General features: G+C 43.9%; 6 protein-coding genes, 1 long non-coding RNA gene and 2 pseudogenes across 15 annotated transcripts; 5 read left to right on the top strand and 4 right to left on the bottom strand.

The window, feature by feature from the left end:
• The first annotated feature begins 29,400 nt into the window (after positions 1–29,400).
• LOC100832626 (G-type lectin S-receptor-like serine/threonine-protein kinase SD2-5) lies at positions 29,401–33,280 on the top strand. 2 transcript variants are annotated; one of them, XM_010229404.3, is made up of 2 exons: positions 29,401–29,538; positions 30,364–33,280. In XM_010229404.3, the coding sequence occupies exon 2, from the start codon at positions 30,381–30,383 to the stop codon at positions 32,895–32,897; it is 2,517 nt and encodes an 838-aa protein (XP_010227706.1). In that variant the 5' UTR covers positions 29,401–29,538; positions 30,364–30,380; the 3' UTR covers positions 32,898–33,280. The 2 variants fall into 2 exon arrangements, with proteins under 2 accessions (XP_010227706.1, XP_010227705.1); XM_010229403.3 differs by having other exon boundaries at positions 29,401–29,626.
• A 6,288-nt stretch (positions 33,281–39,568) lies between these two features.
• On the bottom strand, positions 39,569–48,429 carry LOC104581571. Of its 4 annotated transcripts, XR_002962435.1 has the most exons (6): positions 47,933–48,425; positions 47,256–47,471; positions 47,036–47,134; positions 40,334–44,028; positions 40,116–40,246; positions 39,569–39,933 (listed from the first exon to the last, which is right to left on the bottom strand). It is a non-coding gene; the product is annotated as an uncharacterized LOC104581571 (long non-coding RNA). The 4 variants fall into 4 exon arrangements; XR_002962436.1 differs by lacking the exon at positions 39,569–39,933 and having other exon boundaries at positions 39,941–40,246; positions 40,334–43,356; positions 47,933–48,429; XR_002962437.1 differs by lacking the exon at positions 39,569–39,933 and having other exon boundaries at positions 39,942–40,246; positions 40,334–42,000; positions 47,933–48,427.
• LOC100835484 lies at positions 41,853–46,768 on the top strand (annotated as a pseudogene).
• A 6,591-nt stretch (positions 48,430–55,020) lies between the features above and the next one.
• Positions 55,021–58,192, top strand: LOC100832314 (pentatricopeptide repeat-containing protein At4g13650). 2 transcript variants are annotated; one of them, XM_003563833.4, is made up of 4 exons: positions 55,021–57,449; positions 57,542–57,642; positions 57,722–57,852; positions 57,939–58,192. In XM_003563833.4, the coding sequence occupies exon 1, from the start codon at positions 55,211–55,213 to the stop codon at positions 57,221–57,223; it is 2,013 nt and encodes a 670-aa protein (XP_003563881.1). In that variant the 5' UTR covers positions 55,021–55,210; the 3' UTR covers positions 57,224–57,449; positions 57,542–57,642; positions 57,722–57,852; positions 57,939–58,192. The 2 variants fall into 2 exon arrangements, with proteins under 2 accessions (XP_003563881.1, XP_010227701.1); XM_010229399.3 differs by lacking the exon at positions 57,542–57,642.
• LOC100831716 (phosphate transporter PHO1-3) lies at positions 58,063–62,705 on the bottom strand. Of its 2 annotated transcripts, XM_003563831.4 has the most exons (14): positions 62,149–62,705; positions 61,738–62,056; positions 60,736–61,177; positions 60,606–60,654; positions 60,451–60,522; positions 60,219–60,348; positions 60,014–60,134; positions 59,661–59,910; positions 59,451–59,555; positions 59,311–59,355; positions 59,018–59,170; positions 58,639–58,917; positions 58,411–58,547; positions 58,063–58,330 (listed from the first exon to the last, which is right to left on the bottom strand). In XM_003563831.4, exons 1-14 carry the CDS (start codon positions 62,506–62,508, stop codon positions 58,243–58,245), a joined length of 2,550 nt encoding a protein of 849 aa, XP_003563879.2. In that variant the 5' UTR covers positions 62,509–62,705; the 3' UTR covers positions 58,063–58,242. The 2 variants fall into 2 exon arrangements, with proteins under 2 accessions (XP_003563879.2, XP_024312302.1); XM_024456534.1 differs by having other exon boundaries at positions 59,451–59,910.
• A 15,366-nt stretch (positions 62,706–78,071) lies between these two features.
• Positions 78,072–85,690, bottom strand: LOC100831414 (tRNA(adenine(34)) deaminase, chloroplastic). The gene is made up of 4 exons (XM_003563830.4): positions 81,200–85,690; positions 81,017–81,104; positions 80,482–80,609; positions 78,072–78,628 (listed from the first exon to the last, which is right to left on the bottom strand). Exons 1-4 carry the CDS (start codon positions 85,546–85,548, stop codon positions 78,352–78,354), a joined length of 4,842 nt encoding a protein of 1,613 aa, XP_003563878.1. The 5' UTR covers positions 85,549–85,690; the 3' UTR covers positions 78,072–78,351.
• An 11,868-nt stretch (positions 85,691–97,558) lies between these two features.
• LOC100835174 lies at positions 97,559–99,015 on the top strand (annotated as a pseudogene).
• Positions 99,016–99,314: 299 nt separating this feature from the next.
• Positions 99,315–100,923, bottom strand: LOC112270151 (glutathione S-transferase T3-like). Its single transcript, XM_024457923.1, has 3 exons — positions 100,807–100,923; positions 100,004–100,441; positions 99,315–99,924 (listed from the first exon to the last, which is right to left on the bottom strand). The coding sequence occupies exons 1-3, from the start codon at positions 100,921–100,923 to the stop codon at positions 99,325–99,327; spliced, it is 1,155 nt and encodes a 384-aa protein (XP_024313691.1). The 3' UTR covers positions 99,315–99,324.
• A 688-nt stretch (positions 100,924–101,611) lies between these two features.
• LOC100831112 (G patch domain-containing protein TGH homolog) lies at positions 101,612–117,565 on the top strand. 3 transcript variants are annotated; one of them, XM_014897536.2, is made up of 17 exons: positions 101,612–102,057; positions 103,523–103,613; positions 103,700–103,794; positions 105,665–105,768; positions 107,681–107,742; positions 107,831–107,905; positions 108,288–108,436; positions 110,008–110,083; positions 110,155–110,238; positions 110,333–110,410; positions 110,721–110,868; positions 111,751–112,237; positions 112,363–112,644; positions 112,725–112,841; positions 113,171–113,380; positions 115,294–116,207; positions 117,207–117,565. In XM_014897536.2, exons 1-16 carry the CDS (start codon positions 101,920–101,922, stop codon positions 116,086–116,088), a joined length of 2,991 nt encoding a protein of 996 aa, XP_014753022.1. In that variant the 5' UTR covers positions 101,612–101,919; the 3' UTR covers positions 116,089–116,207; positions 117,207–117,565. The 3 variants fall into 3 exon arrangements, with proteins under 3 accessions (XP_014753022.1, XP_003563877.1, XP_024312597.1); XM_003563829.4 differs by having other exon boundaries at positions 101,613–102,057; positions 110,730–110,868; XM_024456829.1 differs by lacking the exons at positions 101,612–102,057; positions 103,523–103,613 and having other exon boundaries at positions 103,712–103,794; positions 105,646–105,768.
• Positions 117,566–133,503: the final 15,938 nt, after the last annotated feature.

Below are 133,503 nucleotides of genomic sequence, written 5' to 3'. Positions count from 1 at the left end.
TCTTCACGTTTTGCTGTCGTTCCGGTGAGGTTCCGCCTGCGCCAACCCTCTCCCCTTCTTCCTCTCTCCAGCGCGAAGGCCGTGACGCGCTTGCTTTTGAGTTTGGCCGCCGCCGCCGCGCTCCGCCCCGCGCCGGCCATCTTCTCCGGCGCCGGCCGCCGTCCGCTCCCGAGCCCACGCCTGTGCGCCGCCGCCCCGAGCCGCGCGCGCCGCTCCCTCTCCCGCCCCGCCGCGCGCGCCTCCGGCCGCCTGCCCGCGCCCCGCGCTCCGCGCAACCCGTGCCCGCGCCCGCGCCCGCGAGCTGCCCTGCGAGCCTGCCGCCGCCCGTCGCTCGCGCCGCCGCCTCGCACCGCACGCGCGCCGCCTCCGCGCCGCCCGCGCCCGCGCCCTCCGCCGCGCCGCCGCCCCGCGCGACCCGCTCGCGCCGCTCCGCCTCCGGCCGCCAACCCACGCCGCCTGCGCCGCCCGCCGCCGCCGCCGTCCAGCGACCTAGCCCCGGGCCAATCCCGCCATGCCACATGGCAGAATCTTTTTATTTTTATTTTTGTTTTATTTCGGCCGAATTAGATAATGCACTTTTGCAGAAAAGACCCTACAACTTCAAAACCTCATATCTTTCAAACCGTTTGTCCAAAAATTGTGATCCACACCTTTCTGGAATCGTCGCAACGTGTAGTATATTTTGGCACTGTTTAATTTCAGTTTTGAACAACTTAGACAGAAGCTATTTACAGAATGGTTGAATATGGTTTAAATTTCAAATGAATTGTTTCAAAATAGTTTTGAACATGTTATCTTACTGTAAAATTAGTTAAACTTGTTCTTTGTCCATTAGGACCAGAAAAGAAATTATTTTGTGCATAATCATGGCATACAAGTTAAATATTGCACTATGTTGCAAAAGCGCACAATCTTTTGTTTTAAACCCTATCCTTGTATTATGCATATTAATTATCACTTGATGTTGTATAGTGTGTCCAAATCGTTTGAAAAACTTTTCAAAACAGAAACGAAACTTTGTACGTTGGAAGTAACCCTTGCGTGCATCATCATGGCATGGCTTTTGTATTGAATGTTGTGTTTATTGTGTGTATGTTTCTTTTATTTTAGATTGTGTGGAGTGTAATCCTTGTTGTTGCGAAGAGTACGAGAACTACCACAACCTTGGACAAGGCAAGTTCACTTTGATCATTCTCCTAAATATTTTTACTATGCACTAGATGTTTTATTAGATGCATCAGGAATATTACTCGTACTTCTATACTAGCTATAAATCCCAGGTAGTATAGTTGACCCTCGCCATTACCTTGCTACCAAAATTGCCATCGATTGTAGTTGAATGCTAGGCTATGGTAGTATCGTGGGGGAGATAACTACATTATGATATTGTTATGCCTTTGGCGATATGAAATGTTTTGCTAGATGTAAGGCAAAACAATTAATTAAATGAACCGTCCTGGGTGGGCTGCTTTGAAGATTTTGAGGATTAGCGGCGTCAGGTCCATTTCTTTGGGTCCCTCTGAGTCGAGTTCCTGTGGATTTAGGAATGGATCGTCCATGGACGCCTCTCCCGTGGATTCGGGGAGCGCCTACGTTGCAAATGTGGACACCTGGGGTTACCGAGACTGGACTAGTTTCTTATTTAGAAGCTTCTAGTACAACCACAATGCTATATGGGCTCTGGCGAGACAAGAGTAAGTTGTATGAACCTAAACCTGAAGAATTGTACTAAGGTAGCCGTGTAGGGGGAGCGTGATTCTCTCGTGGTTTAGGGAATTAATCGATGCCGTTGCTACTCTACCCTGAGGACAGCAAGGGATTAACACGTCGGTTTCTTGTGGAGAATGTGTACAAACTCTCGAGAGCGTCAAAACTAAGTACTTAGCTGTGTCCCCGGCAATGGACAATCTGAGCAACTAGATGTGGAGTTGTAAGGAAAGTCTCACTCATTCTAACTTCGTAAATAAAATGAATGTTTGAACAGGGTAGGAGCACTTGATGAATCCACATCAATGTGCTCTAGGATAATAGGAGCATGGGTGTGTCTACCCCATGTCCAATAGTGATAAAATTCTATTTGATTAAAAGATAGGATTCAATGACAAAGCTTTTATGCAAATAGCTTGAACCCCACTTTGCCACATTATGCATATACTTGATAGGCTCTGGTATAACTGCTAGTGAATCTTGCCAATACATTCAATGTATTGACCCTAGTGGCTGCATCGTTTAATGATGCAGGAAGCTCCGACGACGAGTAAGATGAACGTTCTGCTTGTTTGGGTTACGGGCTTACATTCCAACACGCTCTCACCGTGGTGTTGATGTGCCCTTGTATCTTTCGCTTTCCGCTGCTAAACAGTTGTTTTATTTCCAGCTAACCCGTGAGGTTATGCGAGTTGTAAGTATCTTTTAAATTCTGGACGATTCGTTGTAATATTGAGACCTTTGTTCTATGATATTACATCTTGAAACTGTGTGTGCTAGTGAGTCGATCCAGGGACTAGCACTAAAGCACAGAGATCGAACCCGTATATGGGGGCGGTCGCTTCAATCCACTTCCGGCACTTGCCAATTCCTCGGAAGATCCTTAGTAAGTTGGTCTTCAAAGAAGCAAAACTCTGTTGCTTTGTCGACGGCTGAAGCAGAATATGTTTCAGCAGGTAGTTGTTGTGCCCAACTTCTCTGGATGAGACAAACTCTCAAAAACTTCAGGATCTCAGTGGATGCCATTCCTCTTCTGTGTGAGAATGAGAGCGCTATAAAAATTGCCAACAATCCTGTCCAACATTCTCGCACGAAGCACATTGACATTCAACACCATTTCCTTAGAAATCATGTGTCCAAAGGAGAAATTAGTCTAAACCACGTGAGGACAGACAAACAACTCACAGATATCTTCACCAAATTACTTGACAAAATCAGATTCTGTGAGCTGAGGAGTGAATTAAACATCTTGGATTCCCGGAATGTCGCTTGAAGACTTGCATACTTGTGAATACTCTTGCATTCACGTTTACTTCACCTGCATTGTCTTCAGCTTTCCTATTCCTCAGTTGTGCTATCTGTTCTTCGTTTTTCGTTTGTCTTCAGTAGGTTTAGAAGCCTGTTATTTGTCTCTTTCTTCAAATTCATCTACACAGTTGTTCTTCACTGTTGTTGCCTCTTGCTGACAGATGAAAATGAAACTTAAGGACACCTTAGAACCTATCTATCTTATCTATTTCTTGTTTGTACACAAAGTCTGTTCATCTTAATTCAAGTATCGTCGAAATCTTTGTCGGTGATGCAAGAATTTTCATTCTTCAAAAGTGAGTTTTGTTTTCTGTAAAACCGACAGTCTTCAAAGTTCTGAAGAATACAACTTCAACGGAATCTCCGTTTTAGCTGTAGTCTTCACGAATCTTTCCGAACGGTAAAATCTTATCCCTAAGGAAATTTAAACCGTACGGGAAATCCTAACGGAAAATTTGGGATAAAAAAATACTGGTAAGATCCTCCTTTTTCACCTCCCTATATAAGGAGTTCCACCCCTCAGCCCCCAAAATCCACCGCTCTCGCGACCTCCTCCTCCCCGACAACGCCCGGACACATTCTTCAAGCTCGGATCTTCAGCACCGTCGCTGTTCTACATCGATTCAAGTTGGGAATTCCAGGCAAGCGTCGTTTTTCCCTTCTTAGATCGATTCCATGTAGCAAACGCATCTAAAATCCTCGTTTGCTGCAGTAGATTGATCGCTCTCGCCGAGTTAGGACTTTGCGGTTAGGGTTTCGGTGATTTCTCTGTTCTTCACCAAGCTCATCCTCGATACACTTCAAATCTTCATTAGATGAATTCTCACTCCTGTAGATCGCTATGTTTGCGTAGATTGATGTGATCCTTATTTTCGAAGTTCTACCTAACAGATCTAGATTGAAGGTCTAATAGTTTTACAGTTTAAATCTGTGTAGCTGTCTTTGTTGAAGAACAGAGCTGTCATTCTTCACAAACGTAGTAAATCTTCTTGAACTAAAAACCCTTTGTCAAAATCGTTTTGTTGCTGAGAATTTGTGTACTTCTTGCCTATTCTTCGTATCCTCTACTTCACAGGTGTCACCATGTCTGACTCAACCCGCTCCAGCAATGACTCTGACAGAGAAGAACGGTACCAGTTTGACTCAACGCCTGAGCCCTGACCGCCGGTTTCTCCCAGAGTAAACATTGAAGACTCAGATGAAGAAATTGTGGACCCTGTGCCTCTGAGAGTGACACCCTCTCCTGGTGTGCACCTGAAATATGCCATCAACTCCCCACGGCCTGGTGAAGTATTGCCCAGTCGTGGAAAGAAAGTGGCGTCTAAGCCCAAGGCAGAGAAGAAGGAGAAGGTGAAGAAGTTCAAGGACGTGCCTGCTCCCACTGCTGAAGAAATCCTTGTCTTCTATTCTTCAGAAGAAGATGTGGAAGAGGAGACTAGAATGAAGAGAAAGCACTGTCTCCAGCACATAATCTGCAAGCACTCTCGTGTGTTGGCCACTGAGATTCGGAGAAGAACGAAGGAAGCGGAGAGTGCCAACTTGTATTTTTCGGTTACCAAGCTGGGAAAGTTCAAGATTGCTCGCAAGGAAGGCGGACCTCACCGTGAGGAATTCAACAGAAGAGCTCTGCAGATCATCAGAAATATCAACTATGTTGACCTCTCCAAGAAGCCGAAGTCCAAGAAGGCTTCAGACACTGAAGACAGCGATGTGTTCCTGTCTGAACCTGCTGTTGAATTGCGCGGTCCTGCCAGAGCATCCCGGATCAGAGGTTCTTCACTGCCTCCTCTTGCGCCTCGCAACAAGCCCTGTGAAGACTCCAAGGGCAAGGCCAAGATGCCTGAGAATAGGAAAGCTGCTGAAGACGCAGAGAAACAGTTTAAGAAGGATCTGAAGAAAGCTAGGAAAGCCTCTGCTGTTGGACCCGGTTCCTCATCCAAGGATGCTGCTGGTGCTACTGCTGCTACTGCTGCCGCCATGGCCTCTGGAGAAATTCCTTATCCCCCTCAAGTTGTTCACATTGATTCAGTACTGCTTGCTGCTTTCAATGAAGGAACGCTCCCGGATTCCCTCATGAGCCATGTTCAAGGCCTGATTGTTGCCAAGACTCGGGCTGAAGAATGGGAAGAGAACCGCAGTTTGCGTGTTGCTAGGTGGTTAAAAGAAGAAGATCGTGCTGAGAAGAAACGTGTTGAGACTGAGAAGGCAGAAGCTGCCTTGAAGGAGAAGAAAGCTGCTGAATTGCAGAAGAAGAAGGCTGAGAAGGAAGCCGAAGAGAAGAAAATGGCTGACCTCATCGCCCTGAAGAAAGCGAAGGAACTTGCGTTGAAAACTCAAGCTGAGCTTGAGAAGAAGAAGAAGAAAGCTCTGCTCGCTGAGCAGATGAAACAAGCAGCCGAAAGTCTGAAGGCTGATAAGGCTAAGAGTGAAGCAAGGAAGAAAGCCGCCGAGAAAACGCCTGAAGCACAGGGCGGAAATGAAGAAGTTGATCGGGAGAAGACTGAATATGAGAAGACGAGGGATGCAGCTCGTGAGATCCGTCGTGAGGTTGGTCTCAAGGCCAGACATGATTCAGCTGCCCCTTTGACACTGAAGAAAGTTAGGATTTACCTCAGACCGTCCCATCAATGAAGATCACTATGACTCGTCAGGCGTCTCAGATCGCTGAAGTGAAGAAGACTACGAAGGAGTTTGGTCTGAAGATCAAAGTTCTTGCCGGAAGAAGTTCCTCCACTTCATCATCTGCGGTCGTTCCTCTGAAGAAAGCTATTGACACACTTGTGCCATATACATCAACAGTCAAGCTTACTTCACTTGCTTAGGAGCAGGAACAAGCTGCTTCATCCCCCACAGTACTGTCTGAGCACACCGCTCAACAGGAAGAAGGTGATGAGGTGCTGGGGAAGAACCAAGAAGACATCACCCGTCCTGAGGAACCCCCCACCAGCAGCTCGTTGCCTCGCACTGAATCAGTGGATGCCTCTGTTGAAGAAGGAAGAACCTGTGACTTCGAAACTGAAGCCACTCGTGATTTGCATGCAAATGATGCAGAAACTGATGCAGATGCCCCAGTGCCAACGCCAGAAGTTCGTGTGAAGAAAGTTGTTAAGAAGAAGAAGATTGTTGTCCCGTCCGACCCGTCAGACCAGTCCGACCCAGATTCCTCGAGTGATGAGAAAGAAGAAGAGAAGGAAGAAGAGAAGAAGAAAGAAGAGAGAGACCCCGCGCAAGCCTCTAATGATCTAATGGAGATCGACCGTCTGCCAGAAGATCTGCTCAAGCCTGCGCCGAAGAAAAGACGATCCGGACTCGCTACGGATCGTGAAGACAGGAGACTCTCACGGATGCTTGTGAGATCTCAAACTATATCTGAAGACCACCGCGAGCTGTTGTCTCCGAAGCCAAAGATGCCAATATCCTCTGACCGAGATAAGGTTTACTTCAAGGCCCTGAAGAACGCTGAACTTCAACTCGTAAGGCTGGAGAATGGGCTGAAGTACAAGGAGGAGAGATCAGCTGAAGATCGAAGGTTTTGGTCTTTTGAGCAGCAGGATTACTATGCGCAGATTCTTCTACCACGGACCCACTTTGCCAAGTTGAAGTACATCAATGATGAATGGTTCGCCATCAATCGTCAGAGTGGAGTCATGACTGTTCGCCATCAATGGTTTGCTCAAGTTTGTTCAGACCTGCCAGAATTGGAATGATGAGCTGATTCTTCAGTTCTATGCTACTTTCGGCAGAAAGGTCTGCAGATTGGAAGACAACTCAAAGGGCTACAACATCTACTGGATGATAGATGGTGACAGGCACAGTTGCACCTCCAGGCACTTGAAGGATTTCCTTGGTCTCGCTGAGTTCGATGGCCAACCCAAGATCCATGAAGAACAGGCTGCCTCAGATGAAGACATTGCCATTCTCTATGAAGAAGGATTTTCTGGCGCCTATGGAGGACTGGCTGGGTTGAAGCCTGAAGTGAAGATTCTCAATGACATTCTCTGTTTCACTCTCTCTCCCAAGCAAGGCAGCTCTAGTGAGATAGCCGGTCTTTACCGCAATCTGCTGCTTGCCATCTTCAAGGGTGAGAAGAAAGATTTTGGAGACTATATTCTTCAGACCATCACCCATGCCTCAGCAGACCGTGTGCGTGCTCTGCCCTATGCACCCCAGATTATGAAGATCATCCTGCAGTTGTTTGAGAAGCGTTTTGAGTTGGAGCATCAGCACAAGTACTTTTTGCTGAAACCTCAAGATCCAGAGCCGTCTGTGCTTTCTCATACCTCAGTTTTTGATCACCCGGAGTCTTCACCGCCCATCCCGTCGCAACCGCAGCTGAAGCAAGCAGTTCATCCATCTGATTCTCAGCATGAGACCAGCTCCGGCACGGATGGTTCCCTGAAGAATCTTATTGTGAAGCTCTCCCGCAAGTTTGAAGATCAGCAGGATCTCCTTGAGAAGCAGGCCGCTCTGTTGAAGAATCAGCAAGTACTCCTGAAGAAGTTGACACGCGAAGAGAAGACCAGTAGCTTACTTCAAGACTTCCTCTCCAAGCACTACCCTGACGTTCTGAAGCTTGAAGACAACGACGCTACACCAAGTCAGTAGTCTTCAAACTTTTTGGCGTCTTGATGCCAAAGGGGGAGAAGGAGTCAGGGGGAGGTTTCGCTTTTTGATGAAGGGGGAGTTTTGCTTTTGTCTGGTTCTTCTTCATTCTTCGTCGTCCTAAAAACTTAAGTTCTATTCTGTGTGGTTTAAAACTCTGGGTTGTGTTGAAGTACACTAAATTTTGCCTCTTGCAAGAGGATTCTGAAATGCCTGTAATAAATTTAATCTTCATGCATCTTCATTCCTCATGCATGCATATTTACTTTAATACTTGTTGGTGCTGCATCTGTTTACTTCAATTTATGAGCATGTATGAGTTCTTATTATTTCTGCTCTAACCCTGTACACGATGCACACCCTTGCTTCTAAAGAATATGAAGATTTCCTCACACTCCTAAAGCTCACTGCACTTGCATTCAAACGCAATCTAAATAGTGCATATCTTCAGGGGGAGTCTTCATATAACTCACAAGTTAAAACCTTCAGACTTAATTTTTCCCATCTTTGAAGCTTTAACCAGTGTTGTCATCAAACACCAAAAAGGGGGAGATTGAAAGGGAGACCTTGCCCCTGTATGGGTTTTGATGAATGATGACAACGTGGTTGAGGAACTAATGAGTTACACTTAGTGTTTCAGGTTTTAGTTCCTCAAAAGAATTGGTTTAACCAGCATCGATGATCCCTAAAAATTGAAGTACAGGTACTGGCGTGAAGTATGAAGAACTCAGTGAAGAACGGTGAAGAACGTGAAGCATAGCATTCTTCACAGGTCATTCCATAGCTTTTTCTTTCACTTGAGTATAGGAACGTCGTACTATTAAGGGGGCTTTGACGTGTGGAGCTAGTTTATGTGAAACCTTATTCTTCATGTTCAGCTTAGGCGAAAACCATTTTCTGTGTGTGTTTTTTGTCGGAGTGAAGAATGAAGCATTTCAGGCTTTACAGAAACTTCCGCGTGAAGTCTTCACTCTGAGTTCAAATGTGTTTGAAAATCTGTCGCTTTCGTGCTTGACTACCTAATCTAACCGTTGTGAGACGAAGTGATAAAGTGTAAACTGGAGGCTCAAAGTTCATTTTATCCAACGGGTCACAACGACTAGATCAGCCGTGGCCAAGGCTATATAAGACGACCCACCACGAAGAAATTCGGAGGTGATCCCGAGTGAGTTGTTTTGAAGAACACCTGATAAAATCCTTAGAGCTGAACTGAGCCTGAAGAATGGGATCCCCTCTCTAGCCGAGCACTCTAAGCTTGTTACTCTTGGTGATTGGCATCACCTAGATGGCTAGGAGTCAGTGTTGAAGAGCAATCAAAGATTGTGATTTGCCATCAACCAGTCTGTGAAGGTCCAGAGATCACCTCAAGATCTACCACGAGTAACTCGGCGAGACTTCGGTCTTAGCTCAGGAGGATTGGGTGGACTTGTGTGTCCGCGAGTCTTGTGTGACTCAGCCCCCTCAACGGAGACGTACGATTGTGCCAACAATCTGAACTTCGGAAACAAATCCCTGTCTTCAGTCTTGGTGATTTCATTCCTCAACTTTTACTCCTTGAAGTATAACTGATTCATTGTGTTCTTTCCGTTGCTACTCTAAAATTGTTGAAGTATTGTGACTGTCTTCAGTCTTCAGTCTTCATTTTGAAGAAAGAATTAAAACTGGTCACATTCACCCCCCTCTGTGACATACTCGATCTTTCAATCGTGTTGACCAAATTGGGGGTTTTGCCGACTCCTGTCGATCGACGTTGGAGCACATATACCAAGCCTTGTTTCCTCTGCATCGACCGCCTGCTGGACTCGAAGCTTTGATGCAAAAATTTCGTGGCGGCACGGGGGTACAAGATTTCGCCCGGAGTTTGATGATTAGGGGCGCTCAACATGCTTTGGCGTTTGCCCTTCTGAGCCATCTCAGTTTAGATCTTGATCACATCCACGATTTTCCTGTGATGCTTGGGGAGACGATTGATATCCGTCCTCAAATGGATCGAACGTTGCAACCGGCTCGATGGATCATCTTTCTTCGTGAGGAGGCGGAAAGAACGCAGCTTGAGGCGAACCAGGTCGCAAATCAAATCGCACCGTAGGCACATAGGGAAAAAAGATATCGGGTGAACGATCAGCTCTCCCGATGGGAGTAGCCCTCAAGTGCGTGTCCAACTGCTTGTAGTTGGGGACGGACTCGAAAGAAAAAATTCAATTTGTATATGGCCACTGTAATGGATCTATTATATTGATGGTATATGATAAATCGATGTCCATATGCTGTACATCTTGTCCATATTCGCTGCTTCGGTTACCGTCGGGTGCGCGGACAGCACTCCCGATGGGAGTAGCCCCCAAGTGCGTGGCTAACTGCGCGGAGTTAGGCACGGACTCCAACAGACCTTGATTTAGGAAAATTTCGTCGGGTGCACGGACAGCGCTCCCGATGGGAGTAGCCCCCGAATGCGTGGCTAATTGCGCGGAGTTAGGCACGGACTCGAATAGACCTTGATTGACATATCTGGCTAGATCAACTGCTTCGTTGCTTTCGCCGAGATGAGTGGATCCGATGAGATCGTGTATCTTCGCGATCGCGTGAGGGACGCTGAACGTCAGCTCTTGGCGCTCCGTAGGGAGGTTGCTGTGTGGAAGTCGAAGGCTCGTGCTGCTGCCACCCGAGAAGAATTTCTTTTGGGGAGCTTGTTTCGATAAGCTCTGATCTGCGCAATAAGCATTGTTTGTAGTGATTGCTCGTTCTGTATTGCTTCTCGTCTTTAACAGACTGTCTTGTATTTGCAGAAATTATCCCCGAGTCCCACGAGGAAGCTGAGTGCGTTCGTCATCGCCTGAACACACTTCAATGGGCGGGGCCGAAGGTTCCTTCCTTCCGGTTCGACTCCGATAGAGGGTATGTATTGGCGCTTCTGCAGGATCGGGCCGCCCGGGCCAAAGCTTGTTTGGGCTCGTGCCGCCAGATTATGACTGACATTCATCTGTTTTCGAACACGCCGGTTCTTGACAATCTCCGGGGTTTGGTCCGTTTGTTCACGGATTCGGCCATCATCAAGAGTTATATACATGAACAGCTTGTAACTGGCGCCACTGTTGGCCTGGCTTTTGTTCGGCTTCGATATCCCGGCCTGGATCTGGGGGATTCCATGTGGTGTCGTTTTTTGAAGACGGCGAGATTAACATGGAGTATTACTATGACGCCGTCGAGTGGCATGTTCGAGAGCTGGTCAACCTTGTCGAGATGATATAGACTTCTACATCGTCGTTGAGTTTTAGTACTTTTGGGGGGAAAACAGCCCCTGAGTCTTTTCTTGCAATTAGGTGTCGAGTAGCAAGTGCTTCATCTCCTTTTGTTATGTCTTGCAACAAAAACTTTGTTAGTTAAAGATCTGGAATATGTACCTTTATCAATTGATCCTTCTTGCCGATGTTGAATATCTTGTGTCGTGACGAAATGCGACGAGAGCGGCGATCCGATGGTTCTGAGTCCTCGCCTGGACAGGGATAATCGTGGTTTATGCAATGTATCTATACAATGCTTGTATTGGTGGGTGTTTCGCGCAACCCCCGAGTCCTGATTGACTTTCGGATGAGTGCCACCTGCTGAGCTTTAACTGTGGCGCTGGAGTTGCCCCACTCTAGCAATATTATATTGATATATCACTCATGTCTTTGGAGAGACGAAGGTGTTTAATTTAGTAATTCAGCTCACATACGAGGAAAAAACTAGTCTTTATTCAATGATGTACTGACGAAGATAATATGACTGAATATAAACTGAAGACGATGAAAAGATAAATTGAGTCTGTTTGTAGGAAAAACTAAGCGTAGAAACATCGTAACTGTGCGGCGTTCCACGGCGTGCCGAAATCGATGCTGGTGGCTGGATCTTTTAGGATGTAGGCACCGCCTGGGATTACTTTGGATATGATGTAAGGCCCCTCCCATGGCGATGCCAATTTGTGATGACTTTTCTGTATCAGCCGAAGGACTAGATCGCCCTCAACGAGTGAGCGACAACGTAGTCGACGGTCGTGATAATTGCGGAGAATATGTTGGTAAACTGCTGACCGAGCGAGGGCGATGTCACGTGCCTCATCTGTTGCGTCAAGTGCATTTTCCATACCTTCTGTGCAATCTGGTCCGGCGTATGCTGCGACCCGAGGTGCATTATTGTATTATACCTCACCTCGGATGGCAGCACTGCTTCTGCCCCGTACACCATAAAGAAAGGGGTGAACTGCGTGGAAGAATTTGGTGTAGTTCGAAGGCGCCAGCTGCTCTCCGCAAGGGTGTTATCAACCTTTTCCGCATGCCTTCGGTGAGCAGACCATTGGCCTTTTTTACTTGGCCATTTGTATGCGAGTGCGCGACTGCAGCGTAGTCTATTCGGATCCCCATCTGCTTGCAGAAGTCTTGAAAGTCAGCTGCCTTGAAGTTGCTTCCATTGTCTGTGATGATGCTGTGAGGAACACCAAAACGGAAAACGATGGATCTGAAGAATTGAATAGCCGTTGTAGATGTGGCACTTGCAATTGGCATGGCCTCGATCCACTTCGAAAATTTGTCAACCGCGACTAGCAGAAAACGATGTCCTCCATGACGCAACTTCCTCAACGGGCCTACCATATCGAGTCCCCATTGCGCAAAAGGCCAGGTGATGGGAATTGTCTTGATCTCAGACGCTGGGGCATGTGGCTTCGTGGCGTACATCTGACATGCCTCGCATTTACTGACAATAGCCTGGGCGTCAAGTAGGCCCGTGGGCCAGTAGAACCCGGCTCTGAAGGCTTTGGCGGTGATTGTTTTGCTTCCAGCGTGGTGCCCGCACGTGCCCTGATGGATATCTAGGAGGATATCATGTCCTTCTTCTGGTGCAATACATCTCTGAAAAATGCGAGAGACACGGCATTTGTACAGCTCGCCATTGATTACTGTGAAAGCTTTCGATCGCCTCATAATCTTTCTAGCTTCGGTTGTATCCTCTGGCAACTCCTGCCGGAGCATATATGCGAGTAGTGGCTTCATCCATGTTGGTTCAGTTGCCATGACTTCGACTGCGCCGTCCTCTGCTTGCTCGACTGCGGGGCTGTCGAGCGAAACTGTTGAGTCGGTTAGAAGCTCTGAGTGGGATGACTTTTTGACCGAAATCGTCGTGCTCTTCTCTTTGATGGATCGTTGATGAATGATCTCCAGAAAAACTCCAGGCAGAACTGTTGCCCGTGTGGATCCCAGGTTGGCTAAATGATCAGACTCTTCGTTACTGGCTCAGCTGACATGCGCGAGCTCACAACCATCAAAATTACCCTCCAATGTGTTGTACATATCACGGTAGGCGATCATGGTGTCTGATATTGCGTCACAGGTCGTCATTGTTTGTTGCACAACCAAGTTGATTCACCATAGATCATTAGACGAGCAGCGCCACATGCTTTTGCCATCCGCATGCCATGCAACAAGGCCTCATACTCAGCTTCGTTGTTGGAGGCGTTGCGGAAGTCAATCTGAAAAACATAGCGCATCCTGTTCCCTTTTGGCGAGATCAGTATTATTCCTGCCCCTGCACCTTCTGCCCGTTTGGATCCATCGAAGTACATGGTCCAAGCACTCGACAAATCAGGCGAGCTTGGAGTCTGCATCTCGGTCCACTCGGCGATGAAATCTGGCAGTACTTGCGACTTTGATTGCCTTCCGGCGCTCGTATGTGATATTCCTGGGCGAAAGCTCGATTCCCCATTGGGAGATCCGTCCTGTTGCCTCTGGGTTATTGAGTCGAATGGACTCACTCGACCTCTGAGTGCATGCTCGAAGTTCTTCCAATGAGACTGGCCATTTATACGTTGCCCGAAATGTGCGGGCGAAAACTTGGTAGAGCTCGTCCCACGAGCCTATTTCGCCTTCTGGCAGACTAGCCAGCCATGTGCGAGCGTGCCCCTCGAGCTGCAACTGTAAACACTGCAGGGCTGTGTTCTTTGTTCCTCCCTTCAGTCGTACCATTGTGAGGTAATCTTCTAACCAAGCTCTCAGCTCCTGGGAGCCGTCAAACTTGATTGCGCTCAACGATACTAAAAAATTATCGGGCATCTTCGAATTGCGAATGCGACGGTTAAAGCAGGCCACACCGCAAGGTTCATCCTCTTCCTCTGTGATGCGGCCAGCACGGGCTGACCGCTCGCGATCGATTCCCTGCAGTGTAATGATATCACGAGCATGTCCTAGTACGGGGGTGTTGCAGCGGCGATTAGGCTGTTCTTCCAGTCCCCGTCATGGAGGAGTCGTGTGATTGTTTTACCGTGGGGAGCCGCCATCCCTATGCCGTCGGGGCTCCATCTGGTTCGAACTGGTGCCCATGAGGGCATTCCCGACGAGGCCCAAGCCGGACAAGACCTGCTTGTGGATTGTCGCCTTCGGGTCGTCATCCGGTGGCATGGTGGATAGGAGGTACGTGTTTGCAGCGACCACAGCTTGTTGTGGCGTCCGGGGAAGCAACTCTCCCTTGGTATTGACTGTCATCAGTTCGTCGTCCAAACTGCGTGTCATGCCGATGAGATCTCGCTCGGGGATATTGTTCAACTGAGATTGATAGCGTGGCGCTCTGTATCTGGGGGTGCTCCGGGAGCAGGCACTGCGACTCTGTGCTGAGAGCTGTCTTCGAGCACTCGAAGCGTTGGCGACTTCCCTCCGCCGTTGGAGCTCCGCCTAGTCCTCTCGCAGTCGAGCATGCGTAGTGTCTAGCGCATGGTGGTATGCCATCAACTCGTTGCGCGTGGCGTCTGCTGGTAAAGGGTTGGTGCCATTAAGAGCGGCCTCGACCTGAGCTTCTTCTTCCGGCGTGAGAATGATCGTTGGCCGATCGTTGGTCACGTCTCTTGCGCGTGCTTCACCGAAGATGGTTCTGCCGGCGCGGTGTCCATCTCCACTGCACTCGCCTACTTCCGCTGCGAAGACCTGTGCCAAGGTCATGCGAGGGATCACAGTTGCGTCAGTGGGATTGATTGCTACACTCGAACAGGTACTGACGCTGCAAGGACTGGAATCTTCAGCGAACACCGAGTGATGCGAATCACACTCGGTGCAAAAACTTTTGGCCAAAATTGGCCCTGTTTCACCCAGCGAACGCATCGGGGGTGAAGGATCGGTCGGTGAAGCCACCAGAGATTCCTTCGCGACTGACTCAGAGGTCAAAACCTCCGAACGACAGCTCCAGAAGACCACGAAGGTTGCGAAAGGCTGAGTGCAATGCCGACGGGTGAGCTGAGAAATTCAAGGACCCGAAGCGGATCGGCTCCTCCATGGTTGATGCGTTGTGGATTGAAAGCGGCATGGTCAAGAAGATCGTAGATCTGATGCATTTCTTCCCCATGGTCGGCGCCAATGACGAGGGGCTACCTCGGCAATACCCTGACTCAAGGGTTTTCGACTGAGGGAGAGCACGGGGTGTACCAGCGATCTCGTCGACTAACAAAGACTAGGGGAGTCGCAAGGTTTACCCAGGTTCGGGGCCCTCGGAAGGTAATACCCCTACGTCCTGCTTTTGGTGTATTGTATTGATCGAGATTACAGAGAAGCTATGAAGCTATGGTGCGCAGATGAATCTGGCGGATGAGTAGTGGTTACCCTTTCCCGACTCCCCCTCCTAGCCTTATATACTGGCGGCTAGGTCTCGGGCGTGATAATCGGGAAGGTTACAATCAAATCAGTTTATTCTGGTACGAAAAGATTATGTTCCTTGGCTTGAGCCGCACTTTGAGGGACTCGACCTGCATATACTTGATGGGCCTTCAAGTGGACCCCCTGTTGGGCTGTATCGGGTATATGAAGGTTGAGGACTCGAAGGGTCATTCCCTCGTCAGCGCTGCCGGACTGCCGCCTATCAGGCTGCTGGGCGCTCAGCCTCGGTAGCATCCCAACGCCGCCTGTGCCGCGGGGACGAGCCTGCCAGGCCGCCATCAGCACCCAGTGGTGGTGGTTCCCGACGACGGAGGAGCGCGAGATGCCGGACTGGAATCGCCCCTCCGGCACCAACTGGGACGCATTCTTTGCCACACAACACAACGCCGACATGGCCCGGCACTCGTTCTGGGGCGCGCAGGGGTGCACGTTCCAGGCGGCGATGTGACCATCGCCGCCGGCAACCACCCCCGCCTGAAGACCCCAATGCCACCGGCTGCTGGTTGGCACGTTCTGGCGGCGTATTCTCCTCCGGCACCAACTGGGACGCCTTCTTTCCAACACAACACGACGCCGACATGGCCCGGTACGAGGGCCAGGTCCAGCGCGCACCGCCGTTGAGGCATGACATCATCGAGCAGCACGCGTTCTGGGGCGCGCAAGGGTGCACGTTACAGGCGGTGATGGTCACATCGCCGCCGGCAACCACCCCCGCCTGGAGGCCCCAGGGTTACCGGCCACCAGCACCACTAGCTGGCACGGTCTGACGACGTATTCTCCTCCAGCTCCTCCTCCCGCAGCAACTCCTCGGCGGCACGCACGCCGACGCTGCGATCAAGGACGAGCTGGCTCCTCCCGTGGGTGTCAGGCACTGTTGCCGCTGCGCGGCCACCTCCGTCTCGTCAGGCCAAAGCCGGAGCCGGCGTGGGTGCCGGAGCAAGAGGACGAGCGGAGGAGTTCCTGGGCCTGCGCGAGGCAGAGCGTGCCAGCGAGGAGGAAGCCAAGAAGGCGCGCTGTCTCGGCTTCATGATGACGGAGGCCGAGATCCTCGCTTGGAGCGACGCCGAGGCTGCGAAGGAGGCGGCAAAGGAGAAGGCGGCGAAAGAGGCATGCTGCCAGCCAGACGGCATCGTCCTCGGCAGCGACGACGACAACGAAGACTTCGACGCCTCGCTGAACAGCCTCGACGACTTGATTTTATGTATTTTTCATATAAATTTCACCAAGTTTAATTAAATGTCAACCAGTTTTAATGAAATGTCGCCGAGTTTGATGAAATGTGTCAAATTTAAATTTATTTGAAATTTAGTATTTGATATGTGGCTGGGAAGAGTCGGATCTCAAAAATTATTTTTGTGCTCGCCTTTCTCACAAGGGCTAAAAATCGGCCGTACCGAACGTCAAGTTGAGGGGGCGAGTGGAGATGCTTGGAGGATTTGCCAATGCCTAGCTTCTCGCCTGCGGCTGGGGAGCGGCCGAGTGGGAGTGTGGGACCACGGGGAGCTAGGAGGGAGCGGAGTGCTTAGTGGGCTGACCTGGGCCTTAGAAAGGGGTTATGGTCACGGACGAGGCTTAGCATCCTGTGCTTCGGTCCGTACTTTCGCTGAGATTTGACGACTGTCCATGTTTCCCACTGATTAATTCCAAAAGTAATGCCTCTCAAAAAAAATTCAAAAGTAATGAGAAGGAAGAGAAACTAGTGATCTCAACAACTGAAGCACGGGTGAGAACTCAGAACGCTTGAAAAGAACATGCAAGCCTGTCAGAGACTCAGAGTTGTACACACGATTGGGGAATATGGTTTTCCGGTGTATGCAACTTTATTGGGCTTGAAGCCAATTAGTAACCCATCAGTGAATAACAAGACATTTTCCTACCACACTGATTAGCGAACACCGTTTTAACCGACCGTCTACATCTTTCGTCCTAAAACAGTGACGTGCGGTTCATTTATATAAGAATTTATACAAATTCACGTCACTTATTTTGAGATGTAAGGAGTACTAAATGGTGGAAAATTAAGCAATTTCGAGAATAACAAATTAATGATTAATTCCATAGTATAGATCATGACGATAGTAACAACTATCATATGCATCTCGAATATACTAGAGGTATTCAACAACACAAACAATAGTATAATCTCGCAGATCATAACTAAACAGTAGATGGATCACTAAATAGTAGATGAAGATGAAGAAGCCGTGATGACGATCGGATTGACTTGACGACGTTCCTGGCGACGAAGACGGCGGCACGTAGCACCACCGGATTTGGACGGTACGACTCGTGGTGACGGAAGCGAGCAGTCGTGCAGAGCGCTTTCCAAAAACATTATTCGCCCTCTCCCGTACAGGATCGGAAAGGCGAAAGATTCCGGAGACCTGCTCTCCCGATCGATGGTGCACGCCGACGCTCGGGATGGAGTAGACTACGATGACGGCACAAAGGCGAGAGACAGGCGAAACCCTAGCACGGTTGTGTTAGTACCGATCGGAGGGACGGGGCGGCTATATATATATAGTCACGCAGGTATAGGTCGGTTCGGTTAAGGAAACCTAAACTGAAGCGATCCTCCCCCTTACAGGGTTCGATCTCTGTGCTTACTGTGCTAGTCCCTGGATCAACTCGCTAGCACACACAGTTTCAAGATGTAATATCAAGATACAAAGGTCAGAAGTATATTATATCGCATTGATCCAGAATTTAATAGTACCTTACATATTGCATAACCTCATGGGTTAGCTCAATAGAAAAGGAAATCTTGCAGCAGAAGGCAGAGATACAGGAGTCCCATAAAAACTCCACGGTCGAAACATGTTGGAATGTAAACTCGCAACCCTAACAATTCGTACCTCACTCTTCACCTGGTTCACCTGCAACATTTAAACGTTGCAGCCACTAGGGGATCAATACATTGAATGTATTGGCAAGTTCACCAAAGGGTTATAACAGAACCTATCAAGTACATGCAGTATTTGGCAAGGTGGAGTTCAGGCTTTTTTGCGTAAAAGCATCAATGTTTGATCCTATCATTTTTAACCAAATAGTTTTATCATTATTGGACACGGGGTAGAAACACCCATGCTCCTATTAACCTAGGCACATTGAATAGCAACATCAATGCTCCTACCCAGTTCAAACCATTCATTTTATTAGGAAATTGGAATGAGTGAGACCTTCCTTACAGCCCCAATATCTAGTTGCTCATAATTGTCTGTAACCGGGAACACGGCTAAGTACTTAGTTTGACACTCTCGAGAGGTTGTACACATTCCCCATAAGAAATCGACGTGTTAATCCCTTACTGTCCTCAGGGTAGAGTAGCAACGGCATCAATTAAAAGAATTTTCAGAACATATTCCCCCAAACCACCCGAGGGACGCGCCCCCACCTACACTGCTACATACCGATGTCACCTCGGATCCGGGTTCATATTTCTTACATCCATCCTGGCAGAGCCCATAATACCATGTGGTTGTACTGGAAGCTACTAAACAGGAAAGTAGTCCAGTCTCTGGTTACCCCGGGTGGCATCTCACATTGTGACGCAGGCGCTCCCCGAATCGCACGTGGAGTCGACCATGGACGCTCCCGAATCGCACGGAGAGACGACTCAGCGGGCCCCATAGAAATGGACCTAACGTCACGACATCCGAAAACTCAAAGCAGCCCACCCAGCACGGTTCATTAAATTACTTGTTTTGCCATACACTAGGAAAATCATATTGTAATTCAATAGTATCACATTGTAATAATATCACCCTCGTTTATTTATCATAGCATAGCATTTTACTACTACGATGGCAATTGGTGGTAAGGACATGGCAAGGGTATCATATACTACAAGGAGAAATCATAGCTAGCATAGATATAATAATAATAATCCTAACAATGCAACTAATAAAATCTAGTGCATAATAAATAATGGAATGATGATCAAAGTGAACTTGCCTGATTAGTGTCTTTGTATTCTTCTTCTTTTTGATACTCACAGTTACCGCACTTCGTATAATCTATCGCGAAGAACGAAAAGCAATAATAAATAACCATTCGACAACTCCAAATCATAACTCCAAATAAAGAACCAAAGCAATATACAAATTTTAAATTAAACAGTACCTAACTACTTTTAGGCTATCGTAGGCATAGATCTAAGAGGTATGAACCAGGCTTGGGTTCTATCGGAGTTGAAACGGTGTTGTCATTGGCTGTTAACAGATACAATTTTCTAGGGGTCATGGGCTACTGTACAATAACTTAGGAAGGTGTACAAAGTGGTCCAGAAATTAGAGTTTGTTGTACTCTTGTCACAACAGAAAGAATGAACTGGTTTGAAAATATGAATCAACATGTATGGGCTTTGGAACATTGCTAATCAATAAGATAGTGTTAATAGATACAAAGTTTGGTTGAGCATAGACTAGTGTGGCTAAGTCTGGAATTTAAGTCTATAGAAACTGTTATAACTTAGATATTTTGGCTGTTTGTAAAATAGTGCTAAATGGCAGAACATGGGATGAAAATTATACTACTGTATAGTATTAAGATTGTACTTACTAACCCAACAAGTCTTATCCCAAAAGGATCTGCAGAGAATTAACTACTGGCTTGCAAAGCTGGCTAGTCTGATTCTGACAGATTAAAGATACTAAATTATACTGAAAATGTACTGGTGCTAATGGCTTCAAAAGGAAAAGGGCCAATGGGATGAATTAAACTAGATCTAACAAGATTTCAACAGCTACTGATGTAACATAAATAGGAGATGTGAGTCAAAAGATACAGACTTAAAAAATAGGCTAATCTATAACAACGTTTCTGTAACTAAAGGCTTAGAATTGGCAAGGTGTGGGAAGCTGCTGAAGGTACTGTTTTGCAATGACGATGCACTAGTGTGGATGAACTTGGAAAGGTGTTAAAAGAGGTCTAGGATGTAGATTTGGATTTGATCTTGACATGACAGAAAGAATCATCTAATTTGAAGTAATGTCTCAAAAGATATATGCTCCGGAAAACAGCTAACTGATGTGGCAGTGTTAACAGATATGACTTTTGATTGAAGATGCACCTCTGTACATGAAACCAAAGTTGTGCAAGGTGTACACTAATGTGTAGAGCATGATCTAATTGATGATCTACAGAAGGTTTGGAACCAAACGGATCAATGGAACAACCTACATGAATTTCGAAAGGTGGCTAATCCAGAAACAACGTGCTGTGAATAGCAATTTCAAACGACAATGCACTACAGAAGCTCTTAGAGACGGGCTATAAAAACTGACCTTACCTATAGTGGAGGACGTGATTTAACTACAACAGAAAGATTCGGCTGAAAATGATATACAGGTCAAAAGATATGGGCTTAAACAAAGCTAATCAAAACAAATCATGTTGAAAGTTTTCTCACCGAAACGGAGTTCGGAAAATGACAAAGGAGTCATCGGCAGGGTCGATGTGGTCGTGGTAGAGGCTAGGGACGTGCGCGACATCGAGGCGGACATCGTGATGTGGTCGATGCGGTCGGAGACGCATCTGGGCAGCGACAGCAGAGCTCCGGGCGCGGCTTTGGCATGGGGTCAGGGACGACGCAACCTGTTGGGAATATGCCCTAGAGGCAATCATGTATGATGTAATTCCCAATGTATTCATAAATATTATTGAGTTGTCCTTGTTTGAACATCTGATATGTATCATTGAATATGTGATTTGATTGTGGAACTATGTATTCATGTTGTTCATACTAAATTGTCCTTAGTCATTGAGGTTGTGCTGGACACATAACCTAGACTAATGTGAAAGTTGGCTGATGACTCGGTTCCACTTGTCATGGGCATGGTGATGTCATTCCAGCTTACACGGACTCGGCTAAAGAGTTTAGCGAGTCGGACTGACCCATATTGAGATGCAACGAGTAGGTCGTCATTTGCATGTCTCAATCAATGTAATCCTTAGACCTGAGGTTATCGCACATTCCGAGTTGTGGATCACCAACTTAGGTTCTGTCAAACGTTGTTCCGTAACAGGGCAGTTATAAAGGCAGAGTTCGGGTTGACTGAGAATCAAGCTGTGTGATGTGGATAACCAAGATGGGATTTTGCCCCTCCGACTGGAGAGATATTCTCTGGGCCCTCTCGAGTGATATGATTCGGGAAGCATGGCCATGCGCGACTTGGTTAATTGTTAACCGGGTCGATCGACTAAGAGTTAGTCGGATGAATCGTATATCACAGATCGAGAAGAGAGTTGAACTATTAAAGGGATGACGATTAATCGCCTATAGTTCGACAAGGTATATCGTGAGGCAAAAAGGGACTAAGACGTATGTCACATTGGAAGGTACGTCGTCATGACTCGATGGTACTTGGGAGTCGGCACGTTCTGCTAGGAGCCGCTACCGATTGATCGATTGTGAGTCGGACTCCAATCGTGTCCAAGTCGCCATGAGCCTGTGGGGTCACACACTTAAGAGCGGGAGCAAGTATTTGGTCGGGTTGGACCCGAACTGGAATTGGGCTGACAATGCGAGTTGGACTCGCAGGGTGGATGGGCCACAAGGCTTGGAGCCCACTTCCACTCGATATATAAGCAGGGGCGTGGGATGCCTAAAGGGCACGGTTTTTTCCACTCTCATGCGTTGAGAACCCTAGCCCGATTCAGTTCAACCGTCGCACCGGATCTAGCAGTCCGCCGCCGGAGCTCCTCCTCGCACGTGTGGATACCGGCAGAGGTGCTGTACGTTCAGCACTTCGACGATCGCGGGATTGGATCGGCTGGATCGGATCGAGGGACTGCACTGCATCAAGGCGCCGCATCAATAATCCGCAACTGCGCGTCTAGTGGTAATCCTCGTGGCCTTCTACCTCGGCTAGATCTTGGGAGTTCGCGTAGGAAAAGCTTTTGTTTATCTCTACGCGCCCCTTCACAACCAACTATGGAGATGGATCGCATAACCTTGTCACAAAGGTAGACACGGGTCATAGGAGCCTACCGGTGAAAGGAATCGAAGAACGGAGGTTCGGGGTGATCTCACCGGCAACAATGGTGGCGGTGACCGGCGGAGGAAGACGTCGACGTAGCCGGCTGTACAGAGGTTTTGAGGCCAAACTTTCTACATGGAAATGGGAGAGGAGAGGCAAAGGCTCAAAGTGACGCGCGTGGAATCCTTTTATAGTGGCCGAGGAGGGAGATCAGACGTGGATGTCAACGAGCGGCATTCGGGACGCCTTTTTTGGAAACTGCGATTATGAGAGGAAAATTCAAATTGGTTGCCTGAATGGGTTCCCGAGATGGTGAGAATTGATAGGGTGGTTTTCTTTCGGAGAGAGACACGCGGGAAGGAAAGAAAATCGAAGAAATAAAATATGGAAGGAGTGAAGAGGAAGAACGAGCACGAGCTCGTGCTCGGCTGGGCTGGGCGCTCGGTGGAGATGGGCCGGCCCAGTTTGGGTCGGTCCATTCTCTTTTTTTTCCTTCTTTTTTTCATTTCTGTTTTTATTAATAACTTTTGATTCATAACTCCAATTAAGTCTAAATAAACTCCAGTAAATTTGTAAATTCAAATACTTCAAAGTGTGAACAAAATAAATGTTAGAATAACATTTGCACATGAGAATGTCACGTTATCCTCTTCTCGAATATTTGATAGTTTCCTCTCGAAAACAAAATGAACACGACAAAGCAAATATCGAGAGAAACATAGGTGAATCATTATATATGTTTTCCAACCATATACTTGGGAAAATTATATTATTCCCTTTCTTTAACATTTAAATAAATGTCGGAACTTATTTCTACTTGATTCAAATATTCTAACGATGCTCTCAAATGGTCATGGTATCCAAATTGGAATCTTAGTCTGCTAATAAATCATTCAAAAAGTAAATAGGATTTATTAAGACTAATAGTGTGCGAATAATAGTCCGGATAAAATCATAATATGCAAATGGTTCCAAATAAAATACTTTGAACTTATATAAATCTCTCAACCATGTTGTATAATTTGGATAGTCATATTAATCCACTCTTTTGTTGAATATTCAAATATGGTGTGGCATAAGTACTAAAAATTTTAAATCCTTCAGAAATTCACAACCAAAGTATTTCCAAAGCCACTATTTTCATTAAAATAATTCTTTTATTTAACATTCCAGAATTGGAAAATTCTGGGATGTTACATAAACCGATTCCACAGAATCTGCACGCGTCCGTAAAAGATTCCAAAAATACCTCGCGCGCGTGACAAAAAGATAAGAAGCCCTGGCCCGGCACGGCACGAACTCGAAATCGATCCACGAAACGTAGCGCAGCGTGCGCGTCATGACGAGGTGAGGTGAGCGGAGGAGGAGCGCGCGTGGGAATTTTCCTTGCTCACTTGCTCAATAGGTGAGAAGCAACATCCCTTATATGTTGCTCCATTACATGATAATCCCTTGGTAAAGGGATCTGCTAAGTTTTTTTCTGTTTGAAGATATGTAACAGTTATCACTCCGGAGTTTTTCAATTTCCTGACAGACTGCACACGTCTCCTCACGTGTTTTAATGACTTCGCGTTATCCTTTGAACTGTTTACTTTAGTAATAACCGTTTGATTATATATCACAGTTCATCAGAATAGCCGGCACTAGTTTTTCAACCACCGGCAAGTCCATCAAAAGATCTCTCAGCCACTGTGTCTCAAAGGTGGCTGTATCTGAAGCAACAAGCTCTGTTTCCATAATTGACCCCGTCAATATGATCTATCAGCCTCATTAATGACAAATCCTGCAGAAGTTAAAGTTCTGTCAAACTTCTCGTGCCATTGCTTAGGTGCTTGTTTTAGTTCATACAAAGATTTTAGTAACTTGCACACATTTCTCTCTTCACCCTTTACCACAAATCCATCTGGCGGATCCATGTAAATTTCCTCTTCCAACTCTCCGTTAAGGAAAGCTGTCTTCACGTCCATTTGGTGAACGACAAGACCATAGGAGGCAGCCAGGGATAGTAGTACTCGAATGGTAGTAAGTCTAGCAACGGGTGAATAGGTGTCAAAGTAATCTTTGCCTTCTTTCTGAGTGTAGCCTTTCGCCACAAGCCGTGCCTTATACTTTTCAATAGTACCGTCAGGCCTTAGCTTCTTCTTGAACACCCACTTGCAGCCTACTGGCTTACAACCGTGGGGTCGTTCAGATAGCTCCCAAGTCCCATTAGAAAGAATGGACTCCATCTCACTCTGGACAGCTTCTTTCCAGTCATCTGCATCCGGAGATGCATATGTCTCTGCAATGGTTTTGGGAGTATCCTCCACAAGGTACACAATGAAGTCATCACCGAAGAATTTTGCAATCCTTCGTCTCTTACTCCTGGAAGGAGCTTCATCGTCATCCTTCTCAACACCATCCTCAGAATGTTCAGATTCATTATCAGATGTATTAGATTCAGGTATGCTAGACTCAGGTAATATTTCAGAGGAAATTCTAGCAATGCTATGCATATCTTTCATAGGAAAAATATTCTCAAAAAATATTGCATCACGAGATTCCATAATAGTATCAACATGCATATCAGGTACCTCGGATTTAACTACCAAAAATCTATAGCCCACGCTCCGCTGAGCATAGTCTAGAAAGATACAATCCACTGTTTTCGGTCCGAGCTTGCGTTTCTTGGGAATTGGAACGTTGACCTTCGCCGAACATCCCTAACTGCGCAAGTAAGAAAGTGATGGCTTTCTTCCAATCCACTCCTCGTAGGGAGTCTTCTCTTTATTTTTGTTTGGAACTTTATTCAGGACATGACATGAAATCAGTAGCGCCTCCCCCCACCATGCCTTAGATAAACCGGCAGTGGCTAACATGGAATTCACCAAGTCAGTCGGCGTGCGGTTTTTCCTCTCGGCGACCCCGTTTGATTGGGGAGAATAGGGAGGCGTTCTCTCCACAGGTGAAGCAAATTCATCTCGCCTTTGTTTACTTTTTTCTTCTTGAAGGTGGTAGTCTGCGCAGGCTTGTTGTTGTTAACAACAGCGGACTTCTTCCCTTTGTTCTTTCCGTTGCCGCGAAAGTCCCTCTGTACCATATTGGCGTTAGACGGAAACAACAGCCTTCTCAGTGGTGTCCTTAGCCCGAGCTTTCTCTTCAACATCAAGGGACGCTACCAGTTGTTCAACTGATATCTCTTGTCTCTTGTGTTTTAGAGACGTGGAGGTAACTTTGCAATAATGCACCCAACCACATACTTGTCGGATAAATCACACTTGAGAAGCTTCAGCTCTCTCACAATGATATGTATCTCATGCGCCTGTTCAACTACAGAACGGTTATCCACCATCTTGTAGTCGTTCAGCGACTCCATGGTATACAATTCACTGCCTGCATCGGTTGCACCGAATTTAGCATCCAATGCATCCCACAGCTCCTTCCCATCTTCTATGTGCATATACACATCATAAAGACGGTCAGAGAGAACACTCAGAATGCATCCTCTAAAGGCAACATTGGCATCCTAGAAATTTTTCTGAGCTTCCTCAGATAAATCTCCCTCTGGTTTGCCGTCTGTCACTCAGAATAATTTCAGAGTTTGCAACCAGAGCATGGCCTTTAATTGCCATCTCTTGAAGTACATCCCGGAAAATTTATCCGGCTTCAATGCATCGGCTAAACCCATAGTTAAATCAGGAAATTGCCTACAATAAGGTTTTTGGATTGTTGGAAAATTAAACAATTTCGAGAATAACAAATTAATGATTAATTCCATAATATAGATCATGACGATAGTAGCAACTATCATATGCATCTCGAATATGCTAGAGGTATTCAACAGCACAATCAACAATAGTATAATCTCGCATATCATAACTAAACAGTAGATGGATCACAAATTACGTACTGTTTCGATGAAGATGAAGAAGCCATGATGACGATCGAATTGACTTGACGACGTTCCTGGCGACGAAGACGGCGGCACGTAGCACCGCTGGACTTGGACGGCAGATGACCCGTGGTGACGGAAGCGAGCAGTCGCGCAGAGCGCTTCCCAAAAACCTTATTCGCCCTCTCTCGTACAGGATCGCAAAGGCGAAAGGTTCCGGAGACCTGCTCTCCCGATCGCTGGTGCACGCCGGCGCTCGGGATGGAGTAGACTACGAGGACGGCGCAAAGGCGAGAGACAAGCGAAACCCTAGCGCGGTTGTGTTACGTACCGATCAGAGGAATGTGGCGGCTATATATATAGTCACGCAGGTATAGGTCGGTTCGGTAGGAAACCTGAACCGACTCCACAAAATCTGCACGCGTCCGTAACAGATTTCAAAAATACCTTGCGCGGGACAAAAAGATAAGAAGCCCGGCCCGGCACAAACTCGAAATCGATCCACGAAACGCGGCGCACGCGCGTCATGACGACGCGAGCGGAGGAGGAGGAGGAGCGCGCGTGGGGATTTTCCTTGCTCACTTACTCAATAGGTGAGAAGCAACATCACTTATATGTTGGTCTCACTCACTCTAAACTAGCAAGATGGGACTATTCCCATTCTCATTCTCCTCATCCCACTTCATGAATGGGCCTTTGAGATTTTTCAGAATTTATTAAAATTGGGTTTAGGCTGATCAGGCCCATAACTCAAATTCTAACACTAAAGTCAGTGGCGGATCAAGATTTGCCTTGAGCCTAGGGCTGGGCATCTAAGTACAGGGCTAAACAGTGTATCATGTGCTAAATTAGTAGAGATTTTCAATTTTCTTATGTACGGCTATAGCCCAGGTTTCGTTCGGGTTCAATTTCTGGGGCCTTGGTTGAAATGTGCCCGAGGCTAGTTGCATCAGGAAGCATAAACCTATGGTATAGTTATCTTTTCACTATCTGACACTCTTGTTCATCAATTATGCACAACTGAAACAAAGTTGGAACATAGGTGAGAATGTGTTGTTACAGCTTGCATACTTTTTGTACTGTTGGTGTACTGGCAACATTGTTACCCATATTTGTACTAGCAACATTGTTACCCATATCTGCTTTAAATTTACCATATTAACTAAGATACTAACAACTTTACTTGCCACAGCTTCAACATTGATTACAAATGGCATGCTCACATGGTTTGGTTTCTTTGTTCAAGTCTTAAACTTGGCATTGGGTGTTGAAATTTACCTAAATTTATTTCAGGAATCAATGGGCGCTGTTTTTTTAGTGGGAGTGACGTACGTACCCGTCAACTAAAATGTGCATGTGGTGACTTCGCCAATTTCAAGATCTACATGCCGGCCCAGTTTCTCGGAGGTGTTCGAAGGGATAGGGAGTGCGTGCGTGTGTTCATGCGTGTTTGTGAATGTCTGTGTTTGTATTGTATTTCTCAAAAAATAAAAACATTGATTACAAATCTGTTTATACCACTTGCATAATTTGTCACATTGTATGTACTGCTGATACGTAGCGACGGGTTGTTAACGTAACCTTTACGCAGACCATTGGAAAATATTTGGAAATTGGGAAATATTTTTGCTGGTCAAAAAATAAATAAATGGGAAGTATTTGGAAATTTGGCATTGACAAGTAAATACTATGCTGGTATTAAATAAGCTTCGATATGCTGCGATGTCTTTTCAACGTTTTTGTTGCAAGGAGATGATCAGATGAAGATTTGTTGCATGCGCCGAACAAAATTTCTTTGTGCACATGTCTGTAATGTTGGACTATTTTAAATGGTTTATTGAGGTGATGGTGGACAAAACCTGACAAAAATTGATGCATGCAGAAATGTGGTATTGTGACTTTCAAATAGTTAAGATTTGTTTTTTTTTTTTTCAAAGTATAGACTTCACACCAACAAAGGCGGCTGATCAGGTAAAATATCACTCGACCGATGCTAGCTAGTTACTTCCTCCGTTTCTTAAAATAGCTCATATAAATTTATGCACACCAAAACAACAGCTCTCATTGAAAGTGTCGGGTCATTCATGATAGGTGTGAGCATTGGCCGGGTGCGGAAGCGAAAAAAATGGGCTATGCTATTAGATAATATAAGTGAAAAAATTACATGAGCTATTTTAACGAAAGAGTATATCTCTGGACGTGGAACCTTTAAAAAGAGTTGATGGGAGTAGAGTAATTTTTTTTCCCAGTCTCCTGGTGATGGCATTTTCAAAGCAATACACAGAGAGCAAAAATCAAAAAAACAAATATGAGAGTACCAATTAGATCTAACCGTCTATATCAAAGGGCAAATTAGACATTTATCAATGACCGTCTATAAGAAACTCCATTAATTGTCCTAAAAAAACTCCATCAATTTAGCGAGGCAGTTTCGGCCACGATCGCAATGGCAGGTTTCCTAACTAATCAACAATTTCCTTAATCAAAACTCATATGTCTCCTCCCTGCGACGGCTCCAGCGGTTTCTGCCAAGGAAGGTCTGGCCGTGGCTCGACGGTGCAAGCTAGAACACCGACGGCTCGTCTGCTTCAGAGTTAGAAAAGGCTAATGCGGCCAGCTCCCGTGAGGAACCTGTTCCAACGCATGGTGGCGATGACGCCGGACACGTTTGAGGACATGTCCAGCTACGTTCCGTCGTTCCTCGACGGCGGCGTCGTCCGCAACAGCCGACGACGTTTGCGTCTTCATTTCGAGCACTAAAAGCTAGCACGGAAAAAAACCAAAAATATAATCACACGATTACAATTTTGCCCTTCAAATCAAGGTACTCCGGTGATTTTCGCCTAAGTACTCCATAAAATAAACGACAGAGACCACTAGATCAAGACAAATGAACGGTTCATATTGTACCGAAAAAAATCAAATCAAAGGTCGCCCATAAGCCTCGAAATCGAAACTTCCAACGGACAACAAGGATTAGTCCCCTGCCTACGGAGCCCATAGACCCTAAAGCTGTGTAGGAGGATTGATTATTTTCGATAGCTAGCCTAGTACGATCACAGAGATCCAGAAAATTAAATGCACTGGCAAATCACGATTATTTAATCCCCTTAAACAAGTCATATATTCTCTTCATGGACGTAGAGCGAACGTCGCTGATCCATCTGTTGCAAGCTAAACAAATACCAGTACTAAAAGAGCTACAGAAATTATTAAACAAGGAAGTGATAGTGTAAAAAAATACTAGAGGACGATACCACAATACCACTTGCACGTCCATCAAGTCTTCAGTCTATCTACCACCACCACCCCATCAATCCCAGATCATCTTCTACTGCTTCTTCCACCTCCCAACTACCTCCGCCCCCACCACCGTCGCCGCCTCCTTCCTCGACCTCAGGTCTCTCTCTACTCCCACCAAATCTTTTTCAAGGTTCCCGGCTGCCTCCTCCGGTCTCTTCCTCTTCTTCTTCTCCTGGAATTCCCAGGTGTGTCGACCGCTTCTCTCCTTCCGTCCACTCCAGGCCCTCAGTTCTTGTTCCTTCTTTTCCCCCCTCTCCCCTTGGATGGATCTTTCTTGCTGCCTATGTTTACTTGTTAGTGTGCTAATTTTGTTTTATTGCTTGTCCTTGGTTCCTGCTCGGGTTCTGGATTTTGCTTCGCGAATTTAGCGTGTTTTGCTGTGAATTTTTAAGCTCGAGTGGAGCAAGAAACGAACGAGGGTTTCCAATTCTGTAATGATATGATATGTAGAAGTTCTCGCTGAAATGGAAATGCATATGCTTGTATTGTAGGACACCCACGCTTTTATCCGATTTATCGTCTCCGCGCGTCGCTCTCAGTTTAATTTGTAGTTTGGACTTTGGAGTAGAAACAAAAGCAAAACGAAGAAAATTGGAAAGGGAGAAACAAATCAATTTGAACTTTAAGACCTCTTCTCAGAAGAAGAAAAATAGTTATTGTTGCAAGAAATCTTGTCTTGCACAAGGAACAAGGAACCACCTACTTAGCAGTACATTTTGAGTAGCCTATATTTGCCATGATGACAACCTATTTGAGGTCCCTTACAGTCGTATTATTTTTGCATGCTTGAAACTGTATAAGTGCAAGTTATTTCCTCTACCAAGTGTAGACCTGTCAAAATGCTGCATGCAGAATTACATTCAGTATACAGACTCCAATATTTCCTCTACCAACTGAGCTTCTAATTGTCTTCACAATTCAGGCGACATTAATGACTGGATGGTTTCCGAAGATTGCCAACTGTGGGGCATATCTTTCATACACATGAAAGGGAGCAGCAAAGGTCACTGGTCTTCAATATGCTTCATTATGCTATGGATGCTTGTGTTGGCCAACCTCTGGATAATATGCAGCGGCAGTACTCAGAGACAAGTTCTCCTGCCAGGGTTCATTGGCTCGGAAATGGATTACATTGATAACAATGGGATCTTTCTGCTCTCAAATGCCTCATTATTTGGCTTTGGTTTTGTCACTAGTAGTACGTCAGAGAGCACATCTTACTTACTTGCAGTGATCCACCTGGCCAGCACTTCTGTCGTCTGGACTGCCAATGCCAACTCTCCTGTTTCTCATTCCGATAGCTTTGTGTTCGACAAGGATGGCAATGCCTACCTGCAGTCTGTAGGCTCCGCTGTCTGGACTGCCAATATCTCTGGAAAGGGCGCCTCTATGCAGCTGCTGGACTCTGGCAATCTTGTAGTGCTCGGCAAAGATAGCTCTTCTCCTCTGTGGCAGAGTTTCAGCTATCCAACTAACACACTTCTCTCTGGACAGAGCTTCATTGATGGAATGACCCTTGTGAGTCAGTCCAACACTCAGAACATGACATATACACTTCAAATCAAATCTGGGGACATGATGTTGTATGCGGGCTTCAAGAAACCCCAACCGTACTGGTCTGTACTGCAGGATAATAAGTTGATCGTCAACAAGAATGGTGCCATCTACTCTGCAAATCTCAGTTCAACTTCTTGGTACTTCTATGATCAGACAGGGTCTCTTCTATCACAGCTCGTCATATCGCAGCAGGGTGATGCCAATACCACGTTTGCTGCTGTCCTCGGTAATGATGGATCGATTACCTTCTCTATGCTGCAGAGTGGGAATGGCAAGACTACTCTCCCGACCACAATCCCGCAGGACTCATGTGACACGCCAGCCCACTGCAAACCATACTCCATTTGCAATAGTGGGACAGGATGCCAGTGCCCTTCAGCCCTTAGCTCCTTTTCAAACTGCAACCCTGGTCTGGTATCACCATGTAACTCAAAAGAGGTGTTTCAGCTAGCTCAACTCGATACTGGTGTTGGGTATATCGGTACTAGCTTTACCTCACCCATGGCCAATACAAACATCACAGGTTGCAAGAATGCTTGCATGGGAAATTGCTCATGTGTTGCCATGTTCTTTGACCAAACTTCAGGCAATTGCTTCCTTTTTAACGAGATCGGTAGCTTGCAGCAGAAAGGTGGAAGTAAAGCCAATTATGCATCTTTCATCAAGGTATCTAGCAGTAACCATGGCTCAGGGCAAGGTGGTGATGGCAGTGGACAACACACTATCATTATTGTTGTCATTCTAGTTGGAACTTTGGCCGTCATAGGGGTCCTTGTTTATGTTGGTTTCTTCATTTATAGGAGGAAGAGGTATCCTCCACATTCACAAGATGAGGCTGGTTCTTCAGAGGATGATGGATATCTGCAGACGATATCTGGAGCACCAATGCGATTCACTTACAGTCAGCTCGAAGATGCAACAAACAACTTTTCTAACAAGCTTGGCCAGGGAGGATTTGGATCTGTATATCTGGGAACACTACCAGATGGCAGTCGCATTGCTGTAAAGAAGCTGGAGAGCATAGGCCAAGGGAAGAAAGAATTCCGTTCTGAGGTGACAATAATTGGCAGCATCCACCATATCCATCTAGTTAAACTCCGAGGCTTCTGTGCTGAGGGGTCACACAGGCTTCTTGCATATGAGTACATGGCAAAGGGGTCACTGGAAAGGTGGATTTTCCGTGCTAAAGAGGATGATCCCCTTCTGGACTGGGATACAAGGTTTAATATTGCACTAGGAACGGCAAAGGGATTGGCGTACCTCCATCAGGATTGCGAATCAAAGATCATTCATTGTGACATCAAACCTGAGAATGTTCTACTTGATGAAAACTTCCTTGTAAAGGTATCTGACTTTGGCCTTGCCAAGTTGATGAGCAGGGAGCAGAGCCATGTTTTCACGACGTTGAGAGGCACGCGGGGCTATCTAGCGCCCGAGTGGATCACCAACTATGCCATCTCAGAGAAGAGTGACGTGTACAGTTATGGCATGGTGCTGCTTGAGATTATCAGCGGGAGGAAGAACTTTGATCCTGTGGAAGGCTCGGAGAAAGCTCATTTCCCATCCTTCGCTTTCAAGAAGCTGGAGGAAGGTGATCTTCGTGAGATCTTCGATGCAAAACTGAAATACAATGACAAGGATGAGCGGTTGGAGATTGCTATCAAGGTTGCTCTGTGGTGCATCCAGGAGGATTTTTATCAGAGACCTTCCATGTCGAAAGTCGTACAGATGCTCGAATGTGTCTGCGACGTGCCCCAGCCACCGACATCCTCTCAAATTGGATACAGATTGTACGCGAACGCTTTCAAATCGAGTAGCGAGGAGGGCACATCGTCGGGGATGTCAGACTACAACAGCGAGGCTTTACTTTCAGCTGTGCGGCTCTCTGGTCCCAGATGATGTGAATTGTTGTTTATATCAGTTTGCTTGCTTAGTTAGGACTACGGTATTCAATTTTGGGATAGGGCCTGCTGGCTTCATGATCATTTGTTAACACTCATGTACATATGCTGATCATTATTTCAGGTGGTACCTTTTCGTAATAGTTTCCAACTGAGAGTGAGTTATGCGACTTACTATTGTTAGTTTTGCCAGTACGAGTACTAGTAGAAGCTAGTATAATTATTTTTGCATCTTATTTTTGGTGCGCAATTTATTTGTACTACTTCTCTAAACTACTACTATCTGCTAACCTACGGCTCTTTTTTTAACATAGTGTGATGTCTGTAACATGTAACAGCTCGTTTGGGTCTGGAATCCTGAAATTCATTTTGCTTGGCTCCTATTATGTTGGCATGGTATCCTGGAATTCATTTTGGAATTTCTAAGTTTCTCAGTCTTTGTAAGCTTTTGTAACATTTGTGGCATATTTCCAAGTGTTGCTAACATTTGTGGCATATTTCATAGTTTCTTGGTGTTTGTGGAACCCTAGCAGAGTAGCGTGTTTGCGCGGGTTGATTCAAATTCTTATATGGGTACATTTGTGTGGTTCATTTAAAATTCTATGAGTTAAAATAATCAAGAAAGAACATGAAATTAACTCCCATAAATTTTAAAAAAGTTGGAGAAACCTGATGACTACCCGAGTGCTTTTTTTATACCATGTGATTTATTACTCAGAATTAAGATAACAGTAATGATATGTTTGTACCTGGTTTTCGACAATGTATAAAATTCAGAACTTATTAAACAAAAAACCTCGCAATTGCGCAAGAAATATAATTAATCATTATTTGCAAACTTTCGTCTCCTGATCTTCCGGCGTGACGGGCAAAGTTGTCATCCTCACAGACAAAAGTTTTCATCCGCACATAACTAAAATTGCCCCCCCCCCTCACAGACCAAAGTTGTCACCGTACGGAACCAAAGTTGCCACGCCACATAACTAAAAGTTGTCACCCCACAAGACACATGGCGCGATATCAGGCACAATCTTCTCAATTGGATGGCCAGCAGATCGTTCGCTCCAAAAGACTAAAGAGCGAACATTCGCTCAATATAAATTCCGCTACAAGATAGGTTGTTAGAAAAACTGACTTATTAAGCATCACAATATTTTATTTATAACGACCTTGTATAGCAAAATCTAGAACTAAAGGTTAAATCGTGTGTGGGCTGGATAATCTAATTTTGCATTTGACCAGTTTTTTTCTTTTGACCACATTGCATTGGACCAGTTGATTGTTTGTACATGATATTAGCTTATTATTTTTATTTTATGTTCAGATCACCTACAAACCTCAGATCTTTACCAGTGATACATCAAACATTTGTAAATAAAACTCAAGTTCTAATGCGGAATCGGGGATCGGTTTTTTTGCACCGGTAGTCATGCGTACACCAAATTGTATGATTTACATGATAATTAATCATAATGCAAGATTAAAGTTTCACTTGATTATTCTATCAATATTCAGATTAAAGTTCAGATTATTTGAGCTACGATACTTTGTAGCGATATTTTGTAAGTTCGTGTTTGGTTCGCTGGCGGATCATTTGCTCATAAATAATATTACATTAGTAGGTTGATTTAAAGTTTGAGGCCTCGAGCAATGCAATATACATTTTTGTAAGCAATTATATATATTTGTATGAAGAGTAATTATATATTTTTGTAAACATATTGGTCGTTTAACGGTGTATGCGTGTTGTGTTTAAAGTCGTAACATATTGGGCTTATGTGGAATTTAAACCACTTTGGGGTTTTATTGGCCTCAAACATATCGGACTAATTAAATCTTTACTGTTAAATACAAGATCTAATATTTTACTCCCTCCGTCCCAAGTGACTCAAATTTGTTCAAATATGAATGTATCTATACCCAAAAAACATTTAGATACATGTAATAGAAAGTCAATTAATATGGGACGGAGAGAATAAATAATTGAGATGGTGTCGATAGTGTTATGTTTTTTCTCACGAGAACCCTGTACTCGTACTTAGAAGGTGTATTTTTTTTGGGAAATTAGAAGGTGTATTTGAAAAAGCAAAATTGTGCCCCTGGAAGTCTGAAGCTAGATGGTGTCTTTCTCCCAAAATACCAATGCAAATATCATCTGTTATATTGATCGATTGTGTATCGTTTTGTTTATAAATCCTGGACCCTAAAAACAAAAGCATTTTCCTATATCAAGCTGTGCGTGAACAATGGTCTTCGTTCTGTGATGCCAAAAACGACGCAGTTCACCTATTCTAGTTGAGTACTAATGTGTTGTCCTTCGTTTAATCAGGCCCTCCAGAAGGGTACAGAGTTAGCAAAGCTTGAAGGTTGAAGATGGACGGAAGAAGAAGGCCTTTTATTACTAGAAGATCTAAGGGACGAATGAATAGAATCCCTGCATTTAGCAGATCTAAGGGCTTAAATATCAATACTGGAAGATCAAAAGAATAGTACTTACTTTTATTACTAGTAAAAAAAGGTAAGTCCTAGACAAATCCACCACGATCCATATGCATCCATGAGCATGATTTCTTTCCTCCATTTCTTTCCTCCATTACTAGTAACAACTCTATAACCGATTTTGATCAACTTCACGAAACGAATCTAACCATGGTCTCGGTTTTCTCAAATGATTCACCATTTGAAAATATAAATTTTGGTTTCATTCTGTCTGCTCAGCCGAACAATCTTATAGTCGCTTTTAACCAACTTGACAAGACGAATTCAACCATGATCTCGGATTTCACACATGACTTATACAGTTTAAAAAGTCAACATTTGGTCAACTCTGTCGTTTCATCCGAACAACCCTATAGACGGTTTCGACCAACTTCATGAGACGAATGCAACCATGGTCTTGGATTTCTCACATCTCATTGTTTAAGAAGTCAATTTTTGCTCATCCCTCTCGGCTCAACCGAACAACACTACAGAAGTTTTCAACCAACTTCAAATGACGAACTCAAGCATGGTCTTGGATTTGTCGTATGACTGACGGTTTAAAAAGTCAATTTTGGTCAACTCTCTCGGCTCAACCGAACAACGTTGCAGTAGTTTTCAAGAAACTTCAAAAGACGAACTTAACCATGGTCTCGGATTTCTCGTATGACCGACGGTTTAAAAAGTTAATTTTTGGTCAACTCTCTCGGCTCAACCGCTTTGGACCAACTTCACGAGACAAACATAACCATGGTCTCGAATTTCTTACATGTTTCACGATTTAAGACATCAACTTTTGGTCAATTCTTTCGGTACAAACTTGCGTAAACTAAAAACCTGGTATGTCCAGTATGACGAGAAAGGCCATCAACAAATTCGTTTTCATGCATGAGCTGATGCAATCACCACGCTCTGCAAAACATACCACCGTAAAAGGAAAAGGAAAAGGTATCGATCAGCCTCCTTCTATAACACGATTAATGAATACAAAATCTGTAGAGCGTTCGATTGATAAGATCGAGAACTAAACACGCAGCTTCTATAAAAGCGTAGATGGACACATACGGGTGAAGCGAAGAGGCCTGGCAGCACGTCGGCAAGGATGGTGTATGGGCGTGGTGCGTACATGGCGTCTTCCGGCCGGATACGTGATAAGGAGTCAAGGAAACCTTCCGTTCCACAGGTGCCGACGGCGGGCCGGCGGCGCAGCGACAGAACGGGCGGCACACATACCGACGGCGGCGCAGCGAGAGGACGGAGGACGCAAGGGCCATGGATGGGACGTGGGACGGTAGGAGGATGTACAGTATCAAAAGATTGATTATAAGGTTGTACGGTAGGAGGATGTACAGTATCAAGTGGATGAAACGATCTCTCACATCTTGGTTGGCTGTGTTTTTGATCGGCAAGTGTGGCCTAAAGTCCTGCATCTCTGGGATGTCTCCTTCAGTGGGTTCCTACGGCTGATATGGAACTCGTGGACTGGTGGGCATCATTGCCAATCAATGGTAAGCTTACGAAAGAGGCGGCTACAGTGGTGTCGTTGGTTTGTTGGTCTCTTTGGAAGCACCGGGACAAAATTGACTTCAATAAGGTTCAGCCTAGTGTTAATCGAGTAGTTTCTGATTTGGTAGCCAGGACAGCGCTTGGAGACAAGCTGGTTTGCCAGGGGATTCCTTGTTTAGCAGGTTACCGGTGGTTGTTGAGTGGAGAGACACGGGTTAATCCCGTTGTAAACTCGGCCTTGGGCCAAATTTGCTGCGTCGCAGCCTCATTCTTTAATGAATGGATACATCTTTTTGGTGTATTGTAGGAAAAAAGGCGCAGATTTGTTGGGTACATCAAATTAACGGTCAGATGTTTCGTTTTTTTTGAGATTTTCTACGACCGGTGTCTTTCTTTTTTGTGGTTGTTCCGTAATGTATTTTTAATATATAGTATTTTCTCCGTCTCATATTAAATGACTTTTTATTACACGTAATACGTTTTTAGGCATAGATACATCCATATTTGAACAAATTTGAGTCACTTAATGTAGGACGGAGGGAATAATAGATTTTGGAAATGGCAAAAAAAGAGAAGTCCCAGAATGAACATCTCAGAAGGCACAGCAATGTCACTGATGCTCCACATGGAGGCACAGCCATGTCACTGAGGCACAAAAAGAAAAATAATTATCCGCTCAGGAACAGGCGCTCTACTGTTTCTGATGCTCCACAAAATTGACACCAAATTGTTTGTTAAGATGTTCTCCCTTCGTACTGGCCGTGCAAAGGTTTCCAGGGACAGTCCGGCAGCGGCGATGGACACTCTGTCTGTCAGCGCACGAGTTAGCAAAAATTATTCTGTCTGTGAAATGTTCTGACGGACGATCCGAAAAAACTGCAGTGTTCAGTTTGGTCTAGTTCCTTCACAAGTTTTCTAACTTTAATTTAAAATGCACAAGTCAAATTCTTATTTGAATTAATATGAGAGATTTTGCGTTACCCGTATACTGCTGAAACCAGACAAGCAGTACATAAATCTACACCGTCGATTTGGTAAGGGTGAATTAGGCATTTGCCATTTAAAAACAATTAACAATAAATATAATTTCTAGTGGGCTGAGCCCATTTGCTCTTGTCGCCTAGCTCTGTACGAGAGCCGCTCGTGTTCGTTGCCCAGCCGCCAGCGCTCGATTCGTCAGGCCGTCGGCCTTAACCTCTTGTCGACCTTGCCGGCACGCCACGGCCGGCCGGCAAGAGCCATCGTCGACCTCGCAGGCAAGCCCCGAACCACCGTTGGATCTGACGTCGACCATCAGTGTTCGATGCTTCTTGATGTCGTGGTTTGGAACGGGGAAGAGAGGCGGCTGCGGCCTGCGGGGGAGAGACAGGATGGTAAACGACGAAGTTTGTCGGGCGTGGGCCGTTTGGGCCGTGCGGAGCGGAACAAGTGGGCTCAATACTGCTCTATTGAACCTACACAGTTCATTTTATTTAGCAGTATACTGTCACGTGAACTGTTCGATTTTCAACAATAGACGTGCCATATTCATTATGGGGTGCTCAAAAATACACATGATGCTCAACAAATTTAAAAGTAACATACAAGATTTTTTATTATTGAAATTTTTCTAGGTGCATTTTTATGCTCAAGATGCTTGTGAAAAATCGTAACGATTCCGTGACTTCAGGTAGAAGAGGCGCTGGCACGTGTGGCCGCGCACACATACTGCTCGTCACAGTTATAGTAGAGCCCCCGGCGCCGATATTCCGCGAGCTCGGTTGGGGTGGTCATGGCCTCGTGGGTTGGGTTGCCATGGCAGTGGCGGTGGTGATGGATTGGGAGCCTGGCATCTCTGAATACTAAATGTTAGCACGTTACTGCGCAGGTAATATGAATGGAAGACCGGAGGCCGAGGTTTGGGTTCCCCGCGGTGGCGAGGTTCCCACCAGGCCGGCGTCAGCGGGCAGTGTGTAAAAACAAATCACAGTCCATGTTCATGTTTCTTTTTAACGAAAAAGCCCGGTGCCATTTCACGTTTTAGACCCAGATAATGTGAAAGCAAAGATACATGACGTAGAGAGAAGGAAACGAGATTCTGTCTAAAATTAAAAAGATAAAGAAAAAGAAAAAGAAAAGGGCAAAAAAAAAATCAGGATGGTTAGCCAAATTAAAGCCGGATGTGCTGGTGGCCTCAGCAGATCCTGCCCTAGCTTAATGTGATGTGCTGTAAATTGATGTTTCATTTCACTGTGAATACAGTTGCATATATACTTGCATTGCAAGAATTCATAGTCCAGTATATCAAAGAGGGAATTTCATATTTGCAAATACCACTGAGAATTTGTATGTTCCAAATATGCCACTCAAATTTTGCATGGAGTACAAATATGTCACTACGGTTAGTTGCCCGCTAGTTGATCCTTAAGTAAGAGATTAAATATTTTTTTGCCCCTATGTAGTAGTCTTTCCTTCCCAATTTAAGTGTCATTTTAGGTTTTTAAACTTTTCCTAAATTAAGTGTCGTATTTGGAGCAATCTACTCCATGACCGAGTAAAATCTTTGTTTATTCAGGGCTTGCATGCAGCGATTAAAGCATGTGCTTAGTGGCAACGCGTGCGTTGGTTATTGGCCAAGCAACATTAAAAAGTAAGCAGGTCAAAAATTGATGCGGTTGCATGCAGCAATTAAGCCCGTAATTACAACCAAAGCAGCCTATTTTTTTTTCCTGACCAGTGGACCCAACGGTATTTCGGTCAATTTGAAATTGACTTAACTGACAATTAGCAGTCAACTAACGATAATAACATATGTGTATCACATGCAAATTCTTAGGTATACGGGCAAATTATCATTGGCAATACGCAATTCTCTCTCTGTATCGAAGCCCGATGAGCTCATGCATGGTGACCGCGCATCATTTGCATGTTGCCACGCGCGGCTGACTGGTGAGCGTAGCTGCTGATGGCCAAGTTCTTGCGCGATTCTCAGCCAGGCTCCTCTTTTGCTTCTGATAGGTCTGACCGACCGAAACAACGTGACTCATGGTTATGGCCAAAAGAATTTGCCACTGTGACAGTACATGTATGAAAGAACCAACCATTCAGTTCGCGTGCAGTGTTTTATTTCTGTCGCAAACAATGGAAGGGCAAAACGCAGTATCGTACTGAAATGAAAAATAGGAAACAAAAAGATAACAGAAAAGTACCCAAAATTCTTAACAAATCCAACTGTAATAGCTAGAGTCAATACCTTTAGATGCGAGAAATCTTGCTCCTCAGCCTAAAGACTACTGGGACAATTGAGAGTGAGGAAGTAACCTAGCGCAACATAGGGTTCCATCGTCCAGGAGCCAGAGAACTTTGGCTTCCGACTAAAAGTTCCTGTACATAGAAGGTAAGGAAGAAATAAAGCCCCATCAAATTAAGGAACAAATAAAGCCCCATCAAATTGATGATGTCCTCTGGTACCTTCCATCGAACATGAGACGGGTGTCAGCTCTGGAGATGTAGGGGCAAGTCCCACCTTGCAAGAGGGAGGCAGGCACACCGACGCATCCACCGCGGCGTCGTGTCCATCGTTGGCCGCAACCGAGGTCCCGATGCTCATGTCCAGATCTCGGAGGTGGGCGCGGCGAACCAGCCGAAGCGAGGGGCAGGATGGATCTGGGTTTGTCCTTTTTTTTTCAATAATGAATTTCATTGAATTTGTTTTTTTCTCTCTATCTATTTACTAATAAAAAAGATGATCCTCCAACCATGGCGGGTTAGAAAATTAGAGAAATCAAATAGAAATTCTAAAAAAACAAAATATCTAACTTTAACTTTTATCCCACATAACCTCATATCAAAATCTGACATTTAGCTTTCCTCCTCGCGTACCCCTTCCCGCTCCTCAAATTTTATACTCCTTCCGTCACATATTAAATGACGAAATATTACATGTATATAGACGTTTTTAAAACATAGATACATTCATATTTGAGCAAATTTGAGTCACTTAATATGGATATATTTTAGATGATATCATAACCTACGTAGAAGATCATTTACGTTATAATGCTATACCCATTAAAAATAATCATAAAAAGTTCTCAAAATATATTTTTTTAAATATATTGTGTTGCCATCTATGGCTCCACAAAAGTTGAACTTCAAACGTAACATACATGAAGCGAAACAAAACAAGCTGCTCCAACAGGGGGTGAAATGAACCAATCTAAATAGTTCAGGGTAGTAAATCATACTAAAACTTAGTTTAGAGGATTAAGTGAACAACCTAAAATAGTAAATAGACTTTTTTTCCTACCAAAAATGCTGGTCTTGTATTATATTAACAGATTTACAGTTCTACTAGGCGTTAACAAGGATTAAGGCCTTCTTTGACAACGAATTTATTGGGATATTTATTGAGCTTTGAGGATATGTAAGATCTGCTTATATTTACTAGTACCTCCGTTTTTAAATATATGACGTTTAGGACAACAACAATTTTAGTTCAAAATGAACTACTAATTTTTTTTCCTAAACGTCATATATTAAAAAAACAGAGGGTGTATTTGATTTTAACAAAAAGGTGCGGAGTGTTGGTTCATGTTGTAGACCCAGATGATGTGAAAGCAAAGGTACATGCATGATCCAGTGTGAAGGAAACGAGATTCTGTCCATAAAAGAAAAGGATAAAGGAAAAGGAAATGGTAAAGAAAAATGCGAAAACAAATCACTGTTCATGTCCATGTTTCTTTTTAACGAAAAAGCCTGGTGTCAGTTCATGTTTTAGACCCAGATAAGGTGAAATCAAAGATACATGACGTAGAGAGAAGGACACGAGATTCTAAATAAAAGATAAAGATAAAGGAAAAGGAAAGGGCAAGAAAAATGTAAAACAAATCAGGATGGTTAGCCAAATTAAAGACGGATGTGCTGGTGGCCTCAACCAGATCCTGCCCTAGCTTCATGTGCTGTGCTATAAATGGATGTTTCATTTCATCGTGAATACAGTTGCATATATACTTACATTGCAAGCATTCATAGTCCAGTATATCAAAGCCGTTGCTGCAGTCGGCCGGCCGTGGGTCATCCATCATCTGTATTCCGGTACGGTGGTTCTCCACTTATCCCATGTAAGTTGCATTGTTCTGGTTATTACATCACTAGCTAATGTAATTAATTTCGGTACCAACAGAAAAGAAAGAAATAATGGTGGGTGCGTCAGTTTGTTTTTCTTTACCTTGTCTTAGGATATACAAAAATGATGGGTTTATCGTGACACCGTAAAAGACTCACCAACATTGATATACTAGCTAATAATGTATTGGTACCTGTCGGTCTCTATAATAACAAATCTCTTCACAGTTTAATACTGAGTAGGTGATTTAGAGAATATTACTCATTAAAATATGAAAGCCATTAATGCAAAGCATGTGTTGTTTAAGGACACTCCCAATGCACCGTATCTTAACATGTCATCTAAGCAAAAATCTGATGTGGCACCCTATTTAATGAAGAAAGAGAAAAGCATGGTATCTTAATATAGATACAACTCTTAGCGTTGAACCTAAGAAAAATCATAATTGCTCTCTCACAGAACATAATAAATAAAAGGATGTAGATACAACACTAGGATACAAAAAATTGGAGTAATTGTATCTAAATGTGTATTTAATACATAAGATACAATATAAGATACAATGCATTGGGAGTACCCTAATTAATGTTGTCAATGTAACTTTGTCTTGCTTCGAATGGAGCAACGCATGCATGATTTAATTTTGTAAATGTAATCTTGTCATGCTTATATATATGTCACTGAGATATGTTGCTAATTCAACTAGATTAATCACTTCACATACACAATCATATGTGAAGTGGACCCTCGCGACAAACAAAATCATACAACCATACAAAAATAAATAACCAGAAAAAATTTGACCACATTCTTGTCTGATTTTCTGTGGACTTTCTATAATGGAATTTGGCATCCCTTGCCTAACTGTTTTTTGGGCTGGTGTCACTTGATTTTTCCATGCCAAGATTACCGTTGGATAGCGTAAGGACTCGCCTTTTTAACAAATAACTAACCATAGTTAAATAAACAATAAGTTCCTCTTAATTACATCAAGCTGGTAATTTGATATACCTTGACATGAACATACATAAATCTATGTTAATTCTTGGAGCTAATTATGTACAAATGCAAATCAATGTAGCTTCACCAAATAACATACACACCAACATTCTCTCTCACAACCAGTTACACAGAGCATTCCACTTCTTTCCCACCAAATATATACTATGTATTGTACTATTCATGCACCTGACCACGAATTATATAAAAAGTTTCTAGAACGAGCAGCTCAACTGTCCAGTGTATGGGCAGCAAACAGACGGAGTCAAAGGAAGTCAATATATGTGTAAGAACCCAGTAAAAGTTGAAGTGACTCTCTCCCCAAGAGTAGAGGCACACGAAGACCCACCTTACATGCTTCAAAATCCTGGCCTCCAAGCAAAATGGTTAACTGACCAGCCATACAGGTTGACACTAGGTGACAGAAAAGAGAGCTGACTAGGGGTGGAAGTCAAGAGAAAACGCAAGATTAGGATCAATTGAATCATCCCCCAAAAAAAAATGGATCAATTGGATCGAGAAGAACTTGAGGGAACACATGTCTAGAGCTAAACTTCATCGGGATTAAGGTGAGTTGTTTCACAGACACAGCCTAGAAAAAAAAATTATCTTCATTTAACCAGAGCACAAAACACCTACAATGGGGGCAAATCTCTTGATTGTACTAGCTCAGCACAATAAACAGATACTAGTATTAGTATGTCTTAGCTGAGGAAAAATGTGCTAGGCAATTTCAAGAACAAGAACTAGTATTCTTTTATTACTAGCAAAATATACTTGGATCTGGGTTAAAACAGTGACACAAGAAACTTTCACATCTAGCAACTCTAGCAATGTAGCTGTGAGAACCGAGCTAGACTCGGGTGGCTAGCGCAGCCAGGTGAGCTCGCTGCTGGGTTTTATAATCTTCAACCTCTCGCGTGGAGCCACAAAGGGATTGCGATGGTCCTGGTAGCCATTCTTGGCGCCATGGCCGCCGGGCACAGCAGGTCGAAGAGCACGGCACCCCGGTGGAGCTGGCCACTGCTGCCGCCCCCAACTTGTACACATGTGAGAGGGAGCAATCGAAGGGAAACATGGTTAGATAGCAGGCCTGTATAGCACATAGGGTTGTGATTTGAAGTAGTAAAATCGAGGAAGAACCCAGACCATAGTTGTAGTTCTCTCTCTGGCTTTGCCCGTAACTCTTACTCGATGAATCCATCCATTTCAGATGGGACATAGATGCCAGGGGCAGGGCAAGTACTGCATCTATGGAAAGAATGGGGCATCCAGGTGCTGGTGCTGCTCAGCTTCTCCCTCCAGATCATGCTCCTCATCATGGCGGAGCTCCGCCGGCGCATCGACTCCGGCGTGCTAAGGGCCTTTGTATGGTCAGCGTACATGCTGGCCGATGCTACGGCAATCTACGTGCTGGGACACATGTCTGTGATGAGCAGATCGCCTGAGCATGAGCTGGTGGCGTTTTGGGCGCCGTTCCTTCTTCTGCACCTCGGTGGGCAAGACAACATCACCGCCTACAGCATCGAAGACAACAAGCTGTGGCTGCGGCACCTGCAGACTCTTGCCGTGCAGGTGGCTGCAGCTACTTATGTCGTCTATGCGTCTTCCATCCTTGCCAGCGGGTCGTCACTGCTCCTCCGGACAGCCACCATCCTGATGTTTGTGGTTGGTGTTGCGAAGTATGGAGAGAGAGTGTGGGCACTCAAGTGCACTGGTAGTACCTCAGAGCAGGGAGGCAACTATCAACCTCTATTTTATGCCTCGGGATCCCATTACCGGACCATACCGTCCAAAAGTTACCCGGATAAGGAAGATTACCTATTGGATGCTCACCTCTTCCTGGCTGTTCCTAAGAAATTCATTATGAGTATGTTGCAGGATGAAGAGTTGCGGTTTCATGCTGTAGATGAGCATGCTTTGGAGGAGGTGGTTGAGATGCAACTCTCCTTGATGCACGATGTCTTCTTTACAAAGACTGAGGTGGTGCACAGTTGGTGTGGCCTTTGCATCCATGTCATTTCGCTACCGGGCACAGCCGTGGCATTGTTGTTGTTTTATCTTTTGGGTGATCATCTTGTTGTTTTATCTTTTGGGTGATCATCATCATCATATGGTCGGGAGTTACAGTAAACTAGACATTGCTATCAGTTATGTGCTCCTTATTGGGGCTCTTGTTTTGGAGGTCATGTCAACTATTAAGGCAATGTTCTCGAGCTGGACAAGTTCGCTCCTGCTAAAACCGAGGAGGGATTTCACTAGGCCAGGAGAGGAAGAAAGAAATATCAGGATCTTGCTTGGTCGTGGGATTACATCTGTCCGTCGGTTTGTGCATGCAGCAGAATGGAGAGGAAGGTACAGGTCCGGCTCCATGGGGCAGCACAACTTACTTCAGTTGTGTGTTGGTAGTAGGGTCAGCCGAATCAGCAAAATTGTGACATGTATAGGATTTGAGGACCTGTGGAATACGCTGGCTTACTGCTCCTCCGTCCCTGTCTCGGAATTCATCAAGCATCTGCTGGTCAACCAGGTGTTGAGTTGCATTGTCCTTCCAACAAATGAAGATCACATCGCTAACTCAAGGGGTCTGGCGGCTCTGAAGAGCAAGGGACTGTATGAGGAACTGGAATGGAGCTTGGACCCCAAAAGGTCCTTGGAGCAGACCATCCTTACGTGGCACATCGGCACTAACATCTATCTCTTTTGGTACAAGCATCAGAAGCTGGAGCAAGCAAATGCCGGCGGTCAAGGCGACGACACACGGAGGCAGCAGTCTGATCTCATCGAGGCGGTGGAGGCGCTCTCCAATTACATGCTCTTCCTCCTTGCCTCACGTCCCTACATGCTGCCTGCCCCTGTTGACCGTGCGATGTATGCTAATTCCTGCTATGAGTTGATTGGTATAATGTGCAGCTCAGCTGAGGATCTGGCCAACTTGCTGTTGCGGCACTACAGGGAGGAGGAGGATACGGGGACCCTGTCTGATATGCCGTTTGACACTATCCTGGAGAATAAGCCGACCCTGTCTGATATCCCATTTGACACTACTCTGGGTAATGCAGAAGACAGACAAAAGGCCTATCGGATGGACCTTACATTGCACCGTGGATGTAGGCTTGCCACAGAGCTGATCCACAACGGGATGCCAGACATGCCTTCTGCTGCAATAATGCCGGAGCTCATCGCCCAGGTGTGGATTGAGATACTATGTTACGCAGGCCACCGGTGCAGCACGTCTTCTCATGCCAATCAGCTTGGCAGCGGCGGTGAGCTCATCACTATCGCTACCCTTCTAGTGGAATATGTCAGCGTGCAGAGCCTTCCGATGCTACCACCACTGCCATGAGAATCACCGGCCCTTTTCAAATGCATGCGCGTAATGCATCATTTATTTGTCTACTTATATACTCCCTCCTTTTCACAAAGAATGGCACGCACACATTTCAAGACTTTACTTTGACCGACATTTAGACTAATGATTTAAGGGTTATATGCTACAAAAATTATATCATTGGATTCGTATTTCAAAAATGTTTCCAATGATATAAAATTTGGAACATATAATCTACATACAATTTGTCTAATTGTTGTTCAAAGTTCGACATCGAAAAGCGTGGGCGCAATTCTTTGTGAAAATGAGGGAGTATTTAGTAGATATTTGTGAGTGTAATGCCTCTGTATCCATATACGGTTGATGTAAAGACTCAAAGGTGTACTCTTGCCGTCCCAAAATACAAGGCATGCATGTGTTCCACATGGTGTTCAAAACTTTTTTTTAATCAATGTTTCCCTAGGTTGTTCGGCTGATGGTTTTTTTGGCTGATAAGCCGCGCTGATGCTGTTTTGTTGTGAGAGAAAAACACTGTACCATGGCTGATAAGCCGGGCTGATAAGCCGGGCTGATAAGCCGGGCTGATAAGTTCAAGTAATACATCATTTATAACTATATATAAGACTAATATAGTCTGAAAGAACTTTCAAATATGAAGCTTGAAACATAATTTCTATTCTGATTTATCAATGAAACAAATCTATTGCCGGCTTACCGCGGTTCCATTCACAATCTCTGAACCTCATCCCTGCTCAGTCCCCACGTCCATGTTTTGCTCTCCTTCATCGCCGGAAGCTTACCCATCTCTAGCCTCCTACGGATCATCAGACATGGAAATTTAACAGTATTTTTGTGGGAATTATATTCACTAAAATTTCTAGGTACCAAAACAGGTTATGGGATAAGAAAAAATGTACGCAAAGCATTAAGCTTACCAAAATTCAACACAAAATGCACGGCAGTTTAATTGTACCAAGCACACACCTAGCCTCCGTGTGATATTAAGAGCTTTATAGATCTAGCGCAGGTCCCTTGCCGCTTGCAAATCAGAAGCTTATCTATGGGCTGCTCGACTGCCGCGTGAAGATGCAGCTATTGGTTCTAGCTGGTGCTCCATTGATCAAATCCATCATACACTCTTCTTGATACTCCTAGATACACAGCAAGTATCCAGTAAAGCTGTTATCCTGTAAATAGTACTCCCTCCAATCCATATTAATTGTCGAAATATTACATGTATCTAGACGCTTTTTAGGCATAGATACATCCATATTTGGACAAATTTGAGACAATTAATATGGATCGGAGGGAGTAGCTAAATATTTCTTCCAGTTCAGACCACCACCAATTTAACCTCAAGTATCAACATACAGTAAAGCTTATAACATGCAGCCTCAGTTCGGGCATATACACAGCAATACACAGCAAGTATCCACAGCAATACACAGCTACTCCCTCCGTTCCATAATTCTTGTCGTTGAACTAAAATCATGAAAAGAATTCTGGAACGGAGGGAGTATTATCCTAACCTCAAGTATCAACATGCAGCCTCAGTTCGAAATCTGCACAGCAATACACAGCAATGTATGGTCCAGCAGAGGCAAAAGCAAACCTGTGTCTGTTCGGGCATATCATCGAACAGGTTGCGGGTGCCCATGCCTGTGCCGTTCTGGGTGAAGCAAGGCTGCCGGCGCAACGCCGGTGAGTGCCACGCCAGCGTACATCGTCTCCACATCCACGTAGGCATCGCAGCCGCCCGCCATGGCCGGAGGCGAGCCTTCTTCCATGGCCGGAGACGGGGCCAGAACTGGGGCAGCAGAAGGAGGTGGAGGGGGCGGTGCAGCTCGGATAGAGGCGGCCTGATTCGCCGCGCGTGCGGCAGCGGCGCGCCGCCCTTGCGCCCGCTACCGGCTCGCCGCGGTCAGCAGCGACCGGGATCTCGGCGCAGGGACGGAATCCTTCATGGCGGTGCGACGGCGGGGCAGCGACGCGCGCGGGGTAGAGAGAGGAAGTTGGGCGCGCGCGAGAATTGGGAAGGGCGGGGGCGCGCGAGGGAGAAAATGACCAGAAAGTGAGAAAGGTAAACGCAACCTCGGTCGTACTATTATTATTGAGCGAGCTGGTGTCATTGTAATCCTAAAAAATAAAATTGCAAGGTCCTAATTTTATTTTAAATGGTTCACGCGAGATCCTAAGCTGTTCTGGTACGTTTCACCCGCCTACGTGGCTTGTTAACCCGGTACATATCAGCAAGGGGTCACGAATCATAACCAACGACAATGTAATTTAGCAGAAGCCCCTCACGGAAGGGCCATCTTTCTTAATTTCTCCCCTTATTTTTCTTCGCGAGGGGATTTCTGCTAAATTAGATTGCCGTCGATTATCTGTGGGCCTCTAATTTGCTGACATGTACCTGGTCAAAGAGCCACGTAGGCGAGTCAAACCTGTTAGAACCAGCTTAGGACCTCGCGTGAGCCACTTAAAATAAATTTAGGATATAAGTGTGCAATTTCATAATTTTAGGACTAAAGTGAGACCAACTCAATAATGGTAGGACCGCGAGTGCATTTATCTCTTTTGCTCCCAGTTTGTCTTTCCTTTTTCTTTCTCAAATTGATGATGTGGCGTTGTCAGCGACGCCTTGCCATATTGAAGAAATTTGGCCGGTCTTTGGCTTGTCCGCAGACAAACGGATGGAGGCCGACGTCTAGCAAATCTCATTAGGTGACTATTTCTCGTCCGCGGACAAAAACAGACCAATGGTTAGCATTTAGCCATTGCCTTTAGAGATGTCCTTGGTGACCAGCTGTAAGAACACTTTCAGGACTCCTTCGATTTGAAAGAATTTTAAAGAATTTCTACATGATTTCAACCCTGTCCACAGTCCATCCTAAAAAGTGATTTAACGTTGAACCTTTTCCAATTCAAGGACCATGTTATCCGATCAGCGGCATTAGACAAGGACACAAGAGCACTCCTGCTTCAAACACTCCCACGGAGCCAATGTGGCCACCCGTGAAATGATAGGTATAGTTTGTCTTGAGATAATCCAAGGCAAATACTGGTTCAGTGGCGGAGCGGAATTAAGGAAGGTGAGAGTTGATTTATTGATTAACTAGTCTGTAATTTTGACGCTAAATAGGCGAAGAAGCTCCACACAATGCCTACTTAATTAAGGGAAAACATGCTTCCAGAGAGAACCTTAAGTTTAGCTTCTTTATGCACTTTACTTATTACTATTATCATTTTACGAGGAAGCATCGTTGAAAGGTCCAACAAGAAAATTCCCCACCTTAACTTTCTTAACAAAGCTAAGAGATTCCTGAAATGTGACTGATTCCCACTTAGACATGGAGTCCTGGCAGTTTAACACCAGACCCTTGACTCCCTTCAAAGATACATAATGTCCCTAATTCCTGCAAGTAACAGTCTGGATAAAATTCAGCTTATATTCCAGTAAATAAGAGGCAAAACTTACACACCCAACTTGCAGCTCCACATAATCTAATGGTCGTTATAGTTCTTTTCATGAAATATAGTGAAATAATTGTACAGTTTCTACCCAAAAAGAATACTCCCTCCGACACATATTACTTGTCTCAAATTTGCCCAAATATGAATGTATCTATGTTTAAAGAGCGTCTAGATACATGTACTATTTCGACAAGTAATATGGGTCAGAGGAAGTAGCACCTTTTACAGCATTACAACTAAGAGAGTACAGTTCGTCAAGAATTACCCAAGGGCAGAACCAAAATGCTACAGCAAAAATAATGGATTCAAACATCATGATATTAAAAATGACGAGCATAAGAGAACAATTTCCTAACAGAATAGGAACCTATGAGCTCAACATAGGGGAAGGTCACAATTTCATCGACACTAAAATGCCAAGGAAGAAAAAAGATTTTCATTATCCTGCAACATTTCATGAGTAGTTGCAAATTGCATCAGAATACATTTTTTTCAGGCAACAACTACATCAGAATTAGCATGAAGCATTTATCTCAATTTTTAAAGTCCCAAAATGACATGAGCAACATAATTCTTACAAAGGCATCTTTGAGTTCAAAATTAATTAATGGGCAGAGAAGGTGTGTTTCCAGTTTCTATAGCACACGCACTTCTCTGCACCAGAAAGAACTAAAGGAAATGAAGAAATCAACTAACTGAGCATAAATTATAAACATTTTCCTCGCCTGAACAATTGCTACAGCTCAGGACAATTAATGTTTCTTCCAATTGTAGTTCAGCAGTACTAGAAGTGATATGGACATGCCAACCATGGATACGACCTTTGGTACCCTCAATTCTATAATATTTGACAAGATTTATAATCAGGTGAATTCAAGTCGTAATTGTTTTCATTGTCATATTTATGAACAGGCGGAGCTACTACTATCTTGTCTCGTTTTATTACGTAGGCATCTTGTCGAGTTTTTCATGTCCAAGGTCAAGATGAGATACGATGGAGGCGAACGGGAGGGCCAACAAGAATGAAGCATTCATACAGCTGAGAGGGAAGGATTTCAAGTGTACTTTCCAACAAATCAAACGGCACATGATTCTGAGCTTGCTAGAGAAAGATACGACGAATTAAAGTTGAATCCGATTCGGGTCCGAGCTGCCAGGAGACCCGAATTTGTTTTAATCACCCAGGCCGCATCCGGAGTCCAAATCAAGCAAACAAGTACTTGTTGGAAAGATAATTACAAGACCTTTCCAACGGATCTGACCCCATCAAGAGATTCGACTCGTGCTGACCGTGAAGGACAAAACAAGCTGACGGATCTGTTTTTCTGTTTCCTAAAGAGTTGTAGTTTGTTAGGAAAGTTAGAGATAGAGTTGGATTTCGGCCTCCTTACTCAAGGTGGACGAAAATATCTCTCCCTCCTCCTTTATATAGCCCATGAGCCCCCCCTAAGGAGCCTTGGGTTTTGATTAGATAAACTTTAGCCATCTTTGCTACTTTCGTGTAACCGCGTGTGTCGGTTAGACCACCTGTTTTACCGTCGTCAAGACTCCAACTTATCGTCTCGTTGAGACATTGGTTTGATATAGTATATTCGCAATTTTAAATTGCATCTGCTATTTATCTTGTTCTTGCTTGTTCTTCGATTGCTTGCAGGAACAAAGACCTTCGTGGTCAGGTTGATCGTGCCCCCGCGTGATCAATAACCCTCTGGAGTTGGTGTATCGATTGCTAAGGCGCTGCCTCCTAGGCCGTAGTCGGATCGTCAACGTCACCTCCTACCCAAATCGAGAGTTATCAATCTCATCGAAAGATCGGGCCACCCCGTCCCGTATCAAGAAGTTTAGACTGCCTCAGTATTACCGCACAGGTCGTAATAAAGAACTTGATGCACTTAATCACCAAAGAAATGAACACCCAAAATAGATTGCAATTGGATGCTTAAGGGATGATACAAAAAAATAAGACTAATTCTCCCCAAGAGGATAACATTGCTTTTTTTTTGGCAAGGAAGAATAGATAATATTCTGCTAGCAGCAACTAGAACTAACAGGTTCAGTATTATGGAGAGATTTTCCGACCAGCTCCATCATCATAATTCACGAAGTACAAAAAATCACCCACAAATAACAGGCATAGATTTGCAGCAATCTGCAGGACAAGTAACTAATAAACAAACCAATAAGCACACTATGAAGAGGATATATACAGTACAGATGGACGTATTCTTTTAGGAGCAGTGCTCAAGAACAAGAGCACCAAACTCTATCTCTAAACGACGAAGTAGGGTTCTTCCTCACCTTCAGAGACAAGAAATGGAAGGGATCGAGCAGCGAGGACGAACAGCGAGGCCCTTGAGGAATCTGTCAGACAGACCGGGGAGAAAAAAAAAGATTAGGTTGGGAGAGGGGCTGGGGCCTAGGTGCGGATGGGCAACTGGGTCGGCGCGGGCAACTCGAGTGATAACTGGGATGGCAACCGGAACTCCGGGAGGACGCGGTTGCCGGCCGGGGAGAAAAGAGAGAGAACAGTTTATTTTCCGCCAATTTTTTTAGGGGGAACATTTGATTATTTTTTCGGATTTCCTAGTTCTCAGTGTCATTTCTCAGGCCATGGTGTGGACCATCGGATGTAAGGATGAAAGCGGATCGGATTCGGATGGATAATGCTCCTACCATATCATATTTCATATTTTTTATCGTATTTGGAAACGGTGCGGATACGGATTCGGACACGGAAACGGATATGGTACGGCAGCGGAACGAAGCTTGATCGAAAACGGATGGATAGTGCGTGCATAGTAGTAATAACAAATAACTTCATAGTCATTACTTATGTTGCGCCTAGTCCCCAAATTGTGGCTAAGATGGCAAGAAAACGCACCAGAAGTAGGTTGGGATATATGTTAATATGGGTTTTCTTGGATGAGCAGCCTGGACTAGTGGGTTGCATGTAACATGTTGGTAAAAACGAATAATATCCGACTTATTAGGGTCGGATTATCCGATTGTAATTTTGGATAATTTGGTATCCGTCGGATAATGCTCATACCATATCATATACCGTATAACGCCGGATAATAATTTCTCTTCCCATAACCTATAAAATCGGATTCCCATATCCGATAATGATGACCCTGTACCAAGAATTACCCAAGGGCCAGTTGTTTAGGATAAGAGCAGGAGTGGCGAATTTGTATCCTTCAACATTGTTTTGTAATGTCATGGACTAACATCATTCCATTGATTCAGTTGAGACTAGTCATTGCAAAAATCAACAATACTAGTTTTAAACCTCACTAATAAAAGCATAAAAAGACTTCTTTTTTGGGAGCCCTTTGTGGTTCCTTTGTTGCCGCTTGTACTCGCGCTTCTTGCGCTTTCTTCTTAATGGAAATGACACGCCGCTCGACGTGTTTGAGAAAAAATGGCATAAAAAGACAATAGCAAATTAAATCATAGAAATGTGAGGCTTATAACTAGTAGTTTTGATTTTGGAGATGAATGGTATGGATCGAGTTATGTTGGATTGTGACATTACAGAGCACATATTAGAGAAGGGGTTCAGGCCATCTTTGTAACCACTTTGTTTTCTCTAATATTTGCTCTGTAATGTCACAATGCAAGAGCTTCAGGCCTTCTTTGTATCATAGGAATTTATAAGAAAATTAGAGGATTGCAATGCCAAGAAATAATTTTTATATATGTCCTTTGGATCATACGATTGTCACCAAAGAAATTTCATATGACAGAACAAAATTCTCTAAAATTTGGAGGAATCCAAGCATGAGGTCTAACCTCGTGAATAAATTCTTTGAAAGTTTCAATGCATTCTCTCTCATCTTTTACTCCAATTAAGCATTATCTAATCTCAAGATTCGTGTGTTTTTCATGTGTATCATCCAAACATCTCTTTCAAGCAATTCCTTAGGATTCAACATGCCAGGACATTCCAATCGTACATTTTTTTTTATTCCTGTGTTTTTGATTTCTGTGATCAAAAAGGCCCTCGTAGATTTTTGCAGATATTGTCCTTAGAAGAAAAACGATAAATGTTCTCGTGAGCGAAAAGTCTCAATTTATTATTCCTTTGATGGATCTGCAACGACATCCCATTTGCATCCCCGACTTGGGCTCGGGGAAGATCTGGTGTCTTAGACCCAATTTGCGCTGTAGGATTTTCAAAAGAATTTGTGCGTCATTCATTCTCGACTTCATTGTCTGAAAAAAAAAGCTTGCCTTGCAGTTTCAACGCAGAATCTAGTTAATCTGCCGCGAGCTCATAGTTAATTTTCCTTTTATGTTACTTCCTCCTTTTCACAAAAAATGACGCCCACGTTTTCAAATGTCAAACTTTAAACAACAATTAGACAAATTGTATGTAGATTATATGTTCCGAATTTTATATCATTGGAAACATTTTTGAAATACTAATCCAATGATATAATTTTTATAACATATAACCCTTAAATCATTAGTCTAAGTGTTCGTTCAAAGTATTGAAATGCGTGCAACACACCGTCCACGTTCGAATCGGGTATGTTTAGGGCGTGTTGGGGAACGGTCTAACTTCAGCAAACTCCTTCGATTCGGCTTCTCACAACGATTCCAGCGTCTCAATGGGAGCCAGAAACGTTCGGGGCTGCTCCTGAGTCGAGTTGGGCCGAAAGCCAAGTCTCGCTGGGCCGGCCTGGTAAGGAGAGGGTCCTTAGCCCATACTGTACCTGCAGGTGGACGGGATCTTGTGCGGGAGGACGAGCTCGGGGAGCTGCTACGGGCGGAGATGGCGCGGCAGTTGGGGCAACGGCGGCCGGATCTGCGACTGGAGGAGGTTGGAGACCCGGCGGCCGCACAACCTAGTTGAGGTGCGAGCGTCGATCCGTGGAGATGATGGGGCTGGGCGTCCCTTCGGGTTGCAGGCAGGGATGCGGAGCAGCGGCGGCCATGGAATCCCCTCGGACTGGAGTCAGGGTGGCGACCGGAGATGATGATGGAGGCACCGGCGCGGAGCCTCTCGCGGCGACCAGAGTTCAAGTACAGCGGCGGGGAGCCCTTCCTGGTGGTCAACTAGCTGGAACGAGAGGGACAAGGAAAAGACCGACTGAAACGTTTTTCACTTAGACGGTGGCAAATCACGTGTAATTTTGCACTGCTCCGTGGTTTGCCGATCTGGGAGTCGTCAAAAGGGCTGCTTCGATTTTTGTACAGCAAAACGAGCCTGCTTCATGGATCTTATCTTCGTGGATCAAGTCTGTTCGGCTCTGCTCCGACCGAATTTCTGGGAAGCTGGAAGCCAGAGGGTTCCCGAACGCGCCTTTAACAGTGTTACTCCAATACAGTACTCCACCGTGCAAGTCTGCAAGGCGAGTTAACAGACTTTTCGCGACCGCGGCGGCTGGGCGGCCGATGCCACACAGAAATGCACGACCACCTCGCCGCCCTCCTCCTCCGCGGCGGCCGCCACCCAAGCACAGTCCACGGCGCCGCCGTGAAGCTCGGCTTTCTCGCCTCCACTTACCTCTGCAACAACCTCCTCCTCTCCTATTTCCGCAGCAGCCTCCCCGCGGAAGCCCGCGGCCTGTTCGACGAAATGCCCCACCGCAACGTCGTCTCCTGCTCAGTCCTCATCTCCAACGTCTCCCGCCTCGGCGCTCTCTGTGAGGCCTTTCTGCTCTTCTCCGACATGCTTCTCAGCGGAGGACGCGGAAGCTACGACCGCCCGAACTCGTTCGCTCTGGGCGCCCTGGTCTCTGGGTGCGCCCGTGCCAGTGACATTGTCGCAGGCTCCCAAGTGCATGCTTCTGCGGTAAAATTTGGCGTGGCCGGCGATGAGAGTGTTGCTGGGGCATTGGTTGACATGTACTCCAAGTGTGGGTGTGTGGACTCGTCGTGGCGGGTGTTTGCGCTCTCGCCACAGCGGAGCGTCGTGAGCTGGACCAGCATGATAGCCTGCCTTGTCAACAACGATGGTTCCTCAGGACACCGTGATGCAGCACTTTCCCTCTTAAGGAAGATGTTACTCTTGAAGATCTGGCCAACAAATGCGACGTTTTCTTGCATCCTGAAGGTGTTCGATGCACCTGGGTTGCTCCCTGGAGGGAAGCAAATTCATGGCTGCTTGTTGAAGATGGGCACTGAGGTCGATCCTGCTTTAGGAACTGCTCTTATAGCAATGTATGGTAGATGTGGAGGAGTAGATGAGATAGCCAAGTTGTCTTGTCGGATAAGGCATGATGCATTCTCCAGGACTTCGCTGTTTGTAGCTTATGCACGGAATGGATACAGCATGGAGGCAGTTTGGAACTTTCGGGAGATGGTCATGGAAAAGATGGCAATTGACCAATCAACCATAACTAGCCTGCTCCAGGTTTGTTCATCACTAGGACAGCTGAGATTGGCCGAGGAGGTTCATTGCTATGCCCTAAAGACTCTCTTCAAGCTGGATACTTCACTGCTGAATGCTACCATCACGGTTTATGGCAGATGTGGTGATATTGCGACTGCAGAGATTATATTTGATCTATTAGAAAACAAGGACATTATATCGTGGACAGCTTTGTTAACTTGCTATGCACAGAATGATCTTCCTCAGGAGACACTCTTGTTTTTCAAGGAAATGCTTCGGAAAGGCCTAGGGTCTCCGATCTTTTGCATCACCAGTGTGCTAAGAGCCTGTTCTAGTACCACAAACCATGCTGTTGGACGGCAAATTCATTCGAGGGCAGTGAAGTTAGGAATTGATGATGCCGATTCTGTGGAGAATGCTCTTGTAACCATGTATGCCAAGTGCGGAAGTGTTCACATTGCATTGAAAATTTTCAATTCAATGAGGAGTAGAGGCATTATCTCGTGGAATGCACTAATCACAAGTTTTTCACAACATGGAAATGAGGTGGCAGCCATTCAGCTATTTGACCTGATGCAAGAAGAAGGGATATGTCCAGATGATTACACTTTTGTTGGGCTGTTATCATCTTGCAGCCGAATGGGCCTAATCGCAGAGGGTTGTGAGTATTTCAAACAGATGAAGGCCTTGTACAACGTGGAACCCAAGATGGAGCACTATACCTGCATGGTTGATCTATTTGCCCGTGCTGGAAGATTTTCTGATGCACTGGAATTCATTGATGCTCTGCCTTGCCAACCAGACCAACTGGTGTGGGAGGCTTTGCTCGCTTCATGTAGGACTCATGGTAATGTGGAGTTAGGAAGGCTGGCAGCAAAGAAGATTCTTGAAATACGACCAGAGGATCCTTCACCATACATTACATTATCCAACATTCATGCTTCAGTTCACATGTGGGAAGAGAAAACGTGGGATCGCACTGTATTTGATTTCCAGCGAGTAAGAAAGTATGCAGGAAGTAGTTGGGTTGATCCACAAGAACCTGCAGATAATATATTTGATGCAATGCAAGTTGGAATAACATGAGATTGGTGACATGTTGATGCTTCCTGTTCTACATATCAGATGGAGTTATTCTTCATCATGTGAAATTGACTGGCTGCATGTAAATGTCCTTGAGTTACATGTGCTGTGTATTCATGCCTCAGAATTGACCTATGTCATATCTCCACTAGGAAAATGACTTGGTACGAAAGACTAGATATTTCTTTTATGGCATAGGACATGGCTACAATATGTCTCTTGCTTCCAGGTGAGATATTATGTTGCCAACACTGTTGTAAACTGCAAACTGAGTGCTTACCACTATTTACAATATAGTAATACTTTCTTGTCTTCTGTCAGGTGAGCTTTTTGATGACATTGGAAATATAGAGGTTGTCCCATTAGTGAAAGAAAATGTAATGTTAGGCATCAGTACAATTTGCATTTGCCTGCAATGAAAGGTGAAGTGTGAGTGTAGTGCAGCTCTTCTTGCTTATGCTTTCTGTTTCCTAACGTAACTTCCAATATGCTATTTTTTAGCAAATATGCAGCAAATAAGATGCAGTGCTTAAAGTGAGGCCAACTGCTACATCAATATGGCTTCATGCCCTGATCTCATAGGGTCTTACCATTCTCAATTCAAAGTAGGGGAGCTCGACTACATTCTGCAAGTAAGATAGTGATCCTTGATTAACCTCTTTTAAGTGATTTGTGCCTGATGAAGCTTCCATTAACTATATATAATTACTTTTCACAGGTAGCCAAAGATGGAATGGGCAAAAGAAGAATCGCAGAGCAACTAGTACTTGGACCTTCCCGTGATGCGGACTGACTCAAGTTCACATGAGATCAGTATCAATTCTTGCATGGAAGACTAAATGGAACTCATGAATTCTGTGTATTTATTGTTACTATTTGCATACAACTTCTCCAAACCGTACATTTTATGCTTTTATTCCTCACACCAAAAAATGAATCGAATTATAGTACTGAAGTGCATGCTTTCTAACATTAGTTGGTGTTACATCTCAACTGTTTGGGAGTGCTGCAACCCTATGGTGTTAGTCCTCTTCCACTTCATGAAAAGGAAGTGGAACAACCTTCACAGCTCTGAACCTGCCTGCATTGTTTAGGTGTTCATTCTCCAGCCTGACATAGAAGTTTATTCAGTGTAAATTCGGGATCATAAATTTAATTCATGTGTTCAGATTCATTGGCAATAAAGTTACCTGTAGAAGTTCCAATGGCCTCGTCGAATCACCTCAAGAGCTGCCAAAAAGAAAAGAGTTACTCTAGAATCGAGGCTTCCAATGTTAGGGTGGATGACAGTCTGAAGCCAAGCAAGCCTCAAAAGAAGGTTCAAAGCCTGTAAAATGTTACTCTCTGTAAGTACATCACACAATTTTTATTTTCTCAAAAAGGTTTGATGTAAACCTTGATATTTTTAGAGAACATACCATGGATAAGAAATAGATGTATTTTTGTTTAAGTATCAGATCGTTACGAAGCCAAGGGTTCTTGGAGTTGAACTGTAGAAGGCCCCAATCCTTAACGAAGTCCCAGTAGAGTTGGTAGATAGTGGCGACACTCGACACGATGACGACTAGTGACAGCCATCCAGCACTGTTATCATTCTCATATGCTAATTTTGTTCCTGCAGCAAGCATCGCTGACACATACTTCCCAAGGTTGACAAGGTGGTTTATGTCCCCTTCGTCAAACCATCTCCTTGCGCACTGTCAGGACAACCATAAGAATAAGAAAAGGGTATCACTACCTTTAGAAAGTCTGACGAATGGACATTCTGATTTGGCAAGTCATGTTCCATCTCTATACCTGCATGGCTCTCCAGTAGTAGGGAAGGAAGGATACTGCATAAGCCAAATCTCTAAAATGTTTCACTCTTGTGCAGTATCCATAGTCTTGCGTCTTGTAGCTGCTGGTTATGTAATAACATGCCAGGTACTCTAGGCTCCTAAGCACCGGTACCTATTTGCCAGTAGTCATTACTTTATTAGTCATTTCTAAATTTAAAATAATCTGATGCTCTAAACTCTAGAAACTATCTTTAGTGTCTTAAGTTTGCACAATTGAACGCGTCGAACATTTAGCTTCTGTTATGATGTTACCTGACTACAAAGCTGATCAGCCATGAAGAAATCAACCATAACAACCTGTATATAAATAGGAATTTAACATATGTTTCTGATATGGAAAATGCATGTCATCTACTTATCAAATGTGCCGCTCTTTAACTATAGAAAATTACCTTGTAAAAGGGGGTTAGAATGATGTTCCTGATCACTCTTAGGAAGTCATAACGACTTGATCGGTAGAGGATTTTGAAAGGGCAGACCAACATTAGTAAGAACACCTGAAATACATAATAAATAGAAGCATCAGCCTCATATGGATATAACAACAGGAACAGACAAAAATAAGCAACAATTTCACATTTGCAATGTTGAATAGAACATACCAGTAGTAGACACCCTGGGATTGCTTGAACTGCACTTGAAGAATACCCTTTTACAATGAGTGTCAGGTGTGCAAACATGACACCGACAACAATCGTCATAGACGTAGTGCATATCAAGAACACATCACGATACTTAAGCTCTTTGGTAGGTGTGAATTCAAATATGAACGTGTAATTTATGCGTGTCTTTCTCCACATGAAGATGTTGCATCCGTAGGCGAAGAGATGTAGAAAGAAGAGGCTGAACATGCTGCAGTTTGGGATCATTTAATGTCAGTACTGTAGTGTCTGAGTTTTAACACATTTTGTTTCTTCAGAGTAGTAGCAGTTGAATTGACATGTTGGGTGCTGACCTAAGGACAGGATAGGATGTTGACATGTAGACCTTGTTTGATTGTTGAGTGTACATCCCAGCTATATGTGCCATGATACAATAACCGATGAATAGTGCTACAAACCCACCAGTGAATAGACCTGAAAATTTGACAGTAGTGCACAAGGACTTGGAAATTATCCTGACGAAGGAACGATGCAAAGCTTACAAGAAAACTATTGTACCTATGAAAAATGTGGTAGAGTGTGATTCTTCCTTCTGATTTGGCTTGAGATACTTCATTGCTTTCCTTTTATCACCATTGGCAAAATGTCTAACAAACAGCTCCTCAACATCATCCATTAGCCTGATTGCCTATTGAGATGAGAATTTCAGTCAAAACCAGGAAACTTTGAAGTTTTGATGGAAATGAAATGCTTCAAAGCTTCTCAAGACTGCTGTATCATTGCAAAATACCTTGTCAGAGCTATTAAAATAGGAGCTCTCCACGACTTTCAGGTAAATTGTCTGGACTTCCTTTGCTGTAACCTGAAACATGAGTTTTTTTTTTCAGCAATGCTCATATGTGATTTCTCAGGCAATGCAATAAGGAGAGATGCATTGGGAGGAACCTTGTCAAATTTCTTCAAAATCTTCACAAAAGCCAACATGTTCAAGCTCCTGCAACAAGAATGCTCTCCCTGTCAGTATCAGTTTGGTGCACAAAGCATTACTACACACCATGTCATGAGCTACACCTACCGGTACGTCTTCAGGTACCCCAAGCCCTTGTACAGCTCAACCAGTGCCCCCCTGATCATCTTCTCTGCCTGGTGCACCTTTTTCTTGTTGATGCTCAATTTCTCACAGCCATCACCGACGTTTCCGCCATTCTTCCTTGATTGGCTTAGCATGTCGTCGAACAGAAGATCACGGATGGCGATGACAGTCCTAGACGGTGTGGTTACTGGAATAGTGATCCTCACGCTCCTGCCCTGGCAAGTGACCTCCTTCCCTGAGAGTGTCCTCAGCTTATGGGCAACTTCTTCTCTTGGTTTCTCAATCCTTCCCGATTCACCTAAACCTTCAGAAATGGAAAACTGGTCTTCCCCTTCTTCATCAGTTATCTTTGCCATAGCATCTTTGGTCAGCTTTCCTTGACCTCCGTGTTCTTGCTCTGCAATGCCCCTGAGAGATTGATCTCCTGTAATTTTGTGTGGTAACCGGTAAGTCACAATCTATAAACAATTAAGTATTACCTATTGTCCTCAAGTCTAGCGACAAGAATAGCAACTTTGGCCGTTAACATTTTACGAATTTGTAAGCAAAATGTTATGTAAAATTATGCTGTAAATTGTTGATGACGAATAGAATGATACACTTTCACCTAAAAAAACTTGAATAATATTTAACTAATGAGTTGTCAAAGACAAATGGAGTTTGTTTTGCATGTTTTCTACATCGTTTCTATTTTGGAACAGAGATAGTAGTGACAAAGATGCCTGATGAGTTATAGGAGGATAATTCACTGGCGAAACTAAATATGCATTTAGATTGCATGCACGCCCAACCCCAACGACTGGCCTAATTTAGATATGCCCAACAGGATTGCCACTTCCATTTTCTTTCCCATTCATTAAGATCAAAAGTCTTATTTATGCATATTTAACAGCTAGCATGTGAACAGCAACTGGCCTAATCAACTTTTACCCTCAACTGGCTGAATTAACAAGTATATCTGAGCATATCGACATGCATACTGACCGTGCAGGATAGAGCAAGAGACTGATGGGTCCTCCGCATCGGCGCTCCCCGGCGAGCCCCCACGCCGCCGTGCCTCGGTGACGGCGGCTTTGAGCTCAACGAGGATCTGCAGCTGGCGCCTGAGCGACTCGCCACGCTCCAGGAACTCCCCCTGCTTCTTCTCGTAGAAGCGGTTCACCTTGTTGAGCTGCTCGTCCAGCCTCCCAAAGAAGGCCTTGGCCTCCACGCCTGGGAGCCCTGCTGCGTCCAGAACCTCCGTCTCGTACACCACCCCGGCCACCGCCCCGTCGTCGCCGGCGCTCGCCAGCTTTCTGTGCACCTGCATTCCCAACAGCCCAACAAAACATATATAAATCCCTCTGTGCCGTGGAAACATTAGAACAGCTAGCTGGTGCATGCATGCATGCTTGCCTGTATGGCGCCAGGCTCCTTGTGGTGGCCATGGGGATTGAGGAACGGCAGCCTCATCACCCAGTGGCTAGCCACGGCCGTCGTCGGTGCTGGTGCCTCGGGGCCGCTGATGCCCTGATCACCGGCAGCAGCGGCCTGCAGCGTCTTGATGTCCTTTTTGAGCTGCCAGTAGTCCACGAAGGCCTCTTTCCATTCCGGCACGAGCTGGCCCTCGAATTGCTTGGAGAACTTCACCATTGGTTCCAGGGAGCAGCAGTGCAACTCTGATCTGCTGCTGCTATGGTAGTGTGTGGATGTCTCCAAGGGAGCCATGGGGTAATGTGTACTTATATGAGCTGCATGCGACGCAAGTGTGTCCATTGGAGGAGAATTTTGGAACTAGAATCTAGAGTCAGAGGGATGAAGGAGATGGGGAATTAACTGTTGGTTGCCTTGCCTATGCGGCCGGATTTTACCAGATGCTGTTGGCTCCTGTCAATATGATGATCGATCACCAGTTGGGCATGTAAGTTAGCTAGTGATCAAAATTGGATTATGTATCTTCTCCCTCTCTCTGTCTCCCCAGTGGAGAAAGGAGAGGGAGGGTGGGAGGGAGGTGTTTTATAGCCAGGATGGATCACTCAGCTCCAGTGGATGATCGATGACGATGCTACGGAGGCGGCGGTTGTGGTAAAGTGCAAAGAAATGTGTCCCGCTAACAAGAACGCACATGTGCCAATGGGAAAAAGAGTCGGGCACATGCCAGCAATATTACCACTCGGTTCTCTGGCCATTTCGGATCATTTTCCCAATACCGATTGGCATGCGCATGACCTCTGAGTTCTGAGATGACGCATTTTGGACAAATAATATATTTTCCAAAAACATCCCATATTAACTGGAGATTTCTATTAAGTGTTGTACACACGTGTGTCTAGACAAAGTTGCGACACATAATATGAGACGGGGCGAGTAGGAGAAAAGCTGCATTGTGTTCTCACTCCTCAAATAGGTCAATCTGTTTCGTACGATCTATGCTGCATTGTGTCCTCGCCGTTTGGAACCGACGAAATTTAGTACCGTAGATTCTTTGTTGTTTAGGCGTACCAATTTCATATTTTATTTTTATTTTCTCACGAATTGTTTGGCATATTTTTCCTGATTTTTGTGGATCTCTACCAAGTTTTCCTCTCCGGGACGCTTGCATGCATTTGTTTGTTGGACATCTGGCTTTGTTATTATGTCCACTTAATCAAATGATGAGTGGAATTAGGGGCACGATAATTTTTGTGTAAAAGAGAATTACTGTCATATAAAGAGAAAGGGAGTGTCTATTTCTCAGCCGCCTAAGAAATAGTTATTTTTCAGTCGACAATCATAGCCATCCAATGAAAATTTTCTGATCCATCAGACCTACATTAATATTACACGAATCTCAATGATTGAATCAAAAGATTGTTATCATCTACTAAGAAAATAGTTATTTCTCATTCGACTAAGAAATAGCAAAACAGAAACGGAAATGTACAGAGTATAGTCGTAGGACAAAACAAATCCGTGTTCCATACAATGACACGGATGTTGATACTGCTCGATACAGTTGCTCCAAATTGGCTATACTTCCTCGACACTCATGTTAATCTGTGACACAATTGCGTATGAAAATACTTATACTCCCTCGGTCCACCAAAAGATGTCTCAAGTTTGTCAAAATTTGGATGTAAAAATTTGGATGTATTTAGACATGACTTAGTGTATAGATGCATTCAAATTTAGTCAAAGTTGAGACATTTTTTATTGGACAGAGGAGTACGTTAGGATAAGTAAAGTCTGGAAGATCTTGTACGAGCTTAGAACTCCGATGTTCAGCCGTGTAGTGCGGAATTTATTTTTAAGATTGACACGGAGAAGTAGCCGCCAAGATTCATACCCTATCAATTTTGCCAACAACTGTAGAGCCAAAATATTAGCTAAGGATTTCGTGGCCATTTTAAAATTATGAATTGGGAATGTGAGGTGTTGGGCTTGATTCCATTGACAATCAAGCCAACAAAGACCAAAGTAGCATGTACAAACGAAATTTGGCTAGACAAACTCGGAGAAGAATCAAATGCATCTTAAAATTGAACCAACTCACAAAAGTAGACTAAGATGCATGGAATTAACAGCTCGCTCGCTCTCTCTCTCTCTCTCGCTCTCTCTCTCTCATATACCGGCAAGGTGCAATGTACGCTCATCTAACAGTCACTGTTAGACTCCGACTCCAAATCTGATGACCACTTTGGGAGTCATTGAACTGGTGGTCGGAAACTATACGTAATGTTTGGACTAGCCAAAGCAAATATTCTCATTTATCCTAACGCGCTATTTTGCCTATATGGATGAGGGGTATTTTTTGTGTGACCGTCGGTACTTAGTTCAAATCGAAGCACTCTAAGAACTACACCAAATCAGAACACACCCTGAGAGAGGATTAATTAATTAACTAAAGGCGCAAAACATTACTTTTAGTTTAAAATGAACTGAACAGATGCCTTTAAACATATTATTGGCCATAGAATTTTAAAGTCACGCTTAAAGGGAAATGATAACACATCTTTGTAACTTTAAAAATGGTACCATGCTATCTCGACAAAGCTAGCTTCGCATTTAGGATGATCTTCGGGGAGTGGACACCAAAGGCAACATCTTTTGTGTTAATCTATTTCAGCAACAACGACTTCTAATTTCTCCAACAAAAGATTGTGGTTTCTGTCCTGAAAACTTTCGCTGGGAATCTTTTCTACTTGTGTATCTAGCTCATGATCAGCAGCCTTTTCACCAAGGTTATGGAGAAAATTCTACAAGTTTGTTTTTGAGAAACGTCGATTTTATTGTAGATGCACACACATCCACACAGTACCACATGTACGCACTCACACAACGCCTACAAAAGCGGAGCCGCGGAGCCTTAAGATTGATGAAGTCACTGCCGTCGTCTCGTTGTTGATGGGTACGTTGTCTACCACTGAAGGGATAATCCGTCTTAAATGAGACACATACATGGCGAGTTGATCCCAAGTTGGTTGAGGGTACAGTCTCACCATCCTAAGCATCCAACCAATTGATGGTTGGTTCCCCAGAAAATGATAAATTTGGTAAATAACCAAATATTAGGCAGATCCACAATTTTTGCTCGTTAGCGTACGAATTTTAGTGCAAATGCACATGCAACGATGTATATCATATGATTAAGAGAATAAAATGTATTCACTCCATTCCTTTTTTTATAAAATGAAATATATTTTTCTATAAATTTGGTCAAACTCTAACGATTTTACTCCCTCCGATCCATAATAAGCGTCGTGGATCGGAGGAAGTACTTAATTAGAAAGATTTTCTACTAGTTAGGATCAATAATGCTGAGAGTAACTGGTGGGCAGTGTATCTTTTGGTAGTGAAAGGTCTTAATAAAGGTTGTTTGACAAACCTTTTGGACTGCTCATCGTTATTAATTCAGACCAATTTTAAGTGCCCCATTGGAGTAGGATTGGCTACCATAACCTTCAGCATCAGGATATATTAGCTAGGTGCCAGTCCGTCCCTTCCACACCCCTGCACTAGTGACAGTGAAAGCAAAATCTTAGGGTCCCTAGATCACAGAGCTCTTTTAGCTTTTAAGCAATGTGACTTTCTCTTGGGAATATGTGATGGGATATTCTCATGCACCATGGAGAGGGGTGCCTTCACAGCCAATAGAGCTGTACCTCAAAGTTTAACAGGGTGGTCATCATGAATGACATCCTGCATTGACAAATATATCTGAATTGCAATCTGTAAAGAGGTATTGGTGTGTACGTTTACATGGAATTTTCACTAGTTACAAGAAAAAACTGTACCTACTCACGTAGTGGTTATTCGACATTTCAAAACAATGGACACTTTTTTTGCAAAAATGAAAGCTTTATTACCCTCGGTCTTTGCATCCAGGATGCATAAAGCACAAAATATATCTTACATTAATCGTGCAAACTTCAAAACATATGACCCCTTCAAAAGTATGACATGCCACACGTCGAACTAAGTTAAAATGATGACTTACTTTCTTCAATCTAGATTATTAAATTAAGAAAAGAAAACTATTTGAAACCCCGGACACTTGAGCCCTAACCCATGGAATTAATATAAAACAATCAATGTTAAACCTTGAACTTTCTAAAACGGTTTATCATGAATCCTAACTAGGTTTTGGATAGTAATGTTACATGTTATGGTTTTCAGCAATTTAATTTGATGAAAAAAAATCATGATGGTAGGAAATTTCGTGAAATGGCAACCTAAAAAATTACTTTAAAAACATGACTTTTTTTTTTCCTTGTGCAAAAATGACTAGAGAATTCATTTATGTCTTTTAGCTATGGAACACAAATAATTGCAATGTATGTTTTGATCTCTTTTTTGGTTTCTTACACCTAGCATTCCCTACACTCATTAATTATTTGAAAATTTCAAGGAACCTTAGGAGAAAAAAAACCCTCCAAACCTTTCTCCATCAATTTCTTTTAGGGTGGTGTTGCATCTTAGATATTTTAGAAAAGATTGAGACAATTCATGTACGTACATAATGTTACAGCATGGGAACCTGCAAGAATTGACACAAAATATAACCATTTGTGCTCTGAACAAAAAACACCAGAGGAATTTATTTATATATACTTTTTCGGAAAGGAGGATAACTCCCGGCCTCTGCATCGACTGATCGATGCGCTCATCCATATTTTATTAAAAGGCTGGCAAAGCCAAGCAACGAAGCCGTACAAAGTCGACAAAAAAGACGTATGTCTCACGACGGTTTCCCTCTAATTAAGTTAGTTCCTGGAGTGGAGAGCTGCACAACACCACAGCAACGCCTCAAGAGGATAAACGGCACACATGGACGTTGCCATTGCCCGCTTCGGTCATGGCCAAGAGACAAGACTTTCACCTGGCGTCCATCTGCACTCCCCTTGCCCAAGACCGGATAGTCTACCACTACGTTGTAGAAGCCTGAAAGTACCCCATCATGTTAGAATTTGGACCTTGTGGGCCTGATTAGCTAAGGGCCGTGTTCTAATTAAATTCTGAAAAATCTCAAAGGCCCCATTCATGAAGTGGGATGAGGGAGTGAGAATAGTCCCACCTTACTAGTTTAGAGCAAGTGAGACCAACATATAAGCGATGTTGGTATTTACCTAGTAGCAAGGTGAGCAAAGAAAAATCCCCACGCGCACTCCTCCTCCGCACGCCACGCCACGCGCTTTGTGGACCGATTTCGAGTTCGGGCCAGGGCCGGGCTCTATCTCCTCACACGGTTTGGAGGTTTTTGCCACGCAAGTATTTTTAGAATCTGTTACGGATGCGTACCGGATTTTGTGGAGTCGGTTCAGGTTCGCTTTAGGACCGACCTGTACCTGCGTGACTATATATTGAGCCGGCCCCGTCCCTCGATCGATACCACAACAAACCGAGCTAGGGTTTTGCCTATCTCTCACTTTTGTGCCGTCGTCGTAGTCTACTCCATCCCAAGCACCGGCGTGCACCGGCGAACGGGATAGCAGGTCCGGAACCTTTCATCCTTGCGAACTTGGGCAAATAAGGTTTTTGGGAAGCGTTGCGCGCGACTGCTCGCTTACCTGCCACCACGGTTCGTCTACCTCCTCGAGCCGACAGATGCGTGACTGGCCGCCATCTTGTTCATCAGCAACTTCATCAAGCGAACACAGCAGCGGCAGCAGCAACGTCTTCCTCTCCGCCAAAACAGTACGTAACTTGTGATCTGATCTACTGCTTAATGATGATCTGCGAGTTTATGCTGCTGCTACTTGTGTTGTTACATATTTCTAGGATATTCGAGATGGATATGCTAGTTGGTATTGTTGTCATGATATATGTTCTGGAATTTCTCATTAAATTGTTATTCTCGAAATTGCTTAATATTCCAACACATCACTAGTGAGCCGAAGCGCCACCGCAAGAGGAGCTCTGCCACCGCGAGCCAGAAACGCACCGCCATGCATTTGCATGAACCTTTGTAAATGAATAGAGCAGGCAGCCAGTAGCTTTTTAGCTATAACTCGACCGGGAGGAAGTTTTGACCTGAGGTGATAACTACTCCCTCTAATCCAGCTTTGTACTAAATCCAAGACACTTATTATGGATCGAAGCGAGTAGATAACAATTTCTATGCACCTAGGAAAACTTAACGATCGGCATCCTAAATGTTGTTGTCACGAAACTTTTTGTTTTGGCACACGGTGGTGGAAAAGCCTTCTTTTTGACCAATTTAACAAAGGAAAATTTGCAGCATTATGAGCAATTTGGAGAACTAGTCTTGTTATGTAAGTGAGTGAAAGTCACAATCACATGGACATCAGTCACAATTGTGAACTTGGTATGAGAAGTAACAGGCTACCGGTGCATTATACCTTGGGGTTTATTATTTGGAATTGGTTTATAGAAGGACGGGGGAAGAAAATTCTATCCTATGACAGGAAAAGGAATCGTCGTGCCATTGCATCTCTCGAGACAGATTTGAGTGACATGACCCAAATCAGTCCCTTCAGCCATCTGTCTGTACAAGGCAATCCTGAATTCTTTGTGTTATTGCTGGTCGATCTGATGAGTCTTATGGCATTTATTTTCCTTCTATCCCACTACTCCCGCAAAAGAAAACATCATGGATATGGTTGCTACCTCATCTTTGTACACCCATAGGATACTCTTGTCTAATGCATGTGCAAGACTCTACTTTTTTTGCTGTGTCAACCACTTTTATTTTCAGAATCGTATTTGTGTCAACTACTACTTTGTGTAGAGTGGAGAGACAACGGATAGATTCAAATTGTAATCCCTGCCCGTAATAGGAATGTAGCTGCTCTGCAGCATCTTCTTTAATTGATGAGGTGTATTCTAGAAAAAAAAATGTGATGATGCTGAGATGTTTTATTTTCATGTTCAATTTTGGGTTGGGTACATATTTGGACGTAGATGTCGCGGGTGTGATCTCTTCCATAATTTAAAAAGCTAGGGACATGCAATGCATATTTTACGGAACAAATACATTGGTTCGTAGGATGTGGCTCAAGTCGAATGGAAACTAGGAGATTCTCACTCCTGGGAGGAAGGGGCTGATGAAAGCATGCAAGGCAATCATTTTTTACGTTTAGGGTCTTTCTCCATCAAGGATGTCCATAAATCTTCCTTTGGTTCTTATGGCAGGATTTCTTTAACTAAAGACAACATGCTAAAGCGGAATTGGAAGGGTAACTTAGTGTTGTTTATGTCATGAGGGTGAGACAATTGTACACCTTTTTTCTGATGTTATGCCTCTCGATCTGTATGGTCAACGGTCCAAATAGTTAGTTTCTAAGCTTTACCACACTCAATGTTTCTCATGTGTTTGGGTCTGGCTATGTCGAGTTAATAAAAGGTTGAGTGCGCTTGTAATGGTTGAGGCTACAGATCTATGTTGGATAATTTGGCTATGCATGAACGTCATTGTGCTTAACATAAATAACTTACCATTTGAAATGCAGTTTATATATATTCTTGTACACTTTGACTTCACACTTGGTCTATTCTTTTCACCGGTGGATCGACAACTGGTTTTGATGGCGTAGGACAAGTTGGAGGAAGTGGCCCGAGACCTTTTCACCCGACATGCGCGTCTAGTCTTCAATTTGATTCTGGTTAATTGTGTCTTTTGATGTAATAATCTTCACGTTTGGGATTTGGTGGCTATGTCCGTTTTGCCGCGGAGGCCAGATGGTTTTATCGGTAGATATAACACTGGTATCAATAACAGCTTCCATTTAGAAAAATGGCTAAAGGTGATTAATTGTATATTTATTACTTTCAGATTTAAACTACACACACACACACACACACACACACACACACATATATATATATATATATATATAAAAGCCTGTATGTAGAAATAAAAGGAAATCCCTATCTTTTACTTTCGGGATAAACGTTTCTCTAACCTTCTTTTTTTGACAGCGAAACGTTTCTCTAGTTAGTGAGCAAAGGAGCTAGCGAATTACCGCCCTAAAATACTTTGGCCCTCCCGACAATTAGCCGCTAGCTCTGCTAGTCCATGTTCTTCAAACATTTTGGAGGCAAGCTATGACATCACTAACCTGTTGATATGAAGCCTCTTTTACTTTCCACAAAGCATTCGATCTGAACAGTTTGGCTGGCGAGATCTATGGGAACGACGCAGACGACGCGGCGCATCGTCGCCTTTGTCAACTTTAAGATCGGATTTTCTTTTCTTTTACCTGATGTGGCATCCGATACCAAATGAAATGAAGGTTACTGAAGAAGTATTTTAAACAAAAATAAAGATTACTAAATAAAGGACTGTTTTCTGAATGACACCTCGTGAATACTACTACTAGTTATGGGACCAATCACCCCTTTTACTTTTTTGTTTCTGAATTCACAAATCCCCCTTTCACCTAATTATCCTGGGAGTGCGAAAAAAGCTAATTAAGGTTTGCAAAAATAAAATTGAGATGGGAAAAAGTAGCTAGGCAGAAAATTATGCATGCATGCTTTGGCTAGCTAGTGTTGTCCCAATAGGCAGCAGCATATCTGCATCTGTTCCTCGATCGGAAATGTCACTTTACCTAATGCAAATCGACATGCCGGCCGGCCTGCAGCTTTGTGGGCATCAAACTCGGCCCGCAATAATATTCATGTTCCTCCTTCGCCGCTCGACACGCTGAATATATTTTGTAGCTCATCATCATGACCCAATATCATCATAGCCACATACATACATGGACAGTATTAATTCATCATCCAATCTTCCAGTATAGGATTCCAAACATCGGCTGCATGGCACTCGCATAAAACAACACAGCTGGCAATTAATAGTAGAACTTGATGCATGAAGCAGCTGCCAAGAAAGTAAGTAACTTTCATTTTTTTTCTTTCTTTCTTTAACTCAACCTATCCTTCAGTGCAAGATCATATTCTCATAGACTTATATATGGTACACCTAGCGAGCAATAAGATTAACACTGAAAAGAAGCACATGCATGCAAGAATCTGTTCCCTTTTTTTCTCGCAGCAACATGCATTTCTGAGATAGCAATATATACTTCGTGCAAGATCGGTTATACCACACCACACCACGACTGCTGCTAGTTGGATACACATCGACTGCATTTCCTTCTGAGATGCTATTGGACCAAGAACCTACCAGTGGCCGGATCGATATCTCAAGTACTGCATCTATTCTTGCATTATATTGTAACCTTCATGGCCGGGATCGGGAAAATGCATTTCTGTGGCTCCAGGTTACCCACATTATGTCGATCAGTGGTGGTTCTCCTTGTCGCTTTGGTTCCCTCTGGAAAAGATGCTAATCGATTGGATTGATTACATACAGGATCACGTGTCATATACTGAGCATAAACGGATTCTTTTTGGTTCTCTGCATGCCCGCGTGGTTCCAGTTTCCAAGATTATTCAGTTTATACAGATCCTTCTTAAAATGCATCTAGATTTGTAGGAAGGGTCATGTTCAGTTTCTTCAAACACGTACGACAATTTGAGTATAACGCTGGACCACTTGCGTTAGACAATTGATCGGAAAAGTTTTAGATTTATGCTTAATCTTCTTTTCCAAAAAATAATGCATCTAGATTTTGTGATATTGAGCATGAATCTTTGAAGACATAAAAGGAGATTTGCTTTTCAACTTCCTAGCTAACTAGCTGATCTCAACAGCCAGGCATGCCCACTCTTGTTGCACAGGCAGAAGGAAAATATACAAGGAATAGGCCCAAATTTGTTCTTACAATCACATCAAATAATTGTGAGATTTCTTATCTTTGCACTGTATATAGGTGCCAAGCTATATATTTCCACCTTGCCGATGGAACAACAGCATAATATTACCGCATTTCTGGAAGGCATATGTAATCAAGAATTTGGATATCTAGTTCTCTGATGCTGCAGAATCTATTCCTCTTGCACTTTTGGCATATTGGCCCTAGTTACTTGACACTGCGATCTTATACAAACACGCAACTAATGGAGATATACCAGGAATAAACCGATAATTAATGCTGTCCTTTCTGCAATTTGTTTCTCATCAAAAGTTCATTATCGACTTAAATTCTTGTCTGAATTGATCACGTTTTTTGGCCACGAAAGGCAGGAGCTGTGCCGGCAATATTAGAAAGAAGAGAAACCGGGTATATGTACAAGCGACCATGGTCAAAACATGGTAAAAGACTAAAAACGAAAGAGAGAGAAGCAAATGTCCTGACGGACCAAGTGCAGTTGGCCGACAAGTAAAAATAAAAATAAAAATCACGGCACACGGTGAAAGCCAAGCCTATGAGAGTTGATTGCCAGCGAAGCGACCACAACCCGAAAAATACGACGGATGCGCTCCTTTAAAATGTTCCACATGATGTAAATGGCCACCCCATTAAGTCTTGCCTTTGCTCTTTGCTAATAGTCTTGGAGGATTGAATCTACCAAGCGAGAGGCCAGATCATTACTATAGTAAGACAACTTGTCCAATCCGGGGTGACAAAGCTTAGGGTCACACCCTGAAGTCTCAGCCGAAGAGAGACAGACTCGTTGAGTTGAACCACATTATTGGAGATCTCGCCCCTCAAAGCATGAAGCCAAGCCCTGTCGGTGATATCATCGTGAATAGGCGGTTTTCTTCCTCCTAGTGATGGCGAAAAAATGGCAGGGTGGGTGACTTTGGGAGCCACATATCAAGTGAGGAATCATGCCATGATTTGGCCTTAGCTTATGGCTCTGAGAAAATTGCTTAGCTTCTGATAAATCCAAGGAAAGAGAAACTCCTCTTGGTGTGATGGTGGAGTCGTGGGTGCATGACTTCACCCATTAGGGTTTAAATCATGGTGCTCACATTTATGCTTTAGGGGTTTCCCCTACAGTATTTTCATTAAAAAAATCCAAGGAAATTTCATATTTAGACACTGAGGGTGTGCCGTTGGAAAGCTATGTGTTGGTCAGCTGCTAACCGAAACCCGTTTCTCCAGATACCTTCAGGCTTTTGCACGCAATTTTTGTAATAAGATTCAAAATTGAAGTTAACAAAACGATACTTACCAACTAAGTTAACAAAACAATACTTACAAAATTAGATCCCAAATTGCCACTTGCAGTGGGAGCAAGGCCAAGTGTTCATCCTTTCTTTCTATTCCTCTCCTTCCAAACACTCTACGGCGAGCAAATGAAGTAGCCCCATTCTTCTCTTGTTGTTGCCAAGGGGACTGATGAAATCCTCTCACCACGAATTGACTCATAGTGGCGCGGCAAAAGGGGCCGTTACACAAGCAGATTGTTGACTAAACCTACTTGGGGAAGCTGCGGTCAGGTGGACAGTCGTTTCACCATCTTTTACACATAAAGATCTTAGTTGGTGGTCGTCAGTTCACCCTACCAAGACTACTCCGCAGCTTGTTAGACGATCTTTTGATTGGTTTGATCTATACTTTTGGGATAATTATTTTTAAAATAAGTATTTTGAGAATTATTATTTAGCATAAAATTAGAAAACATAATCACATGAACATTTAAAATAACTCATAAATGTAATATATATTATTAATTCCGTAGCAACACACGTGCATTTAGCTACTGTTAGTAAAATGTTCAATATGGGTGTTAAAACTTAAAATATTTTATGGCCAGCACCATGACATGTGTTTGTTTTTCTCCAGAAAATTGAGCTTTATTACCCCGCCCACTACATTCGGAATGCATATAGCCAAAGTATTATATTATTTGGAACAACCTAAACACATGACCTCATCCAAAAGTGTGACATGTCACATAACTGAAAAGATCCATGATGGTAGTAGGCTCCATCGAAAGGAGTCTTGCTCGGTCAGTAATTGGAGCGAAGAAACAAAATCAACAATTTGGTTCCACGCCTCAAGGTGGTGACTGAGCAATGTTCGGTGGAACGCAACATGTGGTTCAGAGAGACTGAGAACCGAAGTCACCGTGACATGCTTATCCGAACAATGTTAAATAGCCGTGGGTAATATCAGAAAGCGCAAAGTTTCCATACCATCTATCTTCCCAGAAGCGAATTGGTTCGTTAGTTTCCATATGCAACTTCCCAAACTGGAGGGCAAAAAAGATACTTGACCCGCATAAGTTCCTTCCTAAAATGGAAATGTGCAGGACGACCCTTAAAAAGGCAGAGGGGTTTCTGACTGAGAACCAAAGTCACCGTGACATGCTTATCCGAACAATGTTAAGTTACCTCTTTTTTTTAGGGGATCTGACTGAGTTACTGAAATATACTAGGTGATGCCCTGCACGATGTTGTGAGAATTTTCAGTTAACATACATCAGCAAAATTGAGTAGCAAAAAAAGAGTATCCAGAATCTAAGGAAATAATGAAATTGTATAATCTTTACTTTGTAAATATAGAAAGTTAAAGCGATATCTGAGAATGACACCAAACTTTTATCATTCGCTTGATAAGTGAATTGCCACGCTCATCCATAACCCTAAGGAATCTTGGAAAATACAAACAAACAAATATCTTATTGTCCAACTAAATAATAAAATGATATGATGATTTATCTAAGAAAACAGCTGGTCTATCTTATGTAATAAACCATGTGATGGCTTGATTGACAACGAACTATGATATAACCTGGGAACTATATGGTCAGGGAAACAAATTGATGGCAAGTTACATGCATGCATGTGAAAAAAATTACATTTACTCATAATTAAGATCCCCACTAAGTAATTAGTGTGAACAAATAGATGATATTATGATGTGGCATGGTTGCATGTGTAGGAAAATACTTCGGGATGGCTTGATGGAATGTTGCATGCATGCATGCATTCATATGCAACAAAATACATTTAGTGATGAGCCCCCACTAAGTAGGTGTGAACAAGTGATGATGTGGAATGGTTACATGTGTAGAAAAAAACTAGATGACATCATGCACATTGTTGTAGGAATTTTCATTAAGAGTAAAATACACCCGCGGTCCTAACATTATTGACGAGGTGCCAAGTTAGTTCTAAAATTACTAAACTGCATATTTAGATCCCAATTTTTTGCTAAGTGTGTCACGACAGGTCCTACGCTCGTCCAGGAGCGTTTGACCGGCCTACTTGGTGCGTTGACCGAGTACACGTCAGCCAAAGAGCCCACTGGACATAACTGACGTGAGGAAAAAAATGCATCCACGGTCCTAATATTATTGACGATGTGCAAAGTTAGTCCTAAAATTATTAAACTGCATATTTAGGTCCTAATTTTTAGTTAAGTAGGTTACGAGAGGTCCTAAGCTCGTTTAGGAGCGTTTGACTGTCCTACGTGACCGAATACATGTCGGCTAAGGAGGCTATTTGCATAATTGGCGCTGTGAAATAGTGTGTTGTCTCACCCATCACTGCGGCTCTTGCCGGCAAGTGACTGGAGTTGCGGCCACAAATAGTAGAGAATTGGGGTGGCTTTCTGGGTTTTAGGGGCAGCTACTGAGTTGTTGGGGGTGCTTGGCGGCGAACCGGAGGAGGGCTCGCAATGAGCTCATGTAGCAATGGAAGGCGGCGCTAGGCGGTGGAACGCTACACAACACGAGGATGGTCGAAGGTGTACAAGGATGAGGCGAAGCTAGTAGGCAAGGAGTCATGGCTCAGGGAGGCCGTTGGCCGAGGCGGTGTTCAGCGATGGCGCACAGTGTGCCCGGGACCGCACTCAACGGTGCAAATGTCGTTGACGTTCCTGACGATACAAGGCACTAGCGCAGGACTGGCTTGTGGCTCTAACTTCGGAGGAGAAAGACGGTCGAGAAAAAGATAGGACTTAAATATGCAGTTTTAGTAATTTTAAAACTAACTTGGCACTTTGTCAATAATATTAGGAACGGGGTGCATTTAATCTAATTTAATAGGTTCAGTCATGTCCAGCGGCCCTTTAGCTGACTGTATTCGGTCAGCGCGCCACGTAGGCTGGTCAAACGTTCTTGGACGAGTTTAAGACATGTCATGACACACTTCCAAAAAATAGGACCTAAATATGCAGTTTAGTATTTTTAGGACTAACTTGACACCTCGTCAATAATATTAAGACCTCGTCAATAATACATGGGTGAAATTGAGTAGCAACGAAAGTGAATTATAAGCACATAATAAAACTATATGATAGATTCTTTATTTTCTAGACATCAATAAAGTTAAAACAATATCTAGTAGTGGTACCAAATTTTTGTGGTTCACTTGATAAAGCAGTGATTAGAAATCTCCACACGTGCCAAACAATGCTACCTATGAGTATGAGTGAAAGTGGTTAAACCATTAAACATTGATTTAATAGCCTGACCAGACAACACGGCGGTGGTTCTTACATGCGGGTATATTCGAATATTTCCATTTATTCTTTTATTTCTGAAAAGTACAATATTTTCTCCTTCTCGGAAGAAATATACTGAAGAATAAACCAGTGTTTGTTCCATTCTTGATAACACTAAACAACCATTTAAAATTTCAAAAGTAAAGATTTTGCAATGATAGCATTAGCATACGGGAAATCATGGTCTTGCCACGAAAGAGGCAATAAAGCATGGCATACGTCTGTTTCGATTCCGAAATTATCGAAGTGATAAGTTATTCTGCAATAATGAACACCAATTTGCAGTATATGTTACTACTTCTTTTCAGTGGTGCCCGTGAGTTTAACCCATTCGGTCTGTTAAGAGGATCTTTGCAAGTGGTTTCGAGTTTAAGATATGCTACTGGATATTACTATTCTCTATTTTCATGACGCACCGGACGGCCGGACCCGGCCTGTGACCCAAAGCTGTGGACTATGACAGTCTTGCGAAATATTGCGTGCACGAAGTCAAATCCAATGGATGTGTCATGTGTGCGTGCGTCCCATATATTACTCACTCTGATGCAAGTGTGTTAGATTTAATACGGAATTAGTAGTACAAATTTGTACTAAATTTAAAACATTTATTATGAATATTCCGGAGCTAAATTTATGGGAGGACGATTCCCTGACGTACTACAACCTAATACTCTCCCTGATCCATTGTGCTACCTCTAGTAGCACTGTTTTCAGATAAGCAATGGAGTTATGACAGTTCTACCTCTAGTAGTAATTGAACCACAAAGACTTCTTGGGTTTACCCCTTATCGTGATGGCAGTTTTGGTCCAGAACCACTGGCCGATTGTTATGCCACGAGATTATCCATTCTAGATTTCAAACTCTGCATGGATTTCTTCATAGTACCAACTTCAGTGCTCATTTATTGATAAGTTACAGCTGCTAAATTGTTGCTATCTTGATTATGTCTTCCATTCCTGATGTTTGATTCACTTGATAAGTACTAGGCTATCATGAATTGCTAAATTGTTGCTGTAGTTGGTTTTCTGAACCCTACATTACTCCTGTAGGGAATATTTGGGTGATTTCTCCAAGCTGGATTATAGCTCCGCAAAAATGGACCCTGATTCTGAGCATAACTGCATTCTGAAACTGAGGATTCTGCAGGCGAGCAATAGGTAATCCACCCTCTGGCCAACCATGCTGAAGAGAAAGGGCGTGATCTTTTCGATGCTAGCACCCTCAAGTCATTTTAAACCAAAATACTGCCGGCCTCAAAAAAAATAATTACTGCCGTTGCTCTCAACAGGCAACCAACACCTCTCCGAGCACAACCAACCATACTGGTCACTTTGTCAGTCACAGGACGAGCACAGGAAAGACGACAGAGGCCAGCCCAGTGTGCATTCTCACCCCTTTTCTCTTCGCATGGGCCAATAAATATGGACGTCACAGGGCTTATTTTCCTGTCTCCTAAGAAATTCATGCAAATGAACAGACCCAGACCTAGCGTATGCCTATTATTGACAATTTTGCGTAATTTACAAGTGAAATAGGCAAGTTCAATCCATCACTTCTTTTCTCCGAAATCAATTATCTGCAGGTTCTGTAGAAACGATATAGGAGATCGATAACCCACTGGAAAAGTCATCTTCAGTATTACATCTAAAAAGCCTTTACATTACAGGAAAAGAACACTTCACAAAATGGCACATTACTTTTACCTCCAGAACGGGAAATAAAGGATGTCACGCCATAAAATCCCCCCAAAAAGACAAGATTAAATGTGAAAGCGGAGTCTACTTACTATTGGGGAAAGTGGGAAGGATGCTGCTACAAACAGAAAACTGTGCCGAACATGTGATGCATCTTGGTGAAGAACTTGATAGGATGGTGGTGGTGCCCCGAGTGGCGCGGACGAGGCGGCGACTCCGACCTCTGCTTCTTTTTCCTCCTCAGCTGGAAGAACTGTTGCATTATCTCTGAGCACTCCGCGGAGAGGACACCTCGCCTTACGATTATCTTTGGATGGAAAGGGTGGACAGGTCCTGCCGTTTGGTTCTGGTTTGTTGGATCCAATGTGCTTGCTTGCCCATCACCAGGGAAAAGCCTATAAAACAAGTGCAACAGTTGCTGAAGTTTCCAGTCACAGTGAAGTTAACATATAGGAATGACAATAATATATTGTAAGATGAAAACCCTTGTCCACTATTCAGATCAGTCCATGAACATGAATTCCTACAATACTATCTGTAATCCTCATGTCTCTCAACTGGAGTGTCTAACTAAGTTCCCATCTAATATTTTGGGTGCATCAATTTGGTTTCCATGTGAAAGAGGCACTGGCAACGAAATGCAAAGCGAGTGCACAACAAATGTTTCGACAAACTGCAGCCTTTTATAAATACGGAGTACTACGTAGCATAGTAAGTTTCTGTGTTAGTCAACCAAAACTGATATTTACTCCTATAATGTTTTTAATCGGTGGCAGCATTCTGTCACCTTCAAAATAAAATTCTGATAGTGGGTATGAATTATTTGATCTGGCATCACAACAAACATAGTACATTTAAACATGCAGTGTATTCATTTTAGTCCATAGCAAGGCACGGGCATTCTGCTAGTGTATATAATAGGGGTAGGCAGTGCTCCTCGATGAAGAAAGTAAGTTTTCAAATGTACAAAACAAAAACGTCACACATGTGCATGTCTTTTGTCATGAAAAAAGAGGTTTTGCACCCTGTATTTGTTTTTTGAATTTACTGTATATTCTGGAACATGTGCTCTAGAGAGCCATTTCGGCATTCGCCACTCCCGTAGCTTCTTCACTTGCTTACATAAGTGGAAAACAAGTGTTTGAACACTCAGTTTATATTGTTACAAGCTATTTCAATTCCTATTGTTACAAGCTACTCCCTCCGTTCCATTATTCTTCTCTCCAATTTGTCCAAATATGGATGTATCTATTCCTAAAAAGCGTGTAGATGCATGTAATATTTGATCAGAATTATGGAACGGAGAGTACTTTGCCTAGGGTTTCCATTTGAACCAGCACAAGTGCATGAATGCTAGCTTTTGCTGTGGAAAATGCTATTTTTCTGGTGGAAAAAGGAAGTCCATATTATCATCCTTTTACTTTCAGAGTGCAGATAAGATAACCCTTGTACTATAACCCCAGATAGCTTATGCCTAGGCCTGAAAGCCAGTGCTTTAAACCCAGTGGATATTTTGCAGAAAATCCACCACTAGAACAATTTTCTCAGATTTCTTTCACAACCGTGCTGCTTCCCTATCCACTGCTTCCCACATCTAGAAGATCTCAAAATTTCCCGTAGGTGTTGTAGAAGTATAGGAGGATACATTCTATATCCATGTCAAATTTCAAGAACAAATTCGATCATATTTGGAATATATGAAAATGACAAGCTCCACTTAAGTAGTGAATAATCACTATACAATTTTGCAGCTTATCTGTGAAATGCAATCAAGTGTGATTCTTAAAAGTTTCATGGATGCAGAACATACCATACCCTACATCTCCAAATCTTTTGGTAATTGTGGGGAAAAAATGGTGTGAACTGGCAACCAAGGAGGTGGCACTATGGGGAACAAAGCATGGTGGTATGCTGAGTTGCAGCTTGTGACATGCTGTGCCTCCTATTGGTCACTGAGACATTCGTAACTATGAAGCCACTGCAGGGCAAGTGGCTACACCATGCCATCGACCTCTAAGGTGTATCTTGGTGATGATGCTGTATTTTGAAGACCATGCAACAAATAAACTACAGGATAATCCGATTTTTCCCGGCCAGGACAGAGAGATGGTGTGGTTGAATCTGATGTAATACATCATCTCAAGATTTTGAACACCTAACAAACTAGATAGTTGCTTGAAAGGGGAAGAAATATTATTGAGTAAAAAAGGACTCAATATAAAATTCACTATATGTTAAAACTCCATACCTAACCCAGCTGCCATCGGCTCCAAGAAGCTTGTTCGGTGCACCCCATACAACAGTATCAACTCTAGCTTGGAGAATTGCACCAGCGCACATGGCACAAGGTTCCAATGTCACATAAAGTGTTGTTTCCTGTAATACATTCTATTAGAAAGTGTATGGAAAAGGCCAACATATGGGTAAATGCATCCAAGAATTCATAAATTGTGAGGAACTTTTCAAACAAGTGTCTACTTGCTTTTTGTAAACTGAAAATAAATAATCTTGCGGAATTTTAAAAATAACTTGAACAAAAACAGAGATAAACCATGAAGCAAAGACCCATGGGAATGCCTGAAGGTATGAAATAACTACACATGTAACTCTTGGTGCATTATGATTTATTCATATCCAGTTTGATATGAGTTTTCACCAGATAAGTAATAATTAAATAAGTATCAAAGAAGGAAATGGCTAAATAGGAGGAAGGCAAGGGATTATTTTTCAATGCTTCCACAGGATTAAGTTGGTGAAGAAAGTTATTGAGGGTAACATAATACCGCTAGGCGCCATGTCTTAAGTTTGTTAGAAGCTTCTCTTATACAACAAATTTCGGCATGTGCAGTTGAATCCCTGAGATCTTCAACTCTGAACACAAGAAAGAAACAGAACAAATAAGCAAAGTGAAGATTTCATTTTCCTTTTTAGCAACAGTTGGCTATGCAATATATATCACTACTTACAGATTACAACCACGAGCAATAATTTCTCCGTTATGTACTAGCACTGCTCCAACTGGCACCTCCCATATATCTGCAGCCCTCTGAGCTTCAAGTAAAGCCTCCCTCATGAATAATTCATCAGTCTTTCTCTGTTTAGCGTCGTGCTGGTATGCTTCCTCCCATTCATCAAATGTCTCCTTCAATACCTGCTTATTTCGCTGAATCTTCCTCCTCTTCAATTCAGCATCTTTTCCTTCTGTTCTGATAACTTCAGGGGCCTGCTGTACAACAATCTTCTCTTCCATCCTCGTGAAACCACCAGTAGGCAATTCCGCTGATTCTTGGAAAGCGTATGACGCATTATCATGCGGCACCATTGCTTGTGTTTGAGGATGATGGTAAGGAGTTATAGCAGCTGAAGGTCCGTATCTCCAGTTATCTGCATCTTCATTCTGACCAACTTCCTCCACGTTGATGATCGAAGATGTGCCGCCTAATATTCCTTTCCCCGCATTAATTTCGGTGGAACGCTTGGTTGTGATACTGGATGAAGTAGCAGCTTCATGTTCAGGTAAATGTCCTACTGTGACATCTACCGAAGTTGATGTGCTAGCCTCAGCCAAGCCTCCTTTGATATTTCCTTTGGGTGATGCACCCACTTCAGATTGTTTTGCTTTTACCCTCTCCCCTGAAATCTGCACAGCATCGTTGGAAATTCTGGGTACAAAATCTCCTTTCGAACTACCTACTTCAGGTACATGACCAGCTTCTGATATTTGCAAACCTTGTGTGCCTGTAGGCAAGTTTTCATCCTTTAGCGCTGATGCTAGCCTAGATTCTGATTCTCCGCTTTGTGACTTCATCAGATGATCTTTTGGTTTGGTACCCCAATTTCTCTTCTGAATTCTGTCATTGTCATGCCCCTGGCTTGACAGCCAGCCCTCAGTACTTTGAGAATTACTGGATGAACTTTTATTAAATGATTTGTTGCTAGGATCATGAGATTCACCTCGTTGAACCCAGCCAAGACGGACTATGTCTGCAACATAAGCCCAGAGTGACCTATGAACTCTTTTAGCAATAACAGACTCACTTTTGGGTGTCTGAGAGGCTGAGTTGGTACCTCCATCAGCTGAGGAACCTTCCTCCTTATCGGCTGTCTTAAAGGTCTCTTGAGACGTAGCACTTTGAACATCCCAAATCTCATCTGATGGTCCCTTCATTCTGGATCTGGATGAAGATCTCGTTGTACCTTCCATTATGGACTTCTCATTTTTCTTTGTTAAAGTAGTATCTGCATCTGAGACGCCTCTTTGGAGCTCACCAACAAATTGCCCTACATGAAATGTAGATGATTTTTCTAATCGAGCAGCTGATTCTAACAAGCTTTCATTGACAGACTTTCTGGCAGATGAAACACCTAGCATACTTTGTCCTGCAGTAGTTTCACTCCCTCCATGTATTATCGCTTGTTGTTTGATATCTGGATTGAAGATAGATGCCTCTTCACTACTCTCCATCTCCAAACTAGTAGTATCTTTATCATCAGAAATTCTGCTGGTGCCTGCCTGCTGTGAGTTCAAAGCAATGTTATGCTGCATTAATCTCCCGGTCTCTTCTACTATTGTAAGTCTTTCGTTAGAGTCCTGAAAGGATTCAGAAATGGTTCTTGATTGATCACTTCTTTCTGTACTAGAACCTCCTCTAATTTGCCGATCATTTTTGTCATGGCTATCCCTTGCCTTATCAACAAGATTGACAGGTTTTGTCCTACAAGCTTCATGGTCGCTTCTGTTATATGAGTTGCTAACAAATACAGTGTCACTATCGTGGATCTTAGTAAGATCAATTTGTTGCTCCACACTACCAACAGTATTTACAGATGAGGATGGCTGAAATTGACCATCTGCTCTTGTTAGTATATGGCTTTCTGAAGTACTTGGCATAGCAGCATTGTTAGTACGGGCATTAGTATTTTCCACTTGTTCTTGAATTTCTTTTGTGCTGTCAACAACCGAAGTCAAGTGAACTTGACCATATACTCCACTGCCAAGATAACTCTGTGAACCCCGGACAGTTGGGCAATCACTAATGATGATCTTGTTTTGATGTATTTGTTCTTGCTGGCCCCTTGCCCGGTCAATGATACTCACGTTGGAAATAGAGTTTACATCTGATCTAGTTTCAGATTGATTTTGTGAAGTCCTAGACACATGAATATCACTAGCACGAACCTTGGAAACATCAAGATGTGAAACATTCTGCACATCTATGTCTGTTTCATGTATCACTTGCTGGTTAACATACCTCTTCCTGTCTCTTGTAATATGAGTTACATTCTCTATGGAAGTAGATCTGTCATCGAGATCCATCTGGTTAACTTCCTCATAATTTCTCTGTGAGTGAGAGGCCCTGCTAACATTGTGACCACTATCCATCTTTATATCTGTGAGCTTTTCTGAGTTTCTCCTCAATTCAGTGAGTGCAACCACCGACTGATCAACCTCATCATGCTGGTTACTTTGTCTTCTACTGTCACTAGTCATCTTTACAGAACTTTGAAGAGAAGATGACTTATTACCAATGCAGTTTCTTCTATCTTCCTGGTTATAGCTCCGTGTTGCGGAATCTTGTTCAGTGTTGTGACCTCTGACTTCTGATGTCTCCATTATTCTCTGTGAGATTTTCTTTGATTCATCCTTCCGAGCTGCTATTTGCTGATCTAAATTGCTACCATGCATCAAAGTTGAAGTATTCTTTGAACTGGAAATCAAGCGTGTATCATCCTCAGTTATAACCTTCACATCTTGTGTTCCCGTCCTGGAATCTCTAACCCTGATAAGCTGTGCATCATCACAATCATACTCATCATTTGACGGACCAACCGAGGAAGAATAGTGTCGGTCTCTCTCTTGCAATGTCTGCACAGCTCGTCTGTCTACATTATCATGCCAACGCACCCTCGAGGCTGAATCCTCCCTTGCAAGTCTTGTACCAACAGTGTTCCTTGAACTTGAAGCCCTCTGTGAATCATCCTTATGCAATGCAGATGAAGACCTCAGAAATCTACCCGAATAGTGCTTATGTCCAGCAATGCCTTGATCATCATTATCACACTCGTTATCATGCCAACGGTGTGACTCCGAGAGTGAAACAACCTCCGCCCTATCCTCCTTCCTCCTTGGGTTTTGCATAACATATCTTACATCGTTGTTTCTATGGTGCCTCCTTTCTATCCTCACATCATCGTCACTGTCAATTTCAAAATCCCTCCTCTCTCTTCTCCGATCAAATCTCCGGCCATCATCAGTGTACCTGCCAGCTCTGACTCTTCCGGCATCAAACACATCCTCACATTCAGAGTCCCTCCTTTCTCTTCGCCAATCATATTTCCTGTCATTCTCACTGTATCTTCTAGCGCCAACTCTCTTCATGTCAAATGCATCATCAAGTTCAAAATCTCTCCTTTCTCTCCCTATCATCTCCCTTCTTCGTCTCATATGAAGATCATCCTCCTCGTCACAGTAGCCCCTCTGCTCCAACCTCCTCCAATCAGAATCCAGAAACCTACCATGTACACCATTCACGTCCCTCCTTTCCCTCCTGTGGCCATTGTATTCACCTTCATCACAGTAATCAATTTCTACACCCTTCCTCCTGCTGCAATCTCTACATCTATCACCGCCTTCTTCTTCTTCTTTCCACCTCCTCCTTAAGAGTGACCTACCTGGTACCTCCCTCTGAGCAATACCACATTCATCCCCTTCTTCCTCCTCTTCCCAATCACAGCGGCATTCCATCGAACACCCTCTGCGCGGCCATTCGCCACCGTCGTACTCCCACACCTCCTGCCGAACCGCCCTGCCAAGCAACCTCGGTGTATCTCGATGTCCACAACTAGTTCCCAGACCCAGCCTGCCAATTCCAGAGCTGCCGCAACCGCATCCCCGCGCCTTCAGTTGCCCGCGAACCATTCCAAGATCCGAGCTTCCAGTGCCCTGCCCGCAACATCGATGCCCGCGCGCCTCCGGTCGCCAATAAACATTCTCAAAGCCCGATCTTCCATTGCGGCATCCGCCGCTGCAGCAGCAGCGGGCAGCCGCACGCTGGCGGAAGCAGTGGGGCGGATGCGGTGGGGGCGGAGGTCGGATCCGGGAGGAGAGGAGCATGAGGTGAGTGGAGTGGCGGAGAAGGCACCCATCGAGCAGAAAGCGGGGGGAAAGGTGAGCGTTCAGCGGGAGGAGCTCGCGCTGACCGCCGTCACCGTCGTAACGCTGGCAGTGGTGCGAAGGGAGGTAAGAGGAATGGGAATTGTAGGACGGCTTCGCAGTCCGCAGGGCGAGAGCAGCGGCGGAGTAGGAGCTGTACATGACGAGGCGAGGGGGATGCGCGGCGACCGCCGGCGGTTTTGATGGTCCGCCGACCGCCGGAGAGTGAGGCTGTGGGATTTGATTGAGGTGGAACACCGTGGAACCGTCGTCTTTGGTTGGGAACTACTCCAAGATCATCTGTGACGTGGCGCCGTGGATGCTACGGAGCTGCGAAATTTGGGATAAGTTTCAGGTGCCAACAGTAATTGACGGCATATGCTTCTGTACCGTGCGATTCGAAATGGACTACTCAGATTTGTGCTGCTCGACCTGCCACTGCCACTGGTATTAGGGTGTGTTTTGGTTTGGTGCCAAAATGCACACTACCAATTTTTTAGTCATCGACCAAAATTTGGTACAGTAGTTGTTTCGATGGTTACTAATTAATTCCTCCTATCCTAAATTCTTGTCGTGGTTTTAGTACAAATTTGAACTAAAATTACGACAAACTAATTATTTAGCTAGTCAAAGTTTTGATAGGGCAAAGTTGGGCTCAACCCAAAATACCCTTAGCAAATCATCTTCTTTTTTTCCTTTTCTTCTTTCGGAAGAATGTTTTGTACTCCTTTCGTCCAAAAATAAATGGCTTCAATTTATATGCTCATACAAATCCAAGTCACTTATTTTCGGGCGAAGGGAGTATTTGGAAAAAAGACAACTTTCTTTGTGCAGGCAATGGGTGGCGTGACGACAAGACCAGAAATGTGGATTTCCTGTGGGTAACATGCCAACATGGTGCGTTCACGACTTGACATCTTAGGTGCATCTAGCATATTCCAGCCTATGGATGACAATGGGTACCCGATACCCGCATACCCGATGGACCGTTTAAGATACGGGTATGGTAATAAAAAAATACCTGCGGGTATCTAAATGGTAAAATATTGTACCTGACGGGTATGGCAGGTACGGGTATGATATTGGCCTACCCGGACCCGTCTGCCTGCACCTAATTTGTCAGCCATGTACAAAATCGCCCATCAAAGAGGCCCAGCCCAATACCATTCATATAAAAACCCGGATGGCCCCAAAACCTAACCCTGTCCGCCGTCTCTGTCCACAACCACGAGCCCCCCGTCCGCCTCCCCGCCTCCTCCACGACGCTCCTCCTTCCCCAGCCTCCTCCATGACACTCCTCCGTCCCCAGCCTCCTCCACCGGCCCGCCGACCCCGCGCCCCCGGCTCCTCCACCGGTCCGCTGCCCCGTGCCCCCTTCTCCTCCAACCAGTCCGCCGCCGCCCCGTGCGCTGCCTCCTCCACCTGCCCACCGCCCCCCTGTGTCCGCCTCCTCCCCCCGTCCCCGCCGCCACCATGAAGGAGGTCGGCCGGCCGGCGACCGCTCGATCAGGACAGAGGCCGTGGGATTCGTCCGACCATGTCCATGCCGCCGCCAGATCGGGACCCGCCGCCGCCGCCGCCGCCGGATTGGGACCGACGCCATGGGATCCGACCGACCTTGCCCCTGCTGCTGTTGGATTGGGTCTCGACGCCGTGGATCCTGCACGCCCGAGGATTTTTTTTCTGTGATTTCCTCATGTGCTTTTGTTTTTGTGATTCTTTTTTCTGTGATTTACTGGTGATGGCGGGTCGGGTAGAAATATCACGGGTATGGTAAAAATTTCATACCCGACCACGGGTAGCGGTTGAGGGTCGGGTCGCGGGTACGGGTATGGTTGAGCTGTACCCGAACCCGACGGGTGCCATCCGGATTCCAGCCCTCTAAGGTGTTTTCAGAAGCAGTGGCAGAGTGAGGGCTGCGCCTAGCGTAGATGGCAGGGCTTGCAGTGGGGCAGCCAGCACTCGCGAGTTCGAAGCCTGGGGGCTCCGGATTTGCTCGTCCCACCGGCTATGAACTATGCTTCCACTAGTGTGACGTGTTACCCGTCACAAACAGATCCGATCCAGTGGCTTTGGGAATCTATTAAAGCGTGCACGTTAGGTTAGTTTGTAGGTCTAGGTTACGCAGTAGGTGGTTTGCGTGCGTGTGTGTATGTGACGGGCCTAGTGGCTTCGGGAATCTATTAGAGCATGCCTGTTAGGTATAATTTGTAGATCTAGCTTACATAGTAGGTGGTTTGTGTGCGTGTGGACTGTACTACAGAGGCCTAAAAAATCAGAAGAAACAACGGACATATCTGAAATCAGAGAGGATAATCTATGGTGATCCATTCCGCTAAAAGCTTCAGTATGGATGATTTAGTGCAATAAGCATTATATGCATGTTCGATCTAAATCAACAAGTTGGATACATGGGCGCTAATTGGCGGTACTCCGTGTGTTTAGAACACCACGATTGATTGATTTCGGCCGGTCTAAGAATGGGCTGATGGAAGCAGCTTATTTTTTTTGTCCTCGCCATTGTTTTCAAGTTTTGGTTTTTTCCGCATTTTTCCGTTTTCTACTTTCAAATATCTCGAAGAAGTTTTAGAAAAAGTGAAAAACCTTTTGTGGAGGAATGAAACTCTACCGCCTAGATTGGATACTATGCTAGTACATGATTTGATTTGTTTATATGTAGTACGGATCTTAGGGTGCTAAACAGACGAACAACAGGATTTAGTCAGGTTCAGGTCCACATGGATTGAGTAACAGCCCTACTTCCTGCTAAGTTTATATTATGGGGCTGAATACATAGATGGAATTACTGGGCACCCTACGAGTTTTGAAGCTATGTAAACGTAGGTTTTCTAAGGTAGGGAGAAGAATGAGAAGAGATAAGAGAAGGTGAGCCCCATGCGTGCAACACGTCAAATCAACCGCACCACTCGGCCTGTCGTGACATAGGTATTTCGGGATATGTCTTTACACTACCTGAATGAACATTCAGGATTTTGTTAGCAAGTTATCTGGATAATTTAGTATAGGACATATATGACAGAGAGCATATTCAGTTAATGTATTTTTTCCGTCCAACAAAGGATATCTCAATTTTGATAAATTTGAATGCATTTATACACTAAGTCATGTCTAGATATATTATATTTAAATTTTAAAAAACTTGAGACATCCTTTGTCGTACGCAGGAGCGATAATTCAGTACATCACCGTCCTCTTGCCATGCTCTGCTGCCGACCAAGCCTCTTGGCTGGATCCCACCGCTTGTTTGCCACCACCTTAGAGACCTCGGTCGGATCTCGCTGCCGTCCCTAACCTCCTTGTCACCCCATCTCCCGTGCAGAATTAGAATTAGGGGCCAATTAAGTTTCCTCGATGACTTGGTATTTCATCCCAGTTCAATTCATTTTCCCAAATACTAACACCAATGAAGCCTAAAGTTAATCTCTATTAATAACGGTTGCTCCTTAGAGCTAGCCAGGGCCGTCCCTGAGGCAACGCAAATTCATGTGGGGCCTCAAAGGAGACAAACAATTATTTTTAATTGTAATCCTACACACACAAAAAGTTTGTCACACGTAGTCTCCTTGCAAAGTGGGATCCTAAAAATTGCAGTACTAGAAAAACATATTATTGAGATTTAATGGCATATCCAATTGTAGTATTGTCACAGAGAACAATGCATACATTTTTTCCGGGAAAGTTATATTTAGCTGCTTCAGGTATAGGGCTCGATTGCACAACTCAAGCGAACTGGATTACTGGACAATGTTTTATGTGTCCTCATGCACGGAGACCAGCGGGCTGCTCGACGGCACCTGTGCCGGCGGCAAGTGCTGCCGGCTGTGGGGGTTCCAACTGGACCATCGCAATGTCGCCTGGTTCGAAGAAGCTGCCATGCATTTGTTCCTCCTCAACAGGCACAATTCCATTTATGGGCCGTGTCACGAGGTAGTAGACCATGCCGAAGAAGTTGCTAACAAGACCCAGCACCGCTCCACTGGAGAAGATCCCATCGCCAGCGACATTGCAGAAGGAGATGATGTTGGTGGACGCGGCGCCGTTCCACCTCTGGTCATTCAGTGACGTGGCTTGGAGCAGCAACAGGACGGCAAGTACAAACACCACCCTATATGCGTGTGCGCGTGAATGGCATGCATTAGTTTGCCCACCCTTCTAAGAACCATCATATGTATCCCAAGCAGATAGTAGAAGATTACCAGGAAATGGCATGGCAGATTAACCCTACTGTCCATTCGGAGTCGGAGCGATTACCCTGCCTCTTGGAACATATGTATCCAGCTGCTGTATGGATTCCGAGATGACTGGATAGGAGAAATAGAGTTGAAAGCATCCCCAAAAGTGAAGCTGGAGTGTGTGGGTACAAGCATTGATTATTCTCCGTTCTTATTATCCCAGAGGTCTGCATGCAAGAGAATGATAACTAAAATATCACAACAGATGCGTAGATCGGTAACCGATGGAGATAAGATTCACAGACGGTTATATCATAAGCAGAATTGTTTTGTATCCGTGAGGGGGTAGGCCTAGACATATCAGACTCACATTGATTATGGAAATGTGGGCTCAACTTGATATGTGGGAGAGAGTGAGGAATGAAACGAAATGCAAATAGGTCCGCTATCTCCTAATTTTAAATCAATACATTTCAACTGTTCTAGTTTTCATTAGAAAATGATAATTATGTTGTTTATGAGCTTAATCATGATTAGCAGTTTTTCCTAGCAAATGGTACACACCCACCGGCGTATACACACAAAAATCATGATTAGCACTGTTTGCTAGCAGATGGCACAGACGTGCCAGCATACACACATCAACGGGGTTTTCTAGCTCGTACATACCAAAAATTCATGATTAGCGGTGTGTTTCCTAGCAAATGACACACGCACGGAGAGATGTGTAAGTGCAGTGTATGAGACATGGTAATTGACTTCATCACCTCTGAATACCATGTACCATTGATGGAGTCAGCCGATTGTGTGAATGCTGATACTGAAGAGAGGGCTGGACCAATTGTCCCCTTAGCGCATCAACGCTTACCCACCTTCACAAAGTTGGAAAAGCAATCCACTCTTGCATCTAGAAAACCAAGTAAATTTACATATCCAATCAATTTGGGGGTGGCCATGATGATAGGGATCTAATTTAAGGTGCCTTAGCATCTTGATAGACAAATTGAGGTTTCCCTAGTGAGATCCATGTGGATACACATTCCAAGATAATAGCAATATTTTCTCTTTGGTGATACATTTTTAGACACTGGCTACGTATACTTACAGATAATTTTTTTTTTGGTGATGTTACCTCCAAAATGGGCAACCACCTTCATACAAGGTGAATAAAAGCTCTTCCCATCATGAATCGTCACAATGTAAAACAACCTACTTTTGTAAGTTTGGGGATGAGGGTGTCAAGTATCGAGCATTCAAGACTTAATTAGTGCCGTGGTCAACACCCTCATCCCAGTTCTTTTTTTTCTCTAATCCACGTACCCACACCCCTTCCCTTCCTTTTATCCTCTATCTCTACCTCTCTCCCTCAATGTCCCTATATCTCTCTATCTCTCCTTGTCTTATGCATAATTAATGACGAGCTCCGACGATGAGCTACGGATGAGTTCACCACCTTTTCCATGTGTACCGTGCCTCTTGGCTCAATGGTCTTTTTTTCAGCGGAAAACACGGCCTTTATTCATCGATCAAAATGGGTACAACTGCATCGTTCCAAGGCTTCGAGAGCCAAATATGGCGGCTGTGTTGAAGAGAAAGGACACTCTTCACTAAACTATGAGCATCTAAATTAAAGGCTCTCGCTTCATGAACACAAATAACATCTACGAACTCTCTACTACGAAGTCCAATCTCCCGAAGGATGGCGCTATACTCACACCGGCTCCCTCTTGTCTCAATGGTCAAACAAGCTAAGTCAGGGCTAGCTCGCAAGGCTTGGTAAGATTGATATCCTAACCTAGCTTTTAGGATAGCTATTGGCCCAACCCACATTGGACATGGGTGCACTATACCGTTCTAGCTGGCCCGGCCCACTAGGATAGCACAACTCCATAATCGCCTAGGGTTCCAATAGTCCAACATTGCATCACCTTTTGGCAATTGCTCTGCGGCCTATTTTCATATAGCATTTTCCCTTTCTACCATCATTCCACCAGGCAAGTGGCCTTCTCCAACCTCACCCCTTATCACAGCGTCATTGTGCATCACCTAATCCTCCCAGCCACTACTATAATATTGGTTCTTGTTCTCCATAGATAGCTTGTCGTTACTTGATACATTTGCTATCTTTGAGCTGGTTAGGCAAAATTTAATTATTGTTTTTAGTGTATACCATTGGCCAAGATTAGTTTTCTAGAAACAAAGTGTGTAATGAACTTGCTTGGAAAGATAAAATCATTTATGGTGGATTAGAAGATGACTAAAACAACACGTACTAGGAGGCATAAATAATTTCACTATTTACCTTTATTTTAGTCATCTCAGCAGCAAAGGCAAGTCCAACAGAAAGGAGGTTAAGGATGCTGACCAACAGACACACCACTACTACCTTCTTCTCCATCACTATCTCCCTTATTTTCTATTCTTTCAATCTGTGAAACTTGGTTTCTCTCTTGTCCTTGTGGGCAGGAACGGGGGGATGGGGAGGTATAAGAGAATGATTGTGCAATGTGAAGCCACATGAGAATGCGCGGATGGGTTAGCGCGTATGTATTTTAATACAGATGCGTTACAGACTAATTAACACATACCTCCCATGATCGCTAAGCATAGCTACATGATAGCTCATGCATTAACTGTAACTACCTTATCATCAAGGTCATGCATTTTCTCCCATCCTCCCAATCCTCACCCATGCGAACTCCTCTTCCACCTCTCATTGCCCCTGGTTCAATAAATGAAAGCCATTTCTAGGAGAAGCTTGAACTTTCTTTTATCGAACATTATTGTCATCACACACTTCTTCACTAGGTTGAGTCACTTTTCGCTTAAACCTTAACATCTCCATATAGACATGTTAGTTTTCACCCCATCTAGTTTAGTGGGACAAACACATCTCTTTTTCTTTGTTCATGTCTTCTCATATAGTAAGCACAAAAAAGGGAACAACCAAATAATTCACAGCAAAACTCACCAAAAGCATGCCGGTGGCATGCCCACAAAAGTGGTGCTCACAAAAAAATTGATATGAAAAAATATTTAGCACGAGTGATAGTTGCTAAATGGGCAAGTCAAATTCAACATGTCAAATGTGCATAGCACTTTATTGATTCAGTAAGGAGGAGCAGATGGTGCTATTCATTCGTGCAACTTTTGTACACAAATATGTTATATAAGAACAGGATACCACCACACCACTTTAGTTAGTTGTAAGCAGCACAGACCTATATATACCGGCAAATTTTCTCTAGTCAATAGGTACATTGCCTAATGTTGAGCCGCTCTATTTGCAAGCCCTTTCTCATCTCGGATGTTTTGATTGTGTCATTGTGCCTTTGGAGACGCATGATTCATTTCTCACCTTTCTTAGAATATTTATAGCTTAGTTACCCGCCTGGTAGCACTCATGCATGACTGTCACCCGACCATTCACACTTTTGTGCCAGATACACCCATGGCTCGCATGGAATCTTCGTGTCTATTATGAGAATGTTGAAAAGCATACTCGTTTATCCCATAAACTTTTTTTATGTCTAATCAACCTATAACACATAGTTAATCACTCTATTTTTGTAAGTTTTGTTTACAAAATTGTGAAATTTTAGAAGCACCAAGGCATTCGTTAAGAAAGAGAATCGTCAACATCAGAACATTTAGATTGCTCCCTTGTATATAAGGTTTAAAATTATACTCTACATGATAAATATTAACTAAAAATTCACTTGTGAACCGATAAACATTTGGTACCATTCTTAAATATCATTTTAACTTTTTTGATGTCTAAAAATAAAAATCTATCATACAATATCATTATATACTTAATTTGAATTTTGGATCTTTTTTACTACTCAATTTCACTCATATACGTTAACTAAAAAAATTCTGACAATAATGTAAGGGCATTGTCCACTGGGGCTTTGGCCTGCATCCGGGACGAAAAAATGGCTCTGCTTGGTTGCCCTGCCGCATCCAACGCGACCCGAGATGCAAAAGACCCCTTGGATCCTGCGTCCCAAAACGCAAGTAAGAGCCACTCCAATGGGATAAACCAAATTTTGCCCCCAACTGTCCTTTTTTTGGTAATTTTTGGAGCAAGTGGACATGTGTCCACCCCATGTCAGCCCTCATCACCCAACCACACCCCCCAAATTCCTCTCCCAAATCCTTCTCTTCATCCTTCTCTTCTCCTTTTTACTTTTTTTTCTCTTTTTCCCATCTCTTGTTGTGGGGCCGAGGCGGACAAAAGAGAGCACCGGACAATGTCCGGACACCCCAAACCTCCCTGACCATCTCCAATGGCATCCCCAAAGCTATCCCAAATGTCCTATTTGGGGGATATGGACATTTTGCCCCTAAAATCATCTCCCAATGGCACCCGCTAAACCTAAACGGACAAAATGTCATGTTTGTCCGGACAATCCCCCAAACTTGCCCAAATTTGGGGGAGGCTTGGGGTGTCCGGACATTGTCTTGTGCTCCCTTTTGTCTGCCCCAGCCCCACAACATGAGATGGGAAAAGGATAAGAAAAGGTGAAAAGGAGAGGAGAAAAGATAAAGAGAAGGAAAAACTAATTTGGAGAGGAATTTGGGGAGGGGGGGTGTGGTTGGGTGATGATGGCGGACATGAGGACACATGTCCACTTGCTCCCCCAAATAACCAAAAAAAAGACATTTTGGGACAAAATTTGGGGATCCCATTGGAGTTGCTCTAAATTTGGGGCAAGTATGGGGGATGTGTCCGAACAAACATGATATTTTGTCCGTTTAGGGGATGCCATTGGGGTGATTTTGGGGGCAAAATGTCCATATCCCCAAATAGGACATTTGTGATAGCTTTAAAGCAACTTCAAGAGATCCCCTAAATCTCATCCCCAAATCTCATATATGGGTATCCCCTATCCCATTTGTCCCCCCCAAATCTCAATTCTCTTCGGCAGATTCCCCAAAATCCACCCCCTACAATTAACTTGTGTATATTATATTCATATTTTCCAACCAATTTTCTAAACTTCAATATCTCAAATGAGTTGATTTGAAATCGGATATTTGAAATGCATATAATTGAAATAAAAATGCTTTATTTTATTCATAATTAATTATTTAACTAAACTCTAATATTATATTTAAATTAACAAAGTCTTTATAAATTACGAACTGTTCTATACCAGCTATATTTTTAACGGCTATACATAACTTACCCGAATTTATTCATATCTTTCGATCTTTTTACTGAATAAACATATTTCAAACAACTTAATTTAAATGGTTAATTCGGCCAAATTTAAACCCGAAAATTCAAACTTCTAAGAAAAAATTAGAACTTTGCCACAAAATCATAAACACTAATCTAAGTTGACTGTTAAAATTTCATGGCATTTCACTAAACCATTCGAAAGATAAAATTCAATTTAGAAATGACATTAGTTAGTACAATACTACTACAACTATTTTTCTCAATCGATCTCCTGCCCAAGTAGTCAGCACCTGTCCCAATCCCCAATCCGCAGCGTCGCCGGCCAATCCCCAATCTGCAGCACCTCTGGCCACCCTGCGCCCCTTCCCTCCTCCCTGCTGGCCAGCCACCCCCCCCCCCCCATGCTTAGGCCGCCAACGACCCCTCACCCCACAGCCTAACGCCTCCCCGCCAGCTACCCCTCCCCTCCTCTACCGAAGCCCCTCCAACTTCTGCAAGATCCGGCCGCATCTCCACTCCGGCGAAGCAAACAGAGAAGAGAGGCGGAGAAAGAAGGAGAAGATGGTGACGACGCGTACTGGGCGGAGAGGAGGATTCGGCGGGAGGGATGCTTTAGCGTCGGCGGTTGAGGGATAGGGGATCCCAAGCTCGATCCTCCATATGGGGGATCCTGACCTGGATTTGGGGCGCTCGTCGATATGGGGGATGGGAGGGTTCTGCTTGAGGCCGATTTTAGGCCAAAATCCCCTAAATTTAGCTATTGGGGCCTTAAGATCTTCTGGAGTTGATGGAGATGCTCTGATCCTCTGATCCTCTGAAGAAAACGCATGCATCACTAGGGATGGCACCCGCACTTTTTGATCTTACCCGCTCCTTTGGATCTTGGCCGTTACTCGTACCCATACCAGCCAACGGGTACAACTTTTTCCCATACCCGTTACCCGTTAGGGTAGACTGGCATCCGCGGTAAAGATATGTTAAAATTTAATCGCATAGCCGTAAACAACAATATATTGCTTAGAATCAATATATTTTTCTGAAAAAAGCAATAATCTTGTCATAAACAACACTACACCACCACAATATAAACAACAACAACACATAGAAAGACAATGTATCATTAAAAATAACAACACATCATGACAAAAACTGCAGCACATTGTGAGCCTGTATTCTCCGTGAAGATCACACACACACTAGTTAGTATATGGGTAAACAGGTACATGGGTATGGGTACCTGCTCTACCGGATGGGTACGGAAATTTTCCCATTTACGTACCCGTGGGTAAGTTTTTAGTCCAAACCCGTGCCCTAGTGGGTATTTACCCGCTGGGTAAGCGGGTAACAGGTACCCATTGACATCCCTCATCATCCTTTTTTTGCAGATTCTATAGTACCTAATACTCTATTAGTGTAAGTGGAGTATTAGGAAAGGATATTTTGGACTTTTCACATTAATAATAAAATTAAAAATATATTTTCCCCAAGCTTTCCCGTCTGTCGCTACGCCGCCGGCCTCTTCCCAGGCATCAACCAACCGAGCCGCCGCTGTCCGCCCCATCGCGACCGAGCCCTTCCCATCGCAACGAGCCACTGCCGTCCTCCCAGGCGTCTGTGCCGGCGTCTTCCTCCCAGCCCGCGCCGACGTCTTCCTCTTAGGCATCCACGCCGAGGCGTCCCCAGTCCGCGCCGCCGCCGTCCTCCTCCCAACCCGCGCCGGCGTCTTCCTCTTAGGCGTCCACGCCGAGGCGTCCCCAGTCCGCGCCGCCGCCGTCCTCCTCCCAGGTGTCCGCCCCGCCGTCCTGTTTTTAGCCAATTAGGCTCTTTTGGGGAGAGACATGGCGCAGATTTGGTGCAGAAAATTCAGCTCCGCAGGGGGGCGATGGATGTTTTTCCTGATGTTCCATCCGGTCTGCTCCATGGTCTGCCCCATGGCCGCAGCATCCGACGCAATTTTCACCATGGCGCCGTTCTTCATGGTGGACCGCACGAGCTCCTCCCTGCCCTCGCACGTGAGGTCGTGTTGCCGCACGCGCAGGCGCCATGCCAAGCGATCGATCCGTTGCACCAGATCGGTAGGAATCCGCGGGAGGTCGATGGGGAGGAGAGGAGAGAGCAGGGGGGAGGACGAACAGGAGGCTCTCCGCCACCGTGGGCTGGACGCCTGGGCCGCGCAGGAGAGAGAGAGAGAGAGAGAGAGAGAGTCGGCGGAGGGTGTTGTGTGGTTGCCGGCTCGCGTGCTGACGGCTGAGTCGCCCGGTGAGCCTCTCCACGGTCAGGTCAAGTTAACGTTTTTACCCTTTAGAGCAAGTCCAGCAGACTACTCAAATTTGAACCCTCAAATCTCTATACGGGGATTCCCTAAACAAGATTCTCTCCTCAAATTTCTCATCTCCTCAGACTACTCAAATCTCAGCCCCTATAATTCATTCTTCCATATTTTATTCATATCCATCAACCGTTTTTGCAAACATCTATATTTCAAACGACTTGAATTGAAATTTTGCATTTGAAACGCTTATAATTTAAATTTAATAGTTGTATTTTATTTATATCCAATTATTAAATAAACTATAATATTATAATTTAATTATGTGAATTTTTTAATTAAATGAATATGTTGCAACGGATTTTTTACAATGTCTATTTTCTCAACGGCTCTTTTCCAAACGGCTATATTTTGAACGGTTATATTTCCAACGGCTATATTTCTTGGTCTATATATATGTGGAGCTCTGAAGCATTGTTCATTCACTCTCTGCCACATCTCTCAGCCTCCTCTCACAAAATGCGTCGTAGCACACTTTTGCAATACGTGAGTTCATCGTCGTCGGAGGAGGAGGAGTATGAAGATGACGGCCATGAACTAATGGTTGCTACAGCGGCCATAGTTCTGAACGGAAACATGCGATTCAATGCTCGACGCCGTGGCGGTTCTGTGTCGGGTCGTCAGGTAATTAACCGCGATAGGGTAGCTGGGCATGGTAGATTATTTGAAGACTACTTCGCGCAGCATCCTGTCTATGGCCCCTCGTATTTTCGCCGAAGGTATGCAATGCTTATATATGGTTTTTATTTGCATTTTTATTGTTCATCTAGTGTACAACTAATTACCTTTGTTCTCACATGTTTCGAATGGCTCGGCCGTTGTTTTTTCGCATAGTGAAAGCTGTGCAGGAACACGATAGCTATTTTGTGCAGAAAAGAAATGCTGCTGGAAAACTTGGGTTATCATCTCTTCAGAAGGCTACTGCAGTGTTTCGAATGTTGACTTATGGTGTAGCAGCGGATGCTACAGATGAGTACGTTTGGATTGAAAAAAGTACTGCTTTAGATAGTATGAAAGCATTTGTTAGAGCTGTTATTGAAGTTTTCGGAGATGAGTATCTTAGATCTCCAAATGATGCCGATACTGCTAGATTGCTTGCAATTGGAGAGAGCAGAGGGTTCCCTGGAATGCTAGGGAGCATCGACTGCATACATTGGGGGTGGAAAAATTGCCCTTCTTCATGGCAAGGTATGTATACTGGCCATGTGCGCGAGCCCACAATCATTCTGGAAGCTGTTGCTTCACAGGATCTTTGGATTTGGCATGCCTTCTTTGGTTTACCAGGCTCTCTTAATGACATCAATGTTCTTCACCGTTCCCCTATCTTCACGAGGCTAGCAGAAGGGCAAGCTCCACAGGTAAATTATACAGTAAATGGTAACAATTATACAATGGGGTACTACCTTGCCGATGGCATATACCCACAGTGGGCAACATTGGTTAAGACAATACCCTCTCCACTAGGGCAAAAGAATAAATATTTTGCAAAATGTCAAGAAGCACATAGGAAGGATGTGGAATGAGCATTTGGAGTTCTTCAAGCTCGTTTTGCAATTGTTCGTGGACCAGCAAGACTGCGGGATGAAGAAGTACTCCATGATATCATCACAGCTTGTGTTATCATGCATAACATGATAGTTGAAGACGAGCGAGACGAAGGTCCACAAGACTACAATTACGACAACATGGGAGAAAAGGTTATTCCCTCTCATACATAGACGGCTGAATTCTCGAACTTCATTCAGAATCATCTTGACATCCGCAACGCACAAGTCCACTCTCAACTGAAAGATGACCTGGTTGAGCACCTATGGCAAATTTATGGGGCAATGTAGTGCGCAACTTACCTAGTTAGAGTTAGGATCTAAATCGGAAAGGTTTTGTCCCGAAGAAGGTTACCCTGCCGACCTGATCTATTTAGCATGTACTGTTTTTACATTATGGAGGGATGTAATATTATGTATGGTAATGTATGCAACTACTTTAATGAATTAGTCCATGGACCTCAATAGTAAATACAACAACATAATCCATAGACCTCGAATAGTTCATACAACAACATAAACCTCAAATAGTTCATACAACAACATAATCCACAGACCTCAAATAGTTCATACAACAACATAAACCTCAAATAGTTCATACAACAACATAATCTATAGACCTCAAATAGTTCATATAACATAAACCTCAAATAGTTCGTACAACAACATAATCCATAGACCTCAAATCGATCTTTTAGATCGTCGGTCAATGATATCACGCCGTAACATCCTGTAGTATTCTTTTTGATCATCATCCAAAGAACTAAGGTCCTTGTTCATGATTTCCATTTCCATCTTCCTTTCCTCAATTTCAATCTTCTTTTGCTCCATTGCAAGTGCTCCTTCATAACGCTCTTTCTTTGATGCCTCTCTTGCATTCTCTCTTGCTTGTCTTGCTGTTTCTCTTGCCATCTCCCTTGCCTCCCCCTTTGAAAACACAAGATCCAATGCCATGACAACATTACTATCATCTGAAGAGGTAACATTTTTACCTCGACGTTGCCACACTTTCTCCGCCTTCTTCCCAATAGGTCTCTTCATGTGATCCGCTTTGGCCGGAGATGTAGCTTCAAAGTCATCAATATGGACCGTGTTGGTTTCATGAGTAGACATACTCGGACTTGCATTTGAGCTTGACTTCTGTTTTTTATTACTTTGAGATGACCTATCAGTTTGAGCCAACCACTTTTGTTCGAAACGCATCATGTTCCAACAATGCAGTAGCACAAACCCTTTATGGGTCTTATCTAGTGACTTGAACAATTTGAGAGCATCAACAATCTGCACAAGTGAATAGGTCTTAGTATATTGGCAAAAAACATATGAATATACAATGAAATTAAACGACTAGGTGAACTACCTTATCTTGTTCTGTCTTCCCGCTTTCGTGCCTATGCATAATTTGATCGTAGCATCCACAAAACCTACCCACTTGTTCTTTCAGAACGGACCAACGATGTGATAAGGAATTGACACTGCGGTCACTTCCTTCTGGCTTGTGCAATTCATACTCCTCATGGATCCTATTCCAATAAGTCGCACTCTTTTGCTTAGCACCTACTATTGGATCCATACTAGCATGCAACCATGCAGCCACCAACACTTCATCTTCTTTGTCACTGAAATTTCCTTTCCTCTTGTTATTTACTTTTACTGGAGGAGTAGGAACTTCAGCTTGCATTGGCTGTGCTCCAAATTGATTGCTCAAATTTTCGCCCCAAGCTTCCTCAATATATCCTTCACTCAACAAATTTGTGTACAAACCCATGGAACTATCTTGGCTATCCATCGAAACACCCTAAAAATATTTTAGGAAATTTAATCAGAACTGTATGATCTGCTCTCATGAAACAACAAAATTGATCTACTAATCTACATCTACATTTCTATAAAATTGATGTACAAATATTTCTAACACCCATCAATCTGCACAAGATTCTCACCTCTCTGTCTTCCTTCTATCACAAGTGTATGAACTGCTCTCATGAAACAACAACAAAGGTCTCTAGCTTTCCATTGAAACACACTAAAAAATTATAAGCAATTTAGTCACAATTGTATGATCTGATTTCATGAAAAAACAACTAAATTGATCTACCAATTTGCATCTACATTATATGTATAGAAATTCTACTCTTCTCTCTGCAGTCCAAACCATGGAACCAGCGCCCTCCCCTCCTCCTCTTCTGGCGAGTGCCCATGCGGCCGGGAGCAGCACCGGCCGAAAGCAGCACCGGACGCCCTCCCCTCCTTTGACCTAGCCGGCCCATCCCTCCCCATCCCGCCCACCGCCGCCGCCCTCCCTATCCCGCCCACCGCCGCCGCCGCCCCATCCCTCCCCATCCCACCCACCGCTGCCGGCCTCCCCATCCCGCCCCGCAGCGCCGCTCCTCCCCATCCCGCCCACCACCGCCGCCGTCCCATCCCTCCCCATCCCAAGTTCCCGACCCCAAGCGCCGCCGGCCTCCCCACCCCGCGCCGCCGGCCACCCCATCCCGCCCCGCAGCGCCCCCGGCCTCCCCTGCCTCGGCCACAGCCGCCGGAATCCCCATCCGCCGCCCAACCAAATCGCCGACCGCCGCATGCAATGTACAACAGGGAAGGGAGGGAAGGGAAAGGAAGAAGAACCTGCACGCGAAGAGGCGGATTCCGCGTCCGACGGTTGCTTTCGGGATCCCCTACCGGGGCGCTCAGTTTGGGTCGTCGGGAGGGAAGTATCGGGGCCGTCTCAGTTTCGGGAGGGAGAAGGAGGCTCTGCTGGAGACTGTTTTGTGTCGAGAAAACCTAAATTTGAGGATAGGGGGTGAAGTAGGGAGGCTATTGGACTTCTTGACACTCCATCTTGATAATACTCCAGGCATCCCGATCGGAGTATCGAGTAGTAGCAGTTAATCTGGACCGATCAAAACAAATGGACGGGTTATATTAATTTCGGGGTACTGTAGCAGAGTCCTTTTATTTTTGGGCGCAGCGTCGCAATCTCTCCTCCCGCAGCCTCTGCCGCCGGTCCCCCGCAGCCGCTCGCCGCCGCGCGCTCCTCCTCCTCTACCGGCGCCCGCCGCCGTCCCCAGTCTTACCTCCGCCGCCCTCCGCTCCTCTCGCTCCATCCCCTCTGCCTCTGAATCCCCTGGCCCACTTGTCTCTCTATCAACGTCTCCTCTGCTAGGGTTTCCCCGCCGTATCCCTGGTCCACTTGCCTTTCTACCAACGTCTCGCTTTCGCCAATCGTCTACCCAGCTTCGGCGCTAGGGCTCCGGCGCCGCGTCTCCCTCTGCCATGGCTTTCGACGACGACGACCAAGATCTTGTGGTCTACGGGACGCCGATCGAGCGGGAGGAGGACATCTCGGCCCGCAAGCGCCGGGCCGTCGCCGATGCGGGCCAGCTCCGTGCTCTCCCCGCCTGGAAGCAGGAGGTCCCTCCCTCTCGTTCTCTCTGCCACTATTATCAACATAGTAGTGTCATGCCCATGCCTGCTAAGCCATTGAGTTACGATATCATTCTACGGAGTATATAATTCAAGATGTAGGATATTTATTCAAAATTAGTTTTAGCTTTAGTTTTAATCCACTTGCTTAAGGTTATGGAATCTGCTCCTGCAGTACACACTGAGGTATAGTAATATAGATGTAGGGTGCAAAAGTTGGAGTATCTACTAATTACTTCTTGCCACTATACAGTAATATGCAAACATAATTGTTCATTCTGTAATTGTGTTTCTATTCAAGTTCACCGTGGTAACGGCAATTTATGTGTTGAATGTATTTTATTCCCACGAAATTTGACAATTGCTCTCTGTTGTCATAGAGCTTGATTAGTACGTGCAATCAAAGCCTCTTAAAACATGAAGTAAATCTCATTTCCGCAAGATCATAGGGAAATTGATCGCAACTGTTCCTCAGCCAAGATTCATAGTAAAGGTGTTTGACCCACATTGTCGGTGCCTTGTGTAGCATTGCTACAAGAAAAAATAACTACTCTTCTCTGATCAAAGTCAAACTTACCGACTTGCCACCTGGAAGAACACACCCACGATTTACGCTCCACAGTGATGCCTTGCACATTATAGAACAAGAGCACTCAGGGAATGCACCAATGATTTGCGCTCCACAATGATGCCTTGCATGTTATAGAGCTAAAGAACTCAGGGAAGCTCCTCTTGCCCGAGTGGCTGGAGATCTCATGCACCTGCACCACTGCCACCACGATCTCGTCCGACATGCTGTTGTTTACATCTCAAACACGACTCTGTCCTCCAAGCTGAAGTGCCAGGCAGTTGTATGCTAGCATCTTTTTCCATCACTGTATGGTTAAACCAACTTCCATCCAATCCGAAAGTTGTCTCTTCTTGTAGACACCTTTTGGCAATTTATGATCCAAGGTCTAAGATTTATTGTTAGGTTTTATCTGATGGCTATTGTTTCAGAGATGACGTGGCTTAATATCGATGCTACTCTAGGAGTCGATATATTAGAATAAAGAGAGATATGCTTACCTCATACGAGGGTGACTCATGGCGTGTTGGATGTTGATAAGCTGAGCTATGGTCACTATCTAAGTTAGTGTATACATGTTGCTCTATCAGGGAAAGTGAGCTGTTGAGTTTGTTCCAATTTAGGGTTTTAGAAGCCATTTAACTTCTTTAATGGCGTTTGTTGCATTCAGGGATGCTGCAAAAATGTTCTTTAATTTAGGGTTCGTGGCGGAACTGTGTGGAGCGAGCTATTTCTTTTTAGTTTTCCTTCTTTTGTTACCAATGTATTGGGCATTTGGACTTTCTCTTCTATTGCCGTTACTGTTAAGTTTTGTAGCATATGGTTTCCTTGAAGTAATAATACTCTTCTTTGTTTACTAAAAATGAAATGGTAATCGGATTGTAGGTGAGGGATGAGGAAGGGCGGAGAAGATTTCATGGTGCATTCACTGGAGGCTTCTCTGCTGGCTTTTACAATACTGCTGGCTCAAAAGAGGGTATAATTTCTGAAGCTTGTGATTCTAATTTGTGACTTTGCCACTGAAGAAATGGATGGTGTTGTAAATACTATGGTTTACTTCAGGATGGACGCCGCAGACATTTACATCGTCACGAAAAAGTAGAGCCGAGCATAAAAAGCAAAGCATATATAATTTTCTTGATGAGGAAGATATCAAGGTATGTCTTTGTCTTCTTTCTTTCTGTTGGTCACATTGTTGTATGGAAAGTTAAATCTGGTTCATGATTTGCAGTGATTACATACTGTTATGTTATATTTCGAATTAAGGTACTTCAACTTAGACTGCTTAACGTTTTATTTTTTCAGTGCTATGACAAACACATCATGTTCTAGTTTTCTAGTGAGGAAGAAACAGTTAAAATGAAAACGCTTTGGTTTTCAGTTTTTTTTTCAGTGCTAAGATAATTTTTTTGCTTGTGCACAAAATTGCTCCATGGCTTGGAGTATAATTCAATGATAAAGGACAGGATCTCAATATTCGTGATGTGCAAAACTTTGTCAGTATAGGATAAATGCACTTGCGTTGCTACGGAATTAAAATTATATATTACATGCATGAGTTATTTTAAATACTTAGAGCATCTCCACCAGCTTACTCAAATTGGTTACCTATAACTAAAAACTGCTTTTATACCAAATGGGACTCAAAAAACACCTCCACCAGCTTAGCTATATGCTTACCTATGACCTATCCCTATATTTTTAGGTAGTTACCCATATTTTCTGTCTCCTATACTCAAATATAGGTAACCAAAAGTCCATTACCTAAAACTGGGACACGCTGGTGGGAGAGCCAACTGCTTGGGCGGAACTTTCCCCGGCTACGAGGTTCTCCAAATTCAAGCCCGCGGCGGCCGGAATAATCCCGCGGCGGGCGGAATCGTGCTCGTGGCGGGCGGAATCGTGCCCAAGACGGCCGGATTCGAGCTCCCCTCGCGCATCGCCGCCTCCAGACTCAGGCATCGGCTGCGCCTCCAAATCTTCCTCGGGCGAGCTGCGGGCGTGAGCTTCGAGCAACAGGCGGGGCGTGGCGGCGGGCTCCCGTGGTGGGGCACAGGTGCGGTGGGGCGGAGAGCTCGTGCGGCGGGGCGCGGCCGTGGGATCCCGTGGCGGGGCGCGGCGGCGGGCTCTCGTGGCCAGGTGCGGAGGGAGCTGCGCAGCAAGGAGGCAGAGGCGGCGCATCGCGGAGGCAGCAGCGGGCGCAAGTATAGGGCTTGGAGGAAGAAGGCATTGGGGATTTATGTTGTCTCAATGACGGGTGGGTCCCATGTGTCATAGAGAGGTATAGAAGAAAATAGGGAATGGGGATAGGTAAGCTGGTGGAGAAGGAGAAGAGGCAAAAAACTTGACCAACTTCTTCTCTCACGTATCCCTATAACTGGTTTTAGGTAACCAATTATAGGGAAGCTGGTGGAGATGCTCTTATGCATATTTTCCAACTTCATGCTAAATAGGAATTCTCTCAAAATATTTATTTGAGAAAACAATTATCTCAAAAGTATACATCAAACCACATCAACTACAATCAAAAGATTTTGATATATATATCTATATCACATTGAATGGGTGGCAATCAAGTGATTATCTAACAGGCTAGGGAGTAGTCTCGATAGGGTGAATTGACAACCACCAACTCGAATCTTTATAAGTGTAAAGATAAAGATAACTATGAGCATGGGCAAGCATGTTACTCAGCTTTGAGTAGACACCAATTAATTAACTTGTAACACCGTGCATCTGTCTGGAAATGCTTGCAGTAAAAGCATATGTAGTCTAGATGATGCCTATCAGAGAAGCAAACAATAATTGTCCTCATAAACTGTCTTCATTGTTTCTTGAATGTAAAAAAAGTGTAAACTCTAAAGCTTGACCAGCATGTATTGCTGCTTCTTGATCCACTCTCAATGTTTACGTATTTGACTCACCTTGACCTCCAAGGCTTTGATGGTATTCAAGTTTTTTATCGGAATGAATCTGTTCCATGAAAATATGAATTAATCTGTTGACAGTTCCAAGCTCTAATCACAGGATATGGGAGGTAACGCCTTGGAAACATCTCAACAGTATGATACATTTGGTTTTACTGCTGCAGAACACGCTCGAAAACAAGCATCGAAGGAACAGAGCGAGAGGTTAGCATCTTTACATTATGTGCTATTATTCTATAACCATCATGCTGTAGAGCTTGGCTGATGTTTCATTGGCTACCACACTTCATCGATGTAGATTTGGTAAACTGTGGCAACCCATGCTTCTTTGCTGTGGCAACCAAATTGTTGTCACATATTAGGAATGTTTCTTGTCCAACGATTGTGTCTATGAGGGGTCAGTCAGATAGTAAGTAACTTCGGTGTGCCCAAGCTAAAGTAGCGAACCATACAATTATCATGAAAGACAAACATGCCTGAACTTGTTGTGTTAATGGGTGGAAGTTAGCCTAACTCACTGTTAATCAACTTTTCTTCTAACCGCCATCTCTACTTTTATTTGCACCGAAGCATTAAGGGCATGTACAGTTGTTGAGAAGGCAGTCTTCTCTTATCCTACATGCCATCTAGAGATGACAACAAAACATTCTATGCAAATACGGAGTATATAATAAGTTACCTCTTAGTATGATTTCTAGCAATTAATGTTTGCACGCCTCTAAAAAGTATGTCGTGATTTAAATTTAATTAGGAAGTCTGTGACTAAGAAATGACATAGTACAAATGAAGAAAAATGACTTCCGATGAGCGATGAGAGATCGATCATCTCTTGGTTAAGAGAAAGGCATGCCTCTTTTTTCATCACTCTCTTCCATGTCAGCAATTATCCTGCGTGGCATTGCTACGGGAAGTATGCTGTCAGGCCATTGTACGAGGCCTGATGTGCCTATCTAGCTATATAAACTTCAACTTGTAGTATTACTTGTCTTTATCTATCTATTTTGTCCGTAAGCTTGCCTTTTAAAATATACGAGTAAATATCATTAAACCCCAACAGTTGGATTTGGTATCAGATAACCACAACTTACAATTTATCTCAGATGAAAACAACTATTTCGCTAATTATGAACGGAGATCCCAAATTTTGAGGTTTGGGGCCTTTGTCAACAAAACTGACCGGTTGGGCCCACCGATCAGTCGCCATGTGGACAAAAAACCTGGAGACAGTTGCTCCACCCCGAAATGTCTGAACCGGCCTGAACTCGGAGTAAATATCAAGGAACCACAACAACGGGCTTTTAGTTTTAAATAAACACAATATGAAAAATGTTTTGTTGTCATATAAAATTAATTTCTATTCATCTTTTTAACAAATTTATTTTGCTCTATTGAAAAGATTATTTAAAGTTCAAGTGGTTCATCGAGTACCGAGCAAACACTTATATTATATATTATCATGTGTTTTTGACAGTTATGTTCTCCTTTTGTAAATATGCCCATTCCCATCCCCATATGTATTCATCATACACCATAATTGTTTTCTACTCCCTCCTATCCATGATAAGTGTCTCAGATTTAGTACAACTTTGTACTAAGTTAGTACAAAATCTGAGACACTTATTATGGATCGGAGGGAATATTAAATCGCATATGATCGACCAGAAAAGAGAGTCGAGCTTAAAAAGCCCTACAGTAAGGCAAAATATTCAACCAGTGGAAACTATGTTATGGTTTTCTGGAACTGGAACTCCCGGTGTTGTGGTTCCTTGATATTTACTCTAGGTTCAGGCTGGTTCAGCACAGTTTGGGTGGAAAGCAACTGTCTCCGGGTTTTTGGCCACATAGTGACTGACCAGTGGGCCCAAACGGTTAGTTTTTGCTGTTGAAGGCCCGAAATCTCACAATTTGGGTTCATAGTACTAGTGAGCCAAATAGTTGTGGTTATTTGATTTATTTTTTTTAAAGTTATGGTTATTTGATACCCCCCAATTGTTGGGGTTTCATGATATTTAATCAAATAAAAAGCTAAGCTTAGTGTGCTCGCTACTCAATTTGAATTGGCTTTCTCATTGATGCAGAAGTACTAATTGTTAGATTGTCACATACCTGTATGCAGACCATCAGCTATTCCTGGACCTGTTCCGGATGAATTAGTGGTCCCTGGCACAACCTCGATTGGTTTGTTTCTCTGTTCCTTATCTCTTCCAGATGTGCATCATTATATGTATTTTCAGATAAAAGTAATATCTTGACATAATTTGAGCAGGTGTGAAATTACTGATGAAAATGGGCTGGCGCCAAGGTCGTACCATCAAGGATGCACATGCTGACTCCTTGTATGGTATGCATTATGAATCTAAAGCATTTCATAGCTGATATACGGGACAACTGTCCCATGTCGCCTTCAATAGTTTTTCATAAATTCAACCATCCTTATTCAAAGTGCAGGCTATCATTTAGTCAGAACACGCGATTGATATATGGACCAAGTTTTTCATAAATTCAACCATTGTAACATATCGTTTAGTTAGAACGTGTGGTTACTAGTTACTACAGCCATGAATGACCTGTTGTGTCTGCTGCGGAATATTTGAGTCATAAATTATCTTAGTCCAGAAGTATTATTTGTTTAAATTTTGTTTTGCTTCTCAAATAGTGGTCTGATTGTTTGAAATTGCTGGTGTCCTGTTCTCTAATTATTGATTGTTGATATATGCATGCAGAATCACGCAGGGAAGCTAGGAAAGCCTTTCTTGCACTCTCTGGTATTAGTAATGTTGAGGACCAAGATCAAATTGCTTCTCATACATCTAGGATGGATGAAAATGTTGCAGAGTCATTTGACAAAATACGTGCTTCTGGAAATACCCCCGTAAGTAGGACAAGTGTAACTTTCTGCATTATATGTTCAAGCCGATATGTTTGCTTGTTTAATTGTTTATGAACACTGCTCTTCTAAGGAGAACTATAGAAGACATATGGATTAGTGTCTAAGACTGATTTTGGTTGGTTTCCTGCTTTTGGGTCAGCTTGCATATGTGAAACGTTGTTTGGTTGGCTGGATTATGTGCAAGGTGCATATAGTGCAGGCAGTGAATGTTCTCAAACATTTTAGTTAAGAGAACAGTTTTTTTTTTTGCCACTCGAAATGTACGCTATTTTGGTTCTCCCTACAAATTTCTAGCCAAAATTTTGGCGAACCAAGGGCCATGGCATCCCTAGCAAATTTTTTGGCTAGCCAATTTTTTGGCAAAAATCGGTAGGACATGCATTGCCATGAACCACAATCGCTCTCTAATTATGCCATTGGTTGGGTCTAGCTCTGGAGGGGTTCTCAGTTTTTAGTTTTTCTGCTTCACTTGGCTGGGGAGAGAACTTTGCATCATAGTTTTTAATACGTCGCCATCTCGTCACCATAACGACGCTACAACGTCGTGGCGCCCCTGGCCTCGGTCGCGTCGACCCACGCGATAAAAATGGCCTGTGGCGTCTCGGTCGCGTCCTGTGGCGTCGAGATGGCGTCCGTGGACGGTACAGATGCAGTAGCGGTTGAAATACGACGCTACACAACCGAATAGGCAGAGCAGGCGCAGGCAGGAGAACTGTCAGGCGCGGGCGGAAGAAAATGTCAGGCGTGCGGAAGAAAAAGCAGGCGGGAAGGAGAAATTGCAGGCGCGCGCGGGAAGGAGGAAGAGAGAGGAGAGGGAAATAGGGAATGGACTGAGAAATTTGGGGGGGGGGGAAACCAGTCCGCGCGGAGGGAGAAAGAGAGAGGAGAGGGAATCGATCGAATGACCTGCATCCCCCATCGCCGGCGGATCCATCTCCCATCACCAGCGGCTCCATCCACGATCGCCAGCGGTCCAAGTCCAACCCTCATCGCCAGTGGCTCCATCCCCTCGCCAGCAGCTCCAACACCCATCGCCGCTTTGTTCGGCCCCTCTCTCTCCCTCTCGCTACTCTGTTCTGTTCATCTCTCTCTTGCTCCGTCTACTTTGTTCCTCCCTGCTCGGTTCTGCTTATAGATTATAGTTCTGCTATAATTTGTTAGGTATCGTTAGAAATTAATGGTGACTTTGTGCTATAATTTTATATGGTGACATTATAGGCTATTATATTTCTGTGAAAATTAATCAAGATATACATATGTACTAAATTGGTGATTTATACGGTGCCATTATAGGCTAGTATATTTCTGTGAAGTCGCAACGCCGCACGCCGCAAGCGTTATAAAGCTGTGCAGGGGGTGGGTCGCCGCAACTTGCCATGCCGTATTCAAAACTATGCCTTGCATCCCATGAGTCATGCTGTCAGTAGTTGTTTGTTGTTGCTCAAAATTGTGCATGCAAATACTAACAAGTTTCATATTTGTGGTTGCATGGTACATTTGCAATACACATGAAGAAAACATCAGCTGATCGCCTGATTTTCCATTAACATTAGGTATATGTACTTCATCCAAAAGAAGATTTACATGGTTTAGGTTTTGACCCATTCAAGCATGCTCCTGAGTTTAAAGGTACCATATTTCGACAAAGATAATCATTTGATTTTTTTTCACTGCTTAAACCACATTTATTACTTTTGCAGATAGGAAAAGATTGCAGAAGTCACTTAACAGGGACGGCAACAGAAGTGATATTTCAATGAGGGGAAATCTCCTGCTTTCGAACTGTATGATAGTCATGGTCCTTTCATACTGTTTGTTTTGTCGATATTTCTTAAACATACTTGCGACAAAAGTCTTAACTAGTGGTTCGATCATCAGCAGGACAATATGCTCCTGGCTTTGGAATTGGAGCACTCGAAGAGCTTGATGTTGAAGATGAGGATATTTATGCATCAGGTAAATGAATAATATTCTGGTCAGTTTAAACAGTATTAATGTGGGGGGCTTGATGGAAGCATATGTTGGGTGCGTCAGTCTTGAAGTGCAGCAGTGGGTTATGGCAGATTCTGAACATACATTGGTTATTCCTCTCATGAGGAAATCTATTTTTCTGCGAAGATTTGTTTTCTCGAATGGAAGCCTTTGCAGTTGTGCAACTGCATATTCAACTTCACGAGATTTAATAGGCTTGTTGTTTCACTGTTTGAAGATTCTATCTTTTTTTAAAACAGATTTACCCTCTAAATTTTTATAATCCTAACATTAGTTTTTTCAGGTTTTTCTTATGAACAAACGGAAGTGGATATCGAGCCTTCAAAAACAATTGGTGATAGTAAGTTTAAACTTGAAGACAGGAGGAGAGGTGTCTTCCTGACCTTCAAAATGGCCCTGAATTCCGAGTACAAACTTGAAAGGTAACATTTCTCTTCAGTTCATAATTGATTAATGTTCATGCAATACTTTGTTTTTGTATCCATTACTTGATTCACGTTTGGAAGTATAACTTGTTTGACTCTTTGTCTTTCCACATGTTGTCATGATGTTACTTTTTATTTTGCTAATTGTATTGTGCTTTGGAAACCTGTTGCATAATGGTCAAGTTCCATCTATTGGTGCCAAACTTCTCTTGTGGAAGTTCCAGAGATTTATATGACACGACTAATTCAGAAGTCAGTGAGAGTCATGGTGGATCTACTCTTTCCTGTGCACATGAATTGGTTTTTTTTTATCGAGTTTTATACCAAACTTTTAATGCATAAATAGGCGGAAGTAAGATTTGACGGGGAAAAGGAAAGGAGAAGATGAATATGACATGTGGCCAGAATGTTAGTGAGTCATGGCAGATCTACTCTGTCCTGTGCGCCAAACAAACCCAATGTCTGGATTTGCCGGGATTATGAAGTACAGGGTAGAAAGATCAGGGATTTAGAGGCTCTAGTTTTATTCGGACCACACACCAGAAATCAGGGTTTAAAATGGAATTTTCCAATTGGTACACATGCGCTAACTGTCAAAATGGATTCTTACCATTCTGAGGGCTGAGTCTATTTTGAGTGGTTTCATCAGTTCATCAATGGGTCTTGCCATGTCGAAGGCCACATCGTTGTATTTTGGTTTAGTGCATCAGCTAATAAATTAAAACTTTTACAGTCCCACCTGTTAGCACATCTATATGTATATACTATGTTAATAGTACAGCTCATCTGAGGTGAATTGGTTTACTACTCCATATTTTATCATCTATATTTTATATTCTGTATCCCTTTGGGGATTTAGTGACATTGTTGACTTTTCAGATTTCATCCTCCCGAGATCCCAGCTGACTTTGATGGCCATCACAAGTTCTCAAGTCCAATTCAGGCAGCTGATAAGTTTTCTGATCTGGCTCCTCCCGAGGTTCCTCCTCCAGAAGACGCTACCTTGAGATTATTAGTTGAGGGTTGTGCTGCTATGGTTGCTCGTTGCGGGAAACGTATCGAGGATTTCTACAAGGAGAAAAGCAAAGCAAGCCCTCAGTTTCTTTTCCTTGATGGAGGAGATGGATGTGGCTACTATACGAGGAAGTTATGGGAGCATCAGCAGAAGTTTATTGACCAGCAAAAGCCTGATATTGTGAAGTCGAAACCATCTTCTGAAAAGTTGACAGCTGAGAATCGTGGAAAGATTCTTGGTGAAAGGCCCCTTGATAGAAGCTCAAAATCATCCAGCTCCTCCTTTTCTGCTAAGGACGCTGTTCAACTACAATCAAATCTTGGTGACACCTTTGTCAAGCCAATATCTCTTGTAAGTTTTTGTATCACATTGTTTTTACCAATTATTTTGCAGTCCTCATCAGCGCAACATTCTTTTATATTAATTAGCTAAACCTGTTCTTGTTATGCAAATGGACTATTCTTCCTTTGCAATAGGATGCCGTGCCAGAGTCAAAGAAGCCTTTTAGAAATGAACCTGCAAAGCAGGCAAGGTTTGAGCAATTTCTAAAGGAAAAATATCAGGGAGGTCTTCGTCTCGCAAATCTTGTACCTACGAGTACTATGTCGGAGGCTGATCGTGCTCGTGAAAGACTAGATTTTGAGGCTGCTGCAGATGCAATTGAAAAAGGCAAAGAATATAAGGCTATAGATCCTTTCTCAATATTGGGTTTACCTGGATTAAACGAGCAACGCTTTGTATCATCTACTCAACTGGAGGTAGGTTAATTTGTTGGGGCCGATCAGTAAGTAATGTCATGTCTTCTCTTCACATATTGATCTTTAAAAAATAAATGCAGAGCTCTGTAGTACCCCGAGATGAGAAGCCCGCATATCCACAGAGGGAAGAGTTTGAATGGCGGCCTTCACCAATACTGTGCAAGCGTTTTGATATTGTTGATCCTTTCATGGGAAAGGTAAATTTGAATCATTCTATATGGTTTTTGTATGTGCTAGTTAGACAACTACAGAGGGTCAACATACATTTGTTGATTAATGCTTAGGAGATTCCCCTTGCAATACATGACAAATATAACCATCTTTAAAAAATCACTTCTTCTTACGTGTTAGTGGAGGACGGTTTTCCTGTCTAGTTCGAAGGCACTAATTCTTACTGATACGCTAGCTGATAAATTTATTAGTTTATATTACTTTATAGTGTTCTTACTTTACTTCGTTATTGTTTTGAACATATTTTCAAAATGGCACTCACATAGATATCTGATTATGTATGTTATATGTGCAGCCAATGCCTCTTAGAAGACCAATAAGCAAGATGGACACACTTATGTTTATGACAGAATCCACTAAAAAGACGAATGATGACGTGGATAGCTCAAGCAGGACCCTGCAGCACGCATCTGTGTCAGGAACAGAAGAAACCGAGGCACAGGGAACTGCAGATAATCCTGATATTGTGTCGAGCTCTATGCAAAGACCTGTTGATCTTTACAAGGTAACGTGTATCCCCTATATATTATCTTATTGGAAAGATTGGGCAGAAAGTCAAGTGGAATTAAACTGTATCTGAAGGAACTAAGTCTTGTTACAGTAAGGCATGTTTGATGTCTGCTCCCTTTGCTTTCTGCTCGCACTGAAAATGACCTCTTGCAGCATCAAAATTCGCACTATATAAAACAGTGCACCGTTTTGTTCTTCCAAAACACACCAAAAGTCCAAAAATACGAACATATATGAAACGGATTTTATATAGAATTCATGATTATTGGGCTATTAATGTAGCGATGCTGCTTTGGTGTAGGTACCCTATATATGTTGACTCTTGCAATGCTTAGATACCTAGTTATGTATGAACGGCACAATTTTTGAATGATTAAATTCCCAAGTATTATGTATTAATATACCAATATGGCAATAATGTAAGGTGGCCATGTTCTTGAGAATTTTAGTGTATAGTTGTGGAGAAAATGTTGCATTGCCAGATGCCATCCCAAATTATTGCCACATACATTACAATAGCTTAAAGTATGTATACATGCTCTTTATTGGAAACAGCGGGTACATCAATCATTATTCACATTTGTATATTGATGGAGAAAGTGGGGAGTTTGATCCCAGATTTTGCTGACGAATGACCTCTTTCTGTGGGATGGGACATTAATATGTTCCCGGTTTTGATGCATTTTTGTGGAAGTCCAAAATATAGAAACACCAGGAATTTGAAAATTGCAGAGTAAATTAATTTTGGTTAGAAAAGGAAAGGTATGGAAATTAATTATTCAAGTCAAAATGGGTATACAATCCAGGTATCATGCGTTCTTGTGTGTTAACATTAATTTGTGTGGTCTGCTTTCCCATTTAATAAATTCCCTGCAAATAGTTGTCTTTCCATTCCTATCTTTATTGAACTACTGATCTGTGACTGATGCTTTTAGTTATAATAGTTTTTACACTCTGATTTCTTGTGCGGATTTAGAATTTTGGATATCATAAATGTGGGTCTGGTCAGAAAAGTCGGGCAATTATTTATGCTTCCCCATTAAACCTCCAAAATATTTCATGTTCAGAGGAGCTTAAGCTGTCTAGAACTTGAAGATATGGACATAATCCAAATGTAGATTTTCTACAACTACTTGAGCCAGCACCCCATCTTGGGCACATGCCAAGTTCCCACAAAATGTGGAAAAAACATCATGCATGACAGCATGCTATAATTTATGCATTAACAAAAAATGGTGCAAAAACTTGACCACTTGTGTACTGTACACAATGACGAGGAGAATAACTAGTCTAGCAACTATATGTGTGCAAATTACTTCTGTGTTCACAAAGGGTCATGTGGAAGAGCCCTTGCTGCATAGGGCATGGAGGAGCGGTAGGACCGGCGATCTGCCTGTGGCAGCAGAATGCAGCGTGGTTTGAAAGAGGGGGGGGTGGGGGGACTGAATCTGATTGATTATTGCTTCAGACAAACATAACATGGCTGCCCCTGTAAAAGGAGGCTTTGTCTGGCAGATATACAATTGAATCTTTCCTAACATGACTCATAATTGCTCTTGCTTAATGAACTAGGACTTTGATCCATCAGGTATTACCCTGGTTGATCGACTTAGATGGCAGACCTCACGGCTATAGCTGGTGTCAGGTCGAACCCTATGATGATAGGGAATGCCCTACATAACATCCTGTTTTGGCAGGATTTCTTTCAACCGCATATGTTATAGAATGTTGTGTATCTGCGAATTATCACTTTTTTTAATTGTAAAATTGCATTTTTACAATAGGTGGTCTGGGCACAGCTTGCTGCAGAGTTTGGTCACACATATAGTCCCCTTATTAGAAACTGATTGCAGTAGACTTGAGGGTTCTATACTTCTATGTTGACAAGTTATTTGTTGTGTCTGGCAGGCTATCTTTTCTGATGATTCAGATGATGATATGGATGAACCTCTGAACAATCAACCGGTGGATCCAGTGAAGACAAGTGAAGGTGCCAACATGGCCCTTAATCGTCTTGTTGCGGAGGATTTCCTGGAATCCTTGGGTAAAGAACTGGGATTGGATGTTCCTCCAGAAAAACCTGCCCTGCCAGCGAATGCCTTATTTAGATCAGAAATCCTTCCAATGGCTGATAGAACTGTTTCATCTAGGAATGGAAAGACAACTATTTGCAGGGAATTAAAGGAGAATGAGAGTAATCTTGGTTTGGTGGAAGCTGCCAATGCTCAAGAAGATGGTCCTTCATCCAATGTCGAAACACTTGATTTGAAATGCGAGAAGCAGGAGCATAGAGCTGAGGAAGGCCGGTCACACTCTTCACATCATCAAATCCAGAATTGCAGTCCAGATTCTGATACTTCTGTTGAACGACATAGAAGTAGGAAAAGAAGATCCCATCATCGAATTCAGAGTGAAATGTCTGATTCTGATTCTTCAAGTGAACGTCGTAGGAGTAAGAAAAGGAAGTCACGTTCAAGGCATAGAACAGGCAGGATTAGAACTCCTGATGCCGATTCTTCCTGTGACAGTCAAAAGAATAAGAGAAAACGCCAGGAGAAAAGGAGTCATCGGACCCGTGACACTGATTCTAGTGATCATGAATACAAGGAAAGATATACATCTAGTAGTCGAAGGTCATCTGACAAGGACAGGAGTAGAAAGCGCTCCAGACACCGCAGCCACAGAAGAAAAGATCCGGCATAATGTTCATGAATTCTTCTACAGGAATATATGGCTGGAAAGGAGGGAGAATTCACCAGACAGCTTCTCCTGATCATCTAAGTTTGGTGAAATGTTGCGCAAGATACCAAAGTGAATGTTGGGTAAGTGATCCAAACTGGTGCTATATTTTCTTTTCCTGTTTCTAATCCTTTGGTGGGAGCCCCTTTTCTATGCAGTGTACCTGATGTTTCGAATTGTTGTTTACCAATATGTTATTTTTATTTTTCTTCGAAAAATGTTTTTTATTCTATTTATAGCTTTTGCTGTTGTTCCCTTGTCTGCCTTTCATCTCATAGCCCTTCATTTTCTGCACTTTCAATAATTGAAACATAAACACAAAGAAAATGGGAGAATGGCACAATTCATGCCAGGGCTGAAAGGGGATGCGTTCTATTGGCTTTGTAGCGGGGTAAGCAAAAGGCCAAAGCAAACAAGAAGGACCTGGTGAAGAGCCTCACCAATTGACCTGAGTCCGAAGCCTCACTGCTTTAGGTGCATTCATCAGCAGAGGGTGGTGCCGAAGAGAGGCTTAAGTGTGTGCTAGGGCTAACATGAGACATTATTGGTTTGGGCTTCCAAAGTAGGTGCTTCTACCGGGCCCAACTAGTATCCAGTACATACATGGGTACTGCGCGCCACAGATTCTCTCTATCCACAAGCGCAAGTGTGGCATACTGTTTTACACATATTGGAACTAGTCATCGGTGAGCAGTAATCTGTAGGTGGAGGCTCATAAAAGAAATCGAGTTTAGCCTGATGTGCAATTGTTGTTCGTAATTTATGTCATCACAGTCTAATTTGTTTTGATGTTACTTATATAAAGTCCAAGTACCAAAGGGCTAGCAGACTGGTTTCCTCTAAAACATGTTGAGCTTGGTCAGAAACCAGATGGCAACCTGAACTTTTATTAACATGTTGTGATAAACAGAGTGTCTTCTGCAAAAGCACAACTTAAAATGACTAGAATTACCTGCCACTGCTATTATGGTTTCTTGCATTCTGAGGTTGCATGGTTCCTTGGATTGTCTGATAACTTTGTAGCATTGTCCCTCGAGTAAGCAGAACTAATTAACCAGAGACCCCCTTTTGTCTTGTTGCAGTTACATGTTGATACTATGGACCATGGAGTCGGCCCAAACTGCTGAAGTTAGTTGAAGCTTTCTTGCACAGCATGAACTGATACCTGATGTTCCGTTTTTGTATGTGGAGTTTATGTTGTCATCGCCCCCCTATCTCTTGTTTTTTGTTCTGCAGATTCCCTCTCTATCTTGTTTGTCTTGTCATAAATCTTTATGGATGACTGCTGTTGAAGACTCTGTAGAACTCAGCTTGTGAGATGTAAAATATGAAATTAGTTTGTCAGAAGTCTAGCATGTATTAGAGGTTTTGAAAACTACTCGTTTGTTGGGTGGGCATTTTAATCGAGAACCGGACTGAAACCGAATTTTTTCAAAAACTCGATTGGTGTATGATCTTTTACATCAGATTTGTGTATGACACTGTGATCAGTGGCTGTGGCATCTCAAAGCTGCTTGTATCGACGGTTGTTACTTGGTGTTGTACGTGAATCGTACCCCCCCCAGCCCATCCCACCCCCGCCCGCCCCCCCCGCCTCCTCCTTGGGTTGACAACCGTCCTAGCCTCCAACTCGCCACAATCGATTTTTTTTCCAATTTGTTTGCATTGTATTGTGCAAGGTAGTATTGATTTTGTTTGGTTAGAACCGCGAACCGAACCGAATGTTTGGAGAACTCCATTTTCGGTTAGCAATTTCTAGAAGAGCCAATCAGTGAGCATCTTCTGGAAATCGACTTTTTGAAAAACTGATGAACCGAACGCCCACCCTAATTGTTTGCTCTTTGTACCGGTATTGGTTCATCAATCCACATTGTTGGGCTAGGACAGAGTCCCATCTTCGAGGTAAGGTACTTCCAGTGTTGTTGGACTTGGGCTCTTCATACAGATGGCCAAATACAACAACAATCCATGTTACTCCCTTTGGTTTTCTGTTCAAAATCCAGACCGATAAAAGTTGGAAGCATTCGTGCACTTGCATCAGGGATTCAGGATGGTTTTAAGTCCTATTTGTGCTGCGGATTCGAAGCGGCTTGTTGTGTGGAGCCTCGGAATGGCGAGGATGTGTTCTTCTGGACAAATCCTTGGCTAGATGGATCCCTCCTTTGTGAGATTGCGCCTAGGGCCTTTGCTACTTGCGGGAGATTGATCCTCTTTCGGTGGTGGCTGGCATGGAAAACGGGAACTAGGCACGACAGGTGAGCCCTAATCTTGACTCGAGGGGGCTACAGGAGTTCCTATATGTTTGGGGTCGGGATTGGGAATGTGGTGTTGGGCTCTAGCAACGACACCGTCCGTTGCGCTTGGGCTAGTAATAGAAAATCCTCTGTCCGTTTGGCCTATGGTAGCTTGCTTGAGAGACGGGAGTCATGGGCTGGCGCTAAGTTGGTCAGGAAGCCGGGGCGCCGGAGAGGTGCCTTTTATTCATGTGGCTGGCTTGTCATAATCGCTGTTGGACGGCGGATAGATTGGAGAGAAGAGGGCTGGACCATCCCCCGCGCTGCCCCCTTTGTGATCAAGAGCCCGAATCGATCACGCATATTATGCTGGACTGTGTTACGACGAGGGAGGTTTGGTGGAAGATCCTGCGTGGATGGGGGGCTATCCACTGGTTCCCGGACAAGGATTCAAAAATTGCAAAGTGGTGGTCCATGATTCAAGTGCGCGACAAGGCTAGGCGTGATTTTGCGACACGTGTGGCCTTGATTTGTTGGTCAATCTGGAAGCACAAAAATAGGGTTGTCGTAGAAGCCGGGATCACGTGTCGCCGCCGCGTCCCTAGAACCGAGGTTGGTCGACCCAATTTGGGATCGGGGTCGATTCCCCAAGGTAGATCCTCCTTAATTTTCCCCAAAGGTGCCGACCTGCGTCACGCGATCCCGTTCCTCAACCCGAACGAACCAGATTCTTGGCAACTATGGGTTTTCTTCGATAAAGAGTGGCCTTCTTTGTGGGAAAAAAATTTGAGGGGTTTGCAAGAGGAAGGCGCGAACTGGAGAAGTGCAGGCTTGCTTGGCGATAGTTTTAGCATTTTTCCTTATCCATGATAAAACTTGTAAAAAACTCTGCCTGCAAGGGCTATAACTGCTCTGCTCTTCTTCTTTAATGAATGCACCTGCTTGGGTGTATTTTAGGGGGAAAAAACTGAAACCGGATGATTCTTGGGCCCATTTTCATGGGGAATAAGGTTTTTGGGTTGGGACTATTGGAGCGATGCATGAACGGCAAAGCACATGTGGCTTTAGCCTGGTCCATGGTTGTCTCCACTTCCTGGTTGTGAAAGTGCGACGGATGTCGACATCGTGGCGAGATACTGTGTCAGCAGCGCGAGGATGTAGAGAGCGATCTGTGGCATCTTTCCAGCAGCATCTGACGCCTTTCGAGAGCTGAGCTGGTTCTATTCTGTTGGACTAAGTACATGACATGGCCTATAAAAAGGGATAATTTTTGTTTCTCGGGTGTGTGTAGTGACGTGGTGAGACGGCTGTTGGAGAAAGAGAGTGAGAGGTGTTTGGGGGTGTTGGGCAATCACACAAAGGAGGTGAGGTGGTTAACCAACCTGGCCACCTACTCTTCCGACCAAGAAAGAAACAAAGGGAAATAGAAAAGGCAGGAGATCGATCGCGTCCAGGGAGAGCACGTCACGGGCTCACGGCATCTCGGATTAGATAAACCCGGACACGAATGGACGGAGCAACTTATCAAAATGGGGGCGATGGCTTTCAAGGTAGGCTGCGTTTCATTCATGCATCAGGAGGAGGCAGTCGACGGACAACTGTGAAATGAAACAAACGGGGTGGTAGCGTGAGTCACTGCGTCCTTCAAGCAAGCTCAATTAAGTAATCCTGGCGGTTGTAATGTGCCATCAGTCCATCAACCAGCGGTGACCTAGTAGAACGCTATGGATAAGCTCGTCGTGTGAAGTTGGCAATACTGTGGGAGAATGAAACCGAGGGAAGCGCTTGGAAATATACCCTCACCATGTGCCTTTTTTCAGTATATTCCTTGTGCGTGATCCAGGAGATGAATTGTACCTTTCCCATGGTACATACATCTGATGTACTTTTGCGTCCGTGCTCAGACAAGGAATAAATATCCTTTAGGACACTCCAAGGCAAATAGGGCAAGAACATAACTAGAGAATGAAGAGACAATGTATTTGTATCCCTTTGTATCTTCCCCTTCATGTTGAAAAAGCATACAGTGAATACGAGGCAATCAAAAAGAAATTTGAGTTGCATCTACTCTCTTCAGTTCAAAAATAAAAGGTGAGGATCTAGACATTGAATTGACTTAAGTTTGACCACTTGCTAAAAGTTTCCAAGCTTTGGCAGAAAACAATTCCAAAACGTCCCTTTTCTGTGAATTGGGCAGCATTCTCAAAACGAATGCATCATTTTGTTGAAATAAATATGAACATGCACAGGACCATTTTTTCCTAATCACACGCTAGAATTTATGGGAGTAAATTGTACAAAAACACATATATAGCGGCTCTTGTAACAAAAAACCACGGACCCAAAAGTTTTCAACTGATACCCACAAATACAAGACTAATGACTAAAAAAAACCCCATAAATCACAGGTTTAGCCCATTTAATGATTCGGACCCACGTGTCGTACTCAGGAGCCTGGTCTGTATGTCAAGTTTGTTTGAGCCATCGGCCTTGAGCCGGGGTGAGAGCTGAGCCGAACAAAATCTTCGTCTCCGTCGGGCAGTCCGGGCAAGAGATGGCCGCAGGTTCCCCCTGATGGCCTGCAGCTGGCCGCGGCTCACTGCACGAGTCCAGAACGCACGCCCCACCTAACCTCTGAACGCAGCTTTGCTTGGGATCGAGTGCTGCCATGGAAGCAGATCTGGGCCTGGCCGTAGCCGCCGATAGCGCGCCCTCTGCCTCCGCGGCCGCCTTAGACGAGGTGCGTCGCGCCGCTTCTACTCCCCGGGCCTGGTGCCCCAGCTTCTCCTGGGAGGACTTCCCGCCGCCTCCGACTTCATCCCCAGCGGCGGCGTCTCCGCCGATGCCCTTCGAGGAGCGCGTCGGCGTCGTCGAGAACGGCACGCCGCAGCCGCCTGCGCCATCGACCTGAACGACGAGCCGGAGCCCGAGACCCCTGCAGCGGCAGCGCCGGCTCGCCCAGAGAGCGTTCGTTCGCAGAGACGGGAGGCTCAGGTTCTCCGGCGTCCCATCCCACCCGCGCAGATCCAATAACCACCGCGAGCAGGAGAAACAGCAGCACGGTCGGCTGTCTCCTCCTATGTCGTCTTCCTCGGCACCGGGAGCGAGCGAGTGAGAGAATACAGGGAGAGAGGAACAAGCCAGCAACTCCACGTCTAAACGAAGAGACAACGCCCTATGGGAGCCGGCCGGGAATGAGCTGGGAGCCAAAGAACCGGTTCCTGTGCATGACGGTTAACTGGCCTTAAACGCTAATTTTCGAATTTTCTGTTATTCATTATTTTTCATGTTGTGGGTATCAGTTAAAATAACTTGGATTTGTGGGTTTCTGTTACAAGAGCCGCCACGTATGAATTTGTCTGCAATTTACTCAATTTACGAAGACCGAGACAAATTCAACAAATTAACTAAATTTGTAGTACATCCGATCCAAAATAAAGCGACGCATTTTTCAACTAGACCTAGTTTAAAGCTGAGACACTTATTTTGAATCGGAGGGAGTACTGAATATAATTTGTAAACATGAGCCAGTAACTCCATTAGATGGAATCACAAGATTCATAAAATGACAACGTACCAGATGAACTTTTTTCAAATTGACATTTCTCAACAACTTTTAACCTCAGTTCATCCTTCCTTTTTGTTGCTGGCTCCTAGACCTGCATGAGAACAGGGTTTTGAAATAGTCAACCAATGACATTTGTAGGGAAGACAAAATTAATGAATGTAATTGTTTCATTTACTTTTTATCGAAAATGAGGATCAATCCCCTGACCGTTGCATGAACGGATGGACACAACCATAGCGATTGTATTTGTATCTTCTCTTCAGGTTCCAAAGCATACAATGAAGATAACGCAAAGAAAAGGAAATTTTGAGTTATTACTCCTTTTACTCTTTTAGTTCACAAAAGGTGATGTTTTGTTGACATGGTCTTTGAAGATTTAAATAAAGATGAATGTGTCCGGGACCATTCCCTCCCAATGTACTCCTGAACGGAGGGAGTACGAAACATAATGTGTAAACACGAGACATCAACTCCACCAGATCGAGCGACAACGTTCTTAATGGCAAGGTACCAAATGGACTTTATACAAATTGACATTTCTCAACGGCTTAACAATATGCACTGCAACAAGACAAACACATAAGACTGCATACGCGAGCAAGATCACTAGGCTCTAGCTACGGCATATAGTACTCAAATAGTACTACAGTACTTAACCCGTTCGATGAATGGCAACAACTCCTCTCTGTGCCCACAAGGCCACAACAAATAAAGCAAAGTTGTTTGACTCCGGGCTCAATCAAATTGGAGATCTGCATACGTGCATGCACAAGTGTATTCAATCTGAAACATTATTGGTGATGGCAACAGGGTTCTCCAATAAATATCACGATGATGATAGATAGGCTCCAATGTCCAGAGTCGATTAAATTATACCGTATAGTCTGACTTAGTTAGCTCGGGAAATCTCCAATGCTGGCATGCAATTATTGGAACCAGACACCCGGTTGTTTGCAAAATTTAGATCGTAAGGCAAATGCCAACATACTTTGAAAGTCTTGGTCATATACTGTATATAATAATTCCACATCAACGCCCTAAGAACAAACTTTCATGTCATGTGAGGTAGCAGCCCGGCTGCTAATCAACGTGGTTCAGACTTCAGAGTCAGGTAATTGAATGGTGTGATGTGCATGCACCTAGCTCTCAGGTCTTGAGCTGTGAAATTTGGAAAAGTTCTCTGAAGAGAACCGTCTAGCTCTCCGACCGGAATTATTTGTCGAAATATTACATGTATCTAGATACATCCGTATTTGGACAAGTTTGAGACTAGTAATACCGGTCGGAGGGAGTAGCTCTTTCAGATACATCCGTATTTGAACAAGTTTGAGACTAGTAATACCGGTCGGAGAGAGTAGCTCTTTCAGAGTAGTGGAAGAAAGAGATTTGGCACAGTCTTTAATCAATTCATCACATGCGACAAACACATCTGAGGGAGAATATAGGATATAATAGAGACGAAACAGAGCTGAAAGGGACTCCAGGTGGTTGTTACGTGTGACCTATCCCACAATCCACAATGATATAAGTACTGGTAGCAGTTGATTGGTTAGGTAATTGTATCAACTATTGGAGACAGAAACGTACTTCCTCCGTTTTAAATACTTGTCGCTGGCTTAGTGCAAACTTGTATAAAACAACGACAAGTATTTAGAAACGGAGAAAGTACTTCAAGATCGGCCAACTTGCTATCCTTGACATTTCAGACTTACAAGGGAAATATCGTCATGCGAATGCCCTCTTGTCAATTCCTCGATGTGAGCAGCTCCAGTAGTACACAGTATATAACCTACACGATCCAAGTCACTGCAGATTCACAAGAACTGGTCGGCCTCGGCCAGCTGCAAAACGAAGCATACCTGCCACAACATGTTTCCAACACATGAGCAATTATACTCACGGGAGTATTTATTTATGTATGGAGTAATGGAGCTATATATCTACTGTATCTGATTACGACATACTGTATCTCTCACACCTGCTGAGCCCAACCAACCTTGTCTGCTCGTCTTGTCGGCATGCACGCGTGGCTCTCATATCTATCAATCTATGTCCATCAGCTAATAAACAAAAAGGCTGCAGGTCGTATATGTTTTGTTTTTGATTTCTCGAGCGGCTTTGGTGCTAGTTTTGGCTGCAGGAGCTGGCAGTGCAGGGCAGGCAGGCAAAGGATATTCTTCGTCTTGGTTACCGTACATCTCATTTGTTCTCATGCCTCCTGGCTGCTACCTTGCCTCTCGTCTCGTCTCGTGTGCTACCCTGTCGTGGATTGCCTTTCACGCTTTTTCTTTGGACAAGCATATTCTTTAGCTTTGTCCCTACGGCCCAAGTAAACAAAAATGTTTTGTTACGTCATTTTCTATCGGCTTAAGCTTTTCAAAAACAAAACTAGATTATTCTCGAATAGCCATTTTTAGATTGTTGATCCAGCTTCGTTGTGACTTGTGAGTAAAATGCATTGCCGTCCTATTATTCTTGTGGTGTCAAGTTGGTTTTAAATTACCTTGTATATGTTGTCTTATTTTTATTTTAGCTCTTTATTTTTTGGGAATGTCTAACGCTCAGTCGACTAGAAATTAAATTTCGACGAGATCAAGACGAGATCAATCAGCGATTCAAGCATGCATGCAGGCGAGAGATTCACGCGTGCAGGGATTGACGCATGCAGGTGAGGGAGTCATGCATGCATGCAGGTCTCTCCCTGGCGCGCGCGTGTTCCTTATGGTTGTATGCAATCCATGGTACCATAAAATTATAGTTGCAACTTGTTCGAAAAATAGACCTCGACTCGAAAAATTAGAGTTGCAACGTCCAACTCGAAAAATTACGGTTGAAACGTCCATCCAACTCAAGAATTTGCAGTTGCAACATCCAACTCGAGAAATAGCAGTTGCAACGTCCATCCAACTCAAAAAATTGCAGTTAAAATCGAAAAATTTAATTATTGGCCTAAAACCAACAAATAATTAAAACATCGTCAGCCCAACACACGCTCTAAGACGAAAAAAATGACCAACACCTAATTCTAAAGCTGCACAATAAAATTATGGTTTTCGGAATAGTAAGTGGTTCAAAATAAACTTGGAACACAAGAAAATAAAATAAATGTGCAATATTGCTATTTTATATTACCGCACATATATAATTTGTCAACCCAAAAAAAATCTGAGTATGCAATTCGTAGAAAAAAAAGAAATAAAAACATAGGTACACACACCAACTGTTTGTGATTAACACGGTCGAATAAACTAAATAGATGTAACATAAAGACAAACACGCATATTCTCACTTAACATTAGAGTTGCACATGAAAAAAGAAAATAAAACGTGAAATCAAGAGAAATAAGAGTTAAAAACAAAACCTACATAAACTATAAATACGAAACAAAAAATAGAAATAAGAAAATAAAACAGTAAAATAAGTGACCCAATGGTCAAACACAAGAGCTCAACTACAGGCGTTAGGTCCACCAACCACCGGACCAACTAGCAGTTCATGTGTATGTTCAGTTATCTCTTTACTTAGACTCTGTTGTTTCCCACGTCGACTGAGAAATAAGATTTCTCAGATGACTGAGAGTTAGCAAATCCGTTATTTTTTTCTCACTCTTTTACTCGGCGAGCCGACCTTGATGGCAACAGGTGCTATCGACCTGTTGCCAGGGTGCTCCGTTGAGATGGCCCGTGCATGATGACCCCCTAGCAATCCTCCTCCGCTTATAGTAATCACCTCAATCCAAGCTTTGAATACGGTTCTTTCTTGAAATCGTTGATTTGACTTAACATTGGACATGCATATGTTGGATTAGCTTGAAGTTTTATTTATTTATGTTTTAATTTAGACATATTTGAATTCTTACCAGTTTCATGCCTATTTGAATTGCCGTCATTTTTTGTCAAATTTGATGTACAAATATAATGGTTTCATGCAAACACAACAATAGCTCTTTCTACATACTTGAACGGGCTCTGTCGTCTATTTCATTGCCTTTGTCATATCACCTCTCCTACATGCCATTTATCTACCCACCAAGTGTGCCAGATCCTTGTTTAGCCTGTCTAGGATCTCAATTCTATTGACATCCTCCTCCTTTTCTGCTTCGTCTACTCTGGTTACTCCACCCGAGATAACACCAAAAAACCTAGAACTTGGGTGCCAATCGCCTCTAAGTACTGCACATATATATTGTCCTCTCCATCTTGTTGGTAGAAATTGAAAGGCTCGACACTCCTCTGTCTGAAACCAAGATCACAAAACGGGCAAAAGAAAAGAGTGCGAAATGTTACATCGGATTGAAATTGACCAAAATTTTCCTAATGATTTGGACATTTGTATAGCACTTGGCCAGGATTTGGCGACATGTTGGAGATAAGACACATCAAGGGTCCTCTATACAAGGGCACTTCACCAACGGAAGCCGTGTTGGCAGGGGCAAGAGGAAAGAGGTATGTAGTTTGGCTAGGAGAAAAATCTGAGTGGGTTCAAAGCGCCTTGAGCGCTGATTGTAATTTGCAACCTGATTAATAAAGCTTGTGTTTTACCCGCAAAAAAAAGGGGCAAGAGGAAAGGAAGCGCAAAAGGATGGAAGAAGAAGAATGTGGTGGAGTCGAGAACAATGAGTGAGATCGGCCTTTTGTAGGGGTGTATCTAAAAAACAATTGCCCAGCTACTCACGGTGGGAAATCCCACGCTAACACTCACCCGCCAATGAATCTGTGGTCAAAGATCCACGCTGGAGAGTCGGTGACTCTTGAGATAGTTTAAAACCTTGCATGAATAATTTGAACAAAATTGAAACGTAAATATGCAGTATCATAATATTGGGACTAAATTGGCACCCAGTAATAATAGTAGTACTGTTGAAGCATATTACCTTTTTTTTCTTTAGGACTTCCAATTTACACGTTGTTGTACAAGAAAAGCTTATTTAAAAAAAACTTGGACATGCTTGTTTCCTCCTCCTTTGCTTGTTTCTAAGATTTATTTTCAGATGTAAATTTCTCAAAGCAAAATAAAGCTCTTACCCTACGGAAATCCATGTCCCAATCAACTGATATGTGGCTCGATCAATCATTCTTCCCAAGTCAAGTGAAATTGGGTTGCAACTTCAAAATCATTAGAGGGAAAGGGCAATACAACTTGAGTGTTTGGTGCGTCGGGTATCACAGGTTAGTGCAAAGTCAGTCAATGCTATTCTATCTCTTTTGTTCTCACGTGGTTGTGGGTGAGTGAGTGGTCCTTTTCTCAATTATTCAAGGCCTAAAGGCTACCACCGACCTGTACTAACCATTTTGCTACTACATGGTCCCGTCAACATAAATACCAACACCTGTACTACCTATATAGTCTAGTTATTTGTAAGATTGTGTTTTCGATCAAAATGGTACCAAACGCAATTGATGACCATTGGATCCAGTTCTGTGATCCGTGCAAGTTCAGATATAATATGGACCGGTCCAACAGCAGAAACTTCTTTGCAAAGAAAAGTGAATATGTTTTTTTTCTAAATTGTGAACATTTTATATGTCATAAACTCATAATGAACATTTTTCACACACTATGTAAAACATTTTAATCAAAGACAGGTTGTGCATAGCATTTTAATCAAACGCCCCAAACTAGGATTACTATCTCAGTTCAGTCAAAATCGGTTTAGAAGGGGTTAAAATAGCCATGTGGCTGCCACACCTGCATAAGTGTTGCTGCAATTTCTCAGGGGGTTTTCTGCAAAAGCGTCGTGAGTCGAACGGTTCTTTCTCTTTGCTATGTCTCTATCTCCCCCTCGACTCTCTATCTCTCTCAACAACATCGGGACTACAACTATTGTCGTCGACGGCGGCAAATCGACTTCGGGGAGGCGACAATGGCACGATAGTGACGACAGCAATCTACGGTTGCACGGCCTCGTGAAGGAGCGGATCACGAGGGTTGTTGCTGTTGTACAAGTAGTCCTCGTCCGCCGCCAGCGTCGCGGTGCTGCCGTGCAGGCTGCTCCAATACAGGGCCGTCTTGCTGGTGGGTGTATTGTCCGTCCATGATGACTGCATGCTGTGGGAGGAGAGAGCTGCCGGGTGCATGTCACCGGCGAGTATGCCCGTGTAAGCCACACGCTCGTCCACGGCGTCCAGGGCAGCCTTGCCCTCTCCCCGTGCTCGACCCCACCGCCGGCAACAGTGGCCACTTCCTATGAGATCAAGATGGGCACCACGACGCCCCACATTTTTCACCGCTGAGGCCCAAAAGCTCTGCAAGGCTCTTCAGGTGACCCAAGTATCCATTTTGTATTTTATTGGTATTTTCTTTGATCTTTTTGTATACCCCTTAGTCGGAAGGTGTGACTGGCACTCCAGCATTTTATTGCCGTTGGTTTTTATGGATTTTTAATCCCGTTAGTTTATTACATTAACAACTGTACTCTTTGGTAGCTTTCTGATAACATCACAACTGTTCGTTTCTAAAGCCGCTAATATCTGTAGTTTGAGGGGAGGGCCTCACCTCCAGGCTCTAGCAGCAGCAACAACCCCTCTCTTCTCTGTTCACTCTCTCCGGCGGCTCCCTTCCACAGGGGGGCACTCCACTGCCTCTTCTAGGGCAGGACAGGTACAAGACTTGCTGGGCCATATGGGCCAATAGAAGATGGGCTTCAGCCCAATTACCATTCAACACTCCCCCTCAAGAGGGGTGATAGATATCTATCATTCCCATCTTGTCACACGCTAGATTGCACTCTCTAGTCCCCAATCCTTTTGTTAAGCAATCTGCAATCTGTTGTCCTGTGCTCACATGTTCTATCTTGATAATCCCAGCATCTAACTTTTCTTTGATGAAAAATCTATCAATTTCCATATGTTTCGTTCTGTCATGTTGAACAGGATTGTTTGCTATACTGATTGCCGACTTATTGTCACACCACACATTTAGACAACCATTCTTTAATACCTTCAACTCACTCAACAGATTCCTTACCCACAACATCTCACTGCTCTATATTCAGTTTCTGCTTTTGATCTGGACACAACTGCTTGCTTTTTGCTTCTCCATGATACTAAGTTCCCACCAACAAAGACACAATACCCTGAAGTTGACCTTCGGTCGTCTAGACAACTTGCCCAATCAGCATCACAATAACCATCTACGTCAAGATGTCTATTACTCTCGAATAATAGTCCCTTTCCTGGAGTTCCTTTCAAATACCTCAGAATTCTGTAGACTGCCTCAAGATGCTCACTTCTAGGCTCGTGCATGTATCTACTTACTACACTTACTGCAAAGACAATATCAGGACGTGTATGACACAAATACAACAATCTTCCAACTAGCCTTTGATATCGTTCTTTATCCACAAGGTCACCTGATTGAGCTGTTACTTTGTGGTTTTGATCAATTGGAGTTGAGGCTGGCCGACAACCTAGCATCCCAACATCATTGAGAAGATCCAGTGTATACTTCCGCTGAGCTAGAGCTATTCCATTTGGAGATCTGGCCACTTCAATACCAAGGAAGTATTTGACTCGGCCAAGATCCTTAACTTCAAAGGCCTTTCCCAAGCAATCTTTCAGTCTCGATATCTCCACCTTATCAATCCCAGTAATAATGATATCATCCTCATATACTGCAAGAATAGTGATCTTTCCCTTCAAGTGTCTATAGAAAAGTGTATGGTCACAATTGCACTGACTATACCCCATATCACAAACAACACGCCTAAATCTGTCAAACCAAGCTCTTGGGGACTGTTTTAGACCATAAAGGGATTTCTTTAGACTACACACATTGCCAGCAGTTTCAGATGTAGAAAACCCAGGTGGGATTTCCATGTAGACTTATTCTGGTAGATCTCCATGCAAGAATGCATTTTTTACATCAAGTTGATGTAGAGGCCACCCAAAATTGGCTGCACATGAGATCAATATCCTCATTGTGTTCATCTTTGCTACTGGTGCAAAGGTCTCATCATAATCAATGCCATAGGTCTGGCTATATCCTCTAGCCACAAGCCTTGCCTTGTACCTTTCAATCTTTCCTTCTGCATTTTACTTCACTGTATAAATCGACTTACAACTGACTGCCTTCTTTCCTGTAGGAAGAGTTGTTAGCACCCAAGTTTTGTTCTTACTCAAAGCCTCTAGCCTTTTCCACCATGGCCATGCGCCACTTGGAGTCTTCTTTTGCTTTCTTCCAATCAGTTGGAATTGTTACAGACCGGAGAGAAGCAACAAATGCTTTGTAGGATGGAGATAAGGCTTCATATGAAACACAGTTGCCAATGTCATGGTCATCAAAGCCATACCTTTCTGGTGGAATCCCTGCACCCACACGAGTCTCTTTTCTCAAGGCTATCGGAAAATCAATTGACTCCCCAGTAGTTGCGGACTCACCCTCTACATGACCTCCTCCCTGAACAATTGTGTCATTGCTATCTTGTCGTTCTCCCTGGGGCTGCTCCCCCTGAACATGTTGTCTACCCACCTTTCTTCTAGTATAAACATAGGGATTCCTGCACCACCTATCTTTTGGATTCTCACGAACTAGACCATCTGTCCTTGGCCAACCGGAATAAGACCCACAATCGGTGCCGACTGAACTTGGGCATCTCCACTTTGCGCCTGAACTCCACTAACTCCACTCTCCCCCTCTTGACCAACTTCATTAAACGGAAGATGGTCAAGGTCTTGAAACAGGATAGTGAGATCTGTTTTAGTTCCATAGAAAGATTCTGACTCCCGAAACGTGACATCCATGCTCACAAATGTCCTTCGCTTTGAAGGACTCTAGCACTTGTAGCCCCGCTGTCCAGACGAATACCCAATGAAGATACATTTTACAGCCCGAGGGTCCAGCTGGTTCACTGAAGGTCTATGATCTCTCACAAAACAGGTGCAACCAAACAGCTTTGGTGGAACTATAAAGGTGTTCTCTTTGAGAATTAATTCACAAGGAGATTTCATACCTATTATCCGAGAGGGCATGCGATTGATCAAGTATGTGGCAGCCATAACAGCCTCACTCCACAAGAACTTCGGCACATTCATGGTGAACATTAGATCCCGGGCCACCTCCAAAATATGTCGATTCTTCCTCTCAGCCACGCCATTTTGAGGAGGCGTATCTGGACATGAGGTTTGATGTAAGATTCCCTGTTCAAACATGAAAGCACCAAATATCTGGTTAACATACTCAGTGCCATTGTCAGAGCGAACAGCTTGTATTTGCACATTAAATTGATTCTTCATGAGAGCATAGAAGTTTTTAAAACACTTAGACACCTCATCCTTATGTCGCATGAGATAGACCCAAGTCATCCGAGAATAACAGTCAATAAATGTCACAAAGTACTTCATGCCACTAATAGATACCACTGGACATGTCCATACATCAGAATGGATTAACACAAATGGGGATATACTTCTAATCCCCTTACTCACATACGAGGTTCTGGTGTGTTTGGCATACTCACAAGCATCACACTTCAGCTTGCCTCTATCAACACCACACATAGCATCAGGAAATATTTGATACATTTTGTCAAATGACACATGACCCATTCGATAATTATGGATTAGAGCTTTAGTCTCCCTATCTCCAGAGACCGCAGCAAACACTTGATTTTCCTCCTGGCTCGACATGTTGCGATCCATGTACCACAACCCCCTACACCTTGTTCCAGTCCCAAGCTTCCTGCCCGTCACACCCTCCTGAATCAAACACATCCTTTTGTTAAGAATCACAAAACAATCTATTTGATCAATCAAAGCACTTAGAGACACTAAGTTCATTGGAAAAGCAGGCACATGCAATTGTCCCAATTCCTTTTATGGGTTGAGCTGTACCATCTGCTGTGTGAATAGTTTCCTGTTGAATGGTAATTGGGCTGAAGACCATCTTCTATTGGCCCATATGGCCCAGCAGGTCTTGTACCTGTCCTGCCCTAGAAGAGGTAGTGGAGTGCCCTCCCTGTGGAAGGGAGCCGCCAGAGAGAGTGAACAGAGAAGAGAGGGGCTGCTGCTGCTGCTGGAGCCTGGAGGTGAGCTCCTCCCCTCAAACTGCATGGTATCAGAGCCAGGTTCGATGGAGGTGGCGATGGCTCCGGCGGTGGTGGTGAGGGCGTAGTTGGCAGAGGTGGCAGCGCGTGCTGGGTGCGCGACGGCGAGGCGGTGCGCTGCTCGCTGGCCTGTGTGTGGTGGAGCTGTGGGCTGGACGAGGCAGGGCTGCTTCGGCCAACAGGGATCTGGAGGAGTCGACGGCGGCTGTGGTTGTTGCCTGGACAGGTGACAGGGCTGGTGGTGCTGCTGCTGTTGATAGTGCTGCATGTGAGGAAGAAGGAGGAAGCAGAGAAGGTTGAGACGGAGTGCTGAAGTGGTCAGAATCATGGAGACTGAATTGACTGCTGCTATAGAGATGTTGGCACAACTTCTGACCGCCAAGAGTGCAAACACCTCAGCTTCTGCAGGTGGTGCGATGGTTGTGCCTCCATCATATCAAGTTCAAAAACTTGAGCTCATGCCTAATGATGTCAAGCTGGAAGGTGTGGGGAACTACTTGAGCTGGTCGAGGCAGGCATTGCTGATATTAAATACAAAGGGGTTGACAGGACACGTCCTTGGAAGTGTTGAGGAACCAGCTGAACAAGAGAGTTCCGACTGGAAGAAATGGAGTGTCATTGATTCCCTGATTTTTGCTTGGATGCTGAATTCCTTAGTTCCAGCCATTGCAGCTTCTGTTGAAGCGCTGCCTAGTGCCTCGGTTGTATGGAACCAACTATCCAAAAGGTACTCTGGCAAGGGGAATTTAATGTTAATGTCTCAAATTGAAGACAAGGTGCATGATGTCCGTCAAGGTGACAAGACTGTGATGGATTATGTAAATGAGCTGCAGCATCTCCGGGCAGATTTAAAACAGTGTGATCCTTTGGAGCTATCAGATCCAAAGTCAATGGAGATTGCTAGGGCTTGGGTCGAGCGCCGCCGTGTGATGAAGTTCTTGAAGGGTTTGGACCAAGGTTATGAAGGCAGGCGTGCAACTATGTTACATCAACCAGAGCTCACATCTCTTGATGAAGCCATTGCAGCAATGTCACAGGAAGAAGTGCACCTACAGTTTAAGAAGGGTGGTGGAAATGAATCAGCTTTCAAGGTCACTGACCAGAGGCAATGGGAGCCAACTTGGAAAGAGACTAGGGATTGCTACAACTGTGGTCACATAGGGCATCTGAGCCGATATTGTACTGCTCCTAGAAGAGGTAGGGGAAGAGGTTATGGTGATGGTAGCAGCAATAGAGGAGGCAGCAATAGAGGGGGGCGAACTAGGAGTGGTGGCCCTCAACATGGAGGAGGGACTCATAGCGCAAACATGGCTGCTTCAGGCAAGGGTAAGCAAAGTGCAGAAGGACAGCAAGCTACTACCAGCTCCAGTTTTGGCAATTATGCCAACTTTGTCGATACAAGTGAAGGTATGCTGAACATGCATCAATAGCAACACACAAAATTCTTTCTGAATGGATATTAGACTCCGGAGCATCAAAACATGTTGCTGGGAACTCCACTGAATTTAAATCCTATATTCCACAATATCCTTTT

This window comes from Brachypodium distachyon, chromosome 1 (assembly GCF_000005505.3).
Source record: "Brachypodium distachyon strain Bd21 chromosome 1, Brachypodium_distachyon_v3.0, whole genome shotgun sequence".
NCBI lineage: Eukaryota > Viridiplantae > Streptophyta > Magnoliopsida > Poales > Poaceae > Brachypodium > Brachypodium distachyon.
The sequence above is the reverse complement of the archived record's forward strand: the minus strand, read 5'-3'. Positions and strand labels throughout refer to the sequence as shown.

What these genes read in the sequence shown, in the direction of transcription:
- LOC100832626 (XM_010229404.3), top strand. Translation starts at nt 30,381, where the DNA reads ATGGTTTCCGAAGATTGCCAACTGTGGGGCATATCTTTCATACACATG.
- LOC100832314 (XM_010229399.3), top strand. Translation starts at nt 55,211, where the DNA reads ATGCACGACCACCTCGCCGCCCTCCTCCTCCGCGGCGGCCGCCACCCA.
- LOC100831716 (XM_024456534.1), bottom strand. Translation starts at nt 62,508, where the DNA reads ATGGACACACTTGCGTCGCATGCAGCTCATATAAGTACACATTACCCC. An exon ending in AGGAGCCTGGCGCCATACAG is followed by an intron (nt 62,057 to 62,148) that starts GCAAGCATGCAT and finishes TTGGGAATGCAG; the next exon opens with GTGCACAGAAAGCTGGCGAG. An exon ending in TTTTGAAGAAATTTGACAAG is followed by an intron (nt 60,523 to 60,605) that starts GTTCCTCCCAAT and finishes CTCATGTTTCAG; the next exon opens with GTTACAGCAAAGGAAGTCCA.
- LOC100831414 (XM_003563830.4), bottom strand. Translation starts at nt 85,548, where the DNA reads ATGTACAGCTCCTACTCCGCCGCTGCTCTCGCCCTGCGGACTGCGAAG. An exon ending in ATTGCTCGTGGTTGTAATCT is followed by an intron (nt 81,105 to 81,199) that starts GTAAGTAGTGAT and finishes TCTTGTGTTCAG; the next exon opens with AGTTGAAGATCTCAGGGATT. An exon ending in GCCGATGGCAGCTGGGTTAG is followed by an intron (nt 78,629 to 80,481) that starts GTATGGAGTTTT and finishes CTTGTTTTATAG; the next exon opens with GCTTTTCCCTGGTGATGGGC.
- LOC112270151 (XM_024457923.1), bottom strand. Translation starts at nt 100,923, where the DNA reads ATGGGGAGGGATGGGCCGGCTAGGTCAAAGGAGGGGAGGGCGTCCGGT. An exon ending in AGGAGGAGGGGAGGGCGCTG is followed by an intron (nt 100,442 to 100,806) that starts GTTCCATGGTTT and finishes AAATATTTTTAG; the next exon opens with GGTGTTTCGATGGATAGCCA. An exon ending in GGAAGACAGAACAAGATAAG is followed by an intron (nt 99,925 to 100,003) that starts GTAGTTCACCTA and finishes TCACTTGTGCAG; the next exon opens with ATTGTTGATGCTCTCAAATT.
- LOC100831112 (XM_014897536.2), top strand. Translation starts at nt 101,920, where the DNA reads ATGGCTTTCGACGACGACGACCAAGATCTTGTGGTCTACGGGACGCCG. An exon ending in ACATGCTGACTCCTTGTATG is followed by an intron (nt 107,906 to 108,287) that starts GTATGCATTATG and finishes ATATGCATGCAG; the next exon opens with AATCACGCAGGGAAGCTAGG. An exon ending in AAATCTCCTGCTTTCGAACT is followed by an intron (nt 110,239 to 110,332) that starts GTATGATAGTCA and finishes TTCGATCATCAG; the next exon opens with CAGGACAATATGCTCCTGGC.